The sequence below is a fragment of the Musa acuminata genome, chromosome BXJ2-3, assembly GCF_036884655.1.
Source record: "Musa acuminata AAA Group cultivar baxijiao chromosome BXJ2-3, Cavendish_Baxijiao_AAA, whole genome shotgun sequence".
Lineage (NCBI taxonomy): Eukaryota > Viridiplantae > Streptophyta > Magnoliopsida > Zingiberales > Musaceae > Musa > Musa acuminata.
Window position 1 is genome coordinate 8,485,726 of NC_088340.1, and position 141,013 is coordinate 8,626,738.

At 39.0% G+C, this 141,013-nt stretch overlaps 14 protein-coding genes, 1 long non-coding RNA gene and 1 other non-coding gene across 27 annotated transcripts; 8 read left to right on the top strand and 8 right to left on the bottom strand.

Moving 5' to 3' along the window:
- Nucleotides 1-7,970: 7,970 nt before the first annotated feature.
- On the top strand, nucleotides 7,971-12,316 carry LOC135607223 (uncharacterized). The gene is made up of 2 exons (XM_065098867.1): nucleotides 7,971-8,965; nucleotides 9,179-12,316. Exon 2 carries the CDS (start codon nucleotides 9,226-9,228, stop codon nucleotides 12,160-12,162), a length of 2,937 nt encoding a protein of 978 aa, XP_064954939.1. The 5' UTR covers nucleotides 7,971-8,965; nucleotides 9,179-9,225; the 3' UTR covers nucleotides 12,163-12,316.
- A 3,513-nt stretch (nucleotides 12,317-15,829) lies between these two features.
- Nucleotides 15,830-23,616, bottom strand: LOC135582984 (uncharacterized). Of its 2 annotated transcripts, none has more exons than XM_065098869.1 (4): nucleotides 23,426-23,616; nucleotides 21,995-22,348; nucleotides 20,148-21,339; nucleotides 15,830-18,921 (listed from the first exon to the last, which is right to left on the bottom strand). In XM_065098869.1, the coding sequence occupies exons 2-4, from the start codon at nucleotides 22,141-22,143 to the stop codon at nucleotides 16,243-16,245; spliced, it is 4,020 nt and encodes a 1,339-aa protein (XP_064954941.1). In that variant the 5' UTR covers nucleotides 22,144-22,348; nucleotides 23,426-23,616; the 3' UTR covers nucleotides 15,830-16,242. The 2 variants fall into 2 exon arrangements, with proteins under 2 accessions (XP_064954941.1, XP_064954942.1); XM_065098870.1 differs by lacking the exon at nucleotides 23,426-23,616 and adding an exon at nucleotides 23,217-23,419.
- A 3,745-nt stretch (nucleotides 23,617-27,361) lies between these two features.
- LOC135607224 (aspartyl protease family protein At5g10770-like) lies at nucleotides 27,362-32,005 on the bottom strand. The gene is made up of 4 exons (XM_065098873.1): nucleotides 31,868-32,005; nucleotides 30,280-30,659; nucleotides 29,939-30,184; nucleotides 27,362-28,784 (listed from the first exon to the last, which is right to left on the bottom strand). Exons 3-4 carry the CDS (start codon nucleotides 30,033-30,035, stop codon nucleotides 27,514-27,516), a joined length of 1,368 nt encoding a protein of 455 aa, XP_064954945.1. The 5' UTR covers nucleotides 30,036-30,184; nucleotides 30,280-30,659; nucleotides 31,868-32,005; the 3' UTR covers nucleotides 27,362-27,513.
- Nucleotides 31,983-40,194, bottom strand: LOC103977878 (MLO-like protein 13). Of its 4 annotated transcripts, none has more exons than XM_065098871.1 (14): nucleotides 39,819-40,191; nucleotides 38,678-38,735; nucleotides 36,907-37,133; nucleotides 35,361-35,477; nucleotides 35,202-35,262; nucleotides 35,003-35,103; nucleotides 34,529-34,603; nucleotides 34,319-34,407; nucleotides 34,185-34,234; nucleotides 33,173-33,213; nucleotides 32,973-33,065; nucleotides 32,718-32,785; nucleotides 32,532-32,592; nucleotides 31,983-32,438 (listed from the first exon to the last, which is right to left on the bottom strand). In XM_065098871.1, the coding sequence occupies exons 1-14, from the start codon at nucleotides 39,939-39,941 to the stop codon at nucleotides 32,199-32,201; spliced, it is 1,404 nt and encodes a 467-aa protein (XP_064954943.1). In that variant the 5' UTR covers nucleotides 39,942-40,191; the 3' UTR covers nucleotides 31,983-32,198. The 4 variants fall into 4 exon arrangements, 3 of the variants coding, with proteins under 3 accessions (XP_064954943.1, XP_009391802.2, XP_064954944.1); XM_009393527.3 differs by having other exon boundaries at nucleotides 32,859-33,065; nucleotides 39,819-40,189; XR_010485121.1 differs by having other exon boundaries at nucleotides 32,369-32,438; nucleotides 32,680-32,785; nucleotides 32,859-33,065; nucleotides 39,819-40,184.
- Nucleotides 40,195-41,068: 874 nt separating this feature from the next.
- Nucleotides 41,069-44,975, bottom strand: LOC103977879 (heat shock protein 81-1). The gene is made up of 3 exons (XM_009393528.3): nucleotides 44,781-44,975; nucleotides 44,270-44,692; nucleotides 41,069-42,813 (listed from the first exon to the last, which is right to left on the bottom strand). The coding sequence occupies exons 1-3, from the start codon at nucleotides 44,904-44,906 to the stop codon at nucleotides 41,263-41,265; spliced, it is 2,100 nt and encodes a 699-aa protein (XP_009391803.1). The 5' UTR covers nucleotides 44,907-44,975; the 3' UTR covers nucleotides 41,069-41,262.
- Nucleotides 44,976-47,621: 2,646 nt separating this feature from the next.
- LOC135608612 (small nucleolar RNA snoR109) lies at nucleotides 47,622-47,713 on the top strand. Its single transcript, XR_010485590.1, has one exon. It is a non-coding gene; the product is annotated as a small nucleolar RNA snoR109 (small nucleolar RNA).
- Nucleotides 47,714-51,260: 3,547 nt separating this feature from the next.
- LOC103977880 (protein HOMOLOG OF MAMMALIAN LYST-INTERACTING PROTEIN 5) lies at nucleotides 51,261-55,809 on the top strand. Its single transcript, XM_009393529.3, has 7 exons — nucleotides 51,261-51,500; nucleotides 51,611-51,711; nucleotides 53,319-53,428; nucleotides 53,544-53,619; nucleotides 53,714-53,854; nucleotides 54,810-54,881; nucleotides 54,964-55,809. The coding sequence occupies exons 1-7, from the start codon at nucleotides 51,407-51,409 to the stop codon at nucleotides 55,618-55,620; spliced, it is 1,251 nt and encodes a 416-aa protein (XP_009391804.1). The 5' UTR covers nucleotides 51,261-51,406; the 3' UTR covers nucleotides 55,621-55,809.
- Nucleotides 55,810-59,367: 3,558 nt separating this feature from the next.
- On the bottom strand, nucleotides 59,368-61,811 carry LOC135607225 (fasciclin-like arabinogalactan protein 7). 2 transcript variants are annotated; one of them, XM_065098874.1, is made up of 2 exons: nucleotides 61,604-61,811; nucleotides 59,368-60,475 (listed from the first exon to the last, which is right to left on the bottom strand). In XM_065098874.1, exon 2 carries the CDS (start codon nucleotides 60,428-60,430, stop codon nucleotides 59,639-59,641), a length of 792 nt encoding a protein of 263 aa, XP_064954946.1. In that variant the 5' UTR covers nucleotides 60,431-60,475; nucleotides 61,604-61,811; the 3' UTR covers nucleotides 59,368-59,638. The 2 variants fall into 2 exon arrangements, with proteins under 2 accessions (XP_064954946.1, XP_064954947.1); XM_065098875.1 differs by lacking the exon at nucleotides 61,604-61,811 and adding an exon at nucleotides 61,421-61,440.
- Nucleotides 61,812-63,776: 1,965 nt separating this feature from the next.
- On the bottom strand, nucleotides 63,777-64,419 carry LOC135606639 (uncharacterized). Its single transcript, XR_010484869.1, has 3 exons — nucleotides 64,125-64,419; nucleotides 63,945-64,050; nucleotides 63,777-63,851 (listed from the first exon to the last, which is right to left on the bottom strand). It is a non-coding gene; the product is annotated as an uncharacterized LOC135606639 (long non-coding RNA).
- A 1,082-nt stretch (nucleotides 64,420-65,501) lies between these two features.
- LOC135607226 (uncharacterized) lies at nucleotides 65,502-69,877 on the top strand. Its single transcript, XM_065098876.1, has 4 exons — nucleotides 65,502-65,781; nucleotides 68,072-68,153; nucleotides 68,615-68,773; nucleotides 69,178-69,877. The coding sequence occupies exons 1-4, from the start codon at nucleotides 65,560-65,562 to the stop codon at nucleotides 69,243-69,245; spliced, it is 531 nt and encodes a 176-aa protein (XP_064954948.1). The 5' UTR covers nucleotides 65,502-65,559; the 3' UTR covers nucleotides 69,246-69,877.
- A 19,855-nt stretch (nucleotides 69,878-89,732) lies between these two features.
- Nucleotides 89,733-92,166, top strand: LOC135607227 (pirin-like protein). The gene is made up of 6 exons (XM_065098877.1): nucleotides 89,733-89,988; nucleotides 90,077-90,126; nucleotides 90,217-90,255; nucleotides 90,362-90,390; nucleotides 90,634-90,800; nucleotides 91,533-92,166. The coding sequence occupies exons 1-6, from the start codon at nucleotides 89,873-89,875 to the stop codon at nucleotides 92,035-92,037; spliced, it is 906 nt and encodes a 301-aa protein (XP_064954949.1). The 5' UTR covers nucleotides 89,733-89,872; the 3' UTR covers nucleotides 92,038-92,166.
- Nucleotides 92,167-92,698: 532 nt separating this feature from the next.
- On the bottom strand, nucleotides 92,699-97,593 carry LOC103977886 (ADP,ATP carrier protein 1, mitochondrial). Of its 3 annotated transcripts, none has more exons than XM_009393536.3 (4): nucleotides 97,462-97,593; nucleotides 95,514-96,026; nucleotides 93,601-93,972; nucleotides 92,699-93,254 (listed from the first exon to the last, which is right to left on the bottom strand). In XM_009393536.3, exons 2-4 carry the CDS (start codon nucleotides 96,018-96,020, stop codon nucleotides 92,958-92,960), a joined length of 1,176 nt encoding a protein of 391 aa, XP_009391811.1. In that variant the 5' UTR covers nucleotides 96,021-96,026; nucleotides 97,462-97,593; the 3' UTR covers nucleotides 92,699-92,957. The 3 variants fall into 3 exon arrangements, with proteins under 3 accessions (XP_009391811.1, XP_064954950.1, XP_009391813.1); XM_065098878.1 differs by having other exon boundaries at nucleotides 95,514-96,142; nucleotides 97,462-97,579; XM_009393538.3 differs by lacking the exon at nucleotides 97,462-97,593 and adding an exon at nucleotides 97,216-97,443.
- An 11,402-nt stretch (nucleotides 97,594-108,995) lies between these two features.
- On the top strand, nucleotides 108,996-111,497 carry LOC135606455 (zinc finger protein WIP2-like). Its single transcript, XM_065097484.1, has 2 exons — nucleotides 108,996-109,785; nucleotides 110,802-111,497. The coding sequence occupies exons 1-2, from the start codon at nucleotides 109,207-109,209 to the stop codon at nucleotides 111,246-111,248; spliced, it is 1,026 nt and encodes a 341-aa protein (XP_064953556.1). The 5' UTR covers nucleotides 108,996-109,206; the 3' UTR covers nucleotides 111,249-111,497.
- A 17,788-nt stretch (nucleotides 111,498-129,285) lies between these two features.
- LOC135607230 (arabinogalactan protein 23-like) lies at nucleotides 129,286-129,784 on the top strand. Its single transcript, XM_065098888.1, has one exon. The coding sequence runs from the start codon at nucleotides 129,391-129,393 to the stop codon at nucleotides 129,565-129,567; it is 177 nt and encodes a 58-aa protein (XP_064954960.1). The 5' UTR covers nucleotides 129,286-129,390; the 3' UTR covers nucleotides 129,568-129,784.
- A 132-nt stretch (nucleotides 129,785-129,916) lies between these two features.
- On the bottom strand, nucleotides 129,917-137,570 carry LOC103977889 (serine/threonine-protein kinase Nek6). 5 transcript variants are annotated; one of them, XM_065098886.1, is made up of 15 exons: nucleotides 137,411-137,570; nucleotides 137,229-137,326; nucleotides 133,329-135,277; nucleotides 133,182-133,248; nucleotides 133,048-133,113; nucleotides 132,581-132,627; nucleotides 132,471-132,516; nucleotides 132,318-132,398; nucleotides 132,197-132,239; nucleotides 131,845-131,894; nucleotides 131,547-131,628; nucleotides 131,414-131,463; nucleotides 131,216-131,289; nucleotides 131,058-131,109; nucleotides 129,917-130,974 (listed from the first exon to the last, which is right to left on the bottom strand). In XM_065098886.1, the coding sequence occupies exons 3-15, from the start codon at nucleotides 133,466-133,468 to the stop codon at nucleotides 130,102-130,104; spliced, it is 1,671 nt and encodes a 556-aa protein (XP_064954958.1). In that variant the 5' UTR covers nucleotides 133,469-135,277; nucleotides 137,229-137,326; nucleotides 137,411-137,570; the 3' UTR covers nucleotides 129,917-130,101. The 5 variants fall into 5 exon arrangements, with proteins under 5 accessions (XP_064954958.1, XP_064954955.1, XP_064954957.1 ...); XM_065098883.1 differs by having other exon boundaries at nucleotides 133,329-135,280; XM_065098885.1 differs by lacking the exon at nucleotides 137,411-137,570 and having other exon boundaries at nucleotides 137,229-137,404.
- A 441-nt stretch (nucleotides 137,571-138,011) lies between these two features.
- Nucleotides 138,012-138,969, top strand: LOC103977890 (zinc finger A20 and AN1 domain-containing stress-associated protein 11). The gene has a single exon (XM_009393542.3). The coding sequence runs from the start codon at nucleotides 138,250-138,252 to the stop codon at nucleotides 138,715-138,717; it is 468 nt and encodes a 155-aa protein (XP_009391817.1). The 5' UTR covers nucleotides 138,012-138,249; the 3' UTR covers nucleotides 138,718-138,969.
- The last annotated feature ends 2,044 nt before the right edge of the window (nucleotides 138,970-141,013 follow it).

Sequence of the window (141,013 nt, forward strand, 5' to 3'; positions counted from 1 at the left end):
TAATTGAAGAAGGAGAATCAGACATTGGGCCGGAGAGCATTATGTTAGAAGATTGAATGTCCGATCGGAGGATTGGTCGACGTGCTGGAAGATAGACTTCGTACCATAAGTTCAAGCATCGGGCCAGAAGAATTAAATATTGCATCAAGAAGATCAGATATTATGAGAGGTCAATATACCGATAGATCAGGTAATACGTCGAAGGAGAGGATGATGGGTCAAAGGTTCGAATAAAGCGTCGGATGAACCATCTGTTAGGAATAAGTCGGCACTAAGAGAGGGAGGGGGGGTGAATTAATGCATCGGATAAAAACATCGGTTTCGAAAAATTCTTTCGTACATTGAAAATCGATTCCGGAAATATGCTTAAACTTGAAAGTGTGTTTGTAAACGTATTGAAAACAGTAAGGAAGTAAGGAGGTTTGCAGTAAGGTAAATTGCACAAAAGAAACGCAAACCAGATTTTTATAGTGGTTCGATCGTCGTGACCTACATCCACTCCACCGATTCCTCTTCCGTCGAGGCCACTGACATCCACTATCGGTCTTCCTTCAATAGGTGAAGACTAACTGCCTTTTACAGCTCTTTCTCCTTTTATCATATTTGGGAGATAACTCTTATACTCCCACTTACTCCTCTCTCAAACTATTCTAACACTTAGAACTTTGAGAGGAGTTCACACAGAAGTAAAACAAAGTTTTCTTTCCTTTTTTGCTCTCAATTGTGTGTTCTTTAACTAGGGATGAGAAGGGTATTTATAGGCTTCAAGTTGATTCAAACTTGGAGCCTAAAAATGTCTCATCTCGGGTACAAACGGTACCACCGCCAGTGCTAGTCTAACACTGACACTAGGCGATACCATCGCCTGATAGTCTCTCGGAGATTGTTTCTGGGCGGTACCACCGCTAGTGCTAGTTTAACACTTACATTGACACTGGGCGGTACCATCGCCTGACAGCCTCTCGAAGACTGTGTCTGGGCAATACCATCGCTTGACATAATCTCGGAGACTGTGCCACGACGGTGCTACCTGTTGGGTCATTATTTGGGCATTTCATTGGGTCGGACATAGTCCATACATGAGCCCAACTAGCCCTAATTGGGTTGGCTCAATTTCAATCCCAATTATGTATAAACTACGAAATCTAAGATATCTACTAAGCTAAACAAGTCCGTAAGTCTAGGTTTCTTCTGGCGAGCTTCTGACGATATCTCGGCAATGTTCCAACGGACTCCCGACAAGCTCCTGGACTTCACGATGATCTTTTTGGTGAGTCCCGACGAGCTTCTTTAGTAAGCTCCTGGACTTTTCGGTTAATTTCGTCAGAACTTTCGATGGATATCTGGACTTCCATGAACTCTCGAACTCCCAACAAAATCACATCCTTTACTCCGAGACTTCGTTTTGCTTTATGCCTTGTTATCGTAGTTAATCCTGCACATATAAAACCTACTTCGATCTAGACAATTAATACTAAGCTAATCAGATGTTGTCCGGTACATCATTGGTTCATCGACGCCTCGTCCGATTGTTCGACGCATCGACCTCTCTTACAGCCTATTACCCAATCGACCAGTTGACCTCCACAACTCCGATTTCCTTGGCACAATATCTGCTCTTCTTAGCTCGATGCCCGAACTTATTGGATTTCCAATAAACCCCTGAATTATTAGATCTCATAGATGAGATTCAATAAGAGCTAATAAAATATTATTGGGTAGAGACCCACTAATCTAAAAGGCTTGGGTAATTGGATGGAGATCTAATACCTAATATGGCAAGATCTATTAGGGTTAAGTTAACTAAGGGCCTCTATAAATAGGAGGGAACCAAGGCTAATATGCTGTGGCTTCTTGGTTGGGACATCCTATTCTCATCTCCTTTTTCCTCCTTAGATAGCAGGTGTGGAGATTTGTATAGCGATTTGAGGAGCGTCGTCGTAGCCTTATTATATGGATCATCGTTAGAGAGGAGAACACTTGAACTCCTTCATCAAATCCCACGGATCTATAAGAATTCAGGGATATACGATCTTCCTATGTAAACACTATCTCACACGTAGATTTAAGTTTTATAGGTTTTTACACATCAATCTTGGCACAACGACGAACACCTTTAGGAAACTTGAGGTTTTTGTTTTCTGTTTTTTTGTTGCGCTTGTCATGTTGCCTTTAGACTTCCCAACAGTGGTATCAAAGCCAAGTTGTTCGTGCGAAAGATTGATTTTAAACTATGTATATTGTTAATTAATAAAATTATATTAATTAAATATTAATCTAAAAAATTTTTATTAGAGTCCTAAGCTAATAAGATTATAATTTAATAAATACTCCCAACTCTTTCATAATAGCGTGAGGTCAAAAGTAAATACTCCCAACTCTTCTAATTTAATAAATTATAATTTTTATTTTAGTATTAAAAGTAGATAATTTTTTTTAGGATTAGTGTATATTTTCTAAAAATTTCTATCAATTGTGTCAATTTTTTTAAATATAATATATGAAATCTAAGATTAGAAATTTTTTAAAACCAAATTAGAGATTTTAAATCTGATAATACTGTTTATCTAACTTGCTGCTAATGGTATAAAGTCGAATCTGTATTTTTCATGATTTACCGAATTTTTAACTCGTTTATTAGTTTTTTTTATCATTTTATTTTATAAAAATTAGTTTTATGATTTTATAAATCATGTTTATATTTTATTTAAATGACTATGCTAGTCTGAAACTTAGGTACTATATTTCTGAGAGTTTTTGTTAATTACTAGATTTATCATATAATTTTTTATCTATGTAAAAATAAAAAAGAAAATCGGAATTAAAATTGATCTGACTCTGGTCGGATCTGAGTCAGACCAAGCTGTCGGCCTTAATAAGTCCCAACCAGCACGGCCTGCAGCTTGGCCTGAGCCAGGTGCGGAACTTACCCAAACTGTGGCTCGGTCCGGGGCGACCTTGAAGATGGGTTCAGGTTCAACTCGGGTCCAGCAGATCGACTGGATCAAGGCGACGGCTTGGCGGGCTTGGCCCGGCTCGTTAGTGGGCTGGAGCAGCCCGCTGCCTAGCGCTTTCTGGTCCACTGACTGCAGTAGAGTCGTGGCCCATCTTATGGCCTACTTTCCGGCCCAGAAACGACCCAATCGCGACTTGGGTCAGGCTGGGTGACCGCTGAGCTGCTATCTTCTGACGGCCCATAATTACGTAGCCCACCTACGTCAGCCCAATCACGGCCGAACCCTGCAACCCACCCGTGCCCCCTTCCTCTTGAGTGCAATCTGGGCTCATCCACGTCCGGCCCAGTAAGTATTAAGCCGCACTGATCTAATTTCGGCCTCTGTATTAGGGCGGATTCGGGCCTGATTTGACCCGGTAGCGCTGTTTTGATCCGTTTTAAGAGTTTGAGCTCAATTAACCTATAGATTAAACATGAACCGAATCAGTTTAACCGATTCTGATCGATTCAAGATGATTTTAAATTGATTTAGATCGGTTCAAGCTTCTTTAACTTAAATTACACTTAAGTCTAAGCTAGACTAGTTAAGAATGATTCCAAAAGTATGCTTGATTTAAGTCAATTCAACCGATTCAACTAGGATTCAAGCCAATTGAGGACTAATTAGGATATAATTCATTATATTGATGTTCCTTGATGACTTTAGATGAATTGATATATGTGACCATCAATTTTGAAAATCACATAAGATACATGATTGATATGATAAAAGGACCTATCTGATCCCTATTAATTATAGGAGAGTCGGAGAACCGTTCCCTTACAAAGATGTGGTAGCTAGACTATTTCTCCATTTGTTATTGAGATTATCATTAAAAAAAATATATATTGAGTACACATGAAGTGACATATTTTCATATAATCATAACTTAAAAGCATATAAAAAGTTAATAATAACTTTAATTAAAATAATTTTTAAATATTCATAAATATCCATACTTTATAAAAAAAAAATTAAACTCTAATGATTAAGCTGAAAATGTATAAAGTTGAAGTGCCTTGATGTAACTCTGGTGATGGACAATGCTCCTCTAGTGTTTGAAATAGAATCAAGTTATTGTTATAAAAAAAATAAACAACAAGCAATCAATAAAAGCTAAGTTGGAATCTTTTTATACGTTTGCTCAAAACATATGAAAAATTGGCCATAGTGAATGTAGAATAAATAAATCAAAATAAAACCATAGATTTTATGGTCAAAACTCTTGAAAATCAATTTTGGAAGTATAAACTAGAATAACACATGGCATTTGGTCAAACACTTAATAGGATATACTCCTAACAGTATATGAAGATGTTTAGTCATTTGGTATGGATTCACTACCAACAGCAGTCGGTAAAGATGAAGTAAATCCATATCATACTCCTAATCATAAATAGAGGGGTGCTCCTCATGACTTAATATGAAATTTGAGGTTGATCTTTGTTCTAGTTTATGCTATCAAAATTGGTTTTCGAAAATTATGATCGTATGATCTATAATTTATTTTGATTTATTTATTTTATATCTGTCGTGCTATTTTTTTTTAGAGAACATATAGGAGGTTCCTACTCAACTTTTGATGATCGCCTATTGTTCATGTTTTTCAAAATAGTTATCTAATTGTATGTTATTATTCATATATGTATTCACCAAGAACATATTAAAAACCTTTGTGAAGAGCTACAGAAATGATAGTTATTTCCTAAAAAAAAAGAAAAAAAATCATGTTATTATTCATATATGTATTCACCAAGAGCATATTAAAAATCTTTGTGAAGAGTTACAGAAATGAGAAGGCTCACTTCCTACAAATCTTCACAACCTAAAAAGATTCATCAAAAAACCTTCTTACACTCTACCACGACCCATCAGATAGATAAAATCATGATGGCATTCTTAAATCAAGAACTTTCAAATGCCTGTGGTTCAAAGATCGAGTCACTCACGATCTGATTAAATTATTGAAGCAGTTCCTGTGGATTAGTTGAAGTTTGATTTTGGTACTTGTAGTATTATTATATGCTTCTCCCACTTCAGTTTGCCCCTTGGTCAACAGACAAATGCCACTGCTGGACTACCACAATGGGTTTTGTGGAGCATTTGTTTTGATCAACCAATGAACATGTTTTGATCAGTCGGACTAACATCAATCTGTTCAAACACCACCTTAATTGTTATGCATTATCATCAAACTATAAGTAATCCTCAATCAAGTGAACTCGAGATCCATGGAAATTAATGAATGAAGCACAAGTGAGATAGATAAATAACTGATATCTCCAACTTGAAATGGGAGACAGCATGAGTCAAACCTTTTGAATAAAGGATTTGGGAATGACAATAAAGTAGCTCGACATTGTTTCACTCATCTCTTCAACAAAAAGGTTAGCAAACATGTCACTCCTTCTCAGGAGAGCTAGAAAGTGTGTCTCCTTCATGTCTCAATCTCCTTCGTGCTCCACATTTGGACCTTACCTACTTTTCTCTTTCTTAATCTTCTCATATATCTGAGGATGGCAGCAGGGTTGGCTGATTGATTGCCTGATGGAAGTCAGGTTTTTGGTACTCCATATTTTAAACGGATTCAGATCGGGTATTGGGTTAGATACAGATACAGATCCTTGGATTCATACAATGAATTTTGGATTTTGGATTTAGGTTGTCAGGTTCTGTCACCATCCTTATCTTTGGCACTATAGAGTCGAGCTATTGTCTCAGCAGCATCATCTGTCGTTTCATGTTGAAAAGTGACTGCGAGAAGCACCTCTCTCAGGGTTTGATGCATCAACAGATCATGTGTTGTTCTTCAGGCTAAGGAAGTACATGGTTTCCTAAATACCCAGAGCAAGTACTTGAACCTCAAAGTCCTTTCCTGAAAAGTTTGGGTTTTGAGTTGAGAGCTGACATTAATTCTCAACGAGCATGTTCGATGGAAGAAGCATGAAACTGCAAAAATAATTTGCAAGAATATGATCTGGAGCATATAGTAGAAGTAGAAAAGCCCTCCTAATTTAATGTGTATGGGCAACAAAGAACTTTATATTTTCCTATGAGAAGAACACACTTGCTTTGGGGAGGAGGTGCATTTTCTGCTCTATCAGTCGTCATCTTTCTTTTTGCTGTGGTCGCTTGCTTGCCATTGTTGGCCTTTCACCGGCAGAGAAGTGCAGGTAGTGTCCCTCTCAGGAGGAAGACACCTGATACCGGTACAGTGCACCAAAATCACTGGTCACATGCATGCTTGAGGTAAATATGTTGGATGCTGCCAAATGGTTATAAAAGCTGCTTCAGGAGGAGCTTCGAAAAGAGGTGGTTGATGATTCGATTGCCCTTGCAGACCTTTGAGCTCTTCTGCAAAAGTGATGGTGGGCATGATAGGTTATGAGACTGATTATACCAAGATAGAACATCTCTGGTCATGTGCCAATGTTGTATTGTGTCACCATCTTTAAAATCTTGAGGACAGTTTTTGTTCGGATGGACACGGCTCACATGACTAATGTGAATGTCGGAGTCTTTATTCTCGATCCTATGGCTTTTGGAAGTCCTTTAGCGATCGGTAGAAGACTACTTCAGGAAGAAGGTCCCAAAATATTTGCTACTTTTGTGTGGGCAATTACAAAGATATCGGTTGGAGGGGAAGCTCTTCCAAGGAGTTCTTACATGAGGAGGAGAGATCCCAATGTTCTTGTATGTGCTTTCTGTCATTCTTGCACAATATTGATGGAAAAGAACCAAGCTTCTAGTGGTGGGATCTGTCTTCATGATTTAAAGATAGATTTGTTCTATATATTGATACAGTTCTTTAACTTAATTTAGAAGCTTAAGGACTCAACAATAATGCAGTTCTTCCACTCAGCTTCTTTTTAATCATTTTGTGATAAGATGCTTCGACATGCTGCCCTCATTAACACTCTTCCTGTCTATCTCCCAGGGCACCACTTGCTACAAAAATCATGGGCATTAGCACTTGTACAATTAAGTGACTTACTTTTGCAAATCTGTCAGATCTCATTTAAATTTCTCTGCATTTCTATAGAGAATTTTTTTTTTTTTTTTTTGCATTTTGACCTTTCAAAATGTGGATCTCTAAATTAGCTGCTCCTTATATATTATACTTACTATTATTTATTGTTGTCAAACCATAAGATTTTAACCTTTTATTGGAAAAACTATTTCATGACAAGGGGAACATATTCTAGTGAAAGAAACTCCATATGATTGTTTCTAGTTGGTACAATGTTGCAAGAAACATTTCATCAGCTCATCATCCTCATGGAAACAACTGAATGATCAGTTGATCACTGGTTGGTCATGTCATGTTTTCAGAAATTAAATACAGAGTGATCCATGATTTGTCATAGATTCCCATATTCTGTGACAGAATAAATCTTTTTTTATTCATGTACAAGATTGCTGCAAAAGATACTGCTGCAAGTTACAACCCACCACTGAAATGCTTCTATGCTTTGTTTTATGGTCCTTTTACTGTGATTGTCCTGAAAGACAAAGTCCCTTTGGGGCATTTCAACTTCAGATTCATCCTTGCAGTCCCACCTAACATGGCCCTTCGTGGCTGCCAACACCTTTTGGGTTTATTCTTTTGAATGAGCCTGTGGCCTGGACTCTGCTATTTGTATTTTATGTTATTTTTTAGTGGTATACATACATGTCTACTCTCTCTCTCTCTTTCACCACCACTCTTCTTCTCTAGGTTTTGAGATCATCTATCCACCAGAATAGCTTACTTGGATTTCATCGTGACAGTGAAAGAGCAGCTAAATGGCCATTGGATGACTTGGTCAACACATGAGTCAGCATCCACAGCAGAGAGAGCATCCAAAATAGTTGGCTTAGGCCTGCTTTAGACTGCCATGACTGCAGAAATTGTCAGAGTTACGCAGAGAGAAAGGGAGAGGGAGAGGGAGAGGGAGAGGGAGAGAGAGAGTCCAAGTGTGAATTTGAATGCTGGGGGACCCCTACCTTCCTCGGTGTTGCAGTTGGACTAGCCTTTGCTCCAAATACCACAGCACGAGCCGACTGCCAGATGAGTACACTGTTCAGCCTCCCTCCAGCAATATTATAGCTTGTCTTCTTCTGACCCTCTGAATCCCCCCTCGCCAACAAGATCTGAGCTTTGGTTCCCCTCCCAATGCTCCCTTCAGCCCTCCCTTTTATTTCTTGTGAAGACCTTGTTCTTTGAAGAGAGTTAAATAAAGGATTCCCAACACATAAAACAAAGTCAAGACAGTGTGTCATCGTAATCCATTCAAAGCACCCCCACCCAGTCTACTGTGCAACCATACATTATTTCAAACTTATGTTATATGAACACCACAGCATTTACAGATCAACCCCATGCATGCGTCAGATTACCTCTCTTGAGATTGACGAACTACTAAAAAGCTTTGGTAATGGTGACTATTGTTTCCATGGGGAGGCAATAAGCTGCTTCACCTGCTTTTGTTTCCCCCCCCTGAGATGGAATTCAATCTTTAGGAAAATGTGTGCTTCTTTTTGAGCCTCGGTGTTGCTTCTTTTTGGGTTCTCCTTTGATGGGTTGCTCGTGATCTCGTTTACTTCGGGAAACGTGTGATCTTTGTGCCTTTGGAGCTGCACCTTCCGATGCCATTCTTTTGTGTTGAAACAAATCAATTTGCCTATCCTTTTTAGTTGCAAATCGTTGTTACTTCATAGTGGACAGGAACTGTACTTTCCATTTAATCCTTGTAGGTTTGGCTTCTTCCTTCGTGATACATTTTTGATGAGACAACTGTTCGGATCTTTGCATCTGTTCTAATAAAAGGAGGTATGGGCGGAGGCAATATGGTCACAGGTTGATGTCTCCTCCTCACATGTTGTTGCTCCGAGACATTTGATCTCATCTTCACAGAAATGTGTCAAACTTCTGTACCCGAGATGAACATCCGACACCAGATACATGAACACCCAGCTACGCCCACTCTGTAAGTTGTTCCTTCTACCTTCCCTCTTCTCCTTTTCTGTTTCCTCTTCTTTTTGGTTCTTCATCAAAAATTTCTAGTCCATGAGAACCCATGCCTGAAGTATGTCCTGAACTACTTTCCAATGTGAAATGGGGAAGAACTACTTTCCATGCAGCATGTACTGATTCCGCTTTGTTTTTTGTTTCAATCTGAATCATCTTTTGCTGGAAGTAGAACTCAGCACACTTGCAAGTATTATCAAGTTCTGTAGCCAACTACTGATGGATAAACCAATTCCAGCTGAGGCTCCTCATGACCTTCCTATCACTGATGTTTTCCCATATTCCACTGAACCAAATACAAAGATATTAACCATCAAAATAGCAGGACCTTCATCCGAGAATGGGGAGAAATCTGTCCCCATCTCACCTTCCATATCGATTTCTCCACACTTGAATTCACCTTCTCCACCATCCTCTGCATTTGTCTCAGCATTACAGTCACCGTACATATCTCCGAGAGCCTTAGAACCACCGAGTGAGAACAACACTGTACCAACGACCACAGTCCCATCACCAGTTTCATACTCTGGTTCACATTCTGATGACATCCCAAGCACTTCCTACACTCCTCCATCAGAAAGATACGACTTTGTGGCTGACCAAATCGACCAGAAGCCCAAGTTTTCCGATGCAGCACCGCCTCGTATCTCGTTCTCTTTCCCAGTCCCTCGTATCTCGTTTACAAAATGCTCGGACTCTCCTTCTTCCAATGCCAAGCTCCGTAGCTGTGATGTTTACATTGGATTCCATGGCCTTAACAATAATCTCAGTCGCTTCTGTAAATGGCTCAAGTCTGAGCTTGAGCTCCAGGGAATAGCCTCATTTGTCGCTGATAGGGAAAGGTATTCAGATACTCAGAGACATGAGATTGCTGATCGAGTCATATGCTCCGCGACCTTTGGTGTCATTGTGGTGACACCGTCAAGTTTTCTTAACCCTCTCAGTGTCGAGGAGATAAGGTTCTTTGCTCAGAAGAAAAATCTCATTCCACTATTGTTTGATACTGAGCACTCAGAGATCATGAGTCTCTTTGATGGGAGGTTGGAGGATAAGGAGTGTAGGGAAGCATTTGAAGGGTTGACCAGGTGCAATGAGTTCAAGCTCGAAACAAATGATAGCAACTGGAGAAGCTGCATCGTGAAGGCTGCTGGGATTCTAAAATCAAAACTTGGTAGGAAGAGCAGCACGATGAAGGAAAACGGAGTTTCTGAAGAATTACCCTTTCCTCGAAACAGACATTTCGGCGGTAGAGAGAAGGAGCTGACAGAAATCGAGGCTGCTTTCTTTGGATGCTGTGAAGTTCATGAAATAGAGTATCCAAATCACGCCCTGGTGAAAGCTGGCTCGAGTGATGGATTTGCCGATGAGGAGAGTGATACCGTAAGAACAAGTGGGAAGTACATTAGTCTAGAAATGAGGAAGTGCAAAGAACCTACTTTAGAAGCTTGGATAGAACCAGTGATGGAGCTAACAAGCAAAGGAAGAAGCCTTCAAAAGCAACGCTCAAAGCACAAAAAATCAAGGAGTGGAGCCAGCAAAGGCTATGGCAACGCGAATGTATTCTGTATCAATGGAACCTCAGGCATAGGGAAGACAGAGCTTGCCTTGGAATTTGCCTATCGATATGCTCAGAGATACAAGCTGGTTCTGTGGATTGGTGGTGAAGCAAGGTGCTTCAGGCAGAACATTTTGAATTTGTCGACGGACTTGGGTCTGGATGTCAGTGCAGAGGGAGAAAAGGAAAGAGGGAGGATAAGGAGCTTCGACGAACAAGAGTTTGATGCATTCCAAAGGGTAAAGAGGGAGCTCTTCCGAGATATCCCTTACTTGCTGGTCATCGACAATCTTGAAACAGAGAAGGAATGGTGGGAAGGGAAAGACCTGCATGATCTGATTCCGAGGAACACTGGAGCTACCCATGTGATCATCACGACGAGGCTATCCAAGGTTATGAGCTTCGAGCCAATGCAACTTCCACTGCTTTCCTTGGCCGATTCACTACTTATACTTAGAGGCAGAAGGAAGGAGTACTCGGTTCAGGAGATCGAAGTGCTAAAAAAATTCGATGAGAGGTTGGGGAGATTGAGCTTTGGGTTGTCAGTAATAGGTTCCCTTCTTTCTGAGCTGGCTGTTTCACCATCCGAATTACTCGAAGCAATTGACAGGATCTCCCTTAACGACAATACTTTTTCTTTGGGTGGTAGTGAGGATGTTTTCTGCAGGAACAACACTTTCTTAATGAAAGTCCTCGTGTTTTGCTTTGCAGCACTGGATCGAGCTAAGGGAAGAAGCCTTGCATCGAGAATGGTCCTCACTGGTGCATGGTTTGCTTCTGCCCCAATTTCTTCAACCATATTAGCAGCTGCTTCTAATAATTTACCCACAAAAGGAAGCTTCCATCAATGGGGGAAAGGTCTCACGATCGCTTTCTTATGTGGCTCGAATTGCTGCTTAGCACCCCAAGCTCGAAAAAATGAAGTGGAGTCTGCTCTCCTGCTGGTAAAACTAGGCCTGGCAAAGGGAACAATGAGACAGCCGGGATGCTGGATCCAGTTCCACCCGATCACCCAAATGTTTGCCAAGATGAGAGGGGGACTGCCACCGGCCAAGGCCATGGTCCATGGAGTCATGAAGGTTGGTAACGCTGCAACGAACTTAGACCATCTATGGGCTTCAGCATTCCTCATCTTCGGGTTCAAATCAGAACCCCCTCTCGTTCAGCTCAAACCAGGCGACATGGTCTTCTTCATAAAAAAGACCGCACTTCCATTAGCAATTCGGGCATTCATGACCTTCTCGAGGTGCAATTCAGCTTTGGAGCTCCTGAAGGTATGCACGAATGTGCTCGAGGAGGTGGAGAAATCATTTGTGTCACAGATACAGGACTGGCACCGAGGTTCCTTGTGCTGGAAAAATCGGCTCCATTCTAACCAGAAGGTGGATGAATATGTCTGGCAAGATGTGACTCTCCTCAAAGCCACATTGCTTGAGACTCGAGCGAAGTTGCTGCTGAGAGGAGGGCTTTTTGATAACGGGGAAGAATTATGCCGAACTTGTATTAGTATTAGGACTGTCATGCTTGGCCATAACCATCTTCAGACTTTGGCTGCTCAAGAAACGCTAGCCAAGTTGGTCAGGTATAGAAGTAAGATATGAAGCTAGCTATGGACATGTAAAATGTGTATCGTATCGATTCGGCTTACTTGACCTCTACATTCACCTCAGTCTCAGTTTTGTTCTCACATACTTTGTTAGTAATGTCTAGCTTAAGATCTGTGATGAATAACAAAACTCGATCAGTTCTATACAACCAGTGGTGCAGAGTTAAAATTATCACACAAAAGTATCGTATTCATGTGTAATATAGTTGATATGGGTTGCAAATCTAAAGCAGTAAAGCATAGACAGTGACATTTCAAAGCTTGTTTTCTGGTTTTGATTGGAAGATACTCTATTTTGAGTACAAAAGTAGTCCAACATTGCTGAGCTTTGTTCTTCTTTTCCGACTACATTTCGTTATCGATTATGAATCCACTTTTGAGAAACTTGAACATGTTCAGTCACAATGCTTTCTTGATAATTCTCACTTGAGCCATGCAAATGCAACTGCAGTATATTTGCTGACACATTAGGATTTAAATTGAGAATCTCCAGTTCATCATGTTTCCATGACTCATTAGCAACTCATAGTTTTTTGCCTCTGGCTTCCTTCTTTGCTAGACTGAGTGTCATGTAACCAGGGAATGAAGGTGGTGGTAGCAGGACAAAAGCAATGAAGTTGGAGCAAAGTACTGAGCAACATTCAAGATGCCAGATTTCAACATTGCTGACAACTGAACATGGGATTGCATCAGGATACCAATGAACATAAATGATCTTTCTGAGACCTTGCTGACACTCGAACAGCACTGAGCTGATCAAATCAATGGCCTAAGTAGCAACAAGTGTCTGGGGTGAGCTGATTTTTAGGGTTTGGACTCTAGTGAACCTTGGGATGCTTTTGGAATTAGCTGCAATTTGCCAGTTATCTTTCCTCACTTCCAATCCAGTGATCTATGTGCTTATTATTCTCTTCATACCCTTGGCAATTCAAAAAACAGTGTTGATTCCATATGCACCAGAAGATGCAGGTGCTTATTTTCTTTTTCTTAGTGAAATATCAGACTTCAATTTTCATTTCTCTTCAAAAAGGAAGATTTTTTTTTCTTTCTTTCTTTAAGGAATTAACTGCTGTTTTCTTGAGGCCAAGCTCATAAATTTGCACCAAAATGTTTTTAGATATGAAACCAGGCTGTCTTTTCTTTGGGAAGATCTATGGAGTTGTGGGTCAACAATCATGCTATAACCACATATCTTTTTTTTGTTTTCTCCTTTCCATGTGAACCAATGTGCAAAACTATGACTTGCAAGCATCCATAAACAACTAGTCAGACAAATCTAAGATCTAAGGCTGCCTCCTCCAACACATTGACCTTGCAGTTTGGCAACTCCAAAACACTAATGCCATTTAGAAGTCATAGATGGCAACTCCAAGCACCTTTTATTCTCTGGTCCACATATTTGTTGTGTTCACAGAACCACTAGCTGCAGAAGAATTTACAAGGTACACATTGCTCACAAGAGAAACTTTTCACTGATCCTAAAATATGCCTCTGCAATGTTCCTAATGCTCTTACAAGTGAGAAAGCATATTGGTTTTTCCTCTGCTGTCTTTATTCTCCCTGCTACTTCATTTTTCTTGGTACTTCAATAAATCTTGTTAAGAATGCTACAAGCATTTATTTTCTGAACCCTGTCACTTGTGTGCTCCAGGAAGTAAATGATTCATGTGGAAGGACTGACGATCATGCGAGAGGTTGATTTGATAGCTGCGTCTCTGAACTTGATAACATATGTTCTCATTAATCTCAGTAGAAGACGTCAGCAGCAGAGGCAGAGAATATAATTAGGTCACTGATTTAGGGACAGTAGACCAGGCAGACTAGGTTGAAAATTTTGATGCAGTGTGAAAATGTGTGGAAAGAAAAAATTAAATAAGAAATATTTATGGGATAATTTTCTTATATAAGTTTCTATTTTTTTATAATTTATCTAAAAATCTTAATAATAATATTTTACTGTATGATGTCCCCATATTTAGTTTTTACTAAATTTTTTAAATATCAGTGATATCTTTAAACTTGGGTCGATCCTTTTTATTAAATCAGAGCGTGTGATTCAAATCTGATCAATCCAATCTGAGATTCAATTCAAGTATAATCCATTCGAGTCGGATCTTATGAAACAAATTAAGTTACGTTTGAAGTAAATAATAAAGAGGGTACATAAGAGTTACATCGAATCAGTATATCCTTAATATAAGCGATGATGACTAACGCTCCTCTCCTCCTCCCCAATGGTGAACTTTGATAGCAACATTAATTACCGAACGATGACAACCCTATCTCTTCTTCGATCGGGAATGATAATGTATCTGTTAGTGGCATCATATCATCTAGCATCAAGTCGATCATCTCTTTTTCGATGTATTGAATGTGGCATTGACTTTGTTGACAACATCATTGAGCATCATGCCGTCGACATCATTGAGCAGCGGATCTCTTTCATCACCACTACAAATTTATGTTATTACTTTTATTGAGCATCAAGCCGTCGACATCATTGAGCAATCTCTTTCATTCGAAATTGAAATCAAAACCGATTAGACTCGGATCTGACCTGAGTCAAACCTAGGTTTGGGTTCGATTAGATCTATCGGGGTCCGGACCTTGGTTCGACCCGATCAGGATCTATTGGTTCGGGTCGACCCGGTTCAGAGAAGCCGGCATTATTTCGACTCGGCCGAGTGAGGGGTCAATGCGGCCTTGCACGTGCGGCTCATGCGCGGCCCAGCGTTGCAGCCCAATTTGCACGTAACTACGAAAATAGATGCTATTATTCTTTGTCGTAATTAGCTCGTTATAACTTACTTATCCATCTCATATAAAGTAATAAATTGAACAAAATAATTAGGCTATTACTTCCGGATATTACAAATGGTGCTCTTCCGATTTTGTCCTTCATTGTGAATGGTAATCCTCTCTCTCTTTCTCACTAATTCTTTTTTTTTTTTGAATTGACTCGAGGAGAAAAAAGAACTTTCACCAGAGGGCAACCTTTGCCCCCACGGTGTAAATGCCTGTGTCTTTCATCCTACGTGGAAGAAGTGTGTTGGACCACGAGCCCGGGCCCCACAGAATTAAGTTGGTGCCTGCAAGGTTCCACCCACTCGGCGCCCCACCACGCTCCAAACTCCTCCGTCAGCCCGTCACAGCGTCACAGGACCACTCAACCTTACCCCGCTTGTGGGGCCCCGTCTCCAAGTGGTCCTCCCCCCTCTAAATGCGTGCCAAGATCAGGTGCATGAAGCATCACGTTGCACTGGTAATGATATTGCAAGAACACATAAGATGATGAGTTCATGGAATTGCTGCCCTTTTCCTTTCTCTACCTCATCACAAGAAGAGAAATAGGGAACGCATGCAAACACAAGGTCTAAGGAGACCTTGTGACGAACATTACACTCTAAACCACTCATCATTTGGTGCGACAATGTCGATGCAATTCTAAGAGTTTTTGCGTGGATGTGCAATCGATTTATGTTCATGGACATTCCAATAACAAAACTAGATTTCGTGATGTCCATTTGGTAAGCTCAAAAAGTAGTCAACGGGAGACGTCAAATGATGAACTAATACAACGTTCTTAGATTTAGTCTGTATCTACTGATGTCAATAACAACGTTAATTGAGCAGCTAAGCAATATAACATTTATGACAGGAAGTTGGAGGATAAAAAACACGCGATAGTTGGAGTATTATTGCCAGTTAAAAGATATAGTTAGATGCATGGATCATGCAAATATACATATTTCTTGATCAAAGCTAAAGGTTACGACTTCCCGGAATACAAAAGCTTTTATCTTGGCTGATGATGCCTTCAGAGTCTCAAACTAAATACATACCTAGCAAAACTCGACAGTCAGATCTTTGCCAGCATCGTCCTGTATTGTCAACCAGATACTTCCCCACCGCTAAAGAACCATATCGAAAGATGAAGTTGCTCAATTGTTTCTGGGTGTATTTGGTAGCTATCTGTGAACATGTTTGGTTTCAGGAATGTGAGCTGGCGATGAATGTAGCTGCTACCTGAACCTTGATGTTAAGCTGTTATACAGGCATTTTTACACGATCAGGATCATCGCAGGAGTGGAGGATAATACATTGTTGGGGCCATTTGACCTGCTGTAGGTGACTGGAAAATAGAAGGGCCAAGTAGAAGGTGCCCCTGACCTTCTGAATTGATTCTTTGATTCAAGAGACTGGCATCATCCTTTTGGTGCAAACAATTAGGGAACAAGGACCCTGGTCCTCCTGAGATATTCCTAGTTTGGCTTTCTGATGAAAAGTAAGAGAACGATCTCTGAAGCGAAGGACTTGGACCAGATGCAAGCAGTAAAGAGTTTGCTGTACCTGCAACCAAGCCTTTGAGTTCATTCTCCTGTCCGAAGTGAGGGTCATCAGTGACAATTCTTGCATCCATTAAAGATTGAGAGAAGTTTGGCCTTTCGGTAGGTTTCGCCTGCCAAGTCTGTTGGTCTGTTTTTGTTGTCCAACTATAAAATGGGGACCTTGCAATACCGCCCATTTCCACAATAGACAAATGTGGAAGCATTTGGTGATCACCAGTTGATAGAGCTTGGCCAATGGTGGGAGACCCGAACCATAGCTGATCATAGTGCTGTGCAGAACCCTCTTTCTTCAAGAGGTTGTTGGTCGAAGAAAATCCAGGAGACACAGAATTCGTATTCGGTGTAAAGTCTAAAGCAGTAATTTGAGGTTGCACAAGCTGCTCACTGGTCACAACCGTTAGGTTTTTACCCATCAACCGCAGTACAGGATTGGAAGTGGACTTGTTCTGAGACTGAGGTGATGGGCTTGGAGAACCTAAATCAATGCAGGTTGGATACTTTGCAGCAGAATCCAGTGAATTGTTCATGGAAATGGACAGATCAGATGATTCCAATCCGGGGTTGGCTGGAAGAACAGTTCTCCAATTTGGATATGTACCAAAAGAGGAAGAGATACTTGGTCCGATGAACAGATTGGAGATCTGACTTGCCTTGGATTTCCTGGAAGTTCCATTTTGCCTCGATAATTGTGAATCTTTTGAGATGCTCTCCCAACATGAACAGCAGAAAGGCTGTCCAACCCCAGGTACTTTTGATGGAAGATCTTCCTTAAGCTCTTCATTCCTCCCACTAGACATTCTTTGTTCAGCTGCTCTGATGCTTCCAGCAGTTTGTGAGGCTAAGCACAATCTATCTTGAACAGCAATGGCTCTCAGTGAGGGTTCTTCCGCTGAGTCTTTAAGTCTGGAGTCTTCTGAAGATGTTAGGGATATGGTTGATCCAGTAGAAAGTGGTGATCCAGATGGTCCACTGTCACCAGACAAATCATGATCTGCTGTCACTACGAATGAGGTTACTGATGGGCTTTTACGAGGTACTTCAAGCTCCACATCCCGGTGAGTACTTAAACAACCACTAGAATCTTGAACGGACGTGATTTCAGCCTGACAATCTGTAGGTTGAACCGCACAAGAGTCTTCCACACCTCTATCTGCAGCTTCAACTATTTGAAAATCTTGGTGGTCAATTTCATTACAAGATACATCATCGCAAACGGTTTCTTGCTGATCAGATCTTTGTTTAAAGTGTTGTACATGGACTTCATTTCCAGAAATAGACTGTACATCATCTGCACATGGGCAAGAGTATGATTGGGTGCTGAAAGTTAGGCTATCTGCGTTCACAAAGTCATCAGCAACAACTTTTTCTGCAGCTTCAGAATCTGGAACTTCTATTTGCATATCTGAATCTTCAATTTGAGGATCATGGCATCCAGGTCTCAGTGCCAGCACATTCAATCTATTGTGTTTCTGCTCTTCCAACGTGTCTGGGGATTCCTGTTTCTCATATTCTGGGATATTGCTTTGGCTTGGAGACCCTTGGTTCATGACTTTTGATTCAGACCTTATGAACTTACTTGACAGACCAGACTGACGAGTGCATAATGTTCTGTTTTTCCTTGTAATATTAAGACCAAAACTTCTGGTAGGTCCATGCACTCCATTCATGGGTGGCAAATATGATGGTCCTCTCTTACCAGTTCTCAAAATGGATCTGTGCTTACGAAACTTGAGGAACATAGAGGGTCTCTGAATTGCTTCACCTCTCCTTCCTTCCAAATGGAAGTATGATCTCTTTACTAAAATGTTCTTCTTTGAAGTGAAAGTAGCTTCATTCAACATGGAAGGGGAGCATTCCAGTGGTCTCATTGCCAAATTAGAAAACTTATTGTACTTAGTTTGCACGCACGAGTCATCCTCCACTGACTTGGTTTTCAGAGATTGGCAATTATCAACTGACTTTGACAATTTGAGGAGAGCTTTGGTACCTTTTGAGGAATGTCTGGAACTGGAAGCAAGTGGTTCTGAAGACTTAATCTTCACATCATTCATGCGGTCGAAGTCATTATACAGGCAATCAATTCTCTTCATTTTTGGGGAACCAGTATCGACTTCAGATGACCTAGAGAAATTATTCTGGTGACCATCTACAGCAGAAGAGTTGCATGGTTCTGATTGGCTATTCTCTGCAAGTATGGTCCTATTTACAGAGACAGTCCTCTCCAAGCTGATATTCCTGCCTTTATTGATGAGACCTTTTTCAAGATCTGGCTGTATAGTGTGCACCCATTGCCTTGAAGTTGCAGCAGTGTTCTTGACTTGGTTTTCTGAGTATGATTTATATGTCTGAGTTTCACTATGCTGTTGATCGGCTGATCTATGATCTCCTTCAGGTGTGGCTATAAACTGGATATGACATTATTGGACTCATGTTATGAATTGTATCAGCAATTGTCGTGAAAATTAAAGTAAGAACACTACATTGGACGAGAAATTCAACTGGAACACAAGCATGGTACAAAAGCAAGTTTCCACAGAAAAAAAAAAAGTATTTTACCATTCTTGAAATGACTTAATGGAAAAGAACTGAAAATTTGGGTACAAGATGCTGCTAAAGTTGGAAAACTAGAAAACACAAAACTTGAATCTTAATATAGTAGCTGCGTGGCTGGTGACAAACCATCAGTATACTGATTGAGAAAATTTCATCGATTATTTGAAATTTAAAACTGAAAAAACAGTTGGAGTTCCAAAATAACAGAAAGTAAACTACTAACAATTTTGATAAGATCAGCCAAAAAAATTTCAAAATCATGGATGTATCTTCATATTTTCAGTAGGTTCAGATTTGTTAGGGAAAAATTCAATTAATGCTATAAAGGAATCGATGTTCGATCAGCTTATATAAGAATTATGTACATTATGAGGGCAGGAAGTTTGGAGACCAATTAACTCAAAAGCCATGTAACATCTATTATTCAGCAAGTAAAAATGTAAGCATTCCCCCACAACCTTGTTCTCTAATGTGAAATAATTTCTTTCCTTTTGCTTCCTCTTTTTAATTTGTCAACTCCACAGTTATCATCCTTTCATTTGATAATTTCGCTAACCACCCTTTACATGTGAGCCCCATCTGAATTCTTTATTTTCTTTGAGCATTTCTCTCCAAGATTCTCAATCACTTCCCTCTACATCCTTGTCCTTTTTTTCCAGCGACTTCCATCTAGCTTCTGCCCCTTTCTTCTTTCCCCTTATTAATTTTTATTTTCCTTTTGGCCTTTTCAAATGTTGGGCTCATGCATTCAATTTTATCTGACCATACCACTCGCTGAATTAGATTACCAGGAATTCCACAGTTCATGTTTTGGGTTCTAATACATCTAAGCACTCTTAAACCATTTTATTTTTCCAGTAGAGAATTATTTCTTTTCTTTAGACTTTCTCTTTCTCATGCATGCTGGTGGTCAAACTAAATTTCTTTCACAGCATACAATTGACTGGCTTCCCATCTAAGCTCTTACATATGCCCTCAGTAACTGCTTTAGGTTTATAATATCAACTTTAATGATGATGAATGCTAGTCTGAGTACTCGAATATAGTCATATTTTTCTCTATAGAATCCTATACATACCTTGAATGACATATTACTTTTCTGTGTCTTCACTTCCATACTCTTGGAGTATTTTGATTTGAAATTCTTTTTCTTCCCATTCAAAACACTTTTGAGTGCCTTCACGTCTCTTGCATGCTTCCTCAACTTAAGGTTGTTCTCCAATGGTGCATCATGAAACTTCGATAGAATCCTTACTTTCATGCCACTTGAATCAACATAAACTGCAGATTCATTCCCGTCATCTATAGATTCCATTGTTGACAACTTGGCTCTCTTGGTCCCATTACCAACATCAGTAGTTGGTGCAGCCAGCAAAGCGAGTTCCACTGCCCAGTTTGTACCATTCCTCCTATCAAGGTCTTCGAGAGTGCAACAGGGAGCTGTCGTGTAAATATCTACCATCAACCTCTTCTTCCTTTGTTTGACTTTAAATTTTGGGAGTTCACCCAAAATATTTTTTGTATTAGACTCCATGAAGAGACACTGATCCATGTGAGCATTCAAAGTGGTGTTGGAAGTAGAAGAAAATATCTTACAAACTGGGCAAACTTTTGAAGCCATAGGATCTGAAACTTTGATATAAGATGCTATGTTGTCCAGCTGGCTGGTCTTCGAAATGGCACCCAATTTAATTTTCAACCTGCACTTCTTTTCCAAAGGCTTGCATAACTTGTCAGAATTTTGGCTAGGTTCAGGAGCACATAATTCCGATGGTATTTCAGAAGCACTTCCACTTTCTGCCACCAGGACAGTATCTTCAGAAATCCTGTTAGTAGTTTCTTCAGTTGGATGATGAGTTCTCACCGTCAAGGTGTTTTTGGCATCAAGATGGATCAGTTCATCCAATTTTGTTCTTTCATTCACTGTAGTGTTCCCAACCTCAGATGATACTGCTGGGTCTGAAGAGTTTGGAATGATCTCCTTTAGTGGCAAGTGTAACTTTGATCTGACACTAGCAGGCTTCCTACCGAAGGGACTAACACATAAAGGCTCAAGCAAAACATCATCTGCTAAGATACTGTCAGGTTCTGAGCATGCAACTGGCTGAGGTTCTGCCGGCTTGCTTACGCACTGGGTTCTCACCAAATGAGGAGGTTCGAAAGGTGGCAATATAGGTTTGGAACCATGTTTCACGCAGAGTTGCAGGAACTGCTGCGGAAAGGGCCAACTTGACTCGATGCCCTTGTTCCTTGATGCAAGAACATAATCTCTGAAATAAAATCATGTGATCCGTCAAGTAGAATTGCAGACATAAATCTGCAACTTTGTATTCAAAGTAAGGCCAGATAAGCGAGCCGAATATGGAGGTTCAAATGTGCGACAAAAGTTCTACCATCATAGTCAAATTATACCACATGTTAGTTGCTAAAATTAGACAACTCCTAATCAAGGAACTATTTATCACAAAACGTTTCACATAGCTTAGATGCCGTGAAGTGTAAACAAACCTACACAGACTGAGAAAAGTACAACCTTCCAATTAAATGATATCATTACTTAAGTCGCATAACAGACTATCACCATATGAGAAAAGAGTATGACAGTAGAAGTATTAAAAGGTGAGATGAAGCCCACGACAAAAAATCAACTTATATAGGTGGTGGATCTTCAGTGCAAAACATTCTGTTTGAGGTGAAAACCCCTCAAATTATCAGTGGGTCAAAATGTACTAGAGTGAGATAGAGCTGCTTTAGGAACATAAGAAGATATATGAACAAATTAGATGTCCATCATTAGCTGCTTGAGATGGGAAAGTATCTTCAGGAGAACCAAAGAAATGAAGAAAATATACCATTTCCAGGGATACCCAACCACATTCTCAGCAAGCAAACAATAAGATACCAAGGAAAAAGGAGAGCAGCTACCTAATAGAGAAATTGGAGGTTGGATTATCTTGGAGGACTACTGCTTTTGCCTCCTGGCTGTCAAGCTTTTCAGAAGCCCCCTCATGAGAGTTCAGTGCTGAAAGATTGGAGGAACATGAAGGATCTGAAGGGTTATCAATCGATAACATCTGAGGAAGGCCTTGTCAGTTATCCCTAGATCTTCCAACAGTACAAGCCCAAGCGTTGTGCTGCTACTGGGCTTTCTCTTATGCTTAGCCTCCAGCATAACAAAGGATATTAACTCCCAAGCAACCCCTCAAAAGAAACAAATAGAACACCAAGTCCCCACAGAAGAAGAGCTAACCTTCTTCCTCTCCTCACCTGATTTGATGCCTGCAACATGATACGAAAAAGAAAATCAAACTAACAATCAATTAAAAGAAAGGGAACTTGATCATGCTTCCAGAGCATTATTTCATGTAGACCTAACAATGATTTTACTGAGGTCTCTTCTCGGGAGATGAAGCAACTCAGTCCCAACTAGAGATAGAGGAGATCAAGCATCGGATGTTAGGAACTTCAAGTCCTCTTATCATTTTATGTGAAGAAAAGCATGCTCGAAGAAGCTGTTGTTTGAAGAGATCAGATGAGAACAAAAGGGTACAGAAGTTAGATTAGACCTTTTTTTTTTCCCTCTACAAATCCAGCACATGAAATGATGAGAAGAAGCAAGAAGAAGAGAACGATCCACTGAGGAGGCGAAAATATAGACAAAGGAGTGACGAACCTCCCTCTTCAAAAGAAGCTCATGGAGAAAATAGAAAGAAGAAGAGAAAAGATGTCATGATATGACAAACATAGCTTGAGAGAACCAAGCCGAGGATGAAACAGATGGAGAAAAGGGGGTGCTTACGCAAGCGCTCATCACAAACACTTGGCCGAAATCAAATCTTGAGAAAAAGAAGCTGTTTCCACATTCTTTTAGTGGTTGATTGGGACTCCAAGAAATCCCAATATCACAGCCGAAAGGATAAGAATAATTAATAAAAGCGAGTAGAGGGAAATCAATCAGAGTTGGAATCGCCACCGTAAAATCTTTAGAAATCCTACGACCATTTGTGTTATTCTTGAAGACCCCAATAGGAATAGGAAACAAGAAGAGGAAAAGAACTGTGTGCAAGACAGAAGAAAAGAGAGCTCAAAACCAAGATTGAGAATAACTACACAAAATCGCATGAAAACCCACGGCCTCAAAGCTTACCTCCTCACGGATGCAAAAGGAAGCACAGAAGTCAACCTCGTTTCGGACCGGGAAAGGAGAAAGAGGGCAGTAAAACAAATATCGGAGAGGAAGAGAAGATGAGGATAACGGATGAGGCGAAAGAAGGCAGCTTTTCCTTCTCCTTCTTCTCTCTCGACACAGTTTGCAGACGAGAGGAAATAAAAGATAAGATTACACCGCCCACTCACCCATCCAAGGCATCAGGTTCTCCACCAAAAGCAGGCCTGCACCAGCAACTCCAGAGAGAGATGGATAGAGAGAGAGAGAGAGAGAGAGAGAGAGAGAGAGAGAGGAGGGGAGGGAGAAGAGGGGCAAAGAAAATGGAGTTTTCAGGGAGCTGTCCTATCCCACACCAACTCTTGCAAGCTTTGCTATCTTCACCCTTCTTTTTCTCATCGTCCTAAGTGAACTAAGGAGGTGATCACTTTGACCCTGCCTTTGCAGTAAAACTACAAGATGCACCCTTTCTTCTCTCTCCTCCTCGGTCTACTACCACCCTGTGTAACTTTGGGCGTCTCGGGTCTCATCCATAAGCTTCTCCTCTTCTTCCAAGTACTTCACGCCTAAGATATAAGAAAATGCCATTACAAAGTAATCTAATGTTGAATACCCCCAGAACAACAACTTGGTGTCTAAGTTACCTCTCTCTCTCTCTCTCTCTCTCTCTAATCCAACACATTAAGATTTGCTAGATCCTGTATCGCCATGGTGTTTTATCCTTAATTATAACTGTTTGGTTTGGAGTAGAAAACAAAATTAAGGAACTCTCTGTTTCACGAGCAATAAATATATACATTTTCTATGCATCAATTGTGGATGGAAGCTAGTGCCGCATGACCTCTTACTGGGGCCCCCATCTATGTGGATCCTCCTCAAGAAGAACAGGAGTGGGACCCTGATGTTCTGGCAAGAAGGTGATGGGGAATCAATCAGCTTTCCAGAGTAGCTTAGTTGTTGGCTGTCTCAGTTAATGTAGGTAATCAGTGTACCGGAGTAAATGCTTGTAGTAGCTCTCTAATTTCCTAATATAATTACATAACATCACTGAAAATTTCCCACTTTAATGGTAATTATTGCATTATATAAGGATGAAATATGATCATTTTGGTGAACTGCTAAAACTTCAGGGTATATACTGGGAAATTAAGCTAAATTGAATCTTTGAGGTGTGAGTTCTCCCACATGAGGCACCACCATTTTTGACAAGCAATAAAATAATAGGAAGGAAGGCGATTAAAGATGTGATCATTGATAGTAGAATTCGTGCATCTGTACATGGTTGTGAAGTTTCAACGTCGATGGCTTGCTGTTGTCCATGAATTTGTCATGTCAAGGAGACACAAAAAAAAATACGTATCCACATCACGCCATCCCACTTGAACGCTCCTTTAGATAACTGGGAGAACGAGAAAGATGAGTAACTCATTCTTCATAGACTTTCCCTGTACGATCCCTACCGATAGGGTATTTTACACCGAGGCAACAGTGGAAGAACACTGTTTGCTTCTCGCTAAGTCAAAATTGATGGGCCTTGAGTTTTATTGTTCTATTAATTGACAGACAATCACTGCAGACAGGGATTTATTGATTTTAATTGTAGCAGTACACGGTAAGATCTAACAAAGATGTAGATGCTGTTCATATCATTTATTAGGAGAGGATCTTATGATGTCCTGTAAGACAGATCAGCCTCAACCTAGTCATATATTTCAGCATGATTGTAGATGAATAAAACAGAGGAAGTTGATGCCAGTCAGTCTCAGAACAGGACAAGTACTACCACTGCTGGCTGCCTGGCTGTTGATCTTTTCTGTAGAACACCTTGCTGCTAATCTCAGTTGGCTTATGAAACAGGTAAAGTTTTAGCTGCAACAAGGACTCAACAGAGAAATCAGCCCTGGAGTTCTTATAGAATGATCGCCTATCAAATTGAAGTGGCTTGGTTGCAATGGTGCCTTGAAATGACTCTGCAGTGGAGCTATCTCTTCAAGGAGTAGGATGAGGATGGGTGGTGTGCATGTGTGGTGTTTCGATGCTTTTTCCCCGTGAAGCGATCTTATCAAATTGTGACATCACTTTTACCTATTAATAAAAAGAAAGAGAAAGAGATAGAGAGAGAGAGAGAGAGAGAGTTCTGATCCCCACTCATCATCATATTTGGGTTGGAAATGGTGATAATGCCTTTTTATTTTAATGCGGAGCCGAAATTTCCAGGACTCCCCATCCCCACTTTTCATATTTTAAAGCAGATACATCCATGGTGGCCCTCCTTTTGTGGAAAGAGGAGATGGGGACAAGGATGGGGGGGTGCAGCTTTGCGAAAGGCACCTTCTGTTTCCTTGATATGGTGGATGTGATCCCTTGATAAGATCGAACCGATGGAGTGGGACTTGCATCCGCCATTAAAGATACTTCTCCTAGGACGGATGGTTGGGAGCAATTGTTCCTTGGAACAAGAACTACACTAAAATATGATTAGAGTTTGACTATCTCTTAGGACAAGAAGCAAGTGTGGCGTCTGAAGTAACAGAGGAAGATCACAATAATGAAGAAATTTGCTTGCGTATACTTCCAGCTTAACTAAACCACATCATTTAATAACGATATGTTCTAAGCTGATGAAAAGGCTACTAGAAATCAGCATAAACAAGGAGATATATTAGTCTCGGTGTAGAACAAGCAGGATATTGGATTGTTGGGCCAATCAACACGATTGTGTTAGCATATCAAACAACTGCACATATCAGCTCTTTCTGTCACTGGACGAACTTGTTGCTTGTGCCAAATCTTTAATCTTTGAACTGATTATTGAGCTTTGAAGCCACTCCACCGAATGATCCGATAATTTGGCACTGGCACACGAGAGAACACAGACAGGGATATCATCCAACCTACAATATTTGCAAATCTGAATGATTTCTGGACACTGTACCTCTTCATCAGCCGTGACAAGATGGGCTGTGTCCTGCGACCGATGCATGCTGCATGCACCATCATTCTGGCGCAGCAGAGTCTGTGGCGCAATTGTCTTGGCATGATAAAGTGTGTTGAAAAAGAGGGCCTCGCCACTGTCCTAGGAAACGTATGACTGTCTTCCTTGACAATGTTGACTCTGAGAACAAAATGTCTGATTGCAGTGCTGTCATTTGTCGGCATGAACTCCTCTAATGCGTTTTGGGAGTTTGGTCAGAGATCAGATGCTAAAGTAGACCTCATCGGAGTAGGTTATACGGTAGATCAAGGTATAATCTTAGCATTCCTCAGCCTCTGTTTCCTTTCAGTTTTCATTATCGACTCCTCCTACACCTTGTCATTCATATAGGCTTTTGACAGAATCCAACAAGCTTCAAAGGATCCTTACAAAAAAATCTCCATTGAATCCATCCAACAGATGACAGTAGCATATATTGGCAACTTAGAAAACAAGGGTATATGATCCTCCAAGAAAGAATTGAAGAGCCGACAACATATATGAGGCACCTAAACTCCTTTATTAAGCACTATTTTGTACTTAAAGAGACCTTTAACCTTTCATATTCCCAACCTCATGATCATGGATAGGGCCCATGAACAGCTTAAAATATAACACTCCGGAAGAATATGTGCCTGATGCAGACCACCACCAACCAAATTATTCAATGATCCCCACTGTTAATGATGGGTTGAGACTGTTGACAAGAGAATAAATCCTGGCTTATATAACATCATGTCTCCCTCGAGTGTCACTAGTCATCATTTTCAAGGCAATAGTTGAAGAAAAAAGATCATGATAAGACGTCAGCTGGTTTCCAAAAACCTGCCCAAAGTTCTTTCCGGACCTCACTCATCCTTTCACCATCAACTCTTGTGTGTTTGTGGACCTTGAAAGGTTCTACCAATTACTTGTGTCGGAGTACAGTCTTCCAATCCGAGGCCTCATCAAGAGAGCAGGGAAATGTTTTGATAGTTTATCTTTGTACAACCTTGTAAATATTACTCAGCAATCAATAATTGTGGATTGAAATATATATGTTGTCACCTGCAGCGAGATTTTTTACCTTTCGCCAAAAGCCTAAGTTTAATGTAAATAGTGTCGTCAGCACTATATTACATGAGGTGACAGTATGTCAAATATTAGACTGCAATGAAGTGTAAAGAGTTCCCATTAGGGAATCATTAAAGCCAATTATTACGTGTAAGCTTTCATTAACAGCCCAAAGCACAATGTATTATCCACTTAATGCTCGTGTACTACTACTCTTACAACCACCACCACCACCACCACCAGCTGTCTGTATCAGCTGCACCCGCCTGCAGCAAATCCAATCCTCGACTTGGCGACGTCATAAACCACGTTAAACGTCTGCTGCTGCCTGTTCCCGATGATCGCCACCCTCCCTGACGGCGCAAACGCCAAGCACGTCGTCGTCGCATCATCCACGTTGATAATTACGTTCCTCGGCGCCAGCTTCAATGTCGCGCCGCCTTCGAACACCATGTTTACCGCCGGCACCGCCGACGCCTTCACGGTCCCCCTGAAGCACGTGTCCAAAATCGAGTACGCCGGCGCCCGCTTGTACCTCTTGAGAGCCGCCACGATCGCGTTGCTGAGTGCGGTGTACACGTCCAGCGGCAGCCGCGTGATCACTGTCCCCGAGTCGATGATCGTCGGTGTCCCGGTGTACGCCGACGCTCTTACCGGCAAGTTCTTCCCGCCGACCGTGACGCCCGTCAGCCTGACGAAGTAAAGGGTGTCGTCCAGCGAGCTCGACACCATGGGAGTGTACGAAAACCGTGCTGGGTTGTACGAACCAATCGACAGGTATCCGGTGGACACCATGGTCGGAAGGCAGTAAGAGAAGGAATGACCGAGCCTTGGCCCGAGTTGAGACAGCAGGGAGAGCTCGTTGCGTGCCAGGCCAATGAGGCCGGCCGACTTGCCGAAGAGGCCCTCGTTGTCCTGGCCACAGCCGTAGACGAAGTCAGCGAGAGCTCGCGTTGAGCCCAAGGAAAGGCTGTCCTTGCCGAGGTAGCCGACGGAGAAAGAGGTGTCGCCGTAGCTCGCCTGATAGATGCAGACGTTGGCGACAGAGCATGAGGAAGGGTTGAGAGTGGCGGACAGGAGGCCATGGCACTCCGGCGCAGAGCACGAGACCGAGCGATAGGTGGCCGAAGCGGCGGGGTCGAAGACGGCGCCGACCTGGGAGTGGCACGAGACGCGGCAAGGGGAGCACTGGAGCCAGGAAAGGGAGGAGCCGGTATCGACGACCATGACGTAGGACTTGACCGGGGTGCCAAGGCCGACGCGGGTGACGTAGTTGCCGACGCCGACAGAGGTGCCGGAGGAGAGGGGGATGGAGGCGGCGTCGGGGTGGAGGATGAGGGAGGACCGGGACGGGGCGAGAGTGGTGTTGCGGAGGCGGGCGGCGAGGGAGCGGACACGGGCATCGTCGTGGGAGAGGATGGCGGAGAAGGAGAGGGAGGGGAAAGGGGCAGGGGAGCAGGGGCTCCTGGGGTGGTGGAGCGTGAAGTGGATGCCGGAGCTGTTGAGGTGGTGGAGCTCATCAACTGCAAAGACGAAAGCATCATCAACAGGAGCTTGCTTCAAGATCGCATATGATGATTTAAGATGGGTTAAGCATAGCTAACCGTAGTTAATATCAGTCGACTTGGATTAAAATAATATAAATAAAAATAAAAATACCTATCTAAACTAGTTTTAAAGTTGTAATATCATTTAAATCATCAGTTAATGGCATGTTAACAGGTTTTTAGATTTGGCAATGACATATACTGCCGTCAAGTGAATCCATATTCCACTTGACAGTGCAACCGCATCACAACGAAGGACCACAAAAGTTCTGCTTCTTATCGTTAGATTGGATAATCTATGGCAAGTGGGCCATTCCATAACAAATTGCAAGGTTGGATCATACCCCACCCAGAACAAGAAAAATCTAAGGAACAAGACAGTGCTGTAAACAATAATAAATAGATGAGGAAGGAATATTTCAATAGATTGTTAGGCTGCAAATTATGCTACGAGTAGTAGAAACGCCTGCCGACGACCTCATACTAATAGAATAAATGGTGGTTGGCAGTGGCCCCAAGCATTCGCAGGACTATTTCGTCCTTTAGAGAAGACATCAATGAATGCATCATCTCTTTGTCACATCATGCGTGGTTGCCTGCCTAACAATCAGATTACCAGCTACCATTAATTCCTTTGCTGATGCGCGAAGGAATCATTAGAAGGAGATTGATGGATGAACAGCTGAAGAAGGATTTCTGTGAATCATTTTTCATGTCTGTTCAACCAAAATACTGCACTTCCATAAAATTAAATGATAATATTTGGTCTCTAAAATCAAAAGCTTACGCTGAGAAAGGAATATGAACTCTAAACTCGCGCTGCAGTGCTGTTATCACTTCTTGAGGTATTTTTCTAAGAAATCCAGGGAGGAAAAAATCCATTTCGTAATAGTTTCATCGAAACATTGATGAAGAACAATGATTCCGGAAATTTTTACCGCTACGGTTCAAATTGAACTTGCATATACTTCGTCTTGATTTCCCTGAAACTTCATCATCATACTATATAAAAGTAATTAAGGAACGAGCATGACAAAGCAGATGATAGGGATATCAGAGGTGATGTGATCTCTTTAAACTTAATTCATGAAATAATACGGATACTTGAAGCATGAAATAAAGAAGATTACCCTTGTCCTTGGAAGAACATGAGCTACGAGGAACATCTCTGAGAGATGATGCTACTGTAAGCAGAAAAGAAGTAGTGACCAAGAGAAGCAATCCCATCTCTTCTTTCGTATGTGGAGGAGCTCTGGCGTTCAGGGGGTCTATATATAGAGATTCCAGTAGAGCATGTGCTACACTACACTCCTACGGGAGGAGTAGCTTTCGACTCCACCGAAAGAAACAATGGTTGGTGAAACATCTATTATAGCCTGAATACAAAAAGGTAGAGATCAGTAAAAGAAACACTAAATACACTTAAAAGAGTTATCCTCATAGTCAATTTATTGGAGAAATATCCACTTACCATCCTCAACTAATAAGCAAATTTATATGTGATGCATGATCTAAATTGATTGAGCCATGCGGATGGAGATTCATCTTCACGAGGTTGTCAAACACTCGAGTCAGTAATTTTGACGGCCTTCATCAAACCCAAACATAGCAAAGAAGATAGAGTAGGTAGAATTCTTAGTTTCTGGATGAAACTCCTCGATTACCTATCCCTAATTCAACAGCTAAATTAGGTTCTACAGTTAATGTCTGGTCTCCTCCATTGGAAAGTCTATTTATTGTAGCCAAAGAACACATCACAATGATTCGGACAACTGATTTGTCACCTTTCCTCCCCTTGCAGATTCATCTCACTCGGGAAGCAAATCTTGCGGTAGGCTTCTTGAATTTGTCCTAAGCAAAATGCAAAAAAAAGGTGCATGATATCATTTCAATTTAATATCTACTCTATAGTGACTGAGAAGCATGATCAATGACTCGTTTTTCAACTTAACCTCAGTTTTATGTTGGAAACTCACAGCTAGTACAATATCGGTATTGATTCAGTGATATAGACATGTCGAACAAACTTGTTAGCTCAATTCATCAAGTATCACCAGAATTTGACTTATGCATGAACATAGCACTATGATAAGTTTCATTTCCAATGGCTAAAAGATATCTAAAGCTTGTAATTTCATTACATAAAAAATCAATGTCCAGAAGAATAAACTAAAGCAAAAACCTTTTGATGCATAATTGTTGTTGACATTCAGTAACTGTAATGCTTAGTGTTTTGTGATGCCAAGAAACAATTGTAATCACAATGCCAAGAGGGACTAAAAAAAACGGGCAAAAGGATCCGAAACCAATCAACTACCGCCTGATTATGAAGAATAATCATAAGACTGGCAAAAGCTATAGTCAGACAGGTCTCTCATCCTCTAAAGAAGCAGTTTATAGTCTTGTATTATTTTGGGTGACAATTCTATAGGTTGCTGAAACCAGTATGGACCTATTGGAACTTCCAGTAATGACTACAAATATCAGTGGCCAATTACTGATTTTGTTTCCCTCCCTATAAACACAATTTACAATATAATCCACAAACTATAACACGATTTATCTTGTGTCAAAACACAGTTATTCATGGCTAGTCCATGTTAGGATAATGATGTTTAAGCACTGATATTGGAGATATTGAAAAGTTTCAATGAAAACAAAAAACAAATTACTTGCAAGCCAATACTAAAATCATGACCTTTACATCTAGGAAATAAGCTTCTGATTTTGTGTTGTACTAATGTTCAAAAGCTTTTAAATTATGTTGCAAAAATGAAAATTGGAAGTGCAGTCAAATCTACAATCATACTGACAGTTTCAGATTCATATATTTCGATAGTGGGCTCTTGTATCAATTGTCTATTTCTCAAATGGATCCTTCCTAGTGTACATGTTTTGCGGCATCTGACACCATTAAGTGGGATTCTCCTCTTCTGATGTGAATATTAAGGGTGGTCTCCATACATAAAAGCATAATTCTTATTCTGATGCTAAAAACAATGAGATAGATAATTGAGAATAGACTTTCAATGAGCAAAAGAAAAACATAAGATTTGTACCTAGAGAGGATGCAGGGTTGCCTTCATAGTCATCGTTCGTGTTCTGCTGAACCCGATCTAACCCAAATCAGCGCCCGATGAAGCCAATGAACGGAAAGGAAACCTATTTAACAAATGTTCAAACCAACTTCATGGTATCAAGTTATCAACCATTGTGTAGCATTATCGACGGTCATGTTAAATACAATATAAAGACACCATACTGTACAAAACTTGGAAAAAACTTCATGGACACAAATGCTTGAATCAATCCAGGATTGTGACTGCTAACTCCAGAAGTCCAAGGCAAATTGGTATAGTAGACAGCTGGTTCTTTTGATTCCAAGGCAATTCATTCCAAGGCAACTGGTCTTTCAGCAACCCCAGAACTTCCATCAGCTTCCAAAGTTGTATTCTGCATCTGAATTCTGCTGCCAGACACAGACGTTTTGCTTTTGGAATTGATCACCTTCATAAAGGATGAAACACCAAAAGTTTTTGGTTCCTTTCTCTTTCTAATAGTCTCAGCCCAACCATGCAAAGTTGATCGTAATTGCTCATCGAAGATAGCTTGCTTGAACATGTCACCCATCTTCACAATTTGATGCGTCAAACAAGCTGAGTTAGCATATAGATGCAGTGAACATTCTGAAAGGCTAGGAAAGAAATGGCTGCATGATCTAACCTGAGTGACAATGGTGTACAATGGGAGAGTGCTGTAGCTGCAGAGAACTTGGATAATAACACTGTCAAGATCAAACTCCTCAGTTAAAACAAAGAAGATTAGTTAAAGATTTTAACAGCATTTCTGAAATTTAAGAATCAGCATCTACATCTCTAATTAAAGTACTAGCGGTTGTCCTTTTAATACCCAACAAGAAGCCTGGGGACGATATAACCAACTTTTTCCATGATGCAGGAGTAAAATCCATAGGTGCTCTGTGGATACCAATATCAATCAGAATTAATGCAGATCAAGGGTAGATGTGGTTCTTTTCATGAATATTCTTACAATTATCCAGAAGAAATAGGCAAGCTCAAAAGCATTCTGAAATAAGATGAAATGTATCAAGTAAAGGAGGATTCCTGGCTGATTAAACCAGAAATGATGATCAGATGGCTTCACTTTTGGTACTTGACCATCTGTGGGCTTCTCAGCAGCTTCTTGAGCCAGACATGTTATAATATGCTCCAACTTTGTACCGACAGCTAGCAGAAGCTGAAATTTCATCAATCCACAAATAAGGTCTTGAATTGCCCTGAGATATTATATTTAATCTGGATTTCCTAAAAAGATATAGCTGTTACAATGGTGCATATACTTACAACAAGAGGCAAGAAAGACAGCCAAAAAAATGTGTGCCATCCTGCAAGGAATAAATTAAACAAAAGTTGGGATAGGTTTTAAACATCAAGACTGAATTCAGAATGCAAATCAAATACTGCGTGCAACAGTAACTTTCAAATTGTAAAGATACATGAGCACAAGTTACTTTAAAAGGAAAAAAAACACAGAAAAGAGGAGCACAAAGTTGGTTCTTCTAAAATTGATTAACCTGAACTTACAAACTTTAGTACCTCATTAAAATTCTCCTGATGAGAAAAAAAAAACATGGTTTGTTAATATTAGAAGAGTGAAGGCTACAACCATATCAAAGTTCCCTTTTCATTGATTTTTCACATTTGAAGTCAAAATAATCCTAGACAAGGTTCGGTTCTTTTTCTTCTCTTTGTGACCCTTATGGAGATGATGTGAACTATAAATCACTGGAACTTGGTCATGTGAGACGAGTTATCTTAATAATAAAGGTCTAGGAGCCATATAGAAGGATTTTTATCTGTAGAATTTTGATATCTAATTTAAGATATAGCATATGCACAAGCGAAGAGAAAAAAAAATCTTGGTAAGTTTTTTTTTTCATCTTGAAACTATATCCCATATTTATTATCAGCCAAAACAGAAAAAAGAAGTGTGGGGACAATTAATTGGGATTATGATATCTGAATGTAGGATGAACTAGAATTAATGTGGGGACAATTAATTGGGATTCTTGGTATGATGTCTAAATAGAAAACCTAGAATGAACTACTTATTATGTGTACTATAGATTATCAGTCAATAGTAGACCAGGAGGTTTTGCTGATAATTTATATTTCTAGCTATCTCTAAAATATAAATTCTAAAATGTATATTTCTGTACCCGAATGCCAGTTCAGAAACTAGCCAGAGTCGAGTATCTGAATGGTTGAATTCATCCAAAACTAGCAACATCAACAAGGTTTTGTTTGATTATCAGTGGTAATGCAATCAAAGCTGTATAACTTATTTTCAACATACCATTCACATTCAGCAAGAGGAATAAGACTACAAAAAGCCACAAGTACCATCTGCATTGACATAGTACACACATTTAAGCTGGATTCAAAACTGATTAAAAGTAATAAAGGAACTTCCCTTTGCATATTATCCACCTTATACCAACAACAATCTTGAAATCATCCTCAAGAGTTCGTAACATATATTTGTGAAAATCGAAGTCTGGGTTCGAACTGCAGTGTTTCTAGAGTGATATCAAGAAATAACAAGAAATGATCAGAAAAAGAGAAGGGGGATGGTACACAAATAGACAAATTAAATGAAAAAATTATCACCATAATTTTCCTAAAAATTATGCAACTTACCATTATAAACCCTGATCGCAATGCTATGTAATCTGATTTGGTAACAGAAGCATAAAACTGTTTCAGGAATGACATCTACATTCAAGAACAAAGCAATGGGTGAATTGGTAATTCACCAAGTAATGAAAAGATACTAACAATGCATAAATGGCCATGGCTACTGGGTAGTTCAATAGTTTTCAAGATCTATAGGGATACAGTGTACATGTATTTTTGTAAGGACGAGTATGAAATTGGCCAGTAATGCTTTTGCACTATTCAACGTTTGGAGTTTGGACTGCTTTTGTTATCTAAGAATTTATCTGAATGCTAGTTAATATAAATATGTCTACAAAAACTAAAGTAACAGGCTGGAATACTTGCACTCACAGTCAAAGAAGAGAATAATCTGCCCTCTTTCATCAAGTAAATAACAATCATATGATTCCTACAAGCCAATTGGTGCAATATAAAAAAAACGATGAATCAACTTACTATCCAGCTTAAGACAACTGATCTTTGCTGAAGCCCCTCTGTATGCTCCATCACGAACTCATTATGTTGCTGAACATGTGTAGAGAGTTCCTCTGCAGATACTGCAGGAAATCTTGTATTACAGAATAACAAAAAGATCTCACTCTTAAATGATGATCGCAAAGTTAGAGGGCCAGAAACTGATAAATTAATATGTTACATGTCTCTTTCTTTGGCTGCCCTTTCCTGATATCATTTTCCCAGAGCTTCCATTTTCTAATCTGCAAAAGATCAATCATTTATTTGAGTTCCTTCTGTCCAAATGTCATCTATTTCCAACATCTACATATTATTTCCTCTGTAAATGCTTGTTGGCTACCTTTGCTCCTCCTAGAACCATGGTAGTTGCACAGAACACAACATGGACAACTGCTAGCACAAATATAAAAATGTGCAGTTGATGTAATGCTTCCAGTGACAAAAGTGGAACTTTTCCCTGAGAAAGTTACTGCTCAATTAATACTGATGCAACTAGCCAACAATGACTTTCTTGCATATGTTAGAAACTTGAATGTTGTTAAAAGTTAAATATAAATGTTTATATATATATATATATATATATATATATATATATATATATATATATATGCATATATACATATACATATATGTATATTATATATATGCATATACATACACAACACACACACACACACACACACACACAGTATGTATGTTCCTTTATCAAGATGCTTCCACAAAACATAACTTATATGAGGACTTATATTGCAACCAAATATGAAGTGAACATAACATATGTACTCACAGAGACGGTGGTTACAGGTTTAACTTCTCATATATTGGTCCTTTTTCCCTTTTAAAATATAAATCTTTATAAATGCAGCTTATTAAAATGATTCTGTGTCTAACAAAAATGCATTGTATCATTAATTATGTAAATGGGAGGTTGTTATGGACCATATACATATGCATATATGCATGCAAATAAGCACTGTTCATTAATGTACATAATGTTTAAATGTTTGTGTACAAAAATGCATGGGTTGCGGTATTAAGTTCGAGCGTTTTGCAGACCTATGATCAATTATTTCATATATCAACCTTCAGCTAGACAAATTCTTATATCAACTGGTAAAAGAGTACTTAACATGCAATCACCCACTTTGTTAGAATCACAACTTATCACAAGCTTGATAACCTAAATAACATCAATAAATAGTCAAATACTATATTATCACATGGATTTCCAATATGGTGATACATAAAATAGAACTACGAGACCAAAAGCTCTAATAAGCTAATGAGACACTGGTCAAATTCAAATTGATTCAGAACAAATTTGACGACATCTAAGCTTAGTAACTCATCTGGCTTGGGAGTTATGGATTTGTGGAAGATAGAGTTCTGGATTCAACAAGATCTTATGTGTAGGCCGCCCAATTATAGCTTTATAGCAGAAACCAATGCTTCTTTTTTGAGTTCTAATAATGTAGCAGGTGGTTTTATCATTAAAGATCAGCAAGGAAGCTTGATAGCTACCAGATTTGTAGCAAGAGGCATGAGCTTAGTTCTTCATGCTGAATGTGCAGCAATTTTGGAAGGCCTTCGTTTGCGTTAAATGGTAGCTTTAACAACATTTCGATCAGATCCGACTCTCTTCAGGCGTGGTGAAGATTTTCAACAATTTTGAGGATATGCCTTGGCATCTCCGAAATATCCCTAGTGACTGTTTGTTGATTTTTGACAAAGTGGACCTATCCAAGTGTAGTTTTGTGTTTCGAGGGTGTAATAGGGAGGCACATGCTCTTTCTTCTTATGCTAGATTGGCAGATATCTCATGCAAATTTTGTATCCGCGTGATCAAGTTTTAATATATATTATCCTTAAATAATAAAAAAACTCACCTGTCTCATGCAAATATCAGAGCCTTCATCCTCAGATAAAAGCTTTCGGTTATTCCATGTTAGTTGAAGTTTTAAGCCCTTTGCACGATGGACCTCCTGGTTGGGGGGAAAGCTATTCTCCTTGCATGGAAGCATATGGTGAAAAAACCTTTTTGAGACACAAATGCGGCTGATGGTTCGTTGAAAGACTGTTAACAGGAGGGATATAAAGCCAAGAAGCATCAACTCTGCATACAGATATTGCCAAATTCTGTCACATCCTTACAATATAGTATCATAATGATATAGAAAGTAGATAAAATATAAGCTTTTAGTAACTCCCAAGCCCTACTCGGAAGAAATAAAAATGTGCAATATGAATCATTGATGTTATATTATGATGAGTCAGACTAATCAAACTTAAAATGGATCATTTGTTCATCCTCAAAATGATACATGCCAAGGAAGTTGATTCATGAGTCTAAGAGAAACAAGTATACCCCTTCATCAACATAAACAACCATGAAAGGAACCCTATGGGTGTGATTTGATTTGAAAGTCGAGCTCAAAAACTTGATGGACAAATCAATTAGCTTGGACCAGGAGTGCTGCATTTATAGAGAGTGACAGATCACTTGAGGTCGTCAACCAAATGTTCTTTGGTTGAACAACTTTGAATATTTTCTGACTATAGCTAAATGCATGAGAACGTGACAGCTGAGTGATGCTCTCCTGGCTGCTCTAATAGATCATCTGACTGTGGGGTAACACTACTGTTGACCTCAACAATGGTCATTCCGCTGTTGTACTACTATTTATGCATGTATTTTCCACACACACGAAAAAAGGGGGAGGACTCACAGCAGGGAAGTCATTCCCCAGAGTGTAGATGTTGATGAAAATATGTGTTTCAAATACTTTAGTGGGAAATCCGGAAAGGGATTCATCCCTTTGTAATTAGAATTATTCAGTCCTAATCTATTTGTTGATTAGATCCAAGATTGTTCCCTAATTATCCATATATGAAGGGTAGTAGCCAATCTGAAAGATACTTGTATGTTCCTACACTCTCTGACCAATCCAATTTATCAATTACTTGTCCACCATCTTCATGTGGGACTTGAGACATGACATTGTGTCCAGCCTCCAGCTTTGTTCTTGTCTAATGTGGGGTTTTTCCTCTCCCTCGAAGTGGGTGCAGATTACCACCATTGTTCTTCCTTGGATATGCTGATCATGATCAAGCCAATGCAGGTTATCCCGAACTACTATGTATCATGGTAGATCCAGATTTCCAATATAACTGTCATCTGAAAATTCACATTGCAAACCCTCACCACATTTTGAATTTTTAATTACAATTATAAAAATCAGATTACTTATAATTTAAGGCAAATTTTAATCCATTTTGTGTACAGCGAGAGAGAGGAAGTCACGCATAGGTGGTCAGGGATCTTAAAATGTTTCAACAATGGTCTGATGAAAGTGGTGTTAAATTTCCAATCTAGGGATCATGTTAGGAGAAAGTGTTTTAACTGCTTGGAAGATTTCCTTTAGCACATGTTGCTAAAATATGCACCTAAAGGATCTCAAATTGCATATGCATTTGAGCATGTCAAGCTTTATAAGCAGAAGGTTTATACAAACTGTCAAGATACTAGGCAGTAGCTCATGGATATATATTAATATCAAAACTTCCATATTCTCATACAAGAAACCTGGTGATATCTGCACAGAATTTCGGAATCTAGTTTTGATAGTATGCATAAACAAAAAAAAGGACCAAACTAACCTTCTTTTAGCTTCTGCAAAGCCTTATAAAGTGCATCCTGTTGATTATGCTTCAAAAACTGAAAGGAAAGCAAGAAAAGCAAGTGAAGTATCGGTTTATGACTCCAGCAGCATAAAAAAAGCATTGCGCAGCAAGGAAAAACAGTGTTGGCAAGACTTAAGATTGTCAAAAGGCTTGCAGAATGGAACTGGTCTGTGCACTAAACTTCAGAGGCTTTGACCTACAGAGAACAAGGATGTCTTTCCAAAAACATGCACCAAAAGGGCATGCCATTTTCTCCGGTGATCTGATAGGAAAACTTTATGCTTAACTCTGTAAATTTTGGTGGGCATAAGGAGCACAAGAAGGGAAAAGGGCAATGAATCACCACTACATGCACGTGAAAATAATTTGAAGAAGCTTCTTTAGAACCTCTTCAAATTTTGGCTGCTCTGCTTCCTTTTACACCATGTGGTTGAGCGATAAAGATCATATTCTATCAAATGTTTTTTAATCGGTGTATTGGTATAATTTAAATGAGGCATCGGCTTATCATATCAGTGTGTGCTCGTAAGTTATTGATTGAGTCGGCACCATACTGTGCAGTCAAGAATCCTAGGCAGTTCATGGACGTATGAGTAGTGAACAGAAATAAGGCAGTGGACATCAAAAGAGCAGGTGGAATGAACAAGAAACCTTAAGGCACAACCACAAATATGCTTATTCTTCGGCAATGATCAGTTGCATAGGGAGGTACCAGTTGGGCCACTATCACCACTATTCCTCACTGAAGAATTTAACACATTGAACACATACCAAAGAGTAAAACATAAGCCAACGATGGGAACAACAAAGAACGAAAGACCTACAATCACATCAAGAATCTTATCATTTCAAGAACAAGCATTCCAACCTTTTCAGATACCTTACAAAACCCAACCATCTCTAGTGGTTGTATAGAAAATTGTCACCAGAAGAAAAAAGATTTGTTTTTTTTTTCTTGGGAGAGAGAATTCCATTTTTTAATAGAATGAACAAATCACAAGATCGGTTTGAACAAGGAAACTTTAACAATAAAGGTACACAGCTTGAACAAAAGATGAAGTTTTTCTTCCAACGCTAGTAGTCAGAAAGGTAGGAAAGGCGTCAGCAAAGATCGTACCTTTCCAAGGTAATGTAGGAAGCGCTCGACGAGCAGAGAGATGACGACGAAAATGGTGCAGACGGCGGCGACCACCCACGTAGGCGTGTACTCCAGTGACTCATGAGACTGCGGACCCGCCATTGCCTCCTTCCTAGACCAAGCTCAGCATGGAAGCCAGTAGGATACGATGAAGGGAAGGAGAACTTTTCTAAGTAAGAAGGGATGGGAATGTCTGGCGAATTGGATTCAGAGGAGGATAACGAAGAATGTAACCTGTGGTGAAGCAGAGGATGCTGCTAGTGGGCCAAAAGTAAAGCGTTTCCTAGTCACTTTTGAGATACGCTTGTGTGCCTCCATTTGGTACATAGCAAATTGGTCTTCAGGAACGGCGACAAAACAGTTGACCAGAGAATGAAAGGGCACTGCGTCTGGAGGCAGTGCGTGGCGCGGCTAAGTGAAGGGAAGACGGAGATAGGGCACATGTGGAGCTGGAGGAGCGTTTCCGGTGAGTCAGGAAACGTGTGAGGAACATCCGAAGCAGGAGATTTTGGCATTTTTAGCTTCGGTACAGTCAAACACTGGTTGAGCTTTCTAGATCGGGAGATTATGTTTTTTTATTAAATATATATTATCCTTGACTATTTATAGATTACTTTTATAGTTTCATATTTCAATCTTTAGATTTAAAAAATTTATATTAAGATCTTTATAATTATAAAAAATAAAAAATAATAATAATTTTAATATCTCAATTAAAATTATATCGATACTTTGTGTCATGTCGACAACGATACGAGGTCACTTGATAGTAATAATTTTATAGTTTCTTTTCTATATTGATTGTTTAATATAGACCGGCAATATTTGAATGGTAGCAAATAATGTTTAGAATATTAAAATTGTTTTTTATTAATTAATTTTATTATTTTTATATTTTACATTCATTACTGTAATGATTCTAATATAAATTTTTTAAAACTAAAAACCTTAAAAAGATAATATGTAATTAATCCTTTTTCTCCCTATAAACATAATATAAAATTGAATTACCATAATATAGAATTGAATTAAAAGACGACTTGAGCTGGAAGAATCCCCCCCACGACCACGTCAACGAATCTGAAAGCATATACGTGGACCCAAGAGAATACTTGGTTCGAGCAGGCTATCATCACACCGAGCTTGGCACAAAAACAAATCTTACAAGTTTGCTTGCACCAAATGTAGGACTGTCACAGCGTGATTTTGCAGCAATAATATACCATAAATTGCTCAAAACATAATAAATATATATATATAAGCACATCCAGACGTAAAAAAAAAAATTGAGCAAAGTCACAAAGCCTGCGTTTGCACAAAAGCCCATAGAGACAAGATAGCAACAATACATAACCTCTCAGTTCAATGTTAAATGAGCAGTAAGCAAAAGGATTACTAGAAAGATAGCAAGCCTCGATCTGGATTAGTCTACTTCCTCCATCTTGCTCTCTTCCGCATCTGCTTCTTCGAGGGAAGGCATGTCAGTATCTTCCACCTTTTCATCCTCGTCAATGCTGAGGCCTAATTTCAGCATCCTGTGGATCCTGTTGCCAAAGGTGTTGGGGTCGTCAAGACTGAAACCAGAGGTAAGAAGAGCAGTCTCGAACAGCAGGAGCGTGAGATCCTTGACTGACTTGTCATTTTTGTCAGCATCCGCTCGCTTCCTCAACTCCTCCATAATGGGGTTTTCTGGGTTAATCTCCAAAGTCTTTTTGCTAGACATGTAACCAGCCATGCTGGAGTCCCTGAGAGCTTGTGCCTTCATAATCCTCTCCATGTTAGCAGTCCATCCATACTCGCCGGTCACCAAACAGCAGGGGGAGTCAACAACTCGGTCAGACACAATGACCTTCTCCACCTTGTCACCCAACACTTCCTTTATGACTTTGCACAGCCCCTCAAATTTTTCCTTGAGTGTTTCCTTCTTCTTCTTCTCATCCTCACTCTCATCAATCTTCAGTCCCTCCTTTGTTGCAGAAACCAGCTTCTTACCCTCAAATTCCTTCAGCTGGCCCACAGAATATTCATCAATTGCATCAACCATGAAAAGCACCTCATAGCCCTTCTTCTTGAGCTTTTCGAGGAATGGGGAGTTCTCCACAGCCTTTTTGCTCTCGCCGGTTATGTAGTAAATGTCATTTTGGCCCTCCTTCATCCTTGTCACATAGTCCTTGAGGCTGGTCATCTCATCCCCACTCTTTGTTGAGTGATACCTTAGCAATTCAGCAAGCTTTGACCTGTTCTGGGAGTCTTCATGGATACCGAGCTTGAGATTCTTCGAGAATGCCTCATAGAACTTGTTATAGTCCTCTTTATTCTCAGCAATCTCGAAAAAGAGCTCGACACACTTCTTAACTAGGTTCTTGCGGATTACCTTGAGAATCTTGTTCTGCTGGAGCATCTCTCGTGAGATGTTGAGAGGAAGGTCCTCAGAGTCGACAATACCTTTGACAAAACTAAGGTATTCTGGAATTATTTCTTCACAGTTGTCCATGATGAAGACACGACGGACATACAGCTTAATATTGTTGAGCTTCTTCCTAGTGTCAAAGAGGTCAAAAGGAGCCCTCTTGGGCACAAAAAGAACAGCCTTGAATTCAAGCTGACCCTCAACAGAGAAATGTTTCACAGCTAGATGCTCCTCCCAGTCGTTGGTCAGACTCTTATAGAAAGCCGCATACTCTTCCTTGGTGATCTCCTCAGGCTTCCTCATCCAGATGGGCTTCTGCTTATTGACCAAAGACCACTCATGAGAAACCTCCTTAATTGTTTTCTTCTTCTTCTCTTTCTCTTCCTTTTCTTCATCAACATCCTCCACCTTGCCTTCCTCAGTGTCTTTCTTGTCTTCCTCATCCTCATCATCAGAAATTTCCTTCTCAGTGGTCTTCTCAGTCCAAAGGGAAATAGGGTAGCTGATGAACTCAGAATGCTTCTTGATGAGATCCTTGAGGCGGCGCTCCTCAAGATACTCCAACTGCAATTGAACAAACCAAAGTACAAAATAAATGGAAGTCTGGCATGCTTAATTGACCAGAATATCATTCCCAGATTGTGCATGTTTCCCAATAAGCATTGTTTCTTTATAATCAAACAGTTCTACAAAATAAAAAACATCAAACTGAAAACACCTGAGTAAAAGCGTTAATGATTACGCTAGAGGGCACCAGGACTATCAGAAACTTTAAAAAAAGAAGTCAAGAAACCTTCTTTATAGGTTGAAAATACTGACGACATTAAATACTGCAGGCTACACCAATTTGAACCACCAAGCAGTCACAAAATAGGTGAGTTAGTTCTTGAAAATTTAATAATCAGTAATATTCAATTAAAATGTAAAATAAATAGCATTAAAACTTCTAATTGCTATCACAAAATAATGATGTCAATCTACAAATGCAGCATAATACCAAAGCCAGGGCTATCATCAACACTTTACTGTTACACTCCACAGCTTAATTAATGTAAACATGACCCTCGCCATCTTTTGTAAGGGTCACATGGAGTCCGATGTGAGATGCCAAGAAAGACCTTTAGTAAGTATTTTCCTATGTAACTACTTAAGCATTAGTAACAAACTTAAATTATTGCACCACAAATAAATGCAAGTTATGAACAAAAAAGAACATAACTAAGCCTCTGTATTCAAGAAAGATGGCTTAGTCTTGAAAAATGTAGTGTGCATTCCATGTCAGAGGTTAATTCTAAAATTATAGCAGGCATACAAGTATGAATCTGAAAGAAGAAAAGAAGGGTGCAAACTGTAGGAGGATCCAACAATGCAGGATACAGGAAGGGTCGACATAGAACCTTAACCCTACACAATAAGAAGGTTGTTTCAGTGACCAAATCCTAATCACCCAGTTCACATGGAACAAACTTATCATGCTCACTCTCTATATTAATCTAGCTTGATAATTACAACCAAATCATTGTCAAGGTTCATCAGAGCTTTGTATTACAACCACTTATGTCTAACAAGAATCTCAACAAATCAAGATCATCAAAGGAAAGGAAGGTGCAAACTCAACAGATAAGCATATGATATCCATCAACATAGCCACAACAAGAGTATACTTAATTGATAAAATTTTCAGCCCCATCAGTGAGCATAAATTTAAGCTATTCATCACTACCTCTGAAGAAATAATCAATTGGGACAAGTAAATACGTAAACGAATATTTAAAACAAGTTAAATTAAATCATTCTTAGAACACGGAGAAGGAATTCATTGAGCAACAAACATAATTAAACACGGTTATCTTTTGTAATTTGAAAAACAAAGAGAAATCCTTTCATCAAAGCAGCTTCATCGGCAATTCTACTCAATAGCAGTTTCCATCTCTACCCAACCATGATGCCTTATCTAAACAGGTCATCAAATCATAGAAACTTAAAATTTCTTAGCAAATTGATGTATGCATAGCAATACCTGATCCTCCTTGAGGAAAAGTGTAATCTTTGTCCCCCTACCAAGACTCTCACCAGAAACATCCCTGGTTACGGTGAATGAACCCCCGGCCTGTGACTCCCACACGTACTGTTCATCGTCGTTGTGCTTGGTGGTCACAACAACCCTCTCCGCCACGAGGTAGGCCGAATAGAACCCCACACCAAACTGACCGATCATACTGACATCGGCCCCAGCAGCAAGGGCTTCCATGAACTCTTTGGTGCCCGACCTGGCGATGGTACCAAGATTGTTGACAAGGTCGGATTTAGTCATGCCGATGCCACTGTCGATGATAGATAAGGTATTGGTAGCCTTGTCGGGGATAATATGGATGAACAGCTCCGGTTGCGCGTCGAGCTTACTCTTGTCGGTGAGGCTCTCGAACCGGATCTTGTCCAACGCCTGTTAAGAACCCAGATCAACGACAAAATCAAGCCCCATCATAGCGGCAAAAATGACTCTATAAACGAAAAGTACGAGGATTGCTAACATCGGAGGAGTTGCTAATGAGTTCACGAAGGAAGATCTCCTTGTTGGAGTAGAAAGTGTTGATGATGAGGCTGAGAAGCTGATTGATCTCAGCCTGGAAGGCGAAGGTCTCCGCGTCGGCCGCCATGGAAGGGCGTCTCTCAAGCGAACTCAAGATCTAGGGTTTGAAACCTGCGATTGAGATTTTGCAGTCGAGAGGGCGGCGATGGCTTTTATGTAGGGAACCGGGTTCTAGAACCTTCCAGAAGGGGCGCGACAAGGAATTAGATCGTAGCGCATCAACGTTATATTTGGTGGACCGTTATATTCATCTTTGTGGGCCGAATTCTTCGGTTTGGGTTCTATCCAACTTGGAAAGTATTTATTAATGAATAAAGTTGGAAAAAAAATTGTTTTCTTTTACCAAAAGACTTAGTGAGTTTGAGTTTGGAGAGTTGCATAAAGTTAGTTCCGGAGGGAATTGATCCACCCATATAATATTCAGTTTATCTTATCTGAATTTTCTGTCAATCTAATTAGTTATTGATAGAAAGAATATTAATGAAGAAGTTTTATTGAATTAACTTTAGTTTTAATATATTAACATGTCTCTCTTCTATTAAGAGATGATTTTTCTCAACAAAGGTTTTTCTTAACAGAGTAGAGAGATAAGATTTCCTCGAAAAAATCTTATCTTCTATCGACTATCTCACTCCCTAAAAATATGATATTTCCAATTTTAGTTGGTCATCATAGAAGCAACATTAGGTTGAATAAACATTTTTCATTCTGACATACTTATATGTCAATTTGGACTTGGGATTGGCATAGATGGTATTGATGGGAGAGGTGGAAGCGACCAAAAAAGATTTAATAAAACCATAAATAATGATTTAAATATTTCAAACTTAATTAAATATATAATTTTTTTAATAAATTTAATAATGAAAAAAAATTCGTATAATCAACATAAAATAATTGAGATTTATGACATTATTATTTTTGTTATATAATATTAAAATAATAACTTTAATTGATCATCTTGGGTAATTAAAAAATAAAATTTGGATTTTTCTCTCACAACCAAGGTTTTTAAGTTTCGAGTTGAAAGTTGACTAGACCAAACTAGTCAAATCGGTTCAAAATAATATTTTTAGTTTAATTGAATAGATTATAGTATTTTTTTTAATAAAACTATAATATTTTTATTATAAAACTAAAAAACATGATAATACTATTAAAAATACTATGACTTAGTTTCATTAATTTAAAGTTTTATAAATATTAGTTACTAACCTATATTAAGGTTTCATAAAATATTTTATGTAATAGTTTTAAAATAATTTTGAATGAAAACTAAGGATATTTGATATATTTCAAAACAAAGGATGACATGTCCTTGTTGATAATAAAAAATAATCTCATTCAAAATATTTTTGAATGAACTTATATTATTTTCGTCATTAAATCAAAATATCGAAACTCTAATGAAAACTATTATAACTAAATTTCAATTAATCAAAATTTCCAGTAACCATAAATATCAATTTTTTTTATAGATTATGAGATATTATAGAATTATTAATATGAAATTTGAATGATTATGGATGGAAATTACGTACGTCTTGACATATTTCAAAATAAAGAATGCTAAAAAATTTAATTTTTTACTCTTTGTCTTAAATTTAAATATGAATATTCTATAAAATATTATGATATTTATAATTAATTATTATAAATGAATAAAAAAAAGAATGAGATATTTTTTGAAGCTATAATATTTTTGCATTAGTAATAAAACTTATTATTTTTTATAAATAATATAATTATAATTTTGAGATAGGAATAAACATGTCTCATATTTCAATGAGCAATCTCTTATCATTGCATGAGTGACATCTTAGTATTATGTGACCAACATATAGATATCATACTATCGATATTTTATCGTCATGTGTCGACATCTCAACATGAGGTTGAGTAGATAGGATGTTATCATATTTTAAATTTAATATATCATTCTTATAATTCAATTTAGAAAGATATACTATATTTTTAATAATTAATATATCCCATATGAAAGTAATAGTATTTGGATCTCAATATAAAAAAGACTCTTCAAGTATATCCTGAAATACAAACCTCTCTACATCATTAGGAGCACTCTTGAAGTTGTTTATAAGTGCTGCTAGACAAGGATGATATCAATTGAAATTACTTGGGGACAATATCTCATTCGAAAGACCTAAGTTCATTTCGAATGAGTTGAATAATTAAAACGATAAATATTTTTAAGAAACATATAAAATTATTAAAAATACTGTAAATTAAGAACATTATGTTTAACTTAAACAGAATTTTTGATAAAAATTATTATTATTATTTGGGTATTTTAATTTTTACAAGGGGGGAGGGATTCTCTTTAGAAACGAGGATATGATCGAAACAAACCCAAAATTATGGATTTCTTTCCTATGATATCGCCCATATATCAATTACCTTGTTATTTACGGTACCCGTCCAATCGTACCCGTTATTTTACTCCGCTTTTAGATGGACGGTCGTGTTGCACGGCACGAAATATAAAGCGTCCACCCGTTCTATAAGTTTGGAATCGCCTTGCGATTTTTTGACTCTCGACCGCTACAAGGTCCACCGCAAAGTAGCGGCCCGGTCATTTCTCTAGGGTTTCAAGTGCGCGCTTCCTCTACCATCCCAATTTTTAGACTTTCGTCAGTCCGATTCATGGCTTTTGTTTTCTCTTCTTGTCCTTCTAGCAGGTCTTTTGATCGTTATTTGGTTTTATGCTACATTGTACCGAGATCGGGGTTCATTTGTTGTTGTCCTGGTCTTGATCCGGATTCGGCTGTAGCAACAGCAACCAACGGGAAGAAAACTGGTCGGATTGCTTTGAAATTTTCCATAGGCATTCCGCTTACCGAATTTCCCATATCGTTCTCGTCGAAGTTTAAAAGGGAGGCTTTTTTGGGTTGTATTTTGATTTATGAGAAGGGGAGAAGAGAGGAATGGTGTACGTATTAGCCATTCTCAGAGGCCCTTCTCATATATCAAGTGCTATTGATCTCATGCATGATAGCTTGGTCGTCATCCGGGCAAGCTGCGCTTTGATCTTGCAGGTTGCGTCATTTGATGACTATATTTTGGTATATCTTATTCTTTCTTGTGATAGTATTTATGATTCTTTTGTTTTTTATTCGATTGATGTATTTTTCTGATTTTTTACATATTTATTACGAAACAAAAATTGTGAGGAGTGATGATTTGATTTATATCTATCATGTGAATTTTTTTTCTTCTAATTGATAGGATTCGAAGCATTCAAAGCTCGAAGGATTCATGTATTTACTTCTTGAATATCTTTAGTTAGTGATTCCTCTTGTGGGGAACATCTCACTAAAAAAAAATCTGAAATGAATGGGTTAAATCACCTTAAATTGCGCTAAATTAAAAAGTGAAAAATGGGATTATTACTACTATCAGCAATTTAGGTGAGGCATCATAACGAGTTTTGGCACTGATGTGATCAAACATCTTTCATAAATTGGGATGAATTTGAATGGTTGGCAGCACTAAATTGTGGTTCTTAATGTAACACCATATTATGCTGTGTACTGATTACAATTACTGCAAAAAAATTACGGGAACACAATGTTGTTTTCAGAAGAGAATAGCAAACCACATCTAAAATCTGGTATGGGTGAGCTCTTTGTGATACTATAATTCCATGGTTAAATTCGTTGGACGAATCCCTTGTATTATGATGTTAGGATCAGTTCATGGTAGTCTGCTGGAATGGTCTTTGAAGCTACAAGCTTTGTTTTCCCTGGATTTGTTGCTGGAGGGTTTGTTACGAGCAGTATTTCTAAAGTTGATTTGGTGAATGGAAATGTTAATGCTTATGTTTTCTATAGTTAAATTTAGTTAAAAATATTCTGTAATATTTTTGTTTCAGATCGGAATAACGTTAGGTTTAACATTATAATATTTATTCATAGTGCACCCTTTGTGATGTCTGCTGAGATGATTGTTAAGAATTTCCTCAAACTATTGTGATGTCTGCTGAGATGATTGTTAAGAATATAAAACATATTGCCCCTCAACATTTTTTTCTATATTGTTTCAGGATAAGGTGAGGTAAATCGAGTTCACAATTTTACTATTTTAACAGAAATGAAAAATTCATCAAAAATCAAAATATAGTTAATTGCACTTGAAACTTGAATCCAAAGAAGGTGGAATTCTAGTTATTTAAGTCTTCTTTTTTATAATTTAGGTGTTAAAAGTATGGGAAATTAGTATGTGGAGCTCTCCGTATGACAGAATTCATCCTGTCCTATTGTTTAGAGGATCATCCAGTTTTGCAGTAGTACCTGTTGGGAAGACATGTACTTAGATACATTATGATCCATCTTATTGTTTGCAGGAACATTCAAATGTGATCTGAATTGTTAAGTTGTATGCTCATCTCTATTTAACAAGGACATTATTGTTTGCAGGAACATTCAAATGTGATCTGAATTGTTAAGTTTTTTGCTCATCTCTATTTAATAAGTACATGAGCTTGCCAGGTGCATGTTCATCTCAGCATTTATGCATTACCTGCACTCATTGATCTCGAGTGAGGACAGTCTTGTGAATACTGCTCTTATAAACTTTGATGCCCTCTTGCATGTGTGTAAATACTTTTGGCTTGATGGCATTCGGGAGGTTTTCTCAGCTTTATCATGCATTGTCTAATCAAGAAGCTGGATGATTGTTTACGGAAACTTATATTGAAATTTGAGACAAATTAGGTAATTAAAGCCATACATTGAACATTATGTTGGATATGAATTTACTTGATGGTGTTTGTTGCCATCTTATTGAATGATTTTGTTTTGGTCCCTGGTCCTGCAACTCCTTATAGTACCGACATGTATATGTTGACTTAATTAAGTTAGTTAATATGAAGTATTTTTATTTCGTTATGTGACAGAAATTCTTGGTCTGTAGTGTTGAAAATTCATTTCCAGGAACAGTTTCATTTTCTCATCAGTGCATCAAATACACCCATCTAGATGAAATAGGGTGATTATTTATGTTAATTGTTTAAAGGGATATGCACCTTTGAAAGAGTTTATTCAAGTTCAATCTGTTTGATAGATAACCTGGATAATTATTCAAGTTTCTTTCATTATGCTGGTCAACAAAGTCCAGATATTATCAATTGTTTATGATAGTTCTCCTGTTCTACATTTTGATGAATATGTATAATCATACTTCTTAGAGGAAGAGAAACTAGTAGTTTTAGTGGGCTGGCCATTCAAATGTTTCTTTTAGTGGTCATTATGTTTCTATAGTAAATCCTGCTCAACAAGCTCTAGCTTTGATAGTTGTTCTTCTTCATACTTTATGATGAATGCCCCACCACAAATGGTTGTTTTTCTCATTCTTCTCCTCGAGTGAGAGAAGAATGATAAGCATGAGTTCTGCACGTAAACACTCTGTAGCAGGAGAATATACACAGATCTATCTTGAAAGTTTTCGTCAATGTCGTGCTAATTCTTTTTTCTTTTTCTTTTTCTATGACTTAAGCTGCTCTGGAGAACAAGAATATTCACAGAGCAATCTTTATTCTGCTGAGTGTCAATCCTAGCTGGCTGCTTAGTCCACAGGTGTCATCTGCTCTCAATCAAATTGTGGTTCATGCCATGGTATGCCCATCAGAAGAATATTCTTCGTTGGCATATGAAGCCAGGTTAAAATAGGAGGGTAAATTTTACTCTTAAAACATTATAGATATCTTTTTATCCAACACTTCAGGTACATGTATGTCATTCACGTCAAAAAAAGTTACAGCTACATAGCAAGGAAGTTTGTGTTTTAAAATACATGAGTAATAGGATCATTCTCGTCATATATTTGAAGTTCACAAATACCCCATTCTACTATCTTTATGCGGAATGTTATAGTCTGCTCTATGTTTGGTTTATCTCGAGAAGTGGGAGGGAAAAATATTTAAAACGAAAAGAGAAAAATAGGCTGGTGAATAAAATATTATGCAATTCCACCCTTAAGCTTGAGGGCCTTGTTGACGATACTTTCACCTCCTAATTTAACATAACATTGTGTACATTAACATTTGTTTGTCAAAATTATTAAGTGCAAGAGATAATAATAATGTATGTGATGAGGTGATTTCACGTATCTATCCGTGGTGTTTGGAAACAAGTCTCTCTAGTAACTATCGCTATGAAACACTCCAATTAATCCCAAATCATACGATTAATGTGATATGAAAATATTAAATATTCAATATCCTCTAATATTAATGGCATCGTTTCAAAAAATTACTAATGTAGATAAGTTTTAATTGGTTAATTGATGTTCTGGAGATTCCGAGGGGTATATGGAAATATAATCATATTCTAAACTAAAATTTATTATTTATAATTATATAACAAAACCTTTTTCATCAACGTCTTTGTTAAGGCCACTTGCGGTTTCTATTTTCTGGGGGCGGCCAACTTATGTCTTCCTTCCTTGTTCCAGAAGGCCTTTTCATTGGGATTTGGGTGTTTGCGGTCTGTTCGAGAGAGAGAAAAGATCCAAGAAAGAGATTAGCAGCAAGGATCTGTAGTGTCAAATATGGGAAGCGAGGCGGAGCCGGCGAAGCTCCTCCTGCCCTACCTACAGAGGGCCGACGAGCTTCAGAAGCACGAGCCCCTCGTCGCCTACTACTGTACCTCCATCCAATTCCATATTATTCGATTCTTTTTGGAATACTTCTCACCGTTAGTAACCCTAGATTTGGCCCCCTTTTTTATCGTTCATTCGATTGGTTGGTTGCAGGTCGATTGTACGCTATGGAGCGAGGGCTTAAGATTCCGCAGAAGGATCGCACCAAGACCACCAACGCCCTCCTCCTTTCCCTCATGAACCAACTCGAAAAGGTCGGTGTACTCTTTTCTTCTTTTTATTGATTAAATTGATCTTTTTTTTCATCTCCTCGTGGTGTAAAATTCGATATCTTTTTTCTTTTCCGCGTGTGATCGTTTGTTGATTTAGGGTTGCGAAGAATTCCGCACTCTAAAGTTGATATTTTTTTCCCTAAAATTTGTTGATTGATATGAGCTGAATTGCATGTTTGTTAAGGTGCATCTCTATTTTTTTTACTTGGATGATGTTATTGCTATTCAAATTTTGTTTAGATTAATCTGAACCTGTCTTCTTGTTTATTCATGTTTGTGGATAGGCTTTTTGATTACTAAGGATATTAGGGAAAGTGGATTGACTTCCAAGTTGTCGCTGAGCCATGTTTCCTAGATGTACACTTCTGCTTCCCATCATGCAACAATAAGGAATATAGAATTCTATTTAATGAAAGTCACGGTTTTTCTTTTCTGTCAATGTGAAATATGATGAGAAGATTGGTGGGACTACGATTCTTAGAAGTTTCTTCTATTCTGCATTTCATGTTGTTTTGATTTATTGTTTAAAACTCAGCAGTGGTACCAATATGCCGTCTTTTATATATTCACTATAGCTTTTCTGAATGGCCATACATGTATTACAGATCCATATCATTGCTTCCTGTTATGTTCCTTTTATATGGAAATATAAAAATGTTATGAAACTAGATGAAAACGTTTAAAGTACAGGTAAGCTTTGAAAGTCATGTGACCTTTACAAATTAGTTTGTGGCTAGCTACAATGTACCAGATCCATAGACTTAGTGACACAAGAATGTTGATGCTAGGATTGGTGCTTCGTGTTCTTTGAGAAAACAAAATAATACAAGTTCATATTTGTCAAACTTGTGGTCATGGAGGGTTAAATAAGGGAGAACCATAATTATTGTTGTTGAGATTACAAAACTGTTACTTGCATCAATGGGATATGATCAGTTCCATATTTCAGTAATCAGGAAAGATAGAATAAGATCAAAGAATCATGAAGAAATACAACAAGCTATGTGACACTTGTATTATGTGGTGATATTTCCCCAATGGAGCTAAATTGCCGGTAAGATTTATATAGCTGACCTCAATAACGTGAGACAATTTGCTATTCCTATTGCATCAATACTAATAGCAGCCTTTGTCGTCCTATCAGATCTAGAAATGTTTCATGCACTTTTGTATTTCATTGTTTGAGCATGCAATTTGCCTTTCTCTTATGCAAATGGGTTGTGTTGATCAATTATTAAAGATTTGTAATTAAACAGTGTCAACTAAACTTAATTGTGTCTCAAGTAATTTAAAATTATTTTGAGGAAGCTGAATATTTGCAAATTGTACTTGTCTCTGTTCCTTGTCCACTAAGCTTAATCGTGTATCATGTGTTAAATTCAACTTTCACCCATTATTAAGCACAATTGTTTCATGTTAATCTAGTGACTCTCCAGCTGGCAATTAAGACTTTAGTTTTACATTGATGGCTTGGTAATATCTAAAGACAATAACATTTTCTAAGAATCATCATTTAGAAGTTTCATCTGGAAATTATAATTTGAATGGAGAATCTTTTTATTGATGCAAGATGCTGCAACTTCTCACAGGATAAGAAATCAGTAAAACTAGGGCCTGATGACTACCTTTATGTGGAAGGTTTTGCATCTAATCTTTTTGCAAAGGCAGATAAACAAGATCGTGCTGGGCGTGCAGATTTGTATGTATTACAACTTGTTCTTATATTTTCAATTATTTATACATTCTCCTAAGACATTTAGCAGGTTCTTTAGTATCATAAATATCGGAAATCTTATGAGATATACATGTTTCAGGAATACTGCAAAAACCTTTTATGCTGCCAGCATCTTCTTCGAGATTCTGTGTCAATTTGGTGAGCTGCAGCCTGATGTAAGTTATTCACGTCACTGGTAACTTAAAGTTGCCTTGATCTGTGGTTCAATTTGAGCAAGTTGGCTTATGCTGGTCATGATGCACTTTCCAGATTGAGCAAAAACAGAAATATGCGGTTTGGAAAGCTGCAGATATAAGGAAAGCCTTGAAAGAAGGCCGGCAGCCGGATCCAGGTCCTCCTGTTGGTGATGCAGATCTATCAATTTCCTCAAGTCCTTCAAGCAACACTTATGTATGCATTTTAACTTGCGTTGCCTCATTGATTGAGAAAATAATGCAGCATGTTTATTTTTCTTGGAACTAAAACCATATGTTTAGCAAGATAGCTTATTATTTTTCCTCCCTTTCTTTGGTGCTCTTAAGTCTTATACATTTTTATCAAGTATTCTGAACTCTGAAGTCCTGTATGTTTTTATCAAGTATTGATAAATTTTAATGCATACCAAGAGGAAAATGATTTTAAACACAAAAGTTATTGTAACTACATACACCAGTAAGCTTGGCAGAATATATAATTTATCACAAATGCATTCTGATTTCTGAAGGTTCTATGTGCTTATATTAAGAATTGACAAGCTTTTACTTGTGCTTTTTAGAACACATTGGTAGTAATTACGTAGTCCAGTGAGCATGGCAAAAATTTCGTTTTGCCAAGTCTTGGATTTATTTATTTAAAAGGATAAATTAAATCACTAATCCTTGAACTTTGTATCAAATTTGATCAGATCCCTAAAACTCTAATTTTGGTTAACTTTTACCAAAGAGGTCGGCTAAAGTGAGAGTAGTCATCCATATTGCATACGCTTTAATGGTATAGTTGAACAGCATGTTCCTACTTTTTTTACCATGTTCAGCCATGATATTATTTCCTCAATCATAGGAGAAGTCGTATGTTCCTTGGTGTCAAGGAGTGTCCTGAAAGTTTCTAAATCATAGGAGAAGTTATGTGTTGCTTGGTGTCAAGATGTGTCCTGAAAGTTTCTAGTTGTTTCTAAGAACCAAACGTAACAAATTGGAGGTCCTTTTAACATGCTTAGAATAGGATTTGCTGGTGGTTAGGAGTTTGAATCGTCTTGTCTCCTAACATCTTGATGCATCTTTAGACTGTTAATAAATATTCTTGTTATACAAAAGAAATTGCCTAATTGGTTTGCAAAATCTGGAATCATCGTTTTATCCTTTGTCAGGATCTTCAACCAAGTAATAGTTTCTCCTCTAGCCAGCAAGGTGGTGGTGCATCACCTCAGCATGTAGATAAGGTCAATTTTTTTAATTTCTGTCCATAGTTTGCCCAGAAAGGTGTTGCTGATATCTCCCCCTTTTTTTTTTCTTGTGCTACAGAACCTGGGAAGAAATGAGAATTTTGCAGCTAGCTATCAAACTGTTGACTTATCATCCCAGCAAACTGATGGGGTTAACTTGCAGGGTTTTGGTCAATCACCTATGGCACCATCATCATCTTATACCGGTCCTGATTATCCTAGTGATATTCACCATCATCAACCAACGAGCACACCTGAATATTCTGCTTACTCCCAGCAATATGAGCATCATTCCTTTACAAATGAGCATGGACCTATGCCTCCAAATAGTCACTCTCCAGAAAACCCTAGCCCTTCTTTTTCTTATCCTAATTTTCAGTCTTACCCAAGCTTCCATGATAGCACCTTTCCTTCTGCCCCTACGCATCAGCCTTCTTACTACCATGCCCATGATTCTGCTTACTCTCACCAACCTGCTCCTGTTTCACATTACACACCATCAGTGCAGTACGCTTCTGGCAGTGTCAACCAGAATCATGCGGTACAAGCTCCTCCATCTGCTGAGAGGTACAAGTATGACAGCAATTATCAGCCATCTGCGGAGAAAATTGCCGAGGCTCACAAGGCAGCAAGGTTTGCCGTCGGTGCTCTTGCGTTCGATGATGTCTCTGTTGCGGTGGATTTTCTTCAGCGCTCGCTCGAACTTTTGACCAATCCTTCAGCTCAAACTCATTAGTTTGGATTGTGTTGGTGTCATTTATGCCCCCCGAAAACCAGTGCTGCTTATATTGATGCTATTGTTTGTATCGCAGTGTGTGATCCATGGCTAATTTTCACTATCAACTCGACTGGTGGATCTTAAATTTTTTATCATGTGCTTATATGCAGTAAAAAAAAATATAATATGCTCAAAGCTTGTTCTCTACTTGCATGGCGAACTTGAAATAGATACAAATTTGTGCAGGTTTCTTATTAGAGAAAAGCAACTCTACACCCCTTCATGTTAGCGGAGGAACCCTAATCGGTGTTTGGGGGGCTCATAAGGAACCCACTCGTTGGGCCATCCACCATGTAATTTCCCTCTCTCTGATCGTCGCATGCTTGGTAAGAAGTACTTGCAAGTTATTTTAACCACGCATTAATTTCGATATTGAATAAGGATGACAGCACATTGGATCTCGCCATTATTGATCTAATGCATTAATATCGATTGATCTGAAATAGTGCTAGATTTATGAGCTTGACCACCTCATTAGATGGTGGATTCATTGCTTGGATGTTGCTAATCCCATAAGCGTATCCGTTGGGTGGAGAACACCAGCAATAAGACGAAATCCACTCTCTCAAAATCATGTTCCGTTGATCCTCGAATGAACCATATATACGATGGATTAACTTCCTTGAGATTCGTGCAACAGCTAGCTAGTAAATGGGTGTCAGGCTGTGCAGCCGCATCACCTGAAATGAGGAGTTGGGCAGAGTCGGGTCCAAGATTTACCCGATCCGATAAAAGCTGTCGGGGATCCAAAATTCCATGTCTGCAACGCATTTGATACAATGAATAACACACAAATTTTATGAAGAGAGCACTTATAAAGGCTCCCCCACGCACAGTCAAAAGAGTCCAAACCCGCTCTCGGGCGCAATGCATGGCTTTGATTGAAATATGGAACAGAAGAATAGCTCCCCGCACACGCTACCAGACACTGTATTAAATTACACAGCATACGTAGTTGTAGTGCACACACCACCACACTCTCAGAGACTTAGAAAACTCGCCTCTCGCTTTCAAACCCTGCGAACACCATTGCTGAAAGCATCGAATAGTCCCACCCCTTGGCAGCCTCCCAAAGTCAAACCCCAGCTCAGGAACACAGCCATACAAAACATACGCTCCCTGGTTGATGATCATTGTTTAGTTTGATTGCTAGTTGGCAAATGAGCCTTGTTTGTATTGAGAATGAGATCCAATAAATTCTTCTTGTTGCATTTTGGGTGTGCCGTGGTGCTCATCATATCCCAAATTAAAAGAACAGGGCTGCATTATGAGTGATTGGAATGAGCATGAATTGTTGCATTGTTTCCTGTGACACTTGGCGTTGATGGCGAAAATAAAACAGCATGCTTATGAAGTTGTCTGTGATTCAAAATGTTACGGAATGATCAACATATAGAAGCCAACTTGCACCACAACGAGTACATAAGGAACTGAAGTAACAGGGAGGAGATACAAGGGAAACCAGTCGAATTTACTTCCATCGACATCTAATTCTTCATAAAGGCGGCATTATGACTTTAGATATCGGATTATCCTTTAGAACAAGAAAAGACAAGAAGCTGTAGTAGAAGCTAAGGGGGAAAAAATTAATTGCCTGACTATCCCGTGTATGCCATCGATCGCCAATGAGTTCATCATCTAAAACCCATGTTTTTTTGACCTACTTCTGTGGCTGAGACCCGAAGAAAGTTTCCGAAATGGCTCGTGGAATGCCGTGAGCAAGAACAAGAGCCGGTAGAGTATCGCAAGGGGAAGTCTCCTGCAAGATACAGCAGCACCCGCCGCCTCAGCCTTCATGCTGTTGTGGGGCAGCAAAGAACGGAGAGCGAGAGAGGGCCAAAAGAGGAGAAGAAGAAGAAGGAAGATGCGCAAGTAGATGGTGGGTGGTGGTGCTACTCGGAGATAAAAGAAACACCAAGGAGAAGATGATGGGGGTCTTAAAGAAAGAGGATATGAGAGAGGAATAAGAAAAGGGAGGAAGGGTGTTGCCAAGAAGATGACGAGGGTTTTGTTGACTTCCTTTTCCCCTTTCTCCACTTCATGCGGTTTCTTGTCGGCCTCTACTCCGTCCAAGCTGATAAACATCATTATCATTTTACTATCATTACTTACTTCCCTGCATGATAATTATTTCCCCCCGTTTCTTGTAGAATGCATGCATTAATTAGTTCCATGTGACAAAATCTACTCATATATATATATATATATATATATATATATGTATATATATGATGCAAAGATCCAATGGATTGTCAAATGGGCGATTGATTTGACCGCTGGCTTTGCTTCCGAAGCACGGGTCTCGAAGGTGGAAGAGCGCGGGTGGAGATTTGGGGAATCCAAACCCGACAACAGCGGTCGGGTTCAAGCCCGGTTTGAAGGGATGTGGGGCCCAAGAATGTTCTCCCACCGCCACCGCCCCGTTCGCTTGCATCCGTCAGCGTCGTCCTCAAGAAGCTGATCCGAGAGTTCTTCCCTATAGCTTAGGCTCTTATAAGTGAGCTCTATCTCTCAGGGAAATTATGAGAGAGAGAGAGAGAGAGAGAGAGAGAGAGAATGTGTGTTTTGGTGAAAGAATCATTAATTCCAGCATTTGTTTTCATGTTCTTCTCTACAGTGGAAGCTGCACAAACAAAAAAGAAATAAGAACAGTAACATCTCAGATTAATATTTCTGAGCAGCTCCTCTGTGGAAGATCAAGAACAAATCTTTGGCTGCAACATATCCCTCTATAATGGAGAGATAAACACAAGTATCTGCAGAAAAAGACATGCCTATGTTGTTCCAATTGGCCACTTGCTGTCCAGCTTTTATCACATTATTTCTCCTTCGACTGCACTCCCTTTCCAGCTCAATAGTTGCATAGTCTAATATCTCTTTGCACTAATTATCCAGAGATGACACAAGATGTCAATTAATTAATGATTCCTTTCAAGAACCATGTTGTTCTTGACTTTTCTTTTCATGATATATAACATAGGAAGCATTGAGGGGACTAAAGAGAGAGTCTCATGTTACTAAGTATCGAAAGAATGTCATATTTTGATTGATCCACAAATTAATAGGCTTAATCTGTGGAGTTGTATCGGTGTCCAATCTAATGTATATTAATTCTAATTTGTTTGACTCAAACCCAATACGATGATAAAAGAATAACAATGGTAAATTACTTTTATCTTTAAAACAAGAGGCAAAGTAACAACAATTAAGAATAGTCAGAAAATAGAAAAAAAGATAAGAATTTAATACATCAGTTGCCCCAAAGTTCTGTTCTAAAGGATCACTTTGCATGTGGGAAGATGACCAAATGAACAACATTTCACATGGTTAGATGGCTTGACAATAGAAAGCTACTTCACATGGATCATTCATGTCCTCAGTCCAAAGACTGGCTAAAATCTTCCATTCTTTCTTGTTTCACATGCTCTTGCTTCCAAATATACACCACCTATTGTTCCCATTTTGGAACCATGGTGTGTGTCCTTAATGGCTACTCAAATTCAAGGTGGCACTATGATGACAAGCAATTCAATGTGTTGCATAAGCTTTGATTATTCACCAAATAAAAAAAAAAAGGTCACCATAGCACATCTCAACTTTCTCTCAACAGTAAGATTAACACTAATAACATTTTGTGCCATAACATCCTCTGACTGCAAGGCAGACAAACTTTAAAAGGCATGGAACTTGTTCAGCATGCCATCATCATCATCATCATCATCATCTCTTATTTCAGGCAAAGTTTAAAGCATATTATCTCATAGAATGAAGTAAAACATCCCAATGTCCTCCATATCACTAAATGAAAGAACTATATCGACAGATAGTAGCTATAGCACAACACATGTAGCAAATTCCATTCAAACATCGCATCTACTCCACCATGAAGAATGACCAGAATTGAACCAAAAGAAAGCCAAGGCAGTGAATGTGCTGCATTCTGTGGTTTGAAGGATTCTCCAGAGAGCAGAGCCCCTCACATAATAAGCATCAGAACTCCAGAGAGAACCAGAACCAAGTAGTTGAATAGGCAGATGCTGGTTCCGAATGAAGAACCATTAGTGGTTGATGACTCGGAAGATTTGGGAGCAGAAGCGATTCCGCTTTGGGTTGGAGACAGATCTGATGGTTTCTTGGTTTCTGGAGCCGGTGCCGGAGCTGGTGCTAGAGGCGGATCAGTGCTGAAGATTGCTAATGGAAGCAAAACCTTATCGATCTGATAAAGTGCCACTGGAGCTGTTGACCAGACGCTGCTAGATATCTTCGAGGTTGCCCAGTTTGAAACAACACGAATGAGCCCAGACGTGTCGGTGACATTCAATGCATACTGCCCGCCAGCGAATGTACTGACCGGGTTCGAATTGCTCAGGTTCTTGAATTGAGACAGTGAGTAGAACTTAGGGAAGGCATGGTAGAGCATCAGGGTCCTCAGTTGGTTTTGGGTAAGATTGCCGAGGTCAGACTTCTCGAGGGCTGCAAAAGCTGAATCTTTTGGCACAAAGATGGTGATACCTTGTTTGCTGCTGTTAACCTGGTTCTGAAATGTATCGATGACTTTGGTTTGCAGTAGGTAGTTGAGGAAAGTGCTAAAAGGGCCAGCAACTGAAAGTAGGTCAGTGAGGTTCACAAGATGTGGTGCAGGAGCAGGAGCAGGCGCAGGTGCCGGAGATGGAGGTAGAAACGGGGCTGGAGGAGATTGTGCAGTCGTAGAAGAAGAGATCAACAGAGCTAGCAGAGTGCTTGCACAAAAGATTGCTGTAAGCCCCATTTATCCAAATCCTCTCCTCTTCCTGTAGTATCACTTTGCAAGTCCCTGCAAGAAATCTGATCAGAATCAACAAACATATGCATACAAAACCCATTTTGATTGTTTGATACGAAATCACTGAATAATATCTCTTATGAAAATAAAGTTGTCATTTGGATTTCTTGTCTGAAATATTAACCAAGCAGAAAGAATTTTGTTCCATGCAATAGAGAATCATCAAATAACCATCAGACAAGAAGGCTACACTGCTAGAGCTGTCTCTGCAGTGGAAAATTGTTAAGCTCGAGGAACACATGGAAGATTGAACCTTTCGGAATTTAGATCCAGAAAAATAGTCATCGAATTGGGAAATCAACGGCAGGGAATGAACCACAATTTTTGTAGATCATTCACATCCCAAGGGGGGAGCATATCAAGATGACATATGGAGTCAGAGAAGAAAAATAAACCCACAAGGTGAACGAATGCGATGCATGTTGATGTCTTAATATGAATGGACTGCTTCATCAAATTGAATGAGAAAGCACAAACATGCATCTGTCTGTTTCCTAAACCCCAAGTACATGAAAGCAACATCAATCTCTTCTATTGTGTTCAATCTTTAACCAAATAATAATAATAATAATAATAATAATAATGTTAGGAGAAGCAAAAAGACTAGTAGGTACAAAGATCTATAGCCATTTAACGAGAAATCATATCAGAAGGAAATCATGGACAATTAGACACAAAGATCTAGAGGTGATTTACCAAAGAAAGAAACAGGATCTAAAACCATAATCTTCATACGAAACTATTACATCATTACCAATCCCATGGTAGGAAAACCAGGAAAATGAGGGACAACATTGATCCCAAACAAGATCTAAAAGGCTCCAACCCTAGATTTACTTCATCCAAAAAAAAAAAAAAAGAGGGGACAAATCCATCGACCAAAAGAGTTTTGACAATAAAACATATTGCAAGTGAGAATCAAGAAATTCTAGTAACCTGAAGCAACGGAATCCCTGCGGAAGATCTAACACAACAGAAGGCAGGAAGAATCTCAAAGAACACACTGCAAGTGGAGATCACCTTTGCCAAAGGATAATGCCACATATATTTACAACAGGTACATATAAAACCATAATGAGGAAACTAAATGCAGCGAGGAGGATGGTTTGAAGAACTGACCAAACCAGAGGAACTGCAAGGTGACCAGGAGAAGCACCAGCTCAATGGAGGTGGGGCTGTGAGGGCAGTCTAATATAAAGTGGAGTGGAGTGAAACCAAGGGTGGCAGGTGGTGGTGAGGTGAGTAGGTAACTGTACCAGAAGGGGCCTAAGGTGGAGGCGATATGAAAGACCAACAGGAGAGAGAGAGAGATGCTACACCTTAGAAACTTGACAACCCATGTCAGGTAGGATTTCCAGACTGACCTTCCAACTAATACCCCTTTTCCTCTTCCTCAAACAATGTCCACCTTGCACTCTACCCCAAGTCCTGACACCAAATTTATCATGAGATGCATCATAGTTCTCACTGCTACTTCTTGGAAGTTTGTCATAACGTGAGAAAACATTTGGTCTCATGGACGGTGGGATAGGTATAACGATGATCATAAACTTCTTATATGTGATTTTGAATTAGAAATGCTTTCGAATGGTAAATTAAATGTGGAAGCGGCTATGGATCTTGCAGCTGATCATGTGGTATCACGTCCGTGGACTAAATAAGTACGTACACCTTGAGAGGTATTCCCGACGGATGCCTTTGACCTAAACGATCGTAATCGGCATTGGCATTACTTTTACTCTGCGGCAAGGATCGGCAGGTTTGGTAGGCGCAGCAGATTTTGTCCTTGGCATCACGATAAGTCTTCCGTTTTTAATTGTGTTCCACGGTCAGGGTTGTGCGGAAGATGGTCACCATCGGGTCGGTCCCCTCGCGTAAACGTGTTCCAGCGAGGCACGTTAAGCGAGAGCGTGGACTACTATTTGTCGGTCGGGAGAACATCTCGGCTTGCGCGGCGTTCGCCGCAATAATCTCGCGAGATTTTGCCCAGGTTCGGATCTGGAGCTGAGACCCGGATCCGGATCCGATTACATTTCCAGAGATTTGACGTGGATTTAAAACACGTTAATGTTTTTTTTTTGTTTTATTGCATGTAAAATTACAACTTCGAGTGACATTTCACGTCTAATCATCTCATACGTTGATTCTTCAAATGCACTCATTAATTAAGATGATCATCCAATTTCCACACCAAACATCTATTCATACCGTGTTTCATTATCATTACAAAATGTGTTCAATGATCGAAGAGGATTTGTCATTATGAAACCAACCCTTCTTATAATACAATCTCATCTGTTATATCATACCAATGCAAAGCCTAAAATGGCCAGCAAAGCACCTACCATGACTAATTAAATGTCGCGCATGTGAGCCGGCTACTCACTACCTAATCTGTGGCCTTCCAATCTCATCTCCACATATCTGCTGGTTATTATGGTGAATACTACCTGTGCTTTGGTTAATGCCATTTGATATATGTTTCTTAGTGTAACACATCCACATCAACAAATCAACGCAGTTTCCTCGTCCGAGACAACAATGGGAGCAAACCGCGCATGTTGACATCTTCATCATCAAGAATTGAATTACGATGTATCGGAAATTAAGCTTGTTCTTGATGAGCAAGTGACCGACTCTAAAGATTGATGGACGATGGACAGGGGGACCTTTGATTGGCATAAGCCACCAAATAAGCCGTCGAAACCTTTTCCTACTCCCCACAAACTTAAGTTTGAGACTTGTTTGGTAAAACCGAGTGAAACAATGATCATGGATGTGTTTCCTGCTATCATTAGTCATCATCCCACATAGATAAAGAAGCTATGTACCAACCTCACCGAGCTTGTTTTGCTGCATTCGTGAACTAGTAACTTGCGTACACCATTGTGTTCTTTTAGTACATACGTAGTAAGTGACATGTTACACCATTGTGTTATTTAAGATGAAGACAGAAATGACCATGGTCAGTAGACTAAGCAAGGAATACAGTAGGACTGCTCTTTCCTTCCCTTCAGGAACAGTCTTGGGTACAAGCTTGTCAATGATGTGCAGAAGAGTTACCTCCAACTTCTGGTACAGTGAAGAATGTGAGCTACCATCGAATGATGATTCTTCCTCGATATTAGAAAGGATTAATGTGTTGTAGAACTTACCTGCGGAAGTTGCATTTGGGCCAATGAGTAGTCGATGATGCTTTTAGCATTCCTGCAACAAGTTCAGAACTCATAAACTGGTTGTATACAGCAATGCTTAAGCAAATGACATTAATGCATCTATCAGTACCTTAGAAGTAATATGCCCGTGTACACTTGAACTGCAGAGATGGTGCAACCAAAGCTCAAGGGTAAGTTGTCCTTCGCAAGATCTGAAAGCCCAGGATTCACTTGCACGTCAAATCTATCAGAATTATGAATCGGTAAGGTTTGTGTCGCAGGACTTAGGTTTTGAGCAAGCATACTTGAGAACCATCTAAAGCCAATGTCAACTCCATAGCCCGCCGTCGGCTTCATCACCAACATGATGCTGTTCCGCACCATGAAAGAGTGCAGCATTTGAAGAGCTTTCTACAGTGATCCAACAGGTTTTCCTCATGAAACATAACATATCATGGTAACGCTGAGTTCGGTCAAGTTTCTACCTCACATAGCGCCAAAGGATGGAGAGGAAGACTACCGAAACAATATCGACATTCATCACCGATCAGTTCCGTGAATTTCTTGGAGCTTCTGTTCGTAATAGCTGAATGTAGTCTTATGGCTCTTTCGATGTTCCGGGGATCGTACCCTCCCACGTCTGATGACGACTTGGCTGCACTTGCAGGCAGTAATGGAGACTCACTGGGCTTCCTGCAGGACATGTTCCTCTTCAGCAAAGAGGGTAAGAAGCTTTTAGCATGTGAAGTTAAACATAGCTCGGCAGTGCTTAAGCTTGGGTGGGCGAGCATTGTTTCTGATATTGGGGATGAAGTGGCTCTCTATATGGGAGATGGAAGCTACAATTGAATTAATATCATGCTTATCTCCGTTGAGAGAATGAAATCAATGGTGAGAATCCGAAGCCAAGCATAATATTTTATGAAGCAATTCTCCATGCAGTGGCAGCAAGCAAAGGATCGGCTGCCAACTGTGTGTACAACCCTTGTAGAGCAACTTTGGGTGTTCGATTTCACTACAAAATACTCATATTTCGGGTGATTTTTCAAGAAAATAATTATATTTTAGCCCAGTACCCTTTTTTACTTTTTTTTCTTTCAAAAAATACTCAAAATATTCTTACAAAAAATTTCTCAACAATTTTTTTCATCTGTTTTTTTACCAACATTAAACTATTAAAGTATTTTTATTTTTTTATTGAGGTACTGAAAATACTATAAATATTATTTAAAAAATATAAGTGATCATATTGTGTCTCCTTAGTTGTTATAATTTTGTAGATAATTAAGATATCATATTTTTAGGCTTGTAGTTGGTTTGACTAAGGTTGGGAATTCATTTGAATCACTTATAATATTTTTAATAAGTTTTATAGTATTTTTATTATGATTGTCAAAACATTGTAATAAGTTATTTTTTTATTTTTGTTTGGGGGAAATTATTCCTAAACTATTACAAATACCTATTTGAATCATAATATGATATATGAAATAATTTTTAATATATTTTAATTTATTTATAATGTTTTTAAGTAGATATTATAGTATCTTTGTTGTGGTGGACCAAAATATTATCACAGGTGAAAACAATTTTAATGGATAATTTAAATATTTTTTAAATTATAGGAACTATTTGAAAAAAAAAAGATGAGGTACCTAAAATCACTCATATATATATATATATATATATTTTTGTGCAAATCGAAAATTAATTAATAAACCAAATATTACATACCGTATGGATTTGAGCTCGTACTAAATGGGGAGTCCACGTCACCCCTGACATTTTCCACTGGTGATTCGGTGCTGCTATAAGGGAAGCTGTGTGTCATTTCACTGCGGCAATTGACTCTCGTGTCCTTCGCCACTTCCCACACAATAAGTGCCTCTTCCGATAACATGCGATGAATCCCGTGGGTGAATGGCTTCCGCGAGCTTCTTTGCGTCAGCGAGATTGCCCACGGCATCGCTTCCTTCTCCGAAGGAACAGGGGAGAGGGCGAGCTGCAGTGTATGTGGCTGCTGTGCCTCTGAGGGCCGCCAAAGGCCCTGCCCAGATGCTCATGTCTGCGGCGTACTCGCTGGGGGTTTGGGACCTGCAGCACTTCATGGTCGTCGTCAGACCAGTTCCGTCTCGGTCGCAGGTCTCTCCCTTTTGCTCTGATTCATGATTCCATCTCTTATTCATTCGATACCATGCTCATCTTTCGGAATAAACCCTTTGTTCCCGTTACTTCTCTGATTTGATTCTGCTGGTCTTCCCTAATTTTACTTCGATAGCTTGTTGCTTCTTGGTGCTTTTGCTCTGCCTTGTAATTGCTTGAGGGTTGTCGTCAATGACAAGTATTATGTAAGGCTGAGACCTATTGGATATTGGCATAAGCTTGCCTCTAGGCTATGGCAGTTGGAGAAATATGTCTTCGGACAATGAACAGATGCCTATGTCAGAGTCAATATTCGTTACAAACTCATAGGAACAGAGCCCAATAAACTCCGCGATCATGTGTGGGTTATTTGCTGGATTAGTAAGTTCTTGACAGTAAATCAAACACATCGATGGCAATTCTTGGACAGGAACACTCTTGAAATCAAAAGAAAAAAAAAAAGATGGGAAACATCAATTTGTTATTTTGTTTAGAAAACTAGTCAAGTAACCACATGTCTGTTTTGTTAATTTTGGAGTTCTTCATTGCTTTTAAATATATAGCATCAGGTATTGGATATGAATAGAGCTCAATGATAGCTGCATGTGGAAAATTTCCTATAACAATTGCAGAATGTCGAAAATTAATGTAGAACCTAATCCTATTTGGTATAACTTGGTAGCACAAACTATCACTATAACAAATACCATGCTCATATGTATCATATAGGAACATAGTAACATTTCATATAATATTTCTATATATATATATATATATATATATATATTATAACTTAATGAATTAACCAAATGCTTACAATATATATCTTAATTTGTTTCAAGTACAATATGTTTTAAGTATTATAAGCAATAAAACCCCAACCTATAAGCCTAAAGCCACTTTGAATAAAGTGGGAGCTAGGAGGTCAATAAGCACAAATGTCAACATTTTAATTTATTAACACATTCCTGATACTGGCCTCTACTCATATTCTCATGGTAAACTAGATGTTGGATGAAACATGTATTAGATCAGAAGTCCCATTTGAGTGACGAGCTAGAATTAGGACTTGCTAAGTTCAAGCAATTTATAGACCTGTACCAACCTTTAGTGATCAATATCCACCGACACCAAATTTCCATATTGATCTGTGTTGGCTACTACACCAAGATCCACTTTAATACAAGGAATACCATCAGCAATATGTAGTCCAGCTCCTGATATTTCATTAAACTGGTATGTATTGCCCATATCAACTCGTACCGATCATTATCATGATGGTAGGTTTTTCGAGAGGCATCCGCTCTTCAACTTAGAAGAGGAGATTATGTGCAATTCACATTAATGAAGCCATAAAAAACTTACAACAGCAAATTACCTCTTAATATAAATTTATAAATGGTTGGTGGTTGAAGCACTATTATTAATGTTTTTTTTTATTTTTCTAGCCATATATTGATTATTATGGTTATGTATGCCATTTTATCATTGCCTTGTTGGATTATGTAGCCTTATCTAGTTAAGTAAGATATATTATAAATATGATTAGAATCTTATTATGGTTATCGGTCAATAGAAAAAAAGTCAAATTATGGTATAATTCCTTAGGAGATGACCTTGATGGAGGAGCTCTTTTAATTACTTATCATAGATCCTCTACTTTTACCTATAAATAGACAGGATCTCCTAGGGACTCGATGTGGGTACATAGATACATGACATTATTTAGATATTCTCTCATCTCTTCTTAGTCACATAAACCAGTTATTGAGAGATTATAGATTTCCTCTCATCTCTCCTTTGTCCATAATCCATCGCTTATAGCAGTCCTATAAAGAATAAGAAGAGATGAGACATTGAAACGAGCTTTTTCTGTAAATCGACATCACTGTAGTTTTTTGGATCCGACGACGGTGCACCTACAGATCAGATAAAGGCTTTCTGAGCAACATCGAAAAGGTACACATCGTAAATCTAATATATAGTTATTTGATTTCAATTTTTGATATTAAAGTTTTTCGTATAACAATAATATAATCATGGTTTTTATGTTTACATGCCCATGTTGTTTTTATACTTCTTGACAACTAAAATAAGATACTAGGGTAGGACTGAAAATTTCTTTCGAAACTTCTCTTCATTTAGGAGGTTGCAAAAGCTTTCTATACTTCCTAATGTGGGCCATGAAAATAACAAATTGCCTGGCACACTAAGTGTAGAGTTATATTTATGGAGTTTTAGACACATGTATCCTCTAACAAAGGATATGCATATTTCATTTGTCTTGCAGGTGGTCGTCTTTGATTTTCAGCCTCAAGATCCTGAGAACTTCTATGCGTTACTTTCTGTCATATCTCAAAGACAGATACCTGGTAGGTCTATCCCTTGTTATGTTATGGACGTAACATCCTTTCTTGCATGGATTCATTCTTTTCCATTCAAGATTGTAATAATCCAATAACTGTTTTTTGTAAAGTCATTGTAGTGCCTACTTGTTATCATTAGATTTCTATTTTGGCATTTGTGTGTGTATGCAAAGCAAGTGGCTTCCAGAAAATCTAGCTTTGCCTTGCTATTATTGTCCATTTCTCTTATTTTTGTGGACTACAGAAATTGATGCCACAATTAAGCAGCCATAGCATCAAATATAGGTGTCATAAATTTGCTACTTGGGAGTTGAGTTTCTCTCGACTCCTCAAGTTTCTAGAGTTGCTTCATTGTGCTCATTTTATGAGTGGTTGATTTCTCCTGACCATCCATAAAACTGATTTTACAAAAATAAAATGTTCTTGGTTCTCAACAATATGCCTTTGCCTTTTGTCCTCTTCTTTAGGAGTTGTTCTAAAAAGAAAGCTGCAGAGGATACCTAAAAGTCGGTGCTGGTTTATTGGATTTTCTGATGACGATGGTGTTGAGGTGGCCAACAAATTCAGTGAAGACTGGTCGACTCATCTGACTGTTGGAAAACATGACTGCCGCCATTTCACAAATGGTAACATATTACTTTCCTTTAATTACTAACTCCAAAATGCACATAAGTTCCACATTAAAAAGGATGCAACATATAGGCTTACAGATGAATCCTTCAATACTTCAGTCATGGTGATTAGTTCTAGATTTCTCTTTGAAAACTAGGAAAAGTTCTCCAATATTCCAAAGAAACTGCAACCATTTGTAAATTAAATATTAAATCAATTCTATTTTTTAAGGTTTAGTTGGAACATGCACAATTACTACTAGAGTTATTGACAGGTTCATCATATTTCTAATTGGTGTATATTTAAGTGTAGACTTTATTCCTTGGTTTGAATAAATGGTATTTCATGTGGAGCACATGCTATTTATAACTTATTTAGACCATATTTTAAACAAAAATTTCTCTTTGGCAATTTTAAGGATTGGTGGAGTGCTTAACCGGACAGCAACATGTATTGAGCTATCTACAAGCGACATCCAGTGGCTAAACTTCTGGATGCTGGAACAAATTTCTCTCCCTGTAAAAATACACAGGAAAAAGGCGTATTTGAGCTAATTGTTCTTTTATATATCAAATATATAATCTACGGTGACAGTACACAGTACTACATATGACAAGGCTATATGGTGGTGCTCCGCTTCCTGTGTACGCTTTTTGTGCTGAATCTTATTCCTCGTACAATTTGTGGGATTGAAGGATAACATTTGTCTCACGAATCCTCATGTTCTCTTGCCTGCTGAAGATGGAGACTTTTCTGAGAAGTTCTTATCCATAATTCTGTTTGATTTCCAATTTCAATGGCGAGTATCTGTTCCACCAAGTCATCTGCATGTACAAGGAATCTCCTGCCTTTGGTCTTCAACTACGAGAGGGACCTCCCTCTCCTTTAGAAACTGTTGTGTACATGTTATGGCTATAAAATCAAGCATGCAGTTCTCCAGTAAAGAGGTCAGGCATACAGTAAAATGTGCAGTCCTTCACTTTGTAATGGGGCGTCTCTTCTTTGACAATGAATCTCTAAAGGTCTGTCATTAAACTTATATGTATTTGCCACTCGCATAGACTTCTTATGTAACTTGATCTTGTCATCAGTCTTATCATCGATGAATTCTCCATGCATTTGAATTGTTTCTTCCCGCAATGGTTTCTAGAAACAGAATAGATGATATCTTTTTTCGTTTTAGTGGTGCCATTTTCATAGTTTGGTAGTGTAAATAGTATTTATTTGTGCTGGCTTGATAAGACTGAACTTTAGCAGATGTGAGAGTTTCACAAAGTGGAATCTCCCTTAAAGATTTTACCCCTAAGCAGGAAGATTAAGAAATATATAAATTTCATATCTACATGTGAAAAGACTTGTAAAATTTATCCATCCTCTCTTGTACAAGGAAAATAATAGATAAAAGAATTTAGATGAACCCCAGTTCAAAATTATTTTTAGGGAGGAGTACACAATGGAGTTTATACTTCAAAATATACCTAATTTCCATCACAAAACATTCACGAAGCAAAAAACACTTGAGCCAATCTTACCTCAATCATTTATGTTAGTGAGATCACATTAGATGTCTATTTCCTCTTTTGTTAACCATTATTAAAACACGATCTCGTTACCGACTGACCAGACACCGGTGCTGAGTCCGTCTTGACAAAGGTAAAATATGTTTATATTGAAAATTTTATTATGAAAAGAAAGATATTGTATATTTATATAAATTATTTTTAAAAAAATTCTGAATTAAATTACAGATTAATTAAGGATCAGAACATATAGGAAATAAAATATTATTATTCCATATTTACCTATATCATGATTTTCTATCATGCCTCCGTTTGCATCAAAGATGTTAATCTTGGATCAATGTAATTAAAATATTCTACGGGCGAGAGATTTTGTGAGTGAGTCTACTGGTTGGTTAGAATATGTACGTGAGAAATACGTAATTGACGTAATTTGATATTTAATAAAGTAAAAGTTAATGTCAATGTATTTTATGTGAGTGGAACACTGGGTTGACACGTAAGTAGGTGACACTAATAATGTCATATTATATTGTAGGAGTAGATTTGAGTAGTATATGAAAAATGTTTTGACTTTATTATTAAAATAACCATTACAATGAGTTATAATTTAACTTAATTTAAAAATTAAAAAAAAGTCACGAGAAATTAGTCATAGTTGAATGGAGAATAACATGTGACTAAGGCGACTATGCCACACATCGATTAGAGTAGCAACTGAAACAAGAGTGATTAGTTGGGTGTTTTGTGACTACTCGTAGATGTTATATTTATTCTGGCCTTGGACCAAGAATGCCTTCGTGTTAAGATTCTTTACAAGAAACGAGTCAGGAAATAACTTAATAGAGATATTATTTTAAAATTGAGAGACGAAAATAAAGTTTTTTTTATATGATGTGCACATAAAATATCATAGAGTATAATAGTATTTATGTGTGAATTAAGCATTGTGAAATCAGTTTGAGTGATAGGGATTTCATTATCATCTCCGGTGATAATGTCTTCATTGCCTCCATAGTTGCCTCCATACTTGATCAATTAGCTTATCATATAATTTTTTAAATGACATTAGTGAGTCATGTATCCGAATTATTGCTATCAGTTCCTTATATTCGTCTCTTAGACTATCAAGAATATGAATAATGATTTTTTCATCACTTAGGGGATAACCTATTAAAGCCAAATCATCTATAATAACTTTTAAATTTTGTATATAATTAACAATAGTATTTTTCGCTTATGTTATTTTCATTAGAGTAGATAAAAAACTTAGCATGTAAGTGTGAGAGCGATTGGTGAGGGAAAATAACGTTCGACGCGTTGGGAGATTAGTACGGAGGAGTCGTGCATCTTCATCTTCGATACAATATTAGAATCCGAAAGCAAGAAGAATTATAAAACAACAATAGGATACGCAAGGTAGAACAATAGTAGTCACCAATTAGATAGAGAAAGAGAGAGCAAGAAAGATGGAACCTTATTTAAAGCAAGAATACCATGAAAAATTTGTTGTGAAAAGGGTAATTTCATTTATTAAGGTAATGCATATTTATGTAAGTTGTGAGGGAGAAATTTTCTTCGTGCTTGAATAATATATTCAAATTATGTACTTAGATTTATGATTGATTTTCAAACCGATCGATGATTAAAATATAAAAATAAAAAATTATCATTTTATATTTATCTATATTGTGATCTTTTCACATACACGACATTAGCTCTCGTTTCATTCTCTACCTCAAATTCTCAACTAATTCAGTCTCCGACCATAGCATTAACCTAAAGTTCCAAACTTGGGGGGCACTATTATTAGATCATCTAAAAATTAAATTGCACTGATTAACTTTTACAAGTAAAATGGACGAAAATTTTCATGAAGGTGGTGTTTCTCCGGCAGCATTCTTCGCTGTTTGTTCCTTCCTTTGCTTTGAATAAAGCAGGAAATATATTCTCTGGAGCTATCTATGTAAACAATCTTATCTCTTTCGTAGCTTGCAGCTACGAGTAACTTTCAAATTAAAAGCTACATTATCACAAATGGGATAGTTTGGGTCTTCCCCTGCCTGCATTATCACAATTAAAGGCTATGCACATCCCCACCAGTCATGAGATTGCCCACTACCATCACACTTCGTACCATGATAGATCGAGACATCTTTTGACGCATTGATCAACCCTGTTTATTCCACATACATCAAAAGAAAAATGCTCCCATATTGTTCCTATCATCGTCATCACCATCATACCTTTACTCGAGTCGAGAGTTCTGAAGGAGAAATAAAAGGATTTTCAAAGCGTTGGGAACAAACATGTTAATGCGGAATAATTCTTTTCCCTCTTTGTATCAAAATAGGTTCCTCATCAAAATACCAACTTGATATCAAAATGCTAATATCAATCAGCACAACATAAACAATAGAGCAATAAATCAATCACACAGTGAGACCAAATCTTTTAACGTGGAAAACCCAATGTGGGAAAAACCACGGGACCGTAGTCCACCTCCTCCTTCCACTATCAATAATACTGATAACAGGTTTATAGTAGGTCTTCTCTAGAATAACTAGAGGATCAGAATAACATTAAGATCATAGATCTTGGCTCAAGGATAGCATATCTTCATCACTTAGGATGGATCTCCTCAAAAGGGAATTCTGGGTCTCACAGAGTAGATATCATAGGAAAGTACCTTAGAGAGGGTAAACTGTAGATCAACACCATTAGGATTGTAGAGTTTGCTGCAAGGATTCTCCACATAAAATTTGGACCAAAACTGATAACGTTTGGCCACCGATCGTCAAGCAGAAAACTCAGAAACCTAATCTTTCTCTCTCTATTTCTCTCCCCTCTTCTATCTGCACGCCGCAAGCTGCACGCTGCAGACTGCACGCTGCACGCTCACTGTGCACGCTGCCCTCTCACTCAATTTTGCCCTTTCTCTCTTAATTACTGATTTGGGCTCAATAGACCCAATTGTCCAAGCCCACATATGGGTTGAACCCAACAATTCTCCCCCTCCAGCTCATATGATGGGCTGTACCAAGCCCGCTCTTCGCCTACATGCTTCAAGCTTCTCCTTAGGCAAAGACTTTGTCAACATATCTGAACCATTATCATTGGTATGCACCTTTTCCAACTGTAATTCTTTCATCTCAAACACATCACGAATCCAGTGATATCTCACATCAATATGCTTGGATCTAGAATGGTATGTTGAATTCTTAGAGAGGTGAATAGCGCTCTAACTATCACAGTAAACAGTATATCCTTCCTGTTTCAAGCCCAATTCCTGTAGAAACTTTTTCATCCATAAAGCTTCCTTGCAGGCTTCAGTAACTGCTATGTATTCTGCTTCTGTGGTTGATAGAGCAATACACTTCTGTAACTTAGACTGCCAAGAGACTGCTCCTCCTGCAAATGTCATCAAGAATCCCGAAGTGGACTTCCTGGAATCAGTATCACCTGCCATATCTGCATCTGTGTACCCTTCTAACACAGGTTCATCATCACCAAAACATAAACACAACCTGGAAGTACCTCTTAGATATCTTAATATCCATTTCACTGCTGCCCAATGTTCCTTTCCAGGATTTGAGAGAAATCGGCTAACAACTCCAACTGCATGAGCTATATCTGGCCTAGTACAAGCCATAGCATACATCAAACTGTCTACTGCAGATGAGTAAGGCACTCTGAATATTTCTTCTTTTTCTTTCTCACTTGTAGGACATTGTTTCGAACTCAGTTTGAAATGACCTGCAAGTGGAGAACAAACTGCTTTGGCTTTACTCATATTGAATCTTTCTAGAACCTTTTCAATGTAGGTCTCCTGAGATAGCCAAATCTTCATTTTCTTCCTATCACGAAGAATCTTCATGCCAAGTATTTGTTTCACCGATCCTAAGTCTTTCATGGCAAAAGACTTACTTAGCTCTCTTTTAAGCTTTCCAATTTTTCCAACATCATGGCCAACAATCAGCATATCATCAACATATAGTAGTAAAATAATAAAATCATCATCTGAAAATTTCTTCATAAACACACAATGATCAGATGTGGTTCTATCATACCCTTGGCTCATCATAAAGGAATCAAACTTCTTGTACCACTGTCTAGGTGCCTGTTTGAGTCCATATAAGCTTTTCTTAAGCTTACATACCAGATTTTCTTTTCCCTTGACTTTGAAACCTTCTGGTTGCTCCATGTAAATTTCTTCTTCTAAATCACCATGAAGAAATGTTGTTTTTACATCAAGTTGCTCAACTTCTAAATTCAAGCGGGCAGCCAAACCAAGAACAACTCTGATAGAGGACATTTTTACAACCGGAGAAAATATTTCTTCAAAGTCAATACCTTTATTCTGACTGAATCCTTTCACAACTAGTCGTGCCTTGTATCTTTGTTGTGAGCTATTATTTTTAGTCTTCAATTTATAAACCCACTTATTCTTGAGAGCTTTCTTCTCTTTCGGCAGCTTTACCAAGTCATAGGTGTGGTTCACAAGCAAGGATCTCATCTCTTCTTGCATGGCATTTGTTGGGAAATCATGGGGGGCGACATCATATGCGCAGCGGAAGAACAAGAAAACAAAAATCCCCGATTCCCAAAAAGATGTTCGTCGTCGTGCGAAGATTGGTGCGCAAAATCCGCAAAACACAAAACTGCGTATAGAGATTGTGTTACCTAGGGAGATCGTATATCCCTGTTTCCTTGCAGATCCTCAGGAGAGGGTGAAGGAGGTCAAGCGTCCTCCTCTCTAACGGTGATCCACACAGCAGGGTTGCGACGACGCTCCTCAAAACTCCAGGCCTACTCTGAGGTGGAGAGGGAGAGGAGAATAGGAAGGGCAAGCAAAGACTCTAGCCTATGAGGCTGTGAATCCCTCCTATTTATAGAGATCCCGTGTCAAAACCCTAATGGGTCCTTTCCCTAGTGGGTATTGGATCTGCATCCAATAAGACAAGGGCTCCGTCGGATATCTCATATCCGAACCTCTACTCATCGCAATGCCTACCATATGTGTGTGACCCTCTAGGCCCAATATCGAGCTGGCCGTGAGTCATACCTGTCAGAACTCCTTCTAACTAAGTGAATTATTATCTCTGTAATAATTCACTCGACTCATCGACTACGGAAGTACTAGGCCACTACGCCGTAGTCCCCAGACGATACAGGGGAATTCAATCCATTGGACCTGTCTGTCCTCAGTTACCATGTACCTATAGTCCCTCATCCATCTAATATCCCAGAGACCGTATATCGAGCATGGTGCTGTCAGACCCATACGGTTTCTACTTGAGTCTCGCTCTAATCGGATTCTCCCGGAGAACTCTTTCTCTCTCAACCCGAATGACCCTGGCCAGGGATTTGTCTGAGCAAGAACACATAGGATATTCCTCTCATGATACCGAGAGTGGATGATCCTCTATCGACACTCAATAGCCCTCGTAAGGTCGACTACCACTCCCAATGACCAGCTGTACTAGATCTGGGAACAGCCAAACCTATAAGTCTGGTATCAAAGAGTGGAGCACTCATACAGGACATCCTTGGTGTCTCAAGTCTAAGAACCAGATACACCACTAGGACTACGGAATCGTTGTCTGACAATAAGGCATCATCAACCATCCAGCATTCCGTAAGCGGATCAATCAGTGAACTCATTCTCCAATGAGCACCTGTACTGTATCCCTAGTGTCCCTACACGAGCAGCTATGAGACCAGCTGCATCCATCATATGGACGGGTATACAGCACACCAGTCTATCCGGTTATCACGATGTCCCTCTCGAGTAACCTATGACCGGGATTATTTAGAATATGTGTTTAAAGGTGAATCGATCTCATTATCGTGATCTCATCACGATCCGATTCCCATTGCACAAATCCAAGGACATCACAATACATATGCATTTATGCAATAATTATAAAGTGATATACGCCAAAAATATAATAAGCAAAAAGATTCTGTATCAAGTCACACGTGCCATCACTCACGTGATTGGCTTGTTGGGCACTTATGACTAGCAATCTCCCACTTGACCTAAAGCCAATCACCTATGTGTCTGATCCCCATCAGACCCCTGTGACGCTCAAAGACAATCTGAGACAATGGCTTTGTTAGTGGATCTGCAATGTTATCTTCGGATGGAACTCTTTCCACTGCTACATCTCCTCGGGTTATGATCTCTCTGATAAGGTGGAACCTCCTCAGAACATGCTTAGATTTCTGATGAGACCTAGGTTCCTTCGCTTGAGCAATTGCCCCGTTGTTGTCGCAATATAGGGAAATCGGCTCCTCACTATCCGGCACGACTCCCAAATCTGTGATGAACTTCTTCAACCAGACTCCCTCCTTTGCTGCATCTGATGCAGCAATGTACTCCGCCTCTGTGGTCGAGTCAGCAGTGGTATCTTGCTTGGAACTCTTCCAGCACACTGCTCCTCCATTCAAGGTGTACACATACCCTGAATTCGACTTGCTATCATCGACATCAGACTGAAAACTTGAGTCAGTGTAGCCTTCAACCTTAAGGCTATTACCTCCATATACTAGTAAAAGATCCTTAGTCCTTCTCAAGTACTTAAGGATACACTTTACTGCTTTCCAGTGCTCCAAGCCTGGATCCGCCTGATACCTGCTCGTGACACTCAGAGCATGCGCTATATCAGGCCTAGTACATAGCATGGCATACATGATAGACCCTATTGCTGAGGCATAAGGTATCATATCCATGTTCGCCCTTTCTTCTGGAGTCTTTGGGGACATACTCGTAGAAAGCGATATCCCATGTCTCATCGATATGAGACCTCTTTTGGAATTTTCCATGCCAAACCTTTTGACAATAGTTTCTATGTACCTGGACTGGGACAAGCCAAGCATCCTTTTGGATCTATCTCTATAGATTCTAATCCCCAAGATATAAGATGCTTCTCCTAAGTCCTTCATGGAGAAGTGACTAGATAACCAAGCCTTTATTGTGGATAGCATTCCTATGTCATTCCCAATGATGAGGATGTCATCCACATATAACACCAAAAAGCTAATAGCGCTCCCACTTACCTTTCTGTATACACAAGGCTCATCTTCGTTCTTAACGAAGTCATAAGATCTGATTGCCTCATCAAATCTTATGTTCCAACTTCGGGAAGCTTGCTTTAGTCCATAAATGGATCTAAGCAACCTACACACCTTATCTGGGCAGTTCTTGGACACGAATCCCTCAGGTTGCATCATATACACCTCCTCCTCCAGGTTCCCGTTGAGGAATGCGGTTTTCACATCCATCTGCCAGATCTCATAATCATAGTGTGCTGCAATAACCATTGTTCTCAAAAACAAATTTATATCCACTAACTGTTAAACATGAAATGGAGATAATATTTTTGATAATAGAAGGAACAAAATAACATGCATCTAATGCAATAAAAGCTCCACTAGGCAGATGTAGGGCGACCTCGCCAACAGCCAATACAGCAACTTTTGCTCCATTACCCATCTTGAGGTCCATCTCGCCTCTCTCTAGTCTCCTAGGCCTTGCCAGAAGCTGCAACGAATTGCATATATGATAAGCACTACCGGTATCTAATACCCATGTGTTATCATAAGAGTCTGACAAATGGAGACTGATCATGAATGTACCTGAAGCTTCATCAAGCTTTTGTTTCGCCCTTTCTGCAAGGTACTCTTTGCAGTTTCTCTTCCAGTGCCCATCTTTACCACAGTGGAAGCACTGGCCTTTGTCCTTTGTTGGGTCTTTCTTAGCAACCTTTGCTTTACCTTGTTTGCCCTTGCCCTTTCCCTTCTTAAGGGACCTTTCTGCTTTCCTTTTCTTTCTGGTCTCACCAGTGTAGAGAACTGGCTTCTCTTTCTTAATAGTACTCTCTGCCTCCCTCAACATATTGAGGAGCTCTGGGAGAGTCACCTCAAGCTTGTTCATATTAAAGTTCATTATGAACTGTGAAAAGGAATCTGGTAGGGACTGAAGCACAATGTCCACACACAAGTTATCCTCTAGGACCATTCCTAGACCTGTGAGTTTCTCTATCCACTCAATCATCTTTAGGACATGGTTCTGAACCGGTGTCCCCTCAGTCATCCTAGCGCGGAAAAGGCTCTTGGATATCTCATATCGTTGAGTCCTTCCCTGTTCCTCAAACAATTTACGGACATGTAGGAGAATGGATCTGGCATCCATCTTTTCATGTTGTCTCTGTAACTCTGGAGTCATAGAGCCCAACATATAGCACTGAGCAAGAGTGGAGTCATCAATGTACTTCACGTAGCGAGTGATCTCATCCTCGCTTGCCCCTTCTTCGGGCGTAGGCATCACTGTATCAAGGACGTACACGATTTTCTCCGCTGTGAGAACAATTCTCAAGTTACGGAGCCAATCCGTATAATTTGGACCAGTGAGGCGGTTGACATCAAGTATGCCACGTAAGGGATTTGAAAGCGACATTTTCTGAAAATAAAGATGTAGCAAAAATGAATAACATGCAGATTTTGCAAGAAATAAACTATCAAGATATGGACTTCTATCTTAATATGCTCCCACTATTTTACTAACGAGTCACGCGACACCCTCAGCACGTGAAACGGAAGTCTCCGGCAGACTTCTAGTGGGAATCAGGATCCAATCAACGTCTTAGTGTAACCTCGAGGGACTCGACCAATCACACTAAGCCTAAAAGGTAGACAACTCTTGCCGATCACAACTCCTTGTGATTCCCGTCCTGTTCGGCCTCCGAATCACCATGGCCTCGAGGGACTCGACCAACCATGATGCTCGGTTAAGTCAACACCTTCGTTACAAGATGAGTCTGATTTGATGATATACCCTCGAGGGACTCGACCAAGCATATCATGCCCTCAGGTCACCGGTGACATCTCTATGTCGTAAGCAAGATAGCGAATCGCGATATAGGTGAGTCTCGAGGGACTCGACCAACTCAACCTACACCGGGATTCGGTTCCTACTCATAACGATTGAAGGCCACGTGGGTCAATCTAATTGCCTCACGTTTACCGACTTAATATTATCGAGAGATGTTTCTATGATTTGGTCTCCTATTATGACATGTCACACATGTACATATTTAATATATATCTACATCGCATGCAAATATATATACATATCTAGTGTGTGTATAAGCAATCACACCAGATGATCATGGACCACAACCTAATATGATTAGGCCCGAGCCAGTAGGCCTAATCACTCACATCAAGATCTATGTGTGCAACGGTGCATCTCCATGCCTTGTGATCGTCCATCTCGTCCTCGTTGGTTCCGTCGACATCTTGATGCATCTTCATGCATCACGATCGTCCGTCTCGTGGGTCCCGCTATGGCTTCCACGCTCCCGCTGCGCCTCCTCATGTGATTACAACTTAATCATAGGCACGCAGGCCCGACAATAAACGAGAAATATAATGGAGGTTCGCAGACCTCAATAATAATAATCACAAGTACACACATCACACGGTCCATGATCATCCGTCCACACATCATACATCACATGTATAAATAATCATCATCATGTAGGACTACTAGATAATAATAAAAATAATAATCAACTAAACCTTTTAATTAATTAATATTTTCTGAAATCAGGGACATGTAGGGAATTTCTCAATTCCTAAGGGTATTTTCGTAATTTGGACAAAAGATAGAAACTGGAATTTCTTAAATTCCGAGGGGCAAAACTGTCTTTTTCCCATAAAACCCTAATTCCCTCTTACTGCTGCTGCTGCTGCCGCCGCCACCCTGCTGGCGGCGGCCTGTGCGGCGAGGGGCGGGGCGCTGCCCTCGCCTGAAGCGGCACGCCCGCTGGCGGCGCTGCCGCTGCAGGTGGGCGCCCCCGCGGGCGCCGCCGCCTTCGCGGGCGGTTCTGCCCGCGAGTCAGCGCCCGCAGGTGGTGCTATCTCGCTGGCGGCCGCCCCTGCGGGGTTTTTGCCCGTGGGAGCAGCGGCCACAGGCGCCGCTGCCCTGCGGTGCCTCAGCCCGCGCTGCTGCCCCGCGGCGCCTCTGCCCGCGGGCTCAGTGGCCGCAGGCGCTTCTACCGAGCGGGCTCCCAGCCCCGCCGGCCGCAAGCCTGCTGCAAGCAGATCGCCGGCCGACTACTGCAGGCACAGCGCTTGCGCATGCGCCGGCGCTGTGCTGCCTGGCTGCGGCTGCGGCTGACTGCAGGCATGCAGATCGAGGGCAGCAACTGTTGCTGCCCTTCCTTGCTTTTGCGTCAACGATTTTGACGTCAATATTCTTCCTAAACACAACACACGCAGTTCAAAAACCAATCATTCGCACGAACAACCTGGCTCTGATACCACTGTTGGGAAATCATGGGGGGCGACATCATATGCGCAGCGGAAGAACAAGAAAACAAAAATCCCCGATTCCCAAAAAGATGTTCGTCGTCGTGCGAAGATTGGTGCGCAAAATCCGCAAAACACAAAACTGCGTATAGAGATTGTGTTACCTAGGGAGATCGTATATCCCTGTTTCCTTGCAGATCCTCAGGAGAGGGTGAAGGAGGTCAAGCGTCCTCCTCTCTAGCGGTGATCCACACAGCAGGGTTGCGACGACGCTCCTCAAAACTCCAGGCCTACTCTGAGGTGGAGAGGGAGAGGAGAATAGGAAGGGCAAGCAAAGACTCTAGCCTATGAGGCTGTGAATCTCTCCTATTTATAGAGATCCCGTGTCAAAACCCTAATGGGTCCTTTCCCTAGTGGGTATTGGATCTGCATCCAATAAGACAAGGGCTCCGTCGGATATCTCATATCCGAACCTCTACTCATCGCAATGCCTACCATATGTGTGTGACCCTCTAGGCCCAATATCGAGCTGGCCGTGAGTCATACCTGTCAGAACTCCTTCTAACTAAGTGAATTATTATCTCTGTAATAATTCACTCGACTCATCGACTACGGAAGTACTAGGCCACTACGCCGTAGTCCCCAGACGATACAGGGGAATCCAATCCATTGGACCTGTCTGTCCTCAGTTACCATGTACCTATAGTCCCTCATCCATCTAATATCCCAGAGACCGTATATCGAGCATGGTGCTGTCAGACCCATACGGTTTCTACTTGAGTCTCGCTCTAATCGGATTCTCCCGGAGAACTCTTTCTCTCTCAACCCGAATGACCCTAGCCAGGGATTTGTCTGAGCAAGAACACATAGGATATTCCTCTCATGATACCGAGAGTGGATGATCCTCTATCGACACTCAATAGCCCTCGTAAGGTCGACTACCACTCCCAATGACTAGCTGTACTAGATCTGGGAACAGCCAAACCTATAAGTCTGGTATCAAAGAGTGGAGCACTCATACAGGACATCCTTGGTGTCTCAAGTCTAAGAACCAGATACACCACTAGGACTACGGAATCGTTGTCTGACAATAAGGCATCATCAACCATCCAGCATTCCGTAAGCGGATCAATCAGTGAACTCATTCTCCAATGAGCACCTGTACTGTATCCCCAGTGTCCCTACACGAGCAGCTATGAGACCAGCTGCATCCATCATATGGACGGGTATACAGCACACCAGTCTATCCGGTTATCACGATGTCCCTCTCGAGTAACCTATGACCGGGATTATTTAGAATATGTGTTTAAAGGTGAATCGATCTCATTATCGTGATCTCATCACGATCCGATTCCCATTGCACAAATCCAAGGACATCACAATACATATGCATTTATGCAATAGTTATAAAGTGATATACGCCAAAAATATAATAAGCAAAAAGATTCTGTATCAAGTCACACGTGCCATCACTCACGTGATTGGCTTGCTGGGCACTTATGACTAGCAGCATTAACCCACTCACTCTTATTCTCATGTAGAATAGCTTCTTGGTAAGTTTCTGGCTCTCCCCCGTCAGTAAGCATAACATACTCATGTGGAGGATATCTGGTAGAGGGTTGTCGCTCTCTAGTGGATCTTCTCAATGGAATCTCAACTGGTGGTAGAGGTGCCTGTTCAGTTGGTTAAGCATCATCAACTGTAGGTGTATCATCACTTACATTCTCACCATGATCTTCTTGTTCATCTCCCCCATGATCATCATGAACTACAGGTGAAGGAACTGGACCTAAACTCCAAGGAATATAAACAGAGGTTTCTGACTTCTCAACATTATCACCATCATAAAACAATTGGTCTTCAAGAAACACAACATCTCTGCTTCTAATAATCTTCTTGTTCACTGGATCCCATAATCTGTACCCAAACTCTTCATGACCATATCCCAAGAAGATACATGCTTTTGCCTTATTATCAAGCTTGGACCTCTCATCTTTGGGAATATGAACAAATGTTTTACACCCAAAGACTCTCAAATGATTATAAGATATATCTTTTCCTCTCTATACTCTCTCTGGAACATCACCTTGCAGAGGAACTGATGGAGAAAGATTTATCAGGTCAACTGTAGTTCTCATAGCCTCCCCCCAAAATGACTTTGGTAACTTGGCGTGGGAAAGCATACACCTAATCCTTTCTTCAATGGTTCTGTTCATCCTTTCTGCCACACCGTTCTGCTGAGGAGTTTTAGGAACTGCTTTCTCAAGCCTGATACCATGGAATCTGCAATAATTCTCAAAAGGACCCCTGTACTCGCCACCATTATCTGATCGAACACACTTTAGCTTTCTGCCAGTTTCTCTTTCAACACTAACATGAAACTCCTTGAAAGCATCGAGTACCTGGTCTTTAGATTTCAAAGCAAAAGCCCAAACTTTTCTAGAATGGTCATCAATAAAAGTAACAAAATAAAGAGCACCTCCAAGAGTTCTAGTTTGCATAGTACAAACATCAGTATGAACTAAATCAATAAGATCAGATCTTCTAGATGATGGATATGTCTGAAATGCAACTCTATGTGTTTTTCCAGCTAAGCAATGATCACAAGATTTAAGAGATGTACCTTGCAACTCTGGTAAGAACTGCTTTCTAGCAAGAGTTTGAAGTCCCTTCTCGTTGATATGTCCAAGCCTCTTATGTCAAAGATCTATACTTTCACCTTTTCGAATTGCATTAATCTCTCTTTTGTGTAGCTTAGCTTCCATGACATAAAAAGAGTTAATCTTCTTTCCTTTTGCCACAATTAGAGAACCTTTAGTGAGTTTCCATTTACTTTCACCAAAATAATGTGCAAAGCCCTCATCATCAAGTCTACCTGTAGATATCAAGTTAAGACGAATATCTGGTACATGCCTTACATCTTTGAGTATTAATTTGCTCCCAATACTGGTCTCCAAGCAAATATCTCCAATACCCACAATCTTAGATGTACCATTGTTTCCCATTCTGACATTACCAAAATCACCAGCATTGTAAGATCTAAAGAAATCACCATAAGAAGTAACATGAAATGAAGCACCAGAGTCAATTACCCAATTACTGTCCTGAGCTACAAGGCTAACACAACCTTCATCACAGACAATAGTGATATTACCTTCAGCAGCAACTGTATTGATCTCTTTCTCATTTTTCTTCATTTCATTCTATTCTCGCTTCCAAAACCTACACTCTTTCTTCATGTGACCTGGCCTATTACAGTGAAAACATTTGATATCTCTTCTAGACTTGGATCTTTCTCTATAACCATATGGATTTCTGCTATGACTTCTTCCACGTCTTTCTTGTTTTTCAGTAACAAATGCCCCAGAAGAAGATTCACCCTGTTCTTTCCTTCTGGCATCTTCATTTAGCAAACTGTCTTTAACCATATCTATGGTTAGAGTCCCCTCTGGCGTGGAGTTACAAATAGTCACCACATATGTTTCCCAACTTTCTGGTAAAGAGCTGAGAAGCAATAATCCCTGCATCTCAACATCTATATTCATTTTCATAGTAACCAACTTGTTTGCAAGACTCTGAAATAGGCTTATGTGCTCAACAATGTTGCCACCATCTTTATATTTCAAATTTACAAGCCTTCTGAGGAGAGAAATTCTATTTCCCACTATCTTTTTCGCAAAGAGATTTTCTAACCTTTGCCAAACAACATCAGCTCTGATTTCATCTGAAATATGCTCATGCAAGTTTATATCCATCCATCTTCTAATATAGGCAATAGCTTTTCTATGTTGAACTTCCCATTCTTCATCGTCCATAGTAGAAGGTTTATCTTTAACCTTGATAGGCTTATATAAATCTTTGCAATAGAGCAAATCTTCCATCAGACGCCTCAAAGTGGAATAATTTGATGAGTTCAATTTAATCATACCATCTGACTCCATTTCAATCACACAAGAAAATTAGCACCAAACAACCTGATGCTCTGATACCACTTGTTGGGAAGAAACCTGTTAATGCAGAATAATTCTTTTCCCTCTTTGTGTATCAAAATAGGTTCCTCATCAAAATACCAACTTGATATCAAAATGCTAATATCAATCAGCACAACATAAACAATAGAGCAATAAATCAATCACACAGTGAGACCAAATCTTTTAACGTGGAAAACCCAATGTGGGAAAAACCACGGGACCGTAGTCCACCTCCTCCTTCCACTATCAATAATACTGATAACAGGTTTATAGTAGGTCTTCTCTAGAATAACTAGAGGATCAGAATAACATCAAGATCATAGATCTTGGCTCAAGGATAGCATATCTTCATCACTTAGGATGGATCTCCTCAAAAGGGAATTCTGGGTCTCACAGAGTAAATATCGTAGGAAAGTACCTTAGAGAGGGTAAACTGTAGATCAACACCGTTAGGATTATAGAGTTTGCTGCAAGGATTCTCCACATAAAATTTGGGCCGAAACTGACAATGTTTGGCCACCGATCGTCAAGCAGAAAACTCAGAAACCTAATCTTTCTCTCTCTATTTCTCTCCCCTCTTCTATCTGCACGCTGCAGACTGCATGCTGCACGCTCACTGTGCACGCTGCCCTCTCACTCAATTTTACCCTTCCTCTCTCTTAATTACTGATTTGAACTCAACAGACACAATTGTCCAAGCCCACGTATGGATTGGACCCAACACCAAGCAATTGGTAATCCTTTATTTCCTCGATCTGAGGCAGGTTTTTTCTTGAGGTGGAAGTGAGCATTTCTTGAAACGGATCAACTCCGGATTTCTCTAGACCAAACAGAGTAACCACGCTGTTCTTGTGAGAACAGATCTTAGAGATGATCAGACCTTTGACTTCCCAAAACACTGCTACGATTTGACTTTTCCTTCCATGTTAACAAAGAAAGAAACACCCAAAGAAAAGAACACACGACAAGAAACCAAGTGAAAGATGTTTTCTTTTTGTCTCAGGGCAAAATCTTGTTTTGGGCCACGAAGAAACGAAGAAGCCATTCGAAATCCTGTTCTTGCTTCCTTACGTCACAAAATTTTCTAACACATCACATCATATCATTCTTAGATGATATATAATGGCTAGAGATAGATGGCGAAACGCATGGCCTCGCCGACCATCAAGTCACCCATCTCCGCTGCATGGAGGCGCCCCCCGGCGTCCATGTCCTCGGCCTGGCACACAAGGCAAGACACCGCGGCCAGCGGCGCGCGGGCGATGGCCAGCAGCATCGTCAGGCCTCCCCACGGGCGTCGCGCGGCGCCTGCATCCTCCGGGGTACTGGTGCGTGCCAGTGCCACCTCGTCGAACACCCGTGCGCTGCGGCGCTTCTTGGGCCACCGCAGCCTCCTCCGCATGGCCGACAGGAGTTGCAGCATGGCCTCCTGCATCGGGAGTCGGATGGAATGATGATGTTGCAGAGGTTAATCGGAGCAGCAGTGCGTGAATGGTTTGGCTGCTACCGGGCTTTAATTATAAGGGTGGTGGTGGTGGGGGGGGGGCGGGGGATGGGAAGGCCATGACCGCTCTCCTTTTTCGTTCCTTCTTTTTGCATGTGGGTGTCTAGTGCCAGGAATAAAAATGCTTGTTTGGCTAAAAGTAAGCAGCACATGATCGAGTAAGTCCGCTCGAGGGTGTAATCGGAAGCTTTGGAGATGATCATGGCCTTGGCATGTGCTTATGTTCCAGGTGAGGCCAATAGAACTGCTGCTGTGTGTCGTCGTTTTCCAGCTTATGGAGTGCGGAGTACGATGGAGTGACTTTTTAAGTATATCGAGACTGGGTTCTGGTTTTGGTTTTCCTTAGCCCATGTATTTAGTGGGAATGTTGGTTCTGGTTTTGTCTTGGATAAGTTGGTTTAGTGACTAAAATATGTGCTAATGAGGTCTCATCTTAGGGTGGAAATCCATCTGTACTCTCGACTCTCCTGTAACTCACTCATAAAGTTCCCGTGAATTGAGTTCCATTGAGATCGTCTGTGGATCGTAGCAGTTGTTCCCAAGAATCTAAAACGTAATGCCACTCCTTTTCATTCCTTTATTGCCACTCATACAAATAAATTTATCCTCCCCGTTGAATCAACTGTATGCTTTTACTGATTTCCGAGACGACCACCACATCACATCTTCTTCGGAAATGCCATGGGGGGGATTACTTGGCTACACGGTGATGGAGTTCAGAAATGCCAAGGTAGGTGATGGAGACAGTCTACCACCTGAATCACGTCACATGCAAAAAAGTATATGATTCCATGAAAACCATCATTTTGTAGATTTGATATATAAAAAGCGGAATATGCATTTGTGCGGATCTTAAGATCATACAGAATGTAATGATTGATTCTCCTAAGCTACATCTGTCATATATGGAATAGAGTTCCTGATTGAGATCAAGTTACCTTTCCCTGTTAGGCTGGGATCGAATTGGGACTCTTCCGAGAGTATCACTGTTCAAATCTGGATAACCCAATCGGAATGATAACTTCGAATATGTCTCCAGTTCTGATCCTAATAGAAAATTATGGTTGTTTGCATTAGTATATCGAGCAGAAGAATGGTTGTTTAGACTCTTATCACCATCACAGTTGCTGTAGAGATGATGAACAAATAAATGGGATGCAGGGATGTGCATACAAATTCTTTTACCTGACAAAAGAGACTTCGATTTCTTGATCTCAAAATCTTGCTGATTCATTTTGCCACAATTACGATTGGACTTCCTCCTGCCTGAATTCAAGTCTACCCCACAGAATCAGTGGTGGGCAAAGTCTTTTGGATGGAAATGGACTAATTTGGGTGATGCCATAGTCTAAGAATTCGACAACTTGACACGGTTCTGTAGCACTTTCTGGCTTCGTCTTGCCAACCACTTGGGAAAGATCACAAGAATAATACCATGCTTTAATGGTCTCTTCAGGTAGCTGCTGATTGCATGATCTGAGAGACCCTCTGCATCGAACTTGCTCTTGGGCTTGAGGTAAAAAGTGTTACGCTGTTGATTTCCGTGCATGTAAAAGATATCATGGCCGAAGGGAGTTTACAATGACCACAAAGTGAAACAGCCTAGGCAGCGATTGTGGGCTGCATCATCTTGTGTGGTTTTGAATGCTCACCACCTCAAGCCTAGGAAGCGAAGGTTCTTTGTTGTGGAAAGGCAACGTTTGATTAATATTAGCAGGTCCGGAAGAGAGAGGTAACGTGTCTGGTCTGCAATAAAGGCAATGATTACAAGGTGGGATTCTATGCTCTGCAGCTAATCACTTTGATCGTTGGATGAGGTAGAAGAACAACCTTGGACCCTTTTTGTGGATAAGCATTGAAGCCAACAAAGAACAGATGGTACGGCAAGTTGCCATGGGCTGTAGATTCATTGTCATGTAGATCTGCTTGTTTTGATGATGTTGTCATGGACTCGGATGGATTAAACTTGCTATTGTGGACTTCAATGGCTCATTAGTCACCAGCAATCACATCGGACTAAATTAGAACTTGTGAGATCTTCTAAGGGAAGGACTGATCCTCTTTGTGTCAGAAAACCGAAAAAACGCTGCTTAAATCGGATAAGATCTAAATCATAACATGTTGGTGTGTAATCTACAAAATGATCAGTATAGAGAGAGGAAAGGAAGCAGCACATCGATAACTAAGAAACATAGAGGTGGAGCCAGTCATAATAAACAGTCCTTTTTCCTCTACGATTGTCTCTCCAACTTGTTCTTCTGTTGCGGAAATCCTTTCAGTTCAAGAAGATGAGGCCTGTCAATCGTAAGCAGTGTAATGACCTTGGAATTTGCTCTCTCTCTCTCTCTCTCTCTCTCTCTCTCTCTATTGATCTATCTATCTGTGTGCGTGTGTGTATGTGTGTTAACTTGGAAGCGGTAGAAGAGCAAAGACACTGCTTGATTCAGAAGCAAAGGGTGACAGAATCTGAAAACAAACAGCAAAGGGTTTCACAGTGCAACCTTCGCTTTCAAGAACTTGAAGCTCCGATGCTTAGGAGATACACGGAACTAAATATCTGGCACAATTACTGGTGTAAGGATGAGGGCATGGACATGGCAGAGTCGAAGCCACGCCATGGAGATTTGACTTGGACCATAAGTATAGTTCGTCCACTCAATGGGCTGTGATGTTTTGGGTGACACTACCTGACCTCATGCCTCCCTCCCTCCCTGCAGTGATTAGGCATCTCTTGTTGTTCTTAGACATACTTAATCGATCTGCTCTTTAAGCAAAAATTTGAAGATCTGTAAAAGGTATGTTAAAATAAGAGACCTTTGATCTTAAAATAGGACTCGTTCTCTTGAATCCATTTGTGTGTTGTTATACATGTTTATGTCGTCACCCTTCCGTCACTCTTGAGTCATCCATTCTAGGCGTCTTGAGTCAGCAACTCGTCGCCATCACGCAATGACAGCTTCTCATCTTCCCACTATATCCCAAGTCAGCAACTCCAACTGTATCTTCCCATCTTCGCCTTAACTCAAACCCCATCTTTAATGGAGTTCTAAATCTTTGGCCAACCACGTTGATGGGTGCACATTAACCTATTTTTGGAGACAGATGTGGGAGAGAGCTGACCTGTAGATAGACCTGGGGAAATGGCTATAGTACCACGTCCCTGAAGGGCGAAGACAAAACAAAAGCAGAGCTTCCATTGGTCAAAACTTCGCACGTTGTTTTGATTTGGGAAGCTTCGTCTTGACATCAACAGGAGAAGGCCTCTCCGAACTCACCAAAACTCTTCCATTAACAGCATCATCGCTACGTCGATGTGGGTGTCATCAATTTCTTTCGAGAGATTAGCAGATGCTTGCATGTGCAACACTGGTTTCCCCACCCAAACATTCACCCAATATATATATATATATATATATATATATATATATATGATTGTGCGAACTCTGCCTTCTCTGTTCGCTATTCGATTTCATATATTTTGCAAGAAAAAGTGTTGTCGTATTGTGGATGCCTCCACATGATCAAATACAGGCGGGGAAGCTGAAATCAGCGGTGCATCAGCATGACGACAACTCATGGAGGTGACAGCTTCCATGACCTGCAACCGAAAGCAAACGCCGTCTCGTAATGTCCGACGGGGTAGTCACTTTGACCCTCCAACGGAACAGCGCTCGGCCTCCACCTTATAAGTGCCATGGATTCTGGCTCCTCTCTGCCTCTGCCTAATAGCACAGGAGTTGGGCAAGTAAAAGAGATCTGAGATCATCTTCTATAGTTCCCAGGCAAATTTGGTGCACAGAGATGGCGGAGACAGTGGTCCCCTGTGTTCTCCAGAAGCCTCGGCATGTCGTCAGAAAGTTTCTGGCCAAGCCGCAACACGAAGGAGACGGCGCCGTCGTCAGGAGAAGCATTGGGAGGTGATCACCAGGATGAGCTCTGAGATCCTTGTTTTGCTTTGGAAAGGTTCCTCTTTCACATTGGCGTCCTTCTTTTTTGTGCTTTCAGGTTTGAGCTGAGGTACTTTGATCCTTTCCTCGTTCTGGATGAATTCTCAGGTGAGTTTTCTGGTTGGGTATGAAGAGATTGTCATTAAGAGGTAGTCATAGCCTGGTGACATGTTTCTTCCTCTCTCATCTGTGTTGCAGTGACTGCTCCTGCAGGATTTCCTGATCATCCTCACAGAGGTATCAAAGGACTCATATAAGCTGCTTGTCTTATGATTTTACATTCTAAATCTGATCCACTGTTTTCCAATTTTTGGTCTGCTGCTTCTTTTGTTCCCAATTTCAGGTTTTGAGACAGTCACCTACATGCTAGAGGTACGATTTAATCTCTCTTTCGTTTGCAGCTTTTCACCGCATACAAGTAGAACCCTTCAATTAGCATGTCACCAATAGAACAATTTGTTTGTGGTTCATGCTAACGATCAACTTGGATTCTAGGAGAGAATGAACCAAGTTCTCGTGAACTACAACATTAATAATGTTTTTATGTATGCCTCTTCTCTGTCACGATAGGAAAATGTACGTTGATTTGAGAGGTCATCTTCCTGGAAATTGCAGGGTGCTGTGACTCACGAAGACTTTGAAGGCCACAAGGGTACAATAAAGGCGGGCGACCTGCAATGGATGACGGCAGGAAGGGGAATTGTGCACTCCGAGATGCCGGCAGGGAAAGGCACATCCAAAGGCCTGCAGCTCTGGGTCAATCTGTCCTCCAAGAACAAAATGTGAGTCTACCCAAAAGCTTTTCCATCACCATCAGCAGATGAACATGGGAATGAAACTTCTCCTTTCCATGTATCGTTCATTCCTTTTCTTTATTTCCGCTAGCACTTTTCTTAGCACACAGGAACTGTGGAATCTGGACCAGCAAGTGAATGGGCCATTCATATCTGCTCTAGTAGGGTAACTTGGAAGTCTCAATCTAATGATTCAGACAGAGATAAAAGTCACGGTGGTTGAGAGACGATTACTCGTTCAAACCTCCTTTTCATAACTGGTCCGCAGACTCTGTAGCTCATATTGATCTGCATCAACTGTTTCGACCATTCACCTCACATCGGTCGGACTGGAATTTATGATGGATTCCGTGTGGTGACATTTTTTATCTTCCAAGACAGCCAACCACCCTTACGGTTTGTCCTTCGAGCCCTGTTTTGCACACTTGCAGACGAGCCATCAATGCTGTTTGGACACTATTGCCATGCAATCCGCATTTGATTCTGCTTATGCCGACCCAAACTTGCTTTCTAAATCATGCGAGCTGGACTTTCAACCAACCAGTCTCTTTCGAACTCCTAGTGATAGAGAAAAAGGATCGTGTTAGCTCACCAGAAAAGCCTTTTGGAATTGCTTCCCTTGTGTTTCTCGACCAGCTTTCTTCATGTTCATTTCTTCCACTGATGAAACAGAGAAAGAAAAGCTTCCCTCACATGTATTTTGCCTGCGATGTCATCCAGGATCGAGCCGAGGTACCAAGAGATGCAGAGCCAGGACATAGCTTGTGCTTCCGGGAACGGCGTCGAGGTTCGAGTCATCGCCGGCGAATCGATGGGAGTCCGATCCCCGGTCTACACTCGCACCCCAACCATGTACTTGGACTTCACGCTGAAGCCCCGGGCGCACCTCCGGCAACCCATCCCATCCGCCTGGAACGCATTCGTGTACGTGCTTGAAGGCGAGGGGGCATTCGGCGGCGACAAGTCCGCCCCGATCGGCCCGCACAATCTTCTCCTGCTGGGGCAGGGTGATGGGGTTGACGTGTGGAACAAGTCGGCGAAGCCCCTCCGGTTCGTGCTCGTCGGCGGGGAGCCGCTGGGCGAGCCGGTAGCCCAACTGGGGCCGTTCGTGATGAACACCGACGAGGAGATCGATCGGACCATCGACGACTTCCAGTACTGCATCAACGGGTTTGAGAAGGCCAAGTACTGGAGGTCCGAGGCGATGGTGGGAATCGAAGGCTGAGCAGACGCCTTTGATGTTTATTTGTTTTGTTCATAGGGGGGGCAGCCACCAAAAAAACAAAAAAAAAAAAGATATCCTGTTTGTTTAATATCTCTTGAGATTTAAAAAATAATAATAATCTTTTGATTATTTGTTTAAAGTTTAATAAGACACATTCTAAGAAATGAAATCGAGCAATCGGAATTCCAAGTTGAAATAAATGGAATAAATCTGTTAATTACCAAATCCGATTGGACTAAATAATTGTAAATAAAAACATTTATATTAAAATCATCTGATGTACTAATCTTTTAGTTGTGAGTGCTATAGCTTATCCGTGAGAATAAAATAATAATAATAAATAACTTATGACTTATTTTGTTTACTATTTTTCTTATTTTTATTGTCACGATAATGCTTAATCCAAGTACTCAGTCAAGCTCTTTCACTTGAAAGTGTTTTTTTATCATAAGTGAGATTAAATCAGGGTCGCACACTTATCATTGAGGTTACTAACATTAACTATTGCAGGAAAATAGTTCTGTTTAAAAAAACATACTTGTTTTGTCAATCTGAGAATAAAATTCATGCCTCTGTTTTCACTGTCACATTTTGATGGTTCGGGAATTCAAGTTAATGTGTCTAGGAAGAAACCAACTCAGTTTGTTATCAATCACTACAGTCAAACCAAAGAAAAACACCATTTGATTCATCTCTTGACAACTTCATTAATGTCATCCAACAGAAATAGTTTTGCGGATTCGCTATCTGAAAATAATCAAAGTTATGGAGAACAAATCTCCAGCAAAAGAAAATTGGAGGGAAAACTCTCTCTATAAAAGATTTATTCAAATTTGATAATTCTTCATCAAGAGATGCATGTAATCTCAAAAAGAAAAATGGTTTCCATTTTCGTCATCATGGAAGGATGATATCTATCCTTAAGCACCACCCGAACCATACTTCTTGCCGAAGACAATGAGCTGCAGCTTGTCATAACCAGCCAGCACACCTGCACCCGCAACGGCACGAAGAATGTTAGCACCTGCACCCTTGAATAGTGACTTGGCTCCCTCATTCTTCAAGATCTGGGAGAAAGCGTCCAAGGAGCTCTTGTACTTGACGGCTTCTCCGGATGTCATCATCATTCTTCTCCTAACGGTATCGATAGGATATGATGCAAGTCCAGCACCATTTGTGATCAACCAACCCAAAGCAAAGCTTGCAAAGAAACTATCCTGCAATTCATCATGGCATGTAAATGGGTCAGCAGTCAGAAACAGATCAATTTTTAGCCATAGTACAGCAACAAACTTTAGAATTTGGAATTCATGAAATGGCCCAAAACCATGATCAAGCTGGAAAAGGTCACGTTATTTAATTAAAACTTTCAAATTCAAATAAAAATTATCCAATCCAGCCAATATAGAGACAAGTTGCAATCATGCCCAATTCCTTCGCTGGATACTGTCACTCGTAATGCTAGAGAACCAAAATGTTATAAACGCTAAAATTCAATTTGCACCAATGGGACAAAAAAATATCAAGAGATGATAGAATTTGCATAAGTTAAAAAATGCAGACCTGGAGATTTCCTGTGAGGAGTACAGGCTTCAAAGAGTCATACATTCCAAAGTAAAGACCACGATACACAATAATCCCAACACATGAAATGTTGAATCCTCTGTAGAGTCCAGCAATACCATCTGATTGCATGGTCTTTCGGTACACATCAATAAGACCATTAAATTGCCTTTCACCTCCCTTCTTTGCTGCTTTTGCATCATTTGCTAAACGTGTACGGGCATAATCTAGAGAATACACAAAAAGCAGAGAGGAAGCACCAGCTGCACCACCTGAAGCAAGATTTCCAGCAAACCATTTCCAGTATCCATCTTTGTCTTTCTTAAAATTGAACATTCTCTTGAAGTAATCCTTAAAGGCAAAGTTCAAAGCCTGCAAGAGGTCTTTTGTAAGTATGATTGACACAACAAAAGGCCCAGATTGTATAAAATCAATTATTATATTCAAAGGTAATAAACTTATGAAAATACAAAGCTTTCCATTTTTGTATGATGAAATACTCTGTTTGCTATCTAGATGTTTAGTTCAAAGTGAAGGGGAATGGAGCAAAAACAACTAAATACTAATAAGATTCTTTTTAACAGTATCACTCAAAAAGAAAGAGAAGATGTGAAAAATCTATATTACATCAAGTCAGATTTTTTGTAAGTATGATTGATGCAACAAAAAGCCCATATTGTATAAAATCAATTATTATATTCAAAAGTAATAAACTTATGATCCTCCAAAGTTGCCCATTTTTATGTATAACTAAATCCTCTGTTCAATATATAGATGTTTAGTTCAAAGTGAGGAGGAATGGAGCAAAAACAACTAAATTAATAAGATTCTTTTGAACAGTATCATTAAAAAAGAAAGAGAAGACGTGGAAAATCAATATTACATCAAGTCATATTTTTGCAAGTATGATTGACACAACAAAAAGCCCAGGTTGTACAAAATCAATTATTATATTCAAAAGTAATAAACTTATGACAATCCATAGTTTTCCATTTTTGTACAACAAATTACTCTCTGCAATATATAGGTGTTCAGTTCAAAGTGAAGATGACTGGAGCATACACAACTAAGTTAATAAGATTCTTGTGAACAGTATCATTAAAAAAAGAAAGAGAAGACATGGAAAATCTATATTACATCGAGTCAGATTATCTAGACACACTTCCACATCCAAATTTTATAATAAGATTGGAATCAGATAATTGTTCTCAATGCAGGAAGAGAAAAGAAAAGGTTAAAAAATGGTCCAGTGCATGTCTCTCGCTAAATATATGTAGCCTAACCCACTTAAAGGGATTACCCAGGTCACAGAAGAGTAATCTTATCATAAGCCAAAGCTCACCTTCTATAGGAAAGAAAGAATTCATGAAAAATTTAAAAAATTAATAATACTCACAATAAAAGAAGAGGCAAGGAGACAAACTGAGCATATATCAGCAGCCAAAGAAAAGCTAATTCAATTCACTGATGTTCCATCCTCATCAAACATTTGCTTGTGCCGAATTATGACAACATGGCAATTCATCATATGTTTGTAATAACAAAATACACTTTCTGATATCCATCAAATCTAATAATCTCAATCTACACTAGTACATTGATAAGTCAATCAACCACTAAAACAGAACATGTGACATGTGGGTTCAAGAAGAGCTTAACCATGAAGAGCAGCTATGAATTACCTATTCGGTATACAATTTACATGATAAATCTAACAAACATAGTATTTGCCTAAGATCTGCCACTTAAACAAGTTCTAATTTCTAGAAAATGGTACAAGAATGGACTTAAACCAGGAGAATCTAGATAATGTGAATCACTCTATGTGACGTTAATAGTTTATAAGAGACATTTTTAAAACAGTCTACTGAATTTAGAGTGCGTAATAGATAGCACCAAAGGATAGAACTTACCTGAGTGGGAAAATAACGAATGACATTAGCTGTGTTCCCTCTCCAAAGTGATGCAACACCCTCATCTCTGATTGTTCGGCCAAAGCAATCACTAATCCCTTTGTAAGGTTCAGAAAGACGACCAGTTTTGATCATCTCATCCTGATTCTGTATCAGTAGTTTCACACGTTCAATTGGAGCAGCTGCAGTCTTAGAGACTGCAGCAGAAACTCCACCCATAAGGAAATCTATAGCAAAGCTTGTAAAACCTTTTTCAGCAGGAGCATTGGCAAAAACAGGCAACACAGATGACATAGTGGGGATACCACAGCTAGCATTGCAAGCCTGCATAGTTGATTTCTGAAAACCCCCATTGATATAGTTTCCTGTTGTGAAGGAATTCCCATACAAAGACGGGCCATAGAAGCTGCGATTCCGAGCATGTAGATCCTGAGAAAAGCTAGTTCTAAGATGGAACTGGCCAGCAAACTTCTGGACCACTGTCGGGTGCTTAACCTGATCCTCCATGGCTTCCTAAAAGGAAGACATGAAGCAATCTATGAGCTCAGCAGAACACTACATTTTATGCCACAGAAACACTAAATTTGTAACTTGTGAACAATAACTCTTTAGAATATTAGATTATCCACCTGATATAGACAGAAAGAACAACCAAGAATTGCTAATGCTTGCCAGAACTAACATCTCAAAAAGAATATAAAATGAAAATTTCAACATTCCAAATCAACTATCTATTTGGAAGGTGAAAACTTTAAAAAGTGACTGCCACCCTATCGTTGTTATCCAATCAACTAATTAGAAGAATAAACTGGTCAAATAAAAACATTAGCTACGGCAGCCATTTTTGCAATCGGTTCACCAAATTAACTGCATATAGGGAGATGGAAAAGCGAGTTATTCAATTAGGATTAGGTCTTTATATTTATTTGTTTGTTTTTCTCCCATGGGATAGCTCCAATGACGACATGAGTCTGTGGATTTCTTATTGAGGGCATACTTTTTCTCGAGGATAATTACAGAAAATTATCTACGACCATAAAATATGTTTTTTGTTGTTTATTATCTGAATAAAGAGGTACAAAAATCAAGAACCCAGAAAATTTAGCTATTAAGTGATGTAACAACTTCGAAGTCGACCCTGTAGAGGGCAGTTGAACAACATAACATATTATATTGTGTGCATAAAATACACAAAAGTGCTGCCCCGTGCATGACGCTCCCTCAAACATGGGATCTGGAGAGGATCAACGCGAGCTTAGCACAGAAAAACGAGAGATTGTTTACATGCTTCGTGCCACGGTCAAACAGTTGCAAAGTAGCAACCTTACCAGGTGGCAAGACTTAATCTATCCGAGATCTACAGGGAAAGAACAAATCCTTAACTGCATGTCATTAATCCATTTCTCTCAAGAAAGAGTTCGTATTTGCTAGAGAAACACTGGTTACACATAATACAATGTGAAGCTATTAAGCTATCACAGGCAAGATGAAAAATTCCAGAATCATCGAAATAATCCATGAGGCTCGACGAGAATACCGGATTCAAAAAGCTAACTAGAGATCAAATTTACGGACTAACTTCATTTGGTAAAGGCAAAGCTGGCAAAAGGTGGGGCCTTTCGCCAATCGGACAATCGATCAAGGTGCTAGGACTATCCTAAATACCAGATCTGAGAACTAAAGTTTGATGGATCAAGCCTACCTTCTTCAGATCTGTAACCAGGACGCCAAACCGTGCACGAATAGATCAAAAACACGAAAACCAACAAGGTAAATTTGCTGCTGCTCCCACCGATTCTTAAATAAAAGATCAGAAACCACGTTCATCGGCCGGAAAGAACGGAGAGAGCACACATCTTCAGAGAAGTAAGACCGGGAGAAAAACAAAAAGCAAATGCAACGCCATCCGAGAAGGCCGAAATTATTTGATGCGAGATTACGGATGTACCGATCTAGGGATGCGTGATCGATCTCTCTCCGCGATTGGAGCACTCCACGCCTCAGCTTGGAAGAGGGAGAGAAAGGAGGCAGTGATGGGTGCGAGAGGAGCGAGAGGGGCCGTATTTATGCGGGTCGAGCACCCAATGGTTGACTTGACCTAATGTGATTAGGAAGGTTCTCTTATGGACGTCACCATGAATTGTTCGTAGGCCGAACGCATCATACACCGTTCGTATCTGCTGATCGATGGTCTTTACTGTCAGATTTGATCCAACCTAAAGAATTTTATGCGGACTCTTGTTGGGATGAATGCCAACGTGGGGAGCGTCGTTTTGTGCTATTTGAAGGTCGAGAGTCGCGGTATTTTATTCCTGCAGAACATGTTCCGGAGGTTTATGGTACGGCGACTAGAACATATTTACGTATGGAGATTTTGTTTATCTTAGAGCATTTGACTAAAATATGGAGATTTTGTTGTAATTTCCTAAAATAAATAAGATATTATTTAATCGAAAAGAGAAAAGCATTCGTGTACGACAAATGAAACATGACCGAAATATGGTACATGCGAATCGAAAGGCACATATCATGGAAATACCATATCTATTGTACGTATGTATTTTCTAGATGGTGAAGCCGGTGGGAATAGGCTTAGATTATAGTTGAGTAACGGAGGCGGAGAGTTCACATGACGACCACATACATGCACATGGAAAGTGATCGCGGATCGTATTCGGGCCGGTGATGAGCTGGCGATTACAATACAACATCCGTAGGTTGACGGACAGCTCTGGAGTAGGGATCGGACGGCCTAGATCTCATCTCGTGGCGTTTGCCACCCTGTCTCTGTTTCTCTCACGTGCGGTCCTGTCTCGTCGGATACAACGCAGCAAACAGCTTAGCTGAGCGAGTAGTGAGTTTTCCTCTTAACAGTGGGGCCTACTAAGCCGGTTTATGATCCGGGCCGGATCTTAACCACTATATTAGCTGTTAACGGATGGGCCGGATAAGTCTGGGCTGACGTACATTGGTTTTGAGAGATGAGATGAAGATATAAGTCACATTTTATGGCCTGTATTATTACAATGTCAATTGCAAATATTCATATATATATATATATATATTTATTGTTTCGTATATAAAAATTGAACTAGATAAATCTTATTATATTTAGCGGGAAAATATCACCCAGGGCTTTATTAAAGTAAATCATTGTTGGAAACAAGGAGGGCACTTAGCTGACCGAGCTACAAATGCCCTATCTTCTAAAACTACATATTTATTCAATGTGAGGAGTTAGCTGATGTACGATGTCATATATATTTTAAAATTATTGACATAAGACATTTAACGATCATAACTTCTTTAGCAGCCATAATCCTATACATAATATATGCATAATAAAAATATTAAATTTTAGCAGTCATAACCCTATATATAATATATGCATAATAAGAATGTAAAATTTTCGTCAAAATAATTTAAAAATATTATATATATAAATTAGAAAAAATAGTAAATTTATGAGTTTCTATACCTCATATCATATCATATACATACATTCTCATACCGTATATAATTGTAATATATACATGAACTCCCATATCGTACGCTACAATATCTATATACGTACACTCTCATACTGCATGTCATAATATATATGTATATTTTTACATCGTATGTCATCATATATACATGTACTCTTATATCACACACTATAGCATATACGTGCATTTGCATATTATAATATATTTGTGCACTTCCATACTACACTTTATAGCATATACGTGCATTCCTATACCACAAATCATAATTACTAGTTACATATGCCCTATAAATCAATCACATGAGTGATAGTATGTATGACACCTTGTATAGTTTTTTTTGTTATTATTATTATTATGATATTTTCTTACTTCATATTATATGATTGATACATTATGATATCTATGGATCTGTGCAATAGGAATTAGATCATGATAATGAGACCACTTTGCTTGTAAATACATATTCTAAATATTCTCTATCATAGGTTACTCGAGAGATATCAAGATAATAGAGATAGTTGATCTTATAGTTGCTTGTGTGGGAATACTAGAGATTTAGTGCAGGTGCTCATTGGAGAATGAGTTCACTGAATAATCCACTCACAGAATGCTAGATGGTCAATGATACCTCATTGTCAAACAATAGTTTTATGATTCTAATTGTATATATGGTCCTTAGACTTAAGACACCAAGGATGCTCTGTATAAGTACTCTATTATTTGATACCTAATTTATAAGTTTGGAAGTTTCAGATTTACACAACCGGTCATCGGGAGTGGTAGCTAACCTTACAAGAGTAATTGGGTGTCAATAAATGATCATCCACTCTTGGTATCATGAGAGAAATGTCTCATGTATTCTCGTTCAAGTAAATTCCTAGTCAGATTGAGAGAAAATGAGTTTTCCAAAAGAATCTGATTAGAGCAAGACTTGGAATAGATTCCGTATGAGCTTAACAACACTATGTCTAGTATATGATCTCAGGGATATTAGAATGATGGAAGACTATAGATACATGATAATTGAGGATAGATAAGTCTAATGGATTAGATCCATCTGTATTGTTTGTGGACTATGGCGTAGTGACTTAGTACGTTTATAGTCGATGAGTTGAGTGAATTATCATGAGATAAAAATTTACTGAATCAGAAGGAGTTCTGATAGGTGCAACTCACGGCCAGCTCGGTATTAGGCCTAGAGGGTCACACACACATGGTGGATAACACGACGAATAGAGGATTGAATATGTGATATCTAATAACTTTTTTTTATTAGATCTATTGGGTGAGACCCAATAAGAGCTTAAAGTGGATAATTGGATAGAGATCTAATTTACATTAAGTAAAGGATAATTAGATGAAGATTTAGTATCCAATATGCTAGAGTGATTAGATGGAGATCTAATACCCATTAGGCAAGATCCATTAAGGTTAAATTGACAAAGACCTCTATAAATATGAGAGGGGCCAAAGGGTCATGGGCTAGATCTTTTTTGACCATCTCCTCCTATTCTCCTCCCTCCCTCTCCTCCTCAACCGACAGCCCCTTGTGGTGCGTGAGAACAGCAAAGAAGAGGTTGGCCCCTTCTTTGTTTGCTACTGCGAGGTGGTGTGCGAAAGCTGTGAGGATTTACACTGCAAAAGGAGGTGCATCGTTGCATCATCTGCATAAGGATCACCGTTAGAGAGGAGGACATCTGATCTCTTTCATCCACATACTTGGATCTGCCTTTTCATGGATATACGATCTCCCTATAGGTGAGAACATCTCATAAATCTTATGTGATTTTTTGGTTTGTTGAGTTTTTCACTTCTAATCATCACACGATGTTCCTATATCATTTTTTGGAAAATTATTTTTTGTATTCTGTTTTTTGCTGCACACGTAATGCCTTTCCACGTTTTCCAAGAATAATACATACATGTACTTTTATACCAACATAAATATGGATGATTACTTATGAGTATTTTATGTATATAAATTTTAGACATGTCATATTTATATTTTTCTTTTGGATAGAAGTTGTAATTATCTACGTGTGTCAAAAACAAAACACTATGTAGAAGAGAAACCCTATTATTTTATTTAATTAATTAACATATTTTAATTTTAAGATTGTCTACTTTTCATTGATAACAGTAATGAAAATTTAAAATGTAGCATCCTATTTTAGTCATGCATGTAGGGGATAGGTGAAATTAGGAATAGGGTATTACAAGTTATGATATTATAACTTAAGTAATGAGTCTTATAGAGTATTTGTATCTACAAAAGCATGAGACACACTACTCAACTATCTTGTAAGTTTTAATAATTGAGTTACATTAATTTTTTTATTATTATTTGATGCTCTTATAATTAGTAGATAGGGTGTGAACAACTTGGGATTAATCAGAAAAATATCATGAGAACCCAAGGGTTGGCTAGTAGCTCTAGTAATATTCAGGAGGAGACTCCCGATGGTAGAGAGGCATCCACATAAGGAAATCAAACTGATGTGATGATTAATAGGCTAACAGAGTTGGTGGAAAAAGAATATAGACAATTGGAGCAATTATTGGCCCGAGGATAAGAGGCAATGCCGGTAGTAACTCGAGGACATGATGTTATAGAATCAGAGAGGTTTAAAAAGAATGATCTACCAATTTTTGATTGTGATACAAATCCACTAATGACTAAGGAGTAGATAAGAAATATTATGAGAATATTAACATATTCAAGGATTTCAGATGAAGACAAAGTTATTTGTGCCACTTATATATTACGAAAAGATGTTCGCCACTTAGTGGGATACAAGAAGGGGATTATAGATATTGAATAAATAACCTACAAAAGATTCAAGGAGATCTTTTACCAAAAGTATTTCAATGTAGCTCACTGATTAGCCAAAATGATAGAATTTGTTAACATCAAACAAGAAGGCTAATCGGCGATGGATTACATCTGAAAGTTTAAGGAATTATCTTGATTTGCATCTCACATGGTTAGCACTAATGCCTAGTGGATCAATTTCTACAAGAACTCAAAGCAGAAATTTATTGAGATATGAAGATGACAATGAATGTCCCAGATATTTCTCTATTCCCTAATAGCGGAAAAAGGCATGGAGGCAAAGGAAGCCGAGCAAAGATTTTTTCAAGCCCAACAAATACATCACAACCATGATATGCCAAAGAAGGATATTATTTTTTATAACAACGTAAGTATATGCTATGACATACAGTGTGGGAGTGTATGTATATATGATGATATGCGATGTTGGAGTATACGTATATATTATGATGTACGGTGTGTAAATATGTATGTATGTATGTATGTATGTATGTATGTATGTATGTATGTATGTATGTATGTATGTATGTATATATATATATATATATATATATATATATATATATATATATATATATATATATATATATATATATATATATATATATATATATATATATATATATATATATAATGACGTATGGTGTGGGAGTACATGTATATAATAAGATGACGTGTAGTATGGAAGTGTATGTATATGTTATGACATAAAGATAGAAGTTCATGAATTTACTATATTTCCTATATATCTAAGCCTTTTTAATTATTTTAACGTAGAATTTTATGTTCTTATTTTGCATATATTATGTCTAAGATTATACTTGCTAAAGAAATCATAGTCATTAAATGTCTTATGTTAATGATTTATATTGTATATATGACATAATGGATACTCACCTGAATAAAGATATAAAGACTTATACTTACTAAGTGCCATAGACCTTATTTTATAGGTAAAGATACTAAAACCTCACTCAAGTGATTAGGTAGGAAAATAAGCATATGCAAACCCAAGTCAACGTAGATATAGATGACCACTTGTGAGTATTTTATGTATATAAATTTTAGACATATTATGTTTATATTATTCTTTGGATAGAATCTATACTTATATACAAGTATCAAAAATACTAAGTATAAGAAAAACTCTATTTTGTTTAATAAATTAGAATATTTTAATTTTAAAATTATCTACTTTTTATTGTATTTTTATTATAGAAATAATAAAAAATTAAAATATGATATTCTAAATGTGATATCCTACTTTAATCATGCATAGATGAATGATAGTAAGAGGGCATACAGAGTTTGAGTATATATAGAGTATGAATGATAATAAGAGTTGGGTGTTACATTGCTGATGGTGGTGTTGCATAAAGGGCTAAGTGTCCAAATCTAAGAATCATCATTAGGATGATGAGGGATGTGAAGAGTTAGGCTTGAGGAGCAATTGGAACATTAACTCGATAGCATTATTGAAATATAAAATAATAGCTATCCATGTCATTTATCCTTGTAAAGGTGGGCCATCTGTCAAAAGATATGTTGTCTAGCTATGGTTCATCCCATATCTTAGTGCTTGAACCATCACTAATGAGTTTGTGAAATCCCATGGGTGAAGATGGTTGTATTCAGAAATAAGAGGTTTGACCCAAAGTTGATTGGCTTGATTGAGAATGTGAATGATTTATTTAGCACATGTAGTCCTTTTTGACATAAACCAAAATGCATACACCAAAACCGCCCTAATCTTTGGGGAGAGTGATGTTCTCCAAACTAATTAAGTTTATTTTGTGGCGCTGTTGATTGCCATCCCAAAAAAATGTCTCTAGAAAACTTAGAAAAATGAGCCAAGAGATTGTCGAAAACCTATAAACTAAGAATTATATGAGTGAAAAGAGAATTAATAATTAAGTTGATAAGGAACAGCTTGTCAGCTTGCGAGAGAAAGCTTTTATGCCATCCTTGGATCTTGATCGGTCAGCTGCCCTCTTTTATACCCAAAGTGTTGCTAATTTGGTGTTTGACAATAATATCACAGAAAAAAGTAAATATTAGAATTTTATTGATTGACCTTCAAAAAGATTAGGTAAGACTTTCGTACCTCTAATGTTGAAATGAGTGATCTATTTATTAGTTTATGACTTTGAATATAAGGACAAGACTTATTGCATGATGATAAATAGATAATGAGAAAATAGATCTCTCTCTCTATCTTGGGCATTTGGGAACTAATGAAAAGTTTTACCATTAATGAGACACGTAAAAGATGACGAGGAAACACAAGTATGGTGATGCTTTACACGTAAAAGATGAGGAGGAAACACAAATATCTGATGAATCATCATACAAGATCGATGCTTTACACACAATTCACGATGTTCGAGTTCTTCCACGTCGGGTGGTGATGCTGCTGGGTTGGGTTGAATTATAGGCATATACAAGCCCTAAATAAACGTGTCCCTTTGACATCCATCAGTAAGCCTGACCTATGAAACAACCTTGGATTCCAGTCGTCTTCGTCAGACCAAAGATCATCAATTTACCAACAAAGACGCCTTGTTTCTTGGAACAGTTTGTCTCACTAGCTTCACAGAGAGAGAGAGAGAGAGAGAGAGAGAGAGGGACTTTTAAATTATTTGTTCTGTCATAGGCATGAAAGGCAGATCTCGGCATCAGTTGTGCGCTGCCCATGGAGAGTAATAGCTGCTAAAAGTTACTGTCCATGCGCGGGCGTTGGCTTCCTTGCTTGTCGACCATGGCCTGCATCAAAGCAAGATGACCGAAAACAAACAAAGGCGAAGTCAGCAAGACACAAGCCAGCTGCAAAAGGAATCTAGATTTATGGTCCGCAACTTGTCCTTATCTAAACATTATTAGATGAAGAGGTGAGAGATACTTTTGTTGCTTTTCGTTCAGATTTATGTGAAACCGTGTGACCTGAACTTTATCTGCAAGAGTAAATGCAATCTATATACACATATATCCACCGGGCTCGACTTCAAGCTCTGAGTAGTTCCATCACAAGATGGTCCTTTTCAGAAATCTGCAGAGCATACAGCATCAGATGAGTGTGGCTGTATACCGAGTTCCATGGGTGACGCCGAGCCGATGGCTTGTTCTTTGCCTGTCCACAGCAAGGTGATGAAGTATATGAATCATTCGTGAGCTGTCATGGGACTCCAAAGGAATAAATGGCTGTAAGCAGACAGCGAGTTGGCAGCAGCAGCAACGCTAGGGTTTGGCAATGAAGGCTCCCTTACTGTGTAGTGTTTATTCCCTTTCAGTTTGTACTGCAAGCACAGTCTTTTATCTTTTTCTTATATGTGGTGTACTATAAATTAGGACAGCCTCGAGCGTATCAAAAAGAGAAACGTCAATGTTCTTGTTCATGTCTGGAGAACAGACTGTCCAATTTCTGCTTCTCCCGATGAGAAGAAGAAGAAGAAGAAGAAAGAAAGACGGGCAGAGAATGTTTTCTATTTTTTGTGGTGGTAAAAGTGAGTCACTGGTAAATCTGCATACCGTGAATATATGTAAATTAAATTCTGCTGGTGATTAGAGTTTTTAGATGCTTTTCGTGGCTCATAAGCTGACGGGTGACTAGTCGGAGAGAAAAGAACAAGTCGATAGATAATGGACGAACAACTATGTTAGGCAACTTGAAAAGATGCCTATCTGAACAAACAACAGCTTCAGAATTATATATGGACCACATGTAGCAAACTACTATGTTTTGAAGTAACAATTGAGATGACCACATTCGACAAATGGTTTCTTCATCTCCTGGGAAATCAGAGAATGTCCAGATGAACATTCTATGTATACTTGGACAAAAACAAGAATATTCCAACAATTCTGCAATATATATATATATATATATATATATATATATATTATGATACAAGAAATTTCCTAACAAATAGTCATAAAACCTGAAGCAAATCAACTTCCAGCAAATTCCTCAGCAAAAATTCTGCTCGAAAGTGATAAAGATCTTTCTTATTCTCTCTCTCTCTCTCTCTCTCTCTCTCTTGATTTTATCCAAAGTGCATATATCCTAGCTTACTGGACAAAGGTATATAAACTCATGCAGAGGGTGGATGGGAGTCATTATGGAACCCTTGTCCCCTGCAAGGCCATCACAAGGACACGAGAGAGTAAAGTCAACTCAGGAGGGATACTCGGGTGCCATTAAAGTCGTCCTATCGACAATTCTACATGGAGACTGCGACCTCTCTGCACTACAGTTGCATTCTTGTTCGGGCCGACCTTCTAAGAGTTGGATTGCATTGAATATTCATTGCTCTTGTTGAAATCCAAGTGATGCTTTTCACAACAAAGATGTGATCTAGGCAGGCATCAAATAAGCCAGAAGATCTCCACAATAAGTGCAATGATCCACAAGCAGAAAAAGACATCACTTAAAGGAAACAAAAAAAAAAAAGGACAAGACTGAAGAGCAGAAGAAGAAAGAGGCCGCCTTCTTCTTGCTCGTGGCTTTCACGACAAAACTCGTCGAGTAGAGATTGCAGTGAACACGACCTTGTTGCTTTGCAGAAAAAAAAGGGGGAGGGGAAGCTCTCACGAGTTTTCGCACCCGAAAAGGATGGATACCAAGAATGAACTGCACGCATGCGGATCCTGCAGATGCAAATCATTCTTCACGTCGGACTTCCTTGGCCGAAGTGGACAAGGGCGTGCATAAAGTCAAATTCGAGAACGATTTCTCGGTGTTCTTCAATGCATGAAGCGATAAAGTTGAAATTTACTTTCGAGATTTCTTTTTCCTTCTCTGATTTAAACACTTTACTTTCTTATTGATGAAACGAGGTGCTGACTGAACTCGTCAAGAATATAGTCAAACCTGGAGGCACTGATGCTGGCTGGTGCTTTGGAATTACCACAATGCGATGTGAGTAATGGTTCAGTAAGGCGCCTCATCAATCGTGGTTGCTTGGTTTGACCTGCAATTCTGGGTGGCTTAGTGGACAATGACTTGCGTTACAGATGGAAGGATTAGAAGAAGGGAGAGGGAGAACTTGTGGTCAAACACTCTATCGGTCCACAACTCTCAAAACACATGGGCACATCAGTCAGCGGTGGATCGATGTCTTCTCTCACCTTCCTCTTAAAAGTAATTACCGATAGAAGACTTGTCTCTGTTTCCTTCTTTGCTCGTCTGTTGTGGGTGGTAATAAACTTTGTTCCACGGCTGAAGCTTCGTAGCTGGCGAGTATACAAGATCACTTTCATGGCCCCCCTCACAACACGGGAATTAGGACGTTAGGTGTCATTTACAGAGAGGTGCTCCCTCTTGTATTAATTCCAGCTCCTGTCAGTGATATCACTGTTCCCCGTGCCCACAGCAACAGCATCTTCCTCTCTCTATCTCTCCCCCAACTTATTGCGTACTCCGTGCATCATCCTCTATCAATCACTTGCATTAAATGAACCACCAAACTCCGTTTGCCTGTTAATCCAACCACAACACTATGCAACCCAATCCTTTATAAATGTCCTCGCTGTTTGCCTGCTCAGTTATACCTTGAATCTTGTGTGCCGGTTGGCCATCCGTGTTCTCGATTAATGCTTCCTCTCCAGCATCTACAGTACATGAGAAGAATATTACTGTTGGCCTTCCAACGAAGGAGAGAGAAGCCTTCAACTCCGCAAAGGAATACCAGGATTGCAGGTTTTAACTTCCAGTCGTTCTTTGCGGATCAATTGAGTGGATGTTAGGGACAAGGACATACATGGAGGCTCAACGAGAAGGCGATCCTACGCGTTTTCTCCATGATGGGTCATTGACCATGAACAGGGTAGGACTTTGCCAGATAGCAGGGAGTGGGGCAGCCGATGAGGACTCTGCAAACACATAAGCTGCTGAAGAATCATGGCAGAGTGGTGACAGATGAGAACGAACAACAACTTTTCTTTTCTTAACATTATTATTACTTCTTACTTTTGCTGCTTACAGAGATTGGAAATTTTTGGTGCTGAGATGTGGAGGAAAGTGGTGATGACTATTTGTCAGATATAAACCAAATTAATCAAAGAATAAAACTCATAATTGATGATATTAAAATCAGACGTGACAAAGTGATCAATCCCCAACCTATTCAACCATGCGGAAAGTTGGACTTGGGAGGAAAAGTGTAGCAATCAATCTCATAATCATGACATAAATGAAGCATCATTTCTTGGAATGATAGAATGTTCAAGTCTCATTCACTAATCTCTCCTAATAATATAAAAAAAACATGCAGCTATATGTATATATGTATACATATATGTATATATATATACATATATATATGTATATATATATATTGTTTGTATTTCTAGCCTACATGGATCTAATCATTGATGCTGGCCAACCCGCGAATTAAATGTGTAATTCTATGACCATGAGAGTATGTTTCTACTCAATTGTGGTGCATGAAACAAAATATACGGTGATTCAGGGTTTTAATACTCGCATTTGCAGGCTTTTCACGGGATGAGGGTTCAATTAAGGCATTGGTAGGTTCGGCCGAGGCCAAGCCGACGGTGGCTCCACCGCCAGTGGAAATGCCAGATTGCAGCAAACATGCATGCGTGGGGTGATGTTTGAAGTACCCGAGTGTAACACTGGAAACATACAAGAGGAGGAATCTTACAAAGCAAGTCCAAAGCTCTCATTTACAACAGCAGTATTTTCAGAACAAGAACTAAACCATTCCCTTCTCTCTCTCTCTCTCTCTCTACCTGGTATTGATTAGGCTTAGTGGATGGAGACAGCTTCGAGCCAATCCTCACACTATGTCGTGTGTCTGACTCATTTTTCTTCTTATTTGTTCGTCACAGTACTTAGGCCGCTAATAGTGTGGTAATTAATACAAAGAAATGAAAACTCCATCGCGATCGTGATCTACAGGTTCACAAGAATAAGGAATTGTTGATCACTGCCAAAGTAAAGAATGATCGAGATTGTACCCACGCAATCATAGGGTGGGTTACGAACGAGGCTTCATGGAGTGGTTTGAACGTGTGAAACGAATCCGTTTAGTTGGTGTGCTTGAGAGAGAAAGCTCAATGACTTAACATGCTCCAGTAAAGACTTAAATCATATATATCAAGGCTCTTATCCTCTGATTTCTTCTTCACCTTACTGTCACTATATAGTTACTACTGCTGTTGGCCAGGTTCTTCCTCTCCATCCCTCAGGATTTTGGCCTCTTTGGTGCTCATTCGTTGTTCTTTATTTAATGTATCTCTTAGTTTCCTTTCCAATTTTGTGATCATCTATAGATCTCGGTGGCTTACTACTTCCTCTTTCTCGCTATCTCTCGAGCTCCCCCTCTACTCTCTGCCGACCCAACCTCTAACCATGGCAGATCCCTTCACTAATTTCTTTAAGGTTTTCCAGACCCACTATCTTTTCTCCGGCAACCCATCGCCGCCACCGGTTGCCATCACCTCCGACTTGTACCATGGACACACCAACACGTACCTGCCTCCCCAGACTCCCTCTCCCCCTCTGAGAGAGGCGCTCCCTCTCCTCAGGCTCAGCCCCTCGAGGCACCAAGGGAGGGACGATAACAACTCTTGCACTGCCTTTGGTGAAGGAGGGAAGGACAAGGCCATGGTGACGGATGGAGAAGTCGACGCTGATGCTGTGACCGTTGCTCTCCACATCGGTCCTCCCAGCCCATGTGCAGTTGATTTGATATCGAGAATATCTTCGACTTCAGAGGATAATATTGGACGCAAGGAAGGAGAAGGCAGCGATGACGACGACGACGAGGACGACGACGATGTGGTTCCCTTAGGGTACCCGTCCAATCCCATAGGAAGGATTAACAAGGGACAGTATTGGATTCCCACCCCTTCTCAGATCCTCCTTGGTCCGACCCAGTTCTCTTGCCCCGTTTGCTGCAAGACCTTCAATAGATACAACAACATGCAGGTAACCTTTTGCTCCAGCTCATTACCATGTTCTTGTTTTAGATACCGATCGGTTTCTGCATTTCCTCCTCATGTTGAAGCGATGTGCATCACTTATCCCGAGTCTGGCCTAAGTAGGACTGAGATGGATATTGTGTAGCACCTCTCCTTTAATGTGATTGAACTTGACATAGTCTAAGTTACGATCATGCTTTTTGTGCTTTTGGAGTTTGTTGATAGATGGTGCGTTGGAAGTTGAAATAACACTGAAAAGATTTCCAGTCCTTTCAGAATTCAGGGTACCTTTGTAAAGAAAGATAAAAATATTCTGCACCACCAGTCACTGAATCAGGAACTCTTCTAACACAACTTCGATTTTACTTAGATATGTATGGGCTGCATCTCCCAAAGTTGAAAGATGATCTCTCTCTCTCTCTCTCTCTCTCTCTCTCTCTCTCTCAGTGTGAGAATGTGATACCTCATGCAGTGGATCTTTTATTTTATTTGTTAGATCTCATCCCTCGAGTTCTTTGACCGGCAGGCAAAGTTGCCAACAGTACAAGCGCAGCAGCAACCAAAAGATGAGTGCAGTCTTTTACCACCACAATTCTTCCAGAGGCCCCTCTTGTGTCAGGAAGAATAATTCTATCTTCATACAAGAGAGAACATATTCAAGAGTATCAAACAAAAAGAATTGCCCATTCGCTTACTCTCTTTCTCTCTCTCTCTAACTCTCTCTCTCTCTCTCTCTCTCTCTCTCTCTCTCACTCTCTCCTTTCTTTCTCCATCTGCTAATAATAACCTCAACACTCTAAACGCTTGTACGTGTCAAGAAGAAACAAGATCTGCTACCTAAGCTGGTATCCATATCGAAGCACATCTTTCCCAGGCTTTCATATGTTCTCTCTTAGTTAACTGTTAGATCTCCGTAGAAGTTCTCTCCTGAAGTAGCTATCATTAGAAAACCATGATTCATGATAAGAATGGCACCAGCTTCTTAACTCCTTTCATCTGGTGACACTCTACGTGTAACCACAGATGCATATGTGGGGTCATGGATCACAGTATAGGAAGGGGCCAGAGTCTCTAAGAGGCATCCAGCCGACGGCGATGCTGAGGCTTCCATGCTACTGCTGTTCCCCCGGTTGTCCCAACAACATCGACCATCCTAGATCGAAGCCATTGAAGGACTTCAGGACCCTCCAAACTCACTACAAACGGAAGCACGGAATCAAGCCCTTCATGTGCCGGAAGTGCGGCAAGGCCTTCGCCGTTCGGGGCGACTGGAGGACCCATGAGAAGAACTGCGGCAAGCTGTGGTACTGCATCTGCGGCTCCGACTTCAAGCACAAGAGGTCGCTCAAGGACCACATCAAGTCCTTCGGGCGAGGGCACGCCGCATACGGCATCAACTGCTTGGAGGAGGAGGAGGAGCCGTTGTCGGAGATCGAACAAGACGGCGTCCAATCCCACAAGGGAAGGTAACAACATGGTCTTAGTGATGATGATCGATCGAACTGGCTCTACGGTTAAATTTGGTATTGGTGTACAATTATATCATGCCAAGATACAAGAAACAATGTGGGCATAATAATAATGCCTGGTAAATGGAGAGTCGTGCATCGTAGCATCTCTTTTGCTTCATGCTTGTTTTATGTTTCCTAGCTTAATGGATTGCTGTTCTTAAGCCTGCTCAAGTTAATTAGCATGTATATACCATCATTGTTACTTTCTTGCTCTGATTTGCTCATTCCTCGCATGCACTTCAGACTTCTCACTGCTTTACGTATGTCAATAGTTTTTGTTCTTTTAATTCTGAAATGGTGTGTGAAATTTGCTTTGGTTGATGAAAATTAACATCACATTTTTCTTTTGATTTTTCACTTTATTATTATTATTTTTTATATTTTTTTTCTGAATAGAACTGTCTCGAAGCTTAGTGTTGCACGAAACATGCATTTGTTTGTCTATCCCAGATTGAGTAACATCAATATAGCTTTTCTCGAATACGTTAAAAGGTTATGGGTGGTCCAGCGTAGCACCCTTTGGATTGAGATGCAGATTTGCCCACCTTCATGATTATTGTTTTCTCTTCTTCTTTTGCCTACCAACACATGAAACTAATAAAAACACTTCTTGCTTCGATAGGCAATGTCAAACTTATGCAATTTTGATAGCTAGACAGATAACTATGAATGATACTGAAAGGATAGCAAAAGATCTATACAGCCGAACGAACCCCAAGGATTAGAGGATCACAGCTACTTCTTAAACCTTTCACTTCATGTCCATATCTCACATGCTCTTTGCACAGAAGAATGAAGCTATTTGCAAGTTCATTGACTTCAGCTAAGGAGACTCGAGACAGTGATGAAGCAGCAGCTGTGGATCCAAGTGGCTTTGATGATAACAAGGTTCATCTAAAACATATCGAGAAGGACTTCGACACAGAGAAGGAAGAAGAAGAAGAAGAAGAAGAAGATATATATCGGACAGAGTTGGGAAAATAAGGATATAGGTGAAAGTAGATGAAAGATGAGACTCGGATCAAACTTAAGTTGGAATAGATCGTTTCCCGACCCACTCCAATCTCTTCTGGATCAACCAAAATTTCATCTCTAGGTATAAATTTCTCAAATAGAAGAACCGTTGAGAAAGCTGTTCGAATCTTTCTTTCTTTCAGCAAACGCAGTGTTTTCACTTACTTTCGTATGATCTGCATGCATACCTGTCAAATAGATTGATTAATCTCCCAAGGGTTGCAACTCCATGGGGTTTATATGTAGAAACTGCAGATAGATGATGCTTTGGGTTAATTAGTGAATGTATCTGTGATGGAGTATGTTACTTGTGCCAATGAGATATATTTCTACATGCACGTCTGCCTTCAAATAGCAAATAACAAGTAGTCATGCTACACATGTTAAACAGTACATATCAATGTAGATATGTTGTAGCATATCAAGGTTTTTGTGCATATGGAATGCATCGTGTATGCCTTCATTTACAAGTTGTCTAAAAACTACAGCGATAGGAATTTGTCCGTAAGAGGTATATTGTCAAGTCATTTCAACCACAAACAGGCAATCATCTGTATGTTTGTACTGCTGTAGTGGGTTATCAGCATGTAGCTGTACCGAATGCACCAGCACAGTTTGGCTTCTTCTTTCTCCCTCTCTCTCTCCCCTTTAACGACAGTGAAAAGCCTTATATTTCTTTTATTTGCAGTGATGTTCTCTATTCATACAAAAATTATAAGAAGTGAGATTTAGGGTGGAATCTATTGCGTGGCACGCGTAACTGTCGACAACAACACATGAGATATTGAGTGTCGTGATCCAACAGCCCATATGAAGTATGAATGCTTCATGTTATACAAAATAGTAGTAACAAAACTTTTAACAGTGACATGGTTATTATTATATATAATATTCATATACATGTGAGATGAAGAAAGATAAACTAAGAAAATAATGTTTTAGGATTAAAAGAATTAGATCACATACATAAGATTTGGTGCACAACTTAAATATTTAAGTTTTTAGATTTAATTGATATATAATATGATATAAGTGAAAAACACTTGATAACTTCAAAATTTAAATTTATGAGCTAATTAGTATCTAATATGATATATGTTAGTCCCGATCAATTTAAAGAATTTTCTTTTGATTCCGCTATTATACAAACTAAAGTTGCAGCGCAATGTGAAAACCATAAGATCTCTATGTTTTTTTTTTGTATAATTAAATGGAATTTAAGACATTGGGGGAATTAATTGCAAACTACTTTCGACTGTCTGCATACATATTTGCATCTTAAAGGAGATTAAAAGCACATGAATATATATTGCTTCATTGAAGGAATGCATTTAGTACTTTATTCGGGCGGTCAAACTAATGGCTGCTTTCAAACACTTTTTGACTGCCAAAGTCTTCTCAACTGCGTAGGATTGGTAGTCATGCTCATCAAAATTACGCTTTGTTTCTCCAAAGGTACGACTCGTGTATCCATATATACAAAAGAGAGTCTATAAGGATGGGGACTCAATTCTAGCATCTCAAGATTAATTTGGGACACCATAAATCAAAATTTAATTTTTTTATTTTTTTTACAAAGGTAAGTCATGAAGATAATAGAACTTTATGATGATCTAATAAAATTTGTACCAACCGAGTTCGCCGATAAAAGTTTACGTATCAAAATTCAACTTTATTGAACATGATTTTCCATGCTTCAAAGGCTTAGAAACCAGATGCTTTGCAGTAGAAGAAAAATTAATAGCTTTAATGATATAAAAATATTTTTGGTCTGACAACATAGAATGATAAAGATTAGACTTAAAACAGTGTAGGTCTCAATTTTGCTACATGAATGATTATTCATTGGTAGTAATTTGGTGAACACACGCAACAAGTGTCCAAATCAAAATACAATTTTGTTTTCTAATGTTTTGAGCATCACATACTGTGTTTGAACTTATTTTAGGTTTGGAGCTTTCAGGATTGATTTTGAGGCGATTGAATCCAATCTTCCCAATTGGAAACTAGCTAAAAATCTATGCAAAAGGAGATATGCGTGTAAGTATGTATGCTTTCTTGATGAGTTTGATAATTGAGCTCATGATTCCCATAACACCAAATAAAAGAATCGCTAGGAGATATGTGGGTGTTAATTGTTTATTATATGTTAATTTGGATATTTTAAGCTGCATTTGCTCCATCATCCTCATGATGTAGATGGCAGACGAAGCCTTTCGTATGTGTGTGTACACTCTGCAAGGAGAGAGAGGTTGCTCTTTAATCCAGAACTGTGAGTAAGGAATAAAAATCCACTGGATATTTACAAGACCAAAACCAAGAAAATAGGGAGTGACAAGTAGAGACCCAATATATAATAATAGTGTATCTTAATGAAAGTCTCAGTCAGCCTAGTTGGTAAGTACAATTGGTGTTATTATTATATTTAATATTTTAAGAGATGCTTGTTTGACTTTCTTTTTTTATTTTCTTCGTGAATGAAATAGAATAGAGTGCTCCTTATTTTCACTTACCAAGAGTACATATACAAATTATATTCATTTATTGTATGATACATAATGAATTTAACATAATTACCTTGATTGAGTATTTGTCAGGTTAAACAATATTCTTTTTTAGCTCTGACTTTATTGTGTATCCTCAATGACTAATTACAAACATATATATATATATATATATATATATATATATATATATATATATATATATATATATATAGAGAGAGAGAGAGAGAGAGAGAGAGAGAGAGAGAGAGAGAGAGATTTGTGAACAAGGCAGGGTAGACCTTTTATTAAGAAGGTAAAGGACACGTCTTCTGATGACTACTATGATTGGACAATGATGCATGCACAACAAAAAGTTAGGGACCACCACGACTCTCCACAGACGACGACGATGACGGCCACGGCTAAGAGATGGCGATAGATGATCGGGTTGCTCTTCCTGTGTGGCTCCTCCGTAGCTCGTGCACTATGCTTTGATTGCTCAGAAGGATTCAGGTAGAGATGAGACACGGTAGCCCACATACCGAGATCTTTAACATGTACTGATTGATGCATCGAGCACGTCTCTCTTCTCAACAAGCGACTCTCGAGCTGGGTCGGAAGAAGAAATGAGGCATCTGACTTGGAAAGCAGAGCTTTGGAACAGAAGCGAATCTTTTGAGTTCGTGGAGGGTCGCGTCTCCGTTGTTCGGGGAAAGAAGGGAGCCTCGAGAGTCGGGCGGGAAGACGGAATCGGAAACACGTGATCAGATTTTGATGACATCTCAGAGCTGCTGCTGCTGGCTTCAGTTCGGGGACCAGAGGAAGAAGAAACAAGACGAGGGGCTTCCCTGACCCCACCAAAAATTCTCTCACACTCAATAAAGCTTCAAAATGAAGAGGACAATGCCGGGAAACTCTACTATATATGTCACAGGTATTGCCTTCCGATAAAGAGAAAAGTGATGCTGCCACGGATAACTTGTTCCGTAAAGCTTTTGAGGTTTGCAAGAAACGATCGGACGAGGGAATGAAGGGGAAGCAAGTAAAGTTCAAAAAGGAGCGACAGATGTTTTGGGTTTACGAAAACAAAGCATATGTCGTCATCTCTGTCTCCACCTTTGCCTTTATCGGCTCTTCTTTTCATTGTGAGAGAATATACTTGTCCTCAGGTGTGGTGTGGTGTGGTCCAAGAAAAGGAAACATCAGCACGCCGATGAATGATTGGATTCTCCGTTGGCCCCTCTTTCCTTCGCAGCGCATCAACCGAACAATCAGGATCGTCTGATCGATGGCACATGGGTCGGACTGTGCGGTCAGAATTTGTCCGGATCCAGGACAGTATGTTTCAGACCGGGCTGTACCAGTCCCAACCGTCCGGTGGACCTTAGTCGACTCCACCAACCCTACCCATAACCCAACCCGTGTGTCGTCTTTGGGACCGTCGTGGGTAACTCGGTGTATCTCCACAGAAGTATGTGCGGGGGATTAGACCATTCCTTGTGCCTCGTGTTGACTGTGTCCGAGCGACTGACGAGCGTTCAGCGGAAGCCATGAATGCCCCGACAGAGGCAACAGCAGTGCAGCGACTGCTCCGTCGTCAGTCCCGTAAGCTGCTGAGCGTTTGGCCACAAAGCCTGATCTGATTCCGGGGGAGTACAAACGTCTTCGGACTGGAATCTTTTGCTACCAGTGATGACATCTGCTCAGAGGCTTTCCTTGGTTGAATTATCTGAGCGAAAAATGATGTGGCCAACTCAGTCGTAGACGACGGTGAGTGGCAAATCTGAGTCTTGTTGATTCGATGGAGTGCTTAAAATAATATCATATTTATTTTTATTTTTAAAACGATCTCATTTTTATACTTTATAACGAGGTCAATTGAATATGAGGAAAGCATCAGACCTTGTTCTTATCCTATTAAATGGGAAAAACTAGTAATTGATTGGATCAAATTAAATTGTGATGATTTTTGAGATACTGAATGTGATGGTGGTATTAATTTTACTGTTAATATTTTTATTTATGTTACGGGTATTTTAACATACGAGACAACAAGTATTATGAAGCAAAGGCTATTAGAGAAGGACTCTGTTTGGCATGACTTTTAAGGTGTTCATATCGAATCAAACTCTAAGATGATGGTCGATGCTCTCGATAGACAATCTTATCCTCCTTGAAGAATTTTGAATATTAAGAGATACTTATTATCTAATATCTACTATGGATGATTGTAAAATAACACGTGCATTTCGAAACGAAGATCATATTACTAATCGATTGACCAATAATGATAAGAGCAGCAAGTTTTTTGGGTTTTGGAGGAATCCATTTATTTCGGACTTAGATCTATTGGTTTGTGTTGATGCGAATGGATTATTTTCTTTTATCGATAAAATTCTTTAGATTTTTTTTAAATATTATAGTTGAACGTTAAAGTTATAAAAGAATTTTCGACTTATATAACTTTTTTTTTTCTGACTATCATCTGATAATCTAATTGTCCTTTGAATAAAACTGGATGCAAATTAATTTGCAGTCACGCATTCGCTCTAATTCATGTGTTCATGCATGATTTTTGTTTAGCTGGCTGGGTGACGATTCATTCTTTGCCATTCTCAGTGTTCGCCAGCAGACACAGTGAGCAGCTTTCATCATTTCTCTCCACCAGCTATCATTGGCTCTAAATCCCAATTAGACAACCTTGACATCTCGACGCACAGACCAGCCACCTACATGCATGCATGAGATTTCACAGCACCATCTTATACATCTCCAATGGACAATTAACGATCCAAGCTTTCTAATCAAATGTTTGTGTGCTTTATGTGAGCATAAAAAAAATTATTCTTATGCTTCTACCATGTAAAAAATTTTAATATCAAGACATAAAATTTAATAACAATGGATGTAAATTTATAATATGTACCCTTTGATGTTATTCAGAAAATTTTTATCTGATCTATTAGTATACCGTCATCGGATCCAAAAGCTGTAGCGATGTCAATCTATAAGAAAAACTAGACTCATCTTCTCCTTTTTTTTTTTTTTATTCTTCATAGGACTACTATGTGAAATGAATAAGGGACAATGGGGAGATGAAAAAATATCTATAATCTCTCATTGATTGATTCATGTGACTAAAAGAAGATAGAGAAAATTTATAATATCTCAATAATGTCATATATCCTCATTTTCTATTATCTACAGATCCACATATTATGTATATAACATATGGTATATCCTATATATTTAGATAAGAGTAAATGATCTAGGATAAGTAATCATAAGAATCCCTCAATCATCTCCAAAGAAATTCTACCATAATTGGACCTCCTTTCTATTAACCGATAACCATAAGAATTCAATCATGTCTATAATATATCTTATCTAATTAAATAGGATAACATAATCTAATATTTTATTTTTTGATCATATAAAAAATTTAAAATCAAAATAAATAAATAAAATATATTTAAAATAATTATATTTAATTAAATTCTAAAACTTAAAAAGAAATATTTTTTATATGTGCACGAATTTTATAAAATAGGTCAATAAATCTAATAAACATAATACCATATTAAGTCTAATTACTAATATGAGCCAAAGCCGTTGGATGTCATCAATATCATATATGGTAGAACTAAAATCGACACTAAGAGGGGGGGGGGGGGGGGTGAATTTCAATAAAAACATTGATTTTAGAAAATTTCAATGATTTTGAAAAGCTTAATTTGATGAATCCATATCGGAAATGAAATCGAAGTATGCTAGACTTAGAATAGATGTAATAAGTAGTTAAGGTAGAAAAGTAATATTAATGAAGTGCAAGAAGAAGATGCACACCAAATTTATAGTGGTTCGATCGTAATAACCTACATTCACTTCTGATTCCTCCTCCGTTGAGGCCACCGACGTCCACTAATGATCTTCCTTTAATGGGCGAAGACCAACTGCCCTCTTACAACTCTTTTCTCTTTTTGATATGCTCATGAGAGAACCTTTACACCTCATTTTACAAAGTTTCTCTCACTCTATCTTAAAATAGTCTCTAAACTTTATGAGAATGGACTATATACTTTATAATGGTTTACAACTTTAGAATTATAGAGTTTTATTCTACTTTCTTGCTATACCTAAGCAAGAATTTATAGGATATTTATAGACCCCAAATGACTTCAAAAATTAGAGTTAAAATTTAAATCCTTGAGATTTCGGGGTATTGGTGGTACCACCGCTTGCGACATTAATACTGGGCAGTACCACTGCCTGCCACAGTCTCAGAGATAGTGTCTTGCAGACCGAGCCTCTAGCGATTCCATCGCCTGGATTGATAGTGTCATCGCATGACCCAATTTTTTTATCACTGAATGGGCCTCATAATAAGTCCAAATTAGTCTCAATTTAGGTCCAATTGACCCCTAATTGAGTTATCCTAATTATATTTAAAACTAACTCAATTATAACCAAAACTACTTCGATCTAGATAAATTATTACAAAGCATAAATCATATATTTGTTTAACATGTCATTGATTCATCTAACATTTCGTCTGACCCTTCGGCTCATCGTCCTTTCCTTCAGTGTATTGCCTAATCGATATGTTAACCTCTCGCAACATCCGATATTCTTGGTATAATATTCAATCCTTCTGGCCTAATGCCTGAACTCATGGCATGAAACCTTCTACGGGTATATCTACCAATCTTCTAACATGTCCATTCCGGCTTAACAATTGATTCTTTATATTTTAATCAATTTACCTATCCTTGATCGAAGCTAGTCCCGTATCACTTAAACGCACATTAGATCACAAACTCATCAATTGATTTCATCATCAAACTTTAATATTTAATAATCTCTCTAAAATTAATTGATGATGGAGTTTAAACTAAACTCCCCCTATCAATATGACATATTAATAAAACTTTTAAATTTAAAAAATTATATAATATTTTAAAAAATAAAAGTACATTATACCACAGATGATTCAACTCATCATAATATCTTTTCCCCCTTTGTCATCAACAAAAAGGAGAAGTGCATCTTGTAAGTTTTTGATATATGCAAGTTTTATAACATACAAGCTAGCAACAATTTTGTGTTGTGTAAGTATAAATTTTGCTTCTTGATATGTGTAAGTTTGCACTTTTGCGGTGTGTAAGATAGCAAATTCTTTCTTCTCTTGCAAGCTATAATTTGCTTCTTCTTGAAATGTGCAAGCTAGCAAATTCTTGAGAATGTGAAGTTTCTTTTTACATCAATTTTCATATCATAACAAATATTAATAACAACGATAAGTTTACATCAATATTTCAATCATAACAAATGAAAGATCAAGTCATGAATACTAAAAGACCATGAGTCATTTTTGATAAATCTCCTCTTTAGTAAATAATAAAAAGAAATCTTAGTATATTAAATAATCAATTATCTTCAAAGGTAGTCTTATGTTATAAATTATGAGAAATCAAAAGAAAATTTTGAATAAACATTCTCTTTAGTAAAATGAAGGAATCATAATGAACGATATCGATTTATATAAAAATCTCAAGTTATAATTATCAATATCATGATTTGTTTGTATAATTCTTCTCTTTAGTAAAAGAAGGAATCATAAAAAAATCTTGATTTATAAAAAAAATTCAAGTCATGATTCCGAGAAATCAAAAGAGAAACCATGATTCATTTAGATAAATCTCAGGAATGATATGAGAATGCATAATAAGATATCTTGATTCATAAATAATTTCAAGTTATAAATCTCAAGAACATGATTTCGATAAAACTCATTAAATTTAAATAATCAAAATCACTTTCATAGTTCGCAAGATTCATAACATAAATAGATTCATTAATCTCTTATTGAAAAATTTAATAAGCTTTTAGGGTAGAGTCATTTTCAAAAAAAAAAAATACATTCCTCTAATAGTATAATATATTAAAACATCTTCAAACAAAAGATTTAATTTGTTAAAAATCATTTTAATTCCAATGGTCTTTCTTTTGTTATTGTTTGTTATAGTAATATATTTTCCTTCTTAAGTAAATCTAACTTTGCATACTTAGTGCAAGGAATTAAAATGTAATAATCATGCTCAGTAATTAATTTTTTTAAAAAAATTAAAATCACTAGAAAGAGAAGTATGATCCCCTTTTTTGATATTTTATATTTCTTACTAACTAATTTAAAAATAACTTATGAAATGCATTAAGTAATTTTATAGTAATGTAAAGGGATTTTGGTTGAGTTACTTATCTCGTTGTCGAAAGCCACCAAAGTGTAGTTTGCCACCTCATTTTTGTTAGTTTGTTTTTCGTCTTACGATGTATTTGTTTCATCCCATGTCACCTTGAGTTTTTTTTTCTTTTTTTATAGCTTTTTCACTTACGAACAATTGCTTTTAAGGTGCCCTAACCGATTGCATTCATTGTAAGTTATTGTGTTCTTTTTAAGTTCGTTTTTGTTCTTAGTTTTTTATTTTATAAATTTTTTAAATTTTCTCGTCAAAAGTTCTATATTATCATCATCACTTGAGTTATCACTCAAGTGGTATTCTTTGGTTCTCAGTTTCATATCTTTCTTGTTCTTTGGAAGTTTGTTCTCACATTCGTCTTGTGCCACATAACTCATTTCATAGGTTATTAAAGACCTGATAAGTTCTTCAAGTTAAAAATTATTTAGGTCATTTGCTTCTTGAATGATAGTTACTTTTGTATCCCAACTTTTTTTAAGAGATCTTAAAATCTTATTTACAAGTTCAAGATTAGAAAAAATTTTACCAAATGCTTTCAAACCATTGACGACATCCGTAAAATGAGTGTACATGTCTCCAATGGTTTCGCTTAGTTCCATTCGAAATAATTCAAAACTATGAATTAAAAGATTAATTTTTTATTTTTTAAACCCTATTTGTGTCTTAATGTGTAATTTCAAGAGTGTGTCAAATGTTATGTGCAGTTTCATAAGTCAAAATATGATCAAACTCATTTTTATCCAAAGCATTTATAGCTTTTGTATTTAACAAAAATATTTTTTTCTCAAAATAATTCCATTCATTCATAGGTTTAGAGGGTTGTTGAAAACATATTCAATAATATTCCATAAATCAAAGTTTAAAGAAAGCAAGAAAACTCTCATTCATATTTTTCAATAAGTATAGTTCGTCTCATTGAACATAAGATAACGAAGGATAGAATAACCCTTTTGAAAATCGAAAAAGTCATTACTCATAGGTGTTAAACCAAACAGAGAGAAACTTAGCTCTGATGCCAACTGTTAGGACTGAAATCGGCATAAAGGGGTAGTGAATTAGGGCTTTCAATAAAAATATCAATTTTAAAAAATTTCAATGATTTTGAAAAGCTTGATTCGATGAAACAATATCGGAAATGAAATCTAAGTGTGCTTGACTTAGAGTAGACATAATAAGTAGTTAAGGCAGAAAAGTAATAGTAATGAAGAGCAAGAAGAAGATGTACAACAAATTTATGGTGGTTCGGTTGTCATGATCTATGTTCACTCCCGATTTCTCCTCCGTGAGGCCATCGGCATTTAGTAACAGTCTTTCTTCAATGGGCGAAGACCAACTACTCTCTTACAACTCTTTTCTCCTTTTGATAGGTTCATGAGAACCTTTACACCCTCTTTTTATAAAGTTTTCCTCACACTCTCCCTATTTTTATAAAGTTTTCCTCACACTCTCCCTTAGAATAGTCTCTAAACTTTAGAAGGAGGGACTCTACACTTTACAAGGGTTTACAACTTTAAAATCACAGAGTTTTTCTTGCTACGCCTAAGCAAAAATTTATGGGGTATTTATAGGCCCTAAATGACTTCAAAAATTAGAGCTAAAATTTAATCCTTGATATTTTGGGATAATGGTGGTACCACCGCCTATGTTGGGCAATACCACTGCTTATAGTACTGACTTTAGGTAGTACAACTATCTGACATAGTCTCGAAGACTGTGTCTTGGAGATCGAGCCTCTAGTGGTTCCACCACTTGGATCGACGGTGCCATCGCCTAACTCAACTTTTGGGTCACTGAATGAGCCTCCTAATGAGCTCATATTAGTCTTAATTTATGCCCAATTGGCCTCTAATTGAGTTGACCTAATTATATTAAAACTAACTCAATTACAACCTAAATTATTTCAATCTAGATAAATTATTATAAAACATGAATCACATGTTTGTCTAGCATATCATTGGTTCATCTGGCCCTTCGTCCAACCCTTTGGCTCATCGTCCTCTCTTTCGGCATATTGCCCAATCAGCATATTGAGCTTCCGCAACATATGATATTCTTAGTACAATATCTGATCCTTCTGGCCCGATACTTGAACTCTTGGCATGTAGCCTTCTGCTAGCACGTCGACCAATCTTCTGACATTGTCCATTCCGGTTTAACAATTGATTCTTCCTACTTTAATCAATTTGTCTCTCATTAATCAAAACTAGTCCTACGTCACTTAAATGCATATTAGATCATAAACTCATCAATTAATTTTATTATCAAAATTCGATATTCAACAATACATCCTTCTATATACTATAATACAGTTAGCCATTTATAATATAATCTAAAATGATCCTTGTAATTTGTTTTATCAAGATAATCATGTTAGCATATTCAACCATAATATATGCATATATAAATATAAACAAGATAGTATAAATAAATAATTTTAATTACGTAAATAAAAATATCAATTATAATGTCCACTTAAATATGTATCACCTTACTCATAAACCTAATCATAAGAACATATTCTTTCAAACAATATAGGATGTAAGTCCTGAGTGAATAGATCAATAATTAGTATAGTGAAACTCAAATTATTAATTGATATTAATTATTTTTTTAACTTTTTTCTCTAATCATTAAATATTTTATACTATAATACATAGAGCTACAATAGTATTTGATATTCTTAAAGAGGAAAACTACTACGATGTGTCACAATATATCTTCAACGACTTAGCAAATGAGTCTTATCACGCGAAGTCCCGAGATAAAATTTTGTAATCATAAAACTTGACTAATCACCTTAAAACATATCATAAAATCAACTTCTATTATTAATAATATAATAATATATTATTTTATAATTTTCATAAATTACTCCTCCAATTAATATAGACATAAATAATTTCTTATTATCGAAACAATTTATAGATCATTACTGATAAGTCAAATATTATCTATATATTGGATTAATATAATAAACTTACTCGTATTAATCTTTAAATATAAATATTGATCAATAATATTTTTTAAATATAATGGAAGTAATAATATTATATATATATATATATATATATATATATATATATATATATATATATATATATATATATATATATATATATATATATATATATATATATATATATATATATATATATATATATATATATATATATATATCATTGTCTAAAAGCTTGTCTAATGTCATAAATAGATTTCTTAAATTTGTATACCAAATTTTATATTTTTTATTTTCTCTATAAATCATTTAGGTTAACTCATATAAATCTAGATTCTAATTTAGAAAACTTATTTTCACATCCATATGATATAACTCAAAATCATAACGAGTCATTATTATCATGATAATTATTAACGAGATCATTAAAAAAATAAAAAAATATCTTGCTATGATCGATGTATTCTTTATAAGTAAAACTTTTGACCACAAGCATAGTCATTATATCATTTTGATATTGTCCATTGAGTCATATTTATGTAATAGACTCTTTTATAATAATTGAGTAATCCGACGAGTTCTTAGACACCATTCTAGTAATTGATTTCAACTCTTCTTTTATTGCATCATATCACTTTTCAAAATCGTTATTTTACATAACTTATATCAATATTATGATTCCTATATCATAATTTAATTCATGTAGATATATCATATAATTAATAAAAAAATATAAGTTTTCTTTTCCTTTAAAATATTTTTAAAACTACCGATTGTAATTATTCTACAAGTCAATAATAATATCAATATTATGATTTATTATTTTCTAGAAATCCTATATTACTAAATTCAACTATCCTTGTGATTAGAGCAATAAAATCTTTACCTCTTTGAATTTTCTTGGATAATCAATAAAATATCTAGAAATAGTTCTTAAATCTAATTTTTTTTATTTGAAATGAAGACCATTATCTCTATAGAATAATCATAAATATGTAAATATTTCAAGTTGAGTTTCCTACTAGTTCATAACTGAAAAGAATTGATATAATTGATTTACTATGAACCATATTTAAAATATACATAATCGTCTTTAGAACTTCTCTTCATATTGATTCTAGTATAGAAGAATAACTCATCATGATCCTAACTATATCTATAGTAATATGATTTCACCTTTCAATAATCTTATTCTATTGTAGTATATCTGATAAATTATACTTAACACAAATATTTTATTTTTCTAGAAATCTAACAAAACAATAAGAATTATGATTAGGTTTATCATAACTATCATAAAATTTATCACCCTTATTAGATTTTTTATTTTTTTTATTTTTTATATCTAATTATCTCTTGACTTAATTTATGTACAAGTAAATGTATCAATAGCTTAAAACCTTATATGAATTAGATATATATGATCAAATCTCAACAGATTATCTATAAAGGTGATAAATTATCTCTCTTCACTAAAACATTAAATATGGAGTAACCTATAAATGTATGCTTATATAATCTCAAAGAGTCCATGAAATTATATTTCATTCTAATATATTATTATAGGATTATTGTAAACTCAAGATGCACATTAATTCTATATAATGTATATACATTATTTAAAAATTAATTTTTATTGAACCATAAATATAATAAGTTTACAAGCATCAATAGGAAAATAATATTTTGACAATTCCAAATGATGAACCCAAACTTTTAGAATTGTAGGGAGATAACATACATCCTCAAGGTTTATAAGGATTTATCAACTGAATATGGGCGATAAGTACTAACTACTATCTCTTTCACATTATGATGATTCCTTGTAATGATGAATATTTTATTCTCTTTTGGTTTTTATGATAAATTGAATCTGTATTATTTGTAATATATATTAAAATATCATAATCAATCCATCAAGTATTAGAAAATGATTTCTATAAGGTTTGATTCGAAATATACAAAGTTAGAGTTATATCTTTTCCTTTCAAACCAAACATTATAGTTCTTTACCTTTTATGTCATAATAGCACTCTATTGTAAAGATTTTTTTATAAATTTATATAGTATTTATAAACTAAGGTGATTTGTGCTTCATCTTTCTTTTATTATTATCTACTTCTTAAATAGTACTCAAAATATTATAAATCTTTCATACTTTAATAGTAATTTCTTTCCAAACACATATACTAGTCAACTTATTTAAGTTTTATTTATCCTCAATTTTATTATAATAAATTTTAAATGAGTCAAACTAAGAAAAGATAAAATTAAAAATAAATTATACGAGAAATGACTCAACTACATTCATACTCAATATTGTTAAGCTTACAGCTTTGTCAACTATATTAAAGATATAATCTTAAATTCCTCAAATATTACCATACTAAATTTCAATCAGTTCTTTCATTAATATATCAGTCAATGACTTATTAGTAAATTTAAATTGATCTTTAATAAAGTCTAAATATTATTAATAATTATCATTAAACCTAGTCTTTTAAATCTTTCTCAATTATTTATCTTAATTATTTGTTCCATAAAATTTTTAGTAGTTAAGTTTATGATCTTTTCGACTAATCTGATCAATATCAAAGATACATATTGTAAATTACATGTGCTCAAGTATTTATAATAATTTAATACAAAAAATATAGGAATATTTCTCAAAATATTTGTTCCATAATATTAATATTTTGAGTTTTTCAATAAATGTTAAACTATCGATATTATCTTTATTTCACCTTCAAGGGAAATATTGATATATCTAATATTTACACAAAAATATTTATGCATGATTGATACCATCATCGCGGAATAGTATTGTTACTGTATCATTCTATTCTATCACATAATTATTCGAAGTAGATCTCTATTGGGATTATCTAAATTTTATACTTATGTATATAATCATGAATATTATATTTATTAATGTTATTTAGGATTAATTCCTAATTTAATCTTATAAGTTATTATTGATCTAGATCACTTCGGAGGCTATAGAGCTAATACAATAATTTAAAATAATTTAAAATATCTTTAAAATAAAAAAATATTTAATTCATATTTTATAAGTTTATCATCCCAAACTACTTTGGTAGCTACCAATCAGATAAAACTTTGGGATATAAGCTACAAATAATATTCATCAAATTCTTCAATCTAATTTATACCAAAATAGTTTAATAATAATTATTATTATTATTGAATATTAATAAGCATAAATAAAAACTCATATGATACATATAATTATGATGAAACATAAATCATGTATATATGTAAAAAATAAGTTTTTTTTAATTTTAAATATGTACATATGAATAACTAAATAAATATCAAAGAACAATAATTAGATTTTTATTTAGCACATGTGAAATTTTATCAATATGTTAATGAGAAAACGATCAAAAAAGTTATAATTTATATATTTTTTATAATTCTACATAGAACCCTTAGACTTATCAACCCTATTTAATTGAGAAGAGTTAGAATTAGGAGATCCCAATTGAGTTCATACATTTAGACTTACCATTCAGCTAATTAGGCTTGTCAAAATTAAAATTGATCAAAATTTGACTTGATTGAATCTAAATCTAATTAAACAGTTAAAATAAAATCATGATTAAGCATGATTAAAAATATTTGATGAAAATAAACTAAAATAATTAATTTTATAATTAAGGATATAATTTAGAAAATTTTAATTTTTGAAAGGTAAAACTAAAATTTTTACTTAGGATATGTAATAGAATTTAAGAGCATAATTGGAAAGTAAACTTAGGGACATAGATTAAAATTATTTGATTTATAAGGGGTAAAATTATCCTTTTATTAAAAACTCAAATTGTCACTCCCTTTCAATGGTCGTTGCATGAGGCGTGATTGTCGCTATGTGCAGCCATCGCCAACATAAGGCGTTATAGCCGTCGTCTGCGATCGTTGCATAAGGTGCGACCATTGCCACTATGAGAAGCCGTCGCCTACGTGCGACCTCCCAGCCCATGCCCAATTGTGCATGTGCATCGTCTGACAAGCCCATGCCCACGGTCGTTGTAGTATGACTATGCACATGCATGCCTCCCAACAACCTCGTTGGCCTTTGGCATCCAATGATGCTAGCCTTGGCCAACAAATTCCACTATAGCGACATTTCAACTGATGCAACCATTGCAAGTGCCAATGATATTACTACAGTCATCGTAGGGTTGTCGCACCCCACATTACTTACATTGGGTATGTAGTCATAGCTCGCGATTTGACTGATAACCACCAAAGGCTATTGCCCTTAATAATAATGTTGCCAATAGAAACCTATCGATGGTAGTCCATCGATCAAGCATGCTTAACCTCATCTCGCTCGTAAGCAAGTGATATGACGACTATGTAGAAATCAGATCAGCAAAACAAACGAATCGTTCACGCATGTAAAATAAAAATTGAGTAACACATTTTCACAAGTGAAAAGTACTAATAAATAAATCTAAAATATTTGCTTTCATAAACATGACTCTGATATCATTTGTGAGGATAAAAAATTATCCTTATGTTTTTGTTAAGTGAAAAACTTTAATGCTAAAATCTAAAATCAAATTATAATAGATTTAGATTTATGATGAATACCTTTCGATGTCATTTAAAAGACTTTTATCTAATTATCAGGTGCACCATCATCGAATCCGAAAGATATAGCAATGTCGATCTACAAGAAGAACTAGACTCAACCTTCTTCTCTCTTCTTATCACTCACACAACCACTATGAGCGATAGATTAGAGACAAAGGGGAGATGAAAGATGATCTATAATCTCTCAATAATATCTCATATCCTCATCTCCTCTTATATGTGCATCCATATATTTGTATATCTACACATTAGATATATATATAGTCCTTAGGATGTTTTATTTGTTTATAGGTGAGAGTAAGTGATTTAAGACAGTAATTATGATAGTTTTTTCCATCAAGATTATCTCCTAAAAAAATTTATCATAATTAATTTTTTTTATTGATCGATCTGTAATTATAATTAAAATTTAATTATATATATAATATATCTTATCTAACTAAATAGAATCACATAATCTATCGCTTTAAATTTAGGCCCGCTATTTCTGGTTGTCTAACTAAGAATCCGACCATTTCTGGTTGTCTATAACTAAGAATCCGGTCAATGACCTCTCCACATACCATGCGCATGCAAGCACGTAGACCTTCCCTCATTCCTAAAAATATGCACCTTAAGAAAACATTCCGACCACCAAAGCATCCCATAAAACCCCCTCCATCCCCTCCCTTTCCTCCTCGGACCTCCATCACACGTTCTCTCTCTCTCTCGCTTCCGTAGCTCAGGAGGTCTCAGGTCGAGTTCTCTCGCGGCCCGCCGTCAGCAATGGAAATGAGAAAGATTGCCTGTGCTGTCCTCGTGGCCGCCGCCTCGGCCACCTCCGCACTGGCAGCTGAGGCCCCTGCGCCCGGCCCTGCCAGTGCCTCCTTCACCATCAACCCCGTTGTTGGGTCCGTGATCGGGGCCTCCGTCCTCTCCTTCTTTGCCTTGTACTTGCAGTAGGCGCCTCACGAGGAGTAGGAAAGAAAGACAGAAGCGGCAGACTCGTGTCGTTGACATCTCTCTTATCATTATTCTTTCCTTATTTCCTCTTTCCATGTTCTTCTCCTACTTCGGGTTCCGTCGTTAAATGTTAATTAAGAGGATGGAAACGGTGGCGTTTGTGTGAATCTGATTGGTGAATGAATTCCTTCAAACAAAGACCATAATGGTTCATTGACTTGTGTGGTGGGGGTTTGTGTCGATGGATTAACTAATACAATTAAGAGTCTGTGCTCATCTATAATTCGATTTCTTATGGTGCGCGTCTGTGACTCGCCGATCGAGAGACATACGACACTCACTGCGAAGGTAGAAGAACTAAATTGTTTTATAGTTTGAATCCTTTTATTAATAGGTCAGACTTATAATTCCAGTTAACATCACACAGATTCAAAAAATCATTACATGGAACGTGGAAAGTAAATAAAAAGAATCTTATTGATTCCTCCGAAAAAGCTCAGCAGCTGGGCGATCATCCAAGCATAAGCAGTGGCGCTAATGGATTCTGGGATCCGATCCAAGTTTGGGCACCGACATGAGGCTCTTGGTCAACCAGATTGCTGTCTCTCTGGATGACACTGCTTCTTCCCCAAACGGTCTGAGCACACCAGCCAGCTCCTCTAGCCTCTCCTGTTGTAGCAGCTGCGCACATAGCTCAAGCAGAGACTCCAGAGCATTAGCTCTCTGCTGAATTGTATTCAAGCTCTCCCACTCCGCCTGTGCGTTATCCGCATGAGGCAGCGTGATGGTGCTGGCCGATGAGGTTTCTTCGGCAACGCCGACCACGTCATCGGCATCGGTTTTGGCTCTTTGAGAGAGAGGAATGCTGACAGCTCTCTTTGGCCCCTCTTCCTTGTTGCTGCTGCTCGCTGATGGTTCGCGGTGTACGGACTCAGTATTAGACTTCATCGCTTTTGATCCCACGAATGGCTCAGCGGCCTCCATTTCTAACTCGGGTTCTTCGTTCTTTATAAGCGTATCAGCCGCGGCAGCCATCTTAACGAGGTTTTGTTCGCTTAGCTTCTCTCGCTCATCTGCGACGTGGACTGCGGCAATGCGGCTGAGTGAAATCTTCGAGCTACCAGGATCGATTCTCTTGATCTCGTCATGACTAAGGTCCAAGGCCAGGATATCGTTTGATGGGCCCGCATTGATCTGTCTTACCAATTGTTCCGTCGGTGCAACTTCTCCTGCCTCAGTGCACCCATGGTCGACTTTTCCACCATGCAACTCCCTGTAGCTTCGCCTTCTTCCCTGTTTCTCTTGTGCACCGTTGTTGTTTGACTTTATGGGAAGGTACAGAGGAGAAGGATTCCACGATGCAGCAAGATACTGCTGCAAATGGGGGTCTCTCAGCAATTCTGCAGCCTAACCAAAGGGAAGCGAATGTGTCAGCCCGCGTGCTATCAAATCAAGTGCTCACGTAAACGAAGTTGGATGCCGTAATGTACCGTAGGTCTATGTTCCGGATTCTTTCTGAGCATGCATTTGATCAACCTCTTCCTGTCATTCACTGAAACAATTAGGAACATACACCATTGCGAGCATTAACACCAGCGTCGTTCAGAAATCATAACACCACATCTAGAAACTTGGAAGCAGAACTTACAGTGAAGAAGAGTATATGGCAGGCATCGGGGCGATGGATGACCTATTGATTTTATTAATCAATCCTTGCATATCCTGTTCGAGGAACTTCATGATGATTGATCAAAGCAGAAAAGTGTCTTTGGAATAGAACAATCAATGATTAGATGGATTCTGAGCACACAACCGTAGAACCGAAGCATAGGGACGAGGTACTCACGGGAGCTCTGAAGGCCGGACGATGTGCTGCTATCTCAAACATGCAACAACCTGGAAAGGAGTATTAGATTATACTGTTGATTTCGATAAGGAAATTGACACCAAAATCTGGAAATTCTAATGCAAAGTCTCACCGAGTGACCAAATATCCGATTTGTATCCGTAGGGTATGTCAGCTAGTATCTCAGGGCACATATAGTTCGGAGTGCCCACAACCTATAGATAGATATGTACAGACGATTCGAGCAAGAGAAATAATTAACAGAAGCGCATAAATTGTTATAGCAGTATGCAAGTTTCGATCGCAAACTCTTCTAATTGGCTCTCTCCTCCAATTGAATTTTGGGGAACATTCAATCTTTTTACCAGCACCGTTGTCTATCTCTATGTACTACTTATCGAACCTTATAGGAGGGAAACGAAGAGCCATACCGAAGAAGCAAGATCTTGTGCATTAAGCAATTTTGCGAGTCCAAAGTCACCTGCAGTCATGAAAACAAGATCACAAGTACGTCCAGGAATAATAAATACTTTATATGTGCTGGTCAACATGTATAATAAATAATATACTGGTGAAATGTGAGATGAAAACCACACAAAAGGCTTTATAAACTATTAAAACAGTTAATTTCTTTTGTACTGTAATATATTCTGATTAGGAGCTTTACGCTTGATATTGATAGGATGCTTCAAAGTAAGTTGAGCGTACATAAAGTGGAACAGACTCTATATATGGTTGTCAGAACTTCCATTTCTTGCAATAATACAATAGCGAGCGTCTTACCAAGTCGAACGTCGTCGTCCCTTGTGAGAAACACGTTAGAGCACTGAAACCAAAGGTAAATGATAAGATGATCCATCCATGATACAGTAACCTCGGTTCGAGGTGGAATTCCCAGTCGTACCTTGAGATCACGATGGAGCACACGGTTGGAATGGAGGTAATCGACAGCCAAAAGCAACTGCGTCAGCCATTTGCTAACCCTCTGCATATCAAATTGTTCAAGAGATAACCAGGTGGAGAATGTATGAACTTTCTTTAGATGGTTCAGACTCACTTCTTCGGAGAATAAGATTCCTCTGGCTTTCTTTATTCTGTCAGCCCTGTTTTAACGGAGATCAGAATAGGGAAGAACAAAGGATATACTACTTGAGATGAGCCACGTACATGTCTCCTCCTTCGCAGTAACCGGTCACAATGCATACGGAGCTTCCCTGCAAAGAGAAACCAAAGTCATAGGTGAGTGATTGCGATCAGAGTGGTGGTGATACAATTGGCGGAAGATAAAGCTACTTTTACAGAGGAGGTAAAGCAAGAAGCAAGGTAACGAAGAAGCCTTCAATACTTTCACTAGCATTCCTAAGATTTCAATTCAGAACCTTCAACCTAGTTATCCTGCAACTGTTCTCGTATCTCATTTGACCGGTGGAATCGTAGAACGATTATTCGGCAAGGGTAAGAGGACACCAACAGGTTATCCACCTACTCCGGTGAAATATTAAGCCCCCTGAACTCACTGCAATGATATTACTATAGCAGAGATTTATCGAACAAAAAGATTCTCATTATTTTTCTTCTTTTCTTTGAGGTTCCTAAGCGGAAAAAAGAAATAAGAAAATATATTACAAGCATACCTTCTCCACCCACCCATCTCTGTACTCTACGATGTAAGGATTGCTCAAACTCGCGATCAGAGCCATCTGTATCAATCGGTGCAAATGTCAACGACCACCGGAACACGAATCTCGACATAACCTGAACCAATTACCTCCTGGTAAGCGGTGCGCTGAAACTTCTCCGTCTGCTTCGCCAATCGGATCCTCTTCATCACGTACCTGCAGCCACCAACGACAATATCAACCGCCGATCCGACGCCTACAGGAAGCCACAACAGAGGGCGGCGGGACGGCTCAACCTCTTTCGCTCGGTCTTGTGGACCACGAGGAAGGCGGAGCCGAAAGCCCCTCTCCCGATTTGCTCCACCACCTCGTACGACTCTTCCCCGCCTGCTTCCATCTCCTCCTCCGCGGTCGATCCGATGCCTTTCGGAACCATTTTAAAGCAGGGTGACAGAGAAGGCTACAACACAAGACACACTTAAAGGAGATCACGGCGCCATCAGAGCGGTCGGATCCGGATCACGCGTTGGCCGTGAGCCGATGGGCGATAATTACGCCTCCTCCCTCAGCCTTGGCGGACAAGTGAGTGAGCTCTTTCGGTTCGGAGTATTTAAAACGAAAAGGAGGGAGGAGGAAAAAGAACAGAACAATATATCTGTATTTGACCCGTTCGCGTACCGTCCTTGTGACTGGAGACAGGTACAGGGCCCTTTGGACCCCTCATGCCTTCCTTCGCCAGTGCCAAAACTTGCAAGTGACCGGGTGACGAGAAGACGTACGGAAAACATTTTGGGAGTAAAAGAGAAGAGGAGGGAGCTTTGCGTGCGATGTGAGCGTGGGCGAGGGAATGATGGTGGGGACAGAGCAGCGGTTGTTGTCCGTAGGATCAAAGAATTCACGAGGGAGATCTGTGTTGGTCGGGAGTGGCCCGCTGAAAGGTGGACGGTTCATGTTGGCTGTCATGCGATGGGTGCTCGGCGATGCGCTGAAGGAGAGGGAGACGCTCCATCCTTGGCGTTTGACCGCAAACCTGCTGTGTCAACATCGACCATCTGCGGCTAATATGTTCACTAGGCTTGGGATTAGTGGAACCGAACGAAGCAAAAGGAATGGTTGGCTTTTCTTGGGCTGCATGAGGGCACGCGCTTGGAATGTAAACTCTCCCATTCACTCACTTGCACAAAAAGGAAAAAAACATTTCAATTTCTCGCATCTGCATGCTGAAACATTTACAAGACGAGTTACATCTGATGGTCTCAGAGTTGGTGGCATCAGAGTCTATCGTCGCAAACTATCTCAGTCCACACCAACTCGAGAAAGAACTCGAACCTGACACTTTTACTTCCGAGCGAAATGAATAAAGCTCAGATCGGGGCAGAGAGTGCTGCAGAAGGTATTTTCCAGTAAGCAACACATAAGACAACAACTTCTCTCCAAATACGACCTGAAAAAAACTACATTTAAAGGACAGTTATGGAGCTATAATTAGTACAGAATTGACTCGTAGCCTTCTCTGTTATGTAAGAGTTACTTATCCCGACACTGTGCCCTCACTGAAATATTTGATCCTTCTGTTCTATCTCTCATCTTCTTCTCCAATCTGACGACCATTTCTTAAGCAAGACATGGAGACCGGTTGATGATCATGATGGCTGGCTCTGGGGCCAAAAGAAAAAGATTGTGACAGGAACAAGGATGCCACAGCTGTGCTTCCATTTGCATGACGTACAATTGTTTATGGCTTTAGTGATGCAAATTTACATACCATGGAAGAAGTTAGGAAGCATACAAGGGAATGGAACTCCAACCTTTCTAGCTGACCGTCGAAAGTATCTCCGTATGTAGCACTGACATGAGTACAGAAGCAGCAGCACATGCATTAACATCATGGCCGTAGCTTCGATTGCAATGCCACTGCCGGCCGTGACACTAAAAGCTTTGAGCAGCTTGGTCCACAAAAGGAATCAGCCATGGCATGCTCCCTCCAGGCAATTCCATCACTCATAATTACTTCACCTTGTAATTCTGAGAGTCCCAACAACTCAACAATCTCTTGGTGAATTCTCTTGATATTTTGAAGACCAAGGATTTCAGCTAACCTTATGGTGGCAATGACCGATCAGTTCGAGTACATGTTGAGGTTTGAGGCCACATCAGGTGTCTGTCTTGAATGAGAGTTTTGCTATTGAAGATTGACTGCTACTTGCCACTGAAACGTCTCGTCAGCTTGCGAATCCCCCTTGTGCTGCTAATGATTTAATTAATTTGGGGCTCTTTAGACAATAATTTATTGGTCTATGCTGTCTAATTTAGATAAATCCTAATATATTAAAACACTATGTTTATAGACTATAAAAAATAATGGCGACAAGACTCGACTCGAGCCGACGTCAGCTGCCTCAGATGACGCCTCACGCCTCCATCGACCCGACAACACCCGGTCAAATGGACCAGAACGTCGGCCGAGGCGCATTAACGCCCTGCTTAGACCCAATCCTTCACGCCACGCCAACACCAGTGGCAGACGCTACCAGGAGTATGAGCCTGCCCTCTGCAAGCGGGCACAGTAAACTTTCCTATAAATACCATCGCATTCTGAATGGGAAGGGGAGAAAAAAAAAAAGGAGGAAACACACACAAAAAAAGACATCTTCACTTCATCTGACTGGATCATCGGAGAGGCCGGGCCGAGCTTTGACTCAACCTGTGTGCAGGTACGAAGACGGAGCTACTTCCCCATCAATGTCGAGGAAAGAGACCCTTCCATACGAGACGTCCTGACGAGCCTCGACGTGATCTGATCCGCACAGTCGCCCACATCAGCAACCCCGAGAGACCTTGAGCAAGATCCCCGCTATTCGGACCCGAAACAAGCCGTGTCGGCCCCGAGGCCACGGCATAAAATTGTTTACACAAACAGATCTTATTTTTTAAACTCTAAGATTTAGATAGATCCTAATATATTCAAACTCTTCGTCTATGAGAACACTAAGTCACATCCAATGAGCAGAAATAGAGGGGTTGCATAACGTAGGTAGAGGGATTGTAATTAGGTTTCTTTAAAGAAGTATTTTATGTTTTAAATTATTTTGATTTTTTTTTATTGGTGTTTTGTTTTTATCTCATTCTCAACAAAGTGATATCTAAGTCTTTTTTTTTTTTTGGCAAGAAGTAATACACAGACCCAATTTTGAAAGAAGATAATTATTTGACAATGATAAGATTTATGAGAGATCGTTGAAAAATGTTATGATATAGCTAGAACTACCGAAGAAAATCAAAGAAAAGATCTATGTCTACTATTCCCTTCAACATGTAGTTGATGAGATTATATTTCTCTGAATCTTTTATTATAATAAATTCTAACGAGACTTGAGAGATCTTGGAGTAAGAGTACCACGACATCATTAAGATATTAATCGTTAAATTTCAAACTCCTCGAAGAAATTTTAAAAATTTATTTACGAATGAAAGTGAAATAATGAAAACTTATTTTTTTCAAGAGTTACGGAAATAATTAATCAGACGAGATGATATGACAAATTAACATGGAGAGTTGCAATCATCTACAAAATCTAAAATAGGTGTAAATATAAATGATTTGCATCCAAAAGTTTAACATGGAGAGTTGCAATCATCTACAAAATCTAAAATAGGTGTAGATATGAATGAACGATAGTGAAGCAAAGGTTGATGGCAATCTCTACAGAAGTTTAATGGAAAATTTACTTTATATTGAACACACGCCATCAGATATACTATATATGCTACATCTATGTAAAGTCTATGCAAAATGCATTGGGTGCAACAAAAAATATTTTATGATGTTCAAAGCGAACCATCAACCATGGGTTATGGTATCCTACTAGTGAATTTTTATCTTTTGATAGGTAGGTTTTGTTGAAGATCGAAAAAGCAAAACAGGATAATAATTTAAGGTTCTCAACACTCCCTCCAATGTAGGTAGGTACTTCAACGTTATTGGTACTTGGAAAACATATACATATAAGAAACAGTAACACATTCTATAAACTACAAGATTAATGAGCCAGTGCTCGTCGCAATTGCTGTGACATGAATCTATGACAACAATTAGCCGTTAAAGAATGTATCTATGGATTAGAAAAGAAGGTACTAAGCTAATCTTAAATAACAAAACAAATAAGAACAGTACGATTCATGGAGAAGCATGTTACCACATCAGGTGGGACGATGGGAAACAATGGAAATCTGGCATCGAATTACATGGTGCTGCTGCCGCGGGTTTGCAAGAACATCCCCCTGCCCAAGGGAACTTAAAGAGAGAAGACAACAAATTGTGGATGAGTTGGCATGTGAAGGAAGCACCATCGATACAAGGACAAATCTTATCGCTTACCTTTCGAAAGTTCATGCACCAGCACGGACCCTGCGAGCAGGAGATATATACAAATGATCCATCAACTGTTGCCGGCAGGTTCACGAAGATTTATGTCCCTGATCGCTTGCAGATTCATGAACGAACAATACAAAATGGAAGTTTCGCTGAGGGCGCAACATGTTTCCCTCATGTTAAATATCTCCAACACTGGTGGCAAATGGGTTTATCTGGAACCCAAGTTTGACGTGCTTAGCCGATCGATTGGTCGGTCAAACGGGAGTGAACGGTGCGAGTGACGCCAGCTGGGTTGACGCGCCGCCTCGAGAGGGGGCACGTTGATGGCTGATCCGCTCGCGGCGGCTGCGTCCGACGGCGACGCGTTCCAAAGTCCAGCCCGGAGCGACGCAGATGGCGAACCAAACTCGGAAGTCGATGGGTGAGTTGTCGATACATGGAATCCCACGTGGAGGTCAGATTGGGCGGCTGGGCGCGTTGATCCCAAAGGCCGACCCGTCCACGTTACCCAAAACACCCCCCCTTCTCCGCTCTTATTATTCTGAAACCTATGTGGACGTCGACACCGATTCCATCCGAACAGCATTTTTCGGATTTTTATTTGAGTCGGCAAAATGAGGGGTCAGTTTCGGTACAACGAGTCCTTTCGAGAACACGATCTCGACGCGTTCCCACGCCACTCCACCCATTTCCCTCCCTCTCTTGCGTCACTGCCGACCCTTCTCCCTCTTCATAAACCCCCAGCGATCTCAAACGCTCAGAGTTGTAATTGTTCACGCCCTCACGATTCACAGATCCGGATACCAAATCTTAGAACGAGAAGGTGAAAAGGGTAGGAATCGATGGCTCAGCGTGAGAAGGAGGAGGCGAAGCTCCACGCCCCCGAGACCCTCACCCTCTGCGTCAACAACTGTGGCTTCCCCGGCAACCCCGCCACCAACAACATGTGCCAGTCCTGCTTCCAAGCTTCCACCATCGCTGCCTCCCCCGCTCCCCACTCCTGCTCTCCAAGATCCGCTCTCCCGATCCGATCGCCGGAACGCGCGGCAGAGGAGCGGGACGCGAGGACCTCCGAGGCCCCCGCGGCGGCTGTGTCTGCCCCGGCGCCGGCGCGACAGGTGAGCCGGTGCTTCTCCTGCCGGAAGCGTGTGGGGCTCACGGGGTTCCGGTGCCGCTGCGGCGATCTGTTCTGCGGCGAGCACCGCTACTCCGATCGCCACGACTGCAGCTACGACTACAAGGCCGCCGCCCGGGCCGCCATCGCTCGCGCGAATCCCGTCGTCCGAGCGGCCAAGATCGTCAGGGTGTGAAGCGAAGAACCGGGGAGACGCGTGTGTGTCTTGCTTTCCGATCTCGGAACATCAAGTTCTAAAACGGCGGAAGGGAAAGCAGCAAACTGAGTCATGCTTTCTGCTGTGTGTCATCAAGAATCTGGAAATATCCCCTTCCTCTCTTCCATGTGATTCGGTTGTGATTTGTTTTTCTTTCCCAGCTTTGTTTCTTCAATCATGTAAAAAAGTAAAAGAAAAAATGGCCGATACACAGGCCAATTTAAGGGTTCATATTTCGGTATGGCGTAACCGATACGAGGAGAAAAATAAGACGGTCCTGCGATGTGAGGTAAAGCCATCTTCCACCAACGGCGGTCCCCGGTTTCACAAGGAGAGCGAAGCAAATCCCAAACCCATTGCCTGGTTTGCGTCGGTGCACGTGCCGAATGCCTTCCCCGGTCGTTCAAAGGGACTCGACTGCCTCCGGGCTTCGTCTTCGTGTTGACCGGCGAATGATTGACCCGATCACGGTGAACGCTCGTGACAATTTGTACTTTCATGTGAATTAATAGATAATAAGAACGAGACCAAAAAATGGGAACCATCTCGCTGCTGGTGGACCAATCTCACTCCTTGTGGTCCCGGCATTCAGCCAATAGCAAGCCGGGCAAACCTGTGCGTGCGTCTTCTATAATTCCAAAAACCAAAAACGTAGCCCGCCCATTATATAATTCCAGCCGGTATCTAGCGTCCTGGTCTCAGTCCTTATGGTCCCGCATGTGGCTCCCAGAGGTTTCGTCATTCTGATCAATAGCAAGCCAGGTGAATCGGTGTGTACATCTCTAAAGACAAACCTAATTAGGGTCGTCGAGTCCTGAATGAACCAAAGACATCACGAGTCTGTCACGTGAGGCCTTCCCAAGGCGGTGGCGTTCCGGTGATGATACCTATATATGAGACTCCAATCTGTTCCTTCTTTCATTCTTTAACGGACGCAGATGGTCTCGGTAAAGATGGTGGGCAACGCAAGCGAAGGAGCAGGTGGTGAAAGCTCCACGAGAGGCTTCGCTGGTATGAGTCTGTTCGTTTCCTTGTTTTTCGAGTTTTATTTTATCGTCATAACATTTCTTTTTCCCGGAAACACCATCGAACTGCGGAAGATTATTAGTCTGTCCATTTTCCCCGTTTTCTTGAAATCTCTCGCCATACGATTTCTTTTTTCCTGCTATGAGCAACGAATCCGTGAAGGGTTGGTTCAGTTCTTGATCTCGATCCACTTCTTGCTTGATTTTTCCTTTCCCTTTTTTTAAAGTTCTTTGATATAGGGATTCGCGTCTTCTTAGGGGCTATGATCCGAAGTGGTGTCATTCATATTACCGAATCGTTTTGGTTTCTGCTAATTTTGATTCCAGTAAGGCAGGAAGATGCATTTCGACTTACCATCATCGCATTGTCCTCTTCTTCTTACAACATGAACACGGTTTTCTTGGATCCTTTTATTTTAGATTAGAGAGAGTGCTGTCGTTTTCTTAAACTTTCCTGTTAACAGTAATAGCATGATAAGTGTTACGGTAAGTAACTTTTTTAGCCGTGACCTAGGGTGCATATCTCATACGGCTGGATCAGGGGTCCGAACCACTGGGATCAGGGGCAGTTAGTGTATCATCTCATACGGTGAGCGAGGGTGCACATTACGTTGGTGTCAATGCTCGCCCTCAGGGGCAGTGTGCCGTCCAGGTGTGCCCAACGTCGGGGTGTATTACGTCAAATCTGGTGTGTTACGTCAAATCCGTTTTTTACCCCTATCATATTCCCCCCCCCCCGAAAGGAGTTATGCGTCGGCTCTTGCATGCAGGGGGTCCGATGCATGACTTCTTACTTCCGGTGGGTTGGTCACGTGGATCGAGGCATACGACACAGGCGGGATAGCCGTGCGGATGCGTCTCGTGCTGCATGGGGCTGAGGTGCGCGACTCAATCAGGAAACCGAGCAGAGATCGGGATCTCGGGTACCGTGCGACTGAGGAGCACGGCGCGGGCGGGCAGGACGCGCAGATGTGGTCTCGGGCACTGCGTAACTGAGGAGTCGAGGGGCACGACACAGGCGGGTTGTCCGCGCAGGCGTGTCCTGGGTGGCGTAAAGCCGAAGAGCCGAGGAGCACGATGCAGGCGGACTGGCCGCGCAAGCGTGTCCTGGGTGGCGTAAAGCCGAAGAGCCGAGGAGCACGACGCAGGAGGATTGGCCACGCAGGCGTGTCCTAGGTGGCGTAAAGCCGAAGAGCCGAGGAGCACGACGCAGGTGGACTGGCCGCGTAGGCGTGTCCTGGGTGGCGTCG

What these genes read in the sequence shown, in the direction of transcription:
- LOC103977878 (XM_009393527.3), bottom strand. Translation starts at nt 39,941, where the DNA reads ATGGCGGGTCCGCAGTCTCATGAGTCACTGGAGTACACGCCTACGTGG. An exon ending in TGGTTCTAGGAGGAGCAAAG is followed by an intron (nt 35,263 to 35,360) that starts GTAGCCAACAAG and finishes GATCTTTTGCAG; the next exon opens with ATTAGAAAATGGAAGCTCTG. An exon ending in CCTATTTCTTCTGGATAATT is followed by an intron (nt 32,786 to 32,858) that starts GTAAGAATATTC and finishes TGGTATCCACAG; the next exon opens with AGCACCTATGGATTTTACTC.
- LOC135607227 (XM_065098877.1), top strand. Translation starts at nt 89,873, where the DNA reads ATGGCGGAGACAGTGGTCCCCTGTGTTCTCCAGAAGCCTCGGCATGTC. An exon ending in GTCAGGAGAAGCATTGGGAG is followed by an intron (nt 89,989 to 90,076) that starts GTGATCACCAGG and finishes TTGTGCTTTCAG; the next exon opens with GTTTGAGCTGAGGTACTTTG. An exon ending in CGTTCTGGATGAATTCTCAG is followed by an intron (nt 90,127 to 90,216) that starts GTGAGTTTTCTG and finishes TCTGTGTTGCAG; the next exon opens with TGACTGCTCCTGCAGGATTT.
- LOC103977890 (XM_009393542.3), top strand. Translation starts at nt 138,250, where the DNA reads ATGGCTCAGCGTGAGAAGGAGGAGGCGAAGCTCCACGCCCCCGAGACC.
- LOC103977880 (XM_009393529.3), top strand. Translation starts at nt 51,407, where the DNA reads ATGGGAAGCGAGGCGGAGCCGGCGAAGCTCCTCCTGCCCTACCTACAG. An exon ending in GCCCCTCGTCGCCTACTACT is followed by an intron (nt 51,501 to 51,610) that starts GTACCTCCATCC and finishes GGTTGGTTGCAG; the next exon opens with GTCGATTGTACGCTATGGAG. An exon ending in TTGGTGAGCTGCAGCCTGAT is followed by an intron (nt 53,620 to 53,713) that starts GTAAGTTATTCA and finishes TGCACTTTCCAG; the next exon opens with ATTGAGCAAAAACAGAAATA.
- LOC135607224 (XM_065098873.1), bottom strand. Translation starts at nt 30,035, where the DNA reads ATGGGATTGCTTCTCTTGGTCACTACTTCTTTTCTGCTTACAGTAGCA. An exon ending in ATGTTCTTCCAAGGACAAGG is followed by an intron (nt 28,785 to 29,938) that starts GTAATCTTCTTT and finishes TCGTCTTTGCAG; the next exon opens with TTGATGAGCTCCACCACCTC.
- LOC103977886 (XM_009393536.3), bottom strand. Translation starts at nt 96,020, where the DNA reads ATGGAGGATCAGGTTAAGCACCCGACAGTGGTCCAGAAGTTTGCTGGC. An exon ending in TTCGTTATTTTCCCACTCAG is followed by an intron (nt 93,973 to 95,513) that starts GTAAGTTCTATC and finishes GACCTCTTGCAG; the next exon opens with GCTTTGAACTTTGCCTTTAA. An exon ending in TCCTCACAGGAAATCTCCAG is followed by an intron (nt 93,255 to 93,600) that starts GTCTGCATTTTT and finishes GATGAATTGCAG; the next exon opens with GATAGTTTCTTTGCAAGCTT.
- LOC135606455 (XM_065097484.1), top strand. Translation starts at nt 109,207, where the DNA reads ATGGCAGATCCCTTCACTAATTTCTTTAAGGTTTTCCAGACCCACTAT. An exon ending in ATAGATACAACAACATGCAG is followed by an intron (nt 109,786 to 110,801) that starts GTAACCTTTTGC and finishes GTGTAACCACAG; the next exon opens with ATGCATATGTGGGGTCATGG.
- LOC135582984 (XM_065098869.1), bottom strand. Translation starts at nt 22,143, where the DNA reads ATGTTATCGATTGATAACCCTTCAGATCCTTCATGTTCCTCCAATCTT. An exon ending in ACCTCCAATTTCTCTATTAG is followed by an intron (nt 21,340 to 21,994) that starts GTAGCTGCTCTC and finishes ATTTTATTTCAG; the next exon opens with AGATTATGTTCTTGCATCAA. An exon ending in AAAGTAATATGTCATTCAAG is followed by an intron (nt 18,922 to 20,147) that starts GTATGTATAGGA and finishes TGTCATATCCAG; the next exon opens with TTTATAGCCACACCTGAAGG.
- LOC135607225 (XM_065098874.1), bottom strand. Translation starts at nt 60,430, where the DNA reads ATGGGGCTTACAGCAATCTTTTGTGCAAGCACTCTGCTAGCTCTGTTG.
- LOC135607230 (XM_065098888.1), top strand. Translation starts at nt 129,391, where the DNA reads ATGGAAATGAGAAAGATTGCCTGTGCTGTCCTCGTGGCCGCCGCCTCG.
- LOC103977889 (XM_065098886.1), bottom strand. Translation starts at nt 133,468, where the DNA reads ATGGTTCCGAAAGGCATCGGATCGACCGCGGAGGAGGAGATGGAAGCA. An exon ending in CACAAGACCGAGCGAAAGAG is followed by an intron (nt 133,249 to 133,328) that starts GTTGAGCCGTCC and finishes TGGTGGCTGCAG; the next exon opens with GTACGTGATGAAGAGGATCC. An exon ending in ATCGGATATTTGGTCACTCG is followed by an intron (nt 131,464 to 131,546) that starts GTGAGACTTTGC and finishes ACTCCTTTCCAG; the next exon opens with GTTGTTGCATGTTTGAGATA.
- LOC135607226 (XM_065098876.1), top strand. Translation starts at nt 65,560, where the DNA reads ATGGCTTCCGCGAGCTTCTTTGCGTCAGCGAGATTGCCCACGGCATCG. An exon ending in ATCTCAAAGACAGATACCTG is followed by an intron (nt 68,154 to 68,614) that starts GTAGGTCTATCC and finishes CCTCTTCTTTAG; the next exon opens with GAGTTGTTCTAAAAAGAAAG. An exon ending in CTGCCGCCATTTCACAAATG is followed by an intron (nt 68,774 to 69,177) that starts GTAACATATTAC and finishes GGCAATTTTAAG; the next exon opens with GATTGGTGGAGTGCTTAACC.
- LOC103977879 (XM_009393528.3), bottom strand. Translation starts at nt 44,906, where the DNA reads ATGGCGGCCGACGCGGAGACCTTCGCCTTCCAGGCTGAGATCAATCAG. An exon ending in TCATTAGCAACTCCTCCGAT is followed by an intron (nt 44,693 to 44,780) that starts GTTAGCAATCCT and finishes GGTTCTTAACAG; the next exon opens with GCGTTGGACAAGATCCGGTT. An exon ending in TTTTCCTCAAGGAGGATCAG is followed by an intron (nt 42,814 to 44,269) that starts GTATTGCTATGC and finishes GTTCAATTGCAG; the next exon opens with TTGGAGTATCTTGAGGAGCG.
- LOC135607223 (XM_065098867.1), top strand. Translation starts at nt 9,226, where the DNA reads ATGGATAAACCAATTCCAGCTGAGGCTCCTCATGACCTTCCTATCACT.